Genomic DNA, 144,179 nt, shown 5'->3' with positions numbered 1-144,179 from the left:
TATCTGTTATTGTAGCAGTGTGTGAACCAGTTTCCCAACAGAGAAAGAGAGAGACTTCCCTTTTCCCTTCATAGGTATCCCACACTCCGGTCCCTTTAAGACCCTCTTCGATTCTTCCACACTTCCAGGAAGTGTGGTGCTTTGGTGTCATGTTTTGCATTAGGACTGACACAGGACTACATCATCTACCTACTCCAGATACCTCTTGATGTGTACCTCTTAATTTTAAGAGATGAAATTGTGATACATTTGTTCAAGTTGTACCTTACGCCTCAAATAATCCTGATTGTGGAATCAGGTGCTACTTTATATGAGTGCAGGGATCACAATTGGGCCCTGAATGTATATCAAAATAGCGTAATAAGGAGGGACCGAAACGTCTTCCATTAATTTCTCTATATTCTACTGGGACATTCTACAGAGAACATTTTAAAATGCAAATCAGTGAACGTGACACTAAATTGCTTTTATTCCCCCTTCACTTTGATACATTGCCTTGAACCCTGAAACTACAGGAATCTCTGACACACTTAGAGTTTTTATAAGAAGTATGCTGGCTTCCAAATGTGATAAGAAGCCAATAAAAATGAGCTGGGTGGTATAACAGCCAGAGTGGAAGAATTTTTAGCTAAATAGATACCATCTGTCCCTCAATGTGAACATGTTCCCATTCTGCCCTGGAATGACCGCTATGAGCTGACGCTATTGTGGTTCAGTCCATGTGTGTCCTGGCTGAAGTTCCCAGGACCTGGAGTGATCATTTATGTTGCGCGGCCTTTATGAGAAAAAAATTGTAGTGTTTGGGATTTTGTTTTGGCGGACTAAGATCTGTAATCAAAACAACATTTTATCCTAATGAAGAAAAATGCCGGGCTTCAGCTCAGCGTTTAACATTCGCACTAGACTGCATTAAACGTTTCATCACAGCCGTAGGAGAAAAGAATTCTGGAGTGCTAAAAGTTGGTATATGAATCATGAAGAGCACTTTCATGTTAATAATTAATAGGGAAAATATTCATCTAGGGCCATGGTCAGTTCGCACAGATCACGGTTTTTGTTTTTGTTTTTTAACTACCTTGCATTTACTTTGTTCAAGAAATAACAGAACTAAACACTGGGACAGGGCAGACATTACAGTAGAAATACAGGAGTACTACAAATGTACATAGAGATATGGCAAAGCAAATAAATAAAGGAGAGCAGAAATCAAAGGAGGCTGGTTGGTCTGAGAATGACTGAGCAAACTTTGGATGATGTCGAGAAGGGAGCCTGTAACATTGGAAAACGATGCACAGTTTACCATTTAGGGCCAAGTCCTGTGCAGTTTATCCAGTAGGGTCAAATCACAGTAGAAATACCATGATTCTCCTACCCAGAGTTGAACCGGCTCTCAGTGGAGATTCTATGTAGGAGCCTGTAAAATATAAGCCTAGTTTAGTGTCGCTTTAAATAGCTTGAGTGCAACCAGCAGGCTCATGAACTATTTAAAGGGGTAGTACTCTATTTATTTACACTATAGGGCTCTGAATACAACTAACCTGAGCAGAATAGAAGAGAGCTCAGTGGTGACAAAAATGGGGGTGAATGGGTGAGTTAAGTCCACGATCAATCCAACAGAGTTAAAAACCCTTGAAGAGGATGAACAGCATGTCCTTCTCCCCGCTTCTTTCTGGTAACAGCCCTGTTGCACAACAGCTGCTTCATGCTGGACCTGTGATTTCTGTCCATTTGCTTGTGCGGTGCTCTGACTTCCAGGGAAGCAATTTACATCTAGATTAGGAATTGGACCACATAGCTGTGGAAAGGCATCAGAACCCCTCTTGCACCCCTACCGGGAATACCTCTACCTTTGGCCCAGGCATGCAAGACTAAAGGGCCTATTTGTTTGCCAGTGCAGCTAAACCAGTGAAAGGTATGTTGTAAATACACTGCTGATATGGGCCAGCAGCAAATTACTAACCCCCCTCCCTCATTTCCCCCAGAGGAAGGAGAAAAAATGGGACTCTTGAGTCACCATGTCTCCCAGAGCTACTTCTAAGCAGCACCACTTGCTGAGGCCTGTACCTAAAGTCAAAATCTAGCTCTTACAGAAGAGGAAATAACATCACATACATGTTGTGACTGAGCAGTATCAGGCTGTACAAGTCTGTATCAACTGATGACCTTCACGTGACATTGTACACATTTTGAAGAATGTGACTTCCATTCTGAATGTGTAGCTGTCACTGCCTATAGATGGCAAAGAGATCACGCAGCTTATTGTAATACTGGACACCTCCCACAAGTGACTAATGCTGCAGTAAGCAGTCGTGTAACACTGACAGACCCCAGTCGTCAGCAGCCAGGATCGAACCTGGGACCTCTGAAGCTTAGTGCATAAGCCTCTACTGCATGAGCTAAAAGCCAACCGGCTGTTAAGCAGATTCAATCTCTCTCTCCTTAAGTGCCTTCAGTGCCACTAGATGGGACAGAACACCACACTCAGAAGGTGTGGGGGTTATGATAGCACTTGTCAGAACAAAGAATTTGCTAAAGAGAGTCGCCGGGCTAAAGAAAACTGGTTCTCCAAGCTTGTCTCTAAGGGGGCTGGGACTTTGTGAGGCTCTGAAGGTGATTAGTGGGTTGTATGACAGAGGGGACTGAAACCTTATTTAAGCGCAAGACATGGTCTTAGCTCCTGCTCTGTTTCAAAGGCCAACAACAGAAGGCTTACTGGTGACAAAGGCTAGAAGGGGCCTACCTGCCTGACACACAGACTGGGCCCATTGACTCACAAGAAGGGGCGAGCATACACCAGGCCAGGAGAACAACTTGGTTTCTGTTTCAGAGTAGCAGCCGTGTTAGTCTGTATCCGCAAAAAGAAGAACAGTAGGACTTGTGGCACCTTAGAGACTAACAAATTTATTAGAGCATAAGCTTTCGTGGACTACAGCCCACTTCTTCGGATACATCCGAAGAAGTGGGCTGTAGTCCACGAAAGCTTATGCTCTAATAAATTTGTTAGTCTCTAAGGTGCCACAAGTCCTACTGTTCTTGGTTTCTGTTGTTTCACCTTAAAATCTGTAATTCTTGTATGCGACAACATTGGAAGCCACTGTGAGTTCAGACATTTCTGTGCAAAGCCTGTGTTCCGTACTTGACCTTCCATGTGGTCACTGAAGCTATATTCCAGAGCACCCCAGAGGTGGAATTCTTGGGGCGTGTACCTAAGTGACTGGGAAGGCTGAGACCCAGGGCCTAGGGTCTGTAACACATGTAAAAGCTGTCAGATTACAACATGACCCGAAACTCATTAGATCATAAATCTCTTTCTCACTCTGATAGCATGACTACTTAAGTGTCTAGCCAAAGTGGAACAGTCATGGGGCCAGACAGGGAGAGCGAGAGAAAGAGAATGACTCCTATAGCCCAGTGCTGAGGGCACTCACCTCAATGGTGGGAGACCCTGGGTCTAGTCCCCCTGCTCCAATGACGCCTTCATTATTTATCCAGAGTGGAACAGCTTCAAATGCAGCGATTAAGGGAGGCCCACATCAGACTATCCCATAGCTCAGCGGTAAGAGCCCCCTCCTGAGAGGTAGGTAAAACCTGTTCAGATCCTCTCTTCCCCTCAGGCAGGGCGGGAGGAATTGAACTGGGGTCTCCCACATGCCAGGTGAGTGCTCTAACCACTGGGATAAAAGTTATAAGGTGTGTGATGCCCCCTCGTCTGGTGGCCAGATTTTGACTGGGTAAGCAACCTCTGAGCAAGACTACTGGACCAGCCCACCCATGATTTAGGTAGCTGAATGCCTATCTTCTCCTGATTTATGAATCGCTCTGGGGCTTAGTTGGGAGGCAGGAATCCAGAGGCCTAGATTGAGGCAGCTGTGTGCATGCTCAGAGGCAGAAACTTAGGTGCCTAGAAAAATCTGAGCACTTGGGTGCTGAGTGAGTTTAGGTGCCTATGGGGGTTAGGTAGGCATTTTGAGCATCACAGTGGAACCAAAACTGAGACTCATGCACCTAAAACAGGGACTTTAGGTGCCTAGTTAACTCCTTTTGCCTATCCAGGCCTAAGTCCTTATACTTTGGCACAGAAATTACTGTAATAGTCAGGAGGGAGGAGCAACAGTTGCCTACTTCGTAGATTAGAAGTTCCCGCAGTAGGAATAGTAGTACCAGTCACATCTAGTGCACAGGGTAAGGTGAAAGGGCCTGATCTTGCAGCCCTAATTTTGAACTGAAGTCAATAGGGACTTTGCATGTAAAGGTTAGAGGAAGCACATTCATTTGTACTTGTTTTGGCTGAAGTTGGTTTATGATCTTTTTCTTCTGCTATTTGAGATATTGCTCTTTATTATATGCACACATTCATCTCTTGCTAGTTACACATGAAATTATTAAACATCAGTACATATCCAGGCACTAGCAGGTTGTGCACTGTAAGGAAGGTTTACAGGATGTTGTTTTTTTTCAGACTAATATTTGTCAAGCAAACTTTTGATTGAAGTTCAGCAGCACAACCTAACTCTCTTGTTACAAAAACAAAACAAAAAAGCTTGTCTCTCTCTCACCCCCAGAAGTTGGTCCAATAACAGCTATTACCTCATCCACCTTGTCTCGCTAACAAAAAACGCTAAAAGTCAGGGAGCCTGCTGAGATGTCATCCAGTTAGCTGTTCATCTAAGAAACTGTTAAAATATCCCCAACTATAAAAACACTGAATAGCTGGCTAAGGGGTAAAATCCAGTTCTATTATGTGACATTTTCAGGTCTACAAGATCACCCGTTGATAAGCACATTTTCTTTCACTTGGCATTTCTAGAAGGGTACAATAAAACTTTTCTTTGACTGGTGTTTAAGTTCATCCTTTATGAACTGTTAGGAGCCCTGATCCTAGTACCTGGTCTATTTTCATTGCATGTGCTACACGTATCTCCTTAAAAACTAATCTTATGCCTTAGCCAGGAAGATAAATAATGAGAAAACATCTGTTATTTAAGCCTTGGATTGACGTATAAATCTTAATGACTAATGTGATCCCAGAGCAGAATTTACAGATTACAAAATTCTTTGCTGTTGTTTTTTTCCCATTCTTGATAATTTGGGAATTTAATCCCCCCCTCCTTATTCTCCCCCTCCCCCCCAGTTAGTTATACTGATAGGAGCTGCTGAGAGGAAGGCATAGCAACCATAATAACACAAGAGAGTGATGGACCGACAGCCCTTATTAGGGGTTGACAAGCACAGAATAATGACAAAGTAGAGGACAGATAAGTAACAGTTTGGCTGATTTACACTTGAGAAACTTCACATGGTTAGATGGTTACATGCCCATTTATTTCAACCTTGACTGGGGAGGGGATGTGTTTGATTAGCCCATTTAACCCTGTGCTGGGGAATCCAGCTTTCCTCTTCAATGTGTTTTAATGGGCAGCATTCTAGAGAGACAATGTTATTGTTAAGAGGCTACTCCCTTCTCCTTCTACCCCAAAGACTGCTGCAGCAGGGGCCCAGCAAACACTGAAAGATCAAATCTGTTACACCCAAAGAGGTAACAAAGCTAGATTTCAAAGCACAAAATAAAAGCGATTCAGAAAAAGAATTTAAACATGATGCATGCATTATGTCCCACCTTCAGGCTGAAGAAAGATAAGAGAAAAACTTCTTGTATTTGACTGGGATAGTGGGAAAACTGCAAGTATCCTCTTATAACACATGTAACTTGATTACAAAGGTGGTTCATTTATTGCTAGTTCAGTGTTCAATGAAAACTGAGCTGTTGTTTGATTTTGCTTCTGTTGGTGAGAGAGACAAGCTTTCGAGCTCATACAGAGCTCTTCTTCACGTCAGTGGTCTCAATCCAGCTACTCATGGACAGGCATCTGTATCACAAAAAGCCCCAGTCACTTAATTGGCCCTATCCCTTTAAGGCAATACTAGCAGGGAGTCCAAGGATAAAATGGAGACTAATAGACTTTAAGGTCAGAAGGGACCATCCTGATCATCTAGTCTGACCTCCTGCACATTGCAGGTCACAGAATCTCACTCACCCTCTCCTGTAATAGGCCCCTAATGTCTGGCTGAGTTACTGAAGTCCTCACATCATGGTGTAAAGACTTCAAGTTACAGAGAATTCACCATTTACACTAGTTTAAACCTGCAATTGACCCTTGCCCCATGCTGCAGAGAAAGGCGATCCCCTCCCCCCAGGTTTCTGCCAATTTGAGCTGTGTGGAAATTCCTTCCCAAGCCCAAATATGGTTATCACTTAGACCCTGAGCATGTGGGCAAGACCCATGAGGCAGACACCTGGGAAATAATTCTCTGTAGTAATTCGAGCCATCCCCATGTATTGTGCTGTCTCTGTCCATTGGGGATTTTTGTTACTGGTAGTCACATACCATTGTAGGCAGCCTCATCATACGATCCCCTCCATAAACTTATCAAGCCCAGTCTTGAAGCCAGTTAGGTTTTAACCCCACTGTTCCCCTTGGGAGGCTGTTCCAGAACTTCACTCCTCTGATGGTTAGAAACCTTCATCTAATTTCGAGCCTAAACGTGTTGATGGCCAGTTTATAGCCATTTGCTCTTGTGTCCACTCTGGCACTCCTCTCCCTCCCTGCTATTTATCCCTCTGATGTATTTATAGAGAGCAATGGTACAGAAATCACCTGCAGAAGGATATTAAAACATGCAGAGTGGATTGTGAACTGATCAGTGATCAAAAAGGATGAATGGGTATGATTGACATCTGGAGCAAAACCAGTGCTGTGCTCTTTCAATTACAGGTATAAGAGTGCCACCACTGACACATTAAAAGTGCTCACTCTTAATCCAAAATTATACTTCCCCCAGTCAAACTGTCCACTGTGTCAACTTCAATTTGTTCAAATGTGTCACCTGCGGCAACTGATTGGACTGATTCACATGCACACTCTCTGACAAAGTCCCTGTTTGTGTTCACTCCTTACTCTCGCTATTTGTCTTGTCAGACAGATTACTCTGGAGGCATTTCCACTCTCTTCCATGTAGCTGCACCTCAGAAATGTAACTGACTGGAAAAGAACAAAACAACAGCAGCAGGGTAAATATTCTGATAAACTCTACTTAAGAGAAAGCACAAGAATATGAAGTGGGAGTTAAAATAACCTCAAAATAAAAATAGGACACACTCTTCCACAGGGGACACTGTGGCCAGAATCCATGCCATGACTCAGAATGGATGAATCCATCCAAATAAGAACCAACCCCAAAACTCAAATTGAACTAGTCTCTCTTTGAGATTGGAAATAGTTTGTTTAATTGTTAAGACCATCTTTGCATGACACTGCCCTTTTAGGTTTTGTTCAGAAGCTGTAGTGGCAAAATGCTCTGAGAACAGCTATTATTTGATGTTTCTGACTTTATGAAGCTACCTTATGAAAATATCTCCTAAGGAAGCCAGGTCTCAACCTAGGGCTGGTGTTGTTTGGATGAGAACAAAAATAAGGGGGTTGAACTGAGGTGAATTTCTGTATGCCAAAACCAGCTCGGCTGAAACCTACAGATGATGCGATCTGTGTGAAACTGGTGGAGAGACACCAATTAATATCAGTTGAGGATCTGGACAGATGAAAGAGAATGTTCAGCCCTCATAGGTTTCAACCCTAGTCTAGAGTCATCAGGCTTCCTCATGAACTTCATTCAAAGTAGGCTGCCATCCTCTAAAGTAGGTTCCTGAGAGGACTCTTATGATGTTAGAGAACCACAAATGGAGTCCCCAGAAATAAACTTCCTGATGGAAAAGTACAGCCACTACTGAGACAAGCAGAAAGCAACATGTTTTCATTGGAGAGTCGTGACTGCAGTGTGTAGTCTAATGGACTCATACGCCAAATGGCCTCAACACAGCAGTTTCGTTCAGGTCTAGGAAACATGATTCACCTTCCCTCATCCCTCTTGAGCTTGGTGCAGAGAAATAAACACCTCTAAAATCTGCAAATAAGAACTTAATTGTAATGTGACTGCCACTAAAATCTGAGTTTGACCCTCACCAAAACTTAACTTGAATCTATTTTAAAACATAATTGTCCTCTTGGGTAGAGATTTCTTTTGTCTTTCTGCTAATGCATTTCTTCTTCTTTTCTATTGTTTTGGCATTTAATGTTATCCACAAACCTAAAAATGGAATACTTTTAGTCAGGTTACAAGAACATAAAAATATCTTTCTCCCCAAAGTTTCTAGTGCAGTCGTTAGTGTAGTATCCAGGCATTGTAATACAGAGCATTCAAAAGCAATGTTACAGCCAGAACAAACATTAACTGACTACCCACCAAAAGTGTTTGGGCCTCATCAAACATCCGTTGAAGTCAATGGGAATAGCTTCCATCTGAACTGTGTAGCCATTTTAACTTTTGCACATACATGGTCCCTAGTCACAACTGTGTCTTTTCGTTGTGTGAGTACTTGTAGTTCATTTTTTAATGTCTTTGTAAATAACTTTAATAACCCATTATAAATACCATGTATCCAAAGTTTTTCATTTATACAGTAACAAGAGGAGTTTTTTTTAAACTAATGATCGCCCAACATCTCATTGGCATTGCACATGTAACATGCATGTGTAAGCTGAATGGAAATTTTCATTCCATGTACAACCTCTTCATGTTCAAATTGCCCAGTGCACAGAATCATAGAATCATAGGACTGGAAGGGACCTCGAGAGGTCATCTAGTCCAGTCCCCTGCATCCATGGCAGGACTAAGTATTATCTAGACCATCCCTGACAGGTGTTTGCCTAACCTGCCCTTAAAAATCTCCAATGATGGAGATTCCACAACCTCCCAAGGAAATTTATTCCAGTGCTTAACCACCCTGACAGGAAGTTTTTCCTAATGTCCAACCTAAACCTCCCTTGCTGCAATTTAAGCCCATTGCTTCTTGTCCTATTCTCAGCAGTTAAGAATGACAATTTTTCTCCCTCCTCCTTGTAACAACCTTTTATGTATTTGAAAACTGTTATCATGTCCCCTCTCAGTCTTCTCTTTTCAAGACTCAACAAACCCAATTCTTTCAATCTGCCCTCATAGGTCATGTTTTTTAGACCTTTAATCATTTTTATTGCTCTTCTCCGGACCTTCTCCAGTCTGTCAACATCTTTCCTGAAATGTGGTGCCCAGAACTAGACACAATACTCCAATTGAGGCCTTATCAGTCCAAAGTAGAGCGGAAGAATTACTTCTCAAGTCCTGCTTACAACACTCCTGCTAATACATCCTAGAATGATGTTCGCTTTTTTTGCAACAGTGTTATACTGGTTTCAGGGTAGCAGCCGTGTTAGTCTGTAACCTCAAAAAGAACAGGAGTACTTGTGGCACCTTAGAGACTAACAAATTTATTAGAGCATAAGCTTTCGTGGGCTACAGCCCACTTCTTCGGATGCATCCAAATAATAAATTTGTTAGTCTCTAAGGTGCCACAAGTACTCCTGTTCTTTTTGAGTGTTATACTGTTGACTTATATTTAGCTTGTGGTCCACTATGACTCCCAGATCCCTTTTGCAGTTCTCCTTCCTAGACAGTCATTTCCCATTTTGTATGTGGGAATTTGATTGTTCCTTCCTAATGTCTTGCATTTGTCCTTATTGAATTTCATCCTATTTACTTCAGACCATTTCTCCAGTTTGTCCAGATCATATTGAATTATAATACTATCCTCCAAAGCACTTGCAATCCCTTCCAGCTTGGGGATTGCACAAACTTTATAAGTTTACTCTCTATGCCATTATCTAAATCACTGATGAAGATATTGAACAGAACCAGACTCAGAATTGATCCCTGCAGTACCTCAACCGTTATGCCGTTCGAGCATAACTGAACCACTGATAACTACTCTCTGGGATGGTTTTACATAAGAAAGTTGAGTGGAATTTCACTCTAGAGGTTTAGATGCACGTGGGATATGATCTGTATAGAATTAGGCAAGGTTCCTTTGGAAGCAGTGCTGATTCTGTATACAGTGTGAAGTTGCACATTTCCTGATCCCTGATGGACCCATCACTCCAGTGAGGAATCCTGATAATGCACTCATGGAACAGTGCATGCAGTATGATATACTTATGTTTGCACTGAATGAAGAGGGTGCTCCTTACAAACCCTGCCTACCCATCCCCAGTCCACGGCCAGCATATAAGGTTGTCCTCCTTCTTGCCCCCACCTCCCATAGTCTCTACTCTACTTGAAGAACTTCTTAGATTCATAGATTCTAGGACTGGAAGGGACCTCGAGAGGTCATCGAGTCCAGTCCCCTGCCCGCATGGCAGGACCAAATACTGTCTAGACCATACCTGATAGACATTTATCTAACTTACTCTTAAATATCTCCAGAGATGGAGATTCCACAACCTCCCTAGGCAATTTATTCCAGTGTTTAACAACCCTGACAGTTAGGAACTTTTTCCTAATGTCCAACCTAGACCTCCCTTGCTGCAGTTTAAACCCATTGCTTCTTGTTCTATCCTTAGAGGCTAAGGTGAACAAGTTTTCTCCCTCCTCCTTATGACACCCTTTTAAATACCTGAAAACTGCTATCATGTCCCCTCTCAGTCTTCTCTTTTCCAAACTAAACAAACTCAATTCTTTCAGCCTTCCTTCATAGGTCATGTTCTCAAGGAGAGGAAAGTGATCAGGAACAGTCAGCATGCCTGACTAACCTTATTACCTTCTATGATGAGATAACTGGCTCTGTGGATGAGGGGAAAGCAGTGGACGTGTTATTCCTTGACTTTAGCAAAGCTTTTGATATGGTCTCCCACAGTATTCTTGCCAGCAAGTTAAAGAAGTATGGGCTGGATGAATGGACTATAAGATGGATAGAAAGCTGGCTAGATCATCGGGCTCAGTGGGTAGTGATCAATGGCTCCATGTCTAGTTGGCAGCCAGTATCAAGTGGAGTGCCCCAAGGGTCAGTCCTGGGGGCCGGTTTTGTTCAATATTTTCATTAATGATCTGGAGGATGGCGTGGATTGCACCCTCAGCAAGTTTGAAGATGACACTAAACTGAGAGGAGTGGTAGATACGCTGGAGGGTAGGGATAGGATACAGAGTGACCTAGACAAATTGGAGGATTGGGCCAAAAGAAATCTGATGAGGTTCAACAAGGACAAGTGCAGAGTCCTGCACTTAGGATGGAAGAATCCCATGCACTGCTACAGACTAGGGACTGAGTGGCTAGGCAGCAGTTCTGCAGAAAAGGACCTAGGGGTTACAGTGGATGAGAAACTCGATATGAGTCAACAGTGTGCCCTTGTTGCCAAGAAGGCTAACGGCATTTTTGGCTGTATAAGTAGGATCATTGCCAGCAGATCAAGGGACATGATCATTCCCCTCTATTCGGCATTGGTGAGGCCTCATCTGGAGTACTGTGTCCAGTTTTGGGCCCCACACTACAAGAAGGATATGGAAAAATTGGAAAGAGTCCAGAGGAGGGCAACACAAATGATTGGGGGCTGGAGCACATGACTTATGAGGAGAGGCTGAGGGAACTGGGATTATTTAGTCTGCAGAAGAGAAGAATGAGGGGGGATTTGATAGCTGCTTTCAACTACCTGAAAGGGGGTTCCAAAGAGGTTGGATCTAGACTGTTCTCAGTGGTAGCAGATGTTAGAACAAGGAGTAATGGTCTCAAGTTGCAGAGGGGGAGGTTCAGGTTGGATATTAGGAAAAACTTTTTCACTAGGAGGGTGGTGAAGCACTAGAATGGGCTACCTAGGGAGGTGGTGGAATCTCCTTCCTTAGAAGTTTTTAAGGTAAGGCTTGACAAAGCCCTGGCTGGGATGATTTAGTTGGGGATGGTCCTGCTTTGAGCAGGGGGTTGGACTAGATGACCTCCTGAGATCCCTTCCAACCCTGATATTCTATGATACTACAGCTGCTGGGCGGGAATAGTGGCCACAAGCTCTACATACCAGTTTTGCAACAGACCCACATAAAAGGTGGAGCTGCAGATTGGGCAAAGGACAAAATTAAATGTAGAATTTTCTGACTACTGAGCGCTTCTCAATGCAAACTTAATATTATTTTAATGGCATTTAAAAATGGAATTATGCATAATTGTACAGATATATAAATGTGAAAATAATTAATATTAACTGGTGTGTGAAATGGCCACCAATGAAGAAAAATGCAGGGGATTAAATATATATCATATACAGGGAATGCATTGCATTAACTAAATACAAACATGCTTTACTGCTTTTGTCTTTAGGAATGAGAATGAGTGGGACGAATCCAACAAAATATATAAATCCCTGGGGAAACTCACTGAAGTTACACAAGGGATGAATTTGGCTGATTCTTCTGCTTGCAGCTACATGAAGCTCATATTAAGGATTCATTTTTAAAATAGCTGGAGATTTGCAGAGTTATAAAGAGTTTGCCAAGACAAACAACTTAAAAAAGGAGTCTCCTGATCTATTTAAATTTAAAAAAACGTTACATAAAAACAGTGGGTAATTGGAGTGGAATGATGCCAGATTGGAATCGTCCATCTCATATCTCCAAAGTGCCTGGGCAGGAGCAATAAGGAATATCTTCACTGTATACCTAAGTGACCAAGGGCAGTCAGATAGCAAATGATTTCTTCAACCTCCTATTCTTTCCCTTAGCAAGTGGATTTCTCTAGCTAAATCTAATTTCCCAGCATTCATCCTCAGGGGGACCTGTTCCCATCGTCCTACATTTCTACTTGTATAGGTAAAGAGTGCAACATTATTGGCAGAGTTTATAAATAGCAGCAGGTATTCTGACTGCTCTGCATCTCAAGAAGTGTTGCTTGGAAGAGAGTGGAATATTCTCTCAGTTTCCCAGCAAGAGTAGCAGTACTTTCCTACCAACAATTCTTGTGGTGAAAGAAGAAGATAAGATGAGTGGGCAAATGGGGTGCAGAATGATAGTTTGTAAAGAGAGGTAAAGATAGGCTCTGGGCTCAGTCAGAGAAGAGGGAAGTTAATCTCCCATCAAGAAAAATAAATGTAGAAAACTACATAAAAAATGAAAGAGTTGGGGTGTATGCTAAGTCAAAGTCTCTCTTCCGGATCCAGAAGCATCTGGGTACTGAGTAAAATCACCATATGCAGCACTATAAACCAATTAGCTCTGTTCATGAGGAACCATCTCACTTTTCTTCCAGATCAGAAGAGGAAGGATGGTCCAGGGGATAGGGAGCAAGCTGGAGACCTGGATTCAAGTCCCTGTTCCTTCACAGACTTCCTGTGTGACATTGGGCAAGTCATTTTGGCCCAGATTTTTCTAGATACTTTGGCATTGCTCCACTGTGGCCCTGCAAGGCTAAGTCCCATTTTCAAATGTGACTTAGGACCCATTGAAATCAATGAGAGTTAGAGAGCTAAATATCTTTAAGGATCTGGGCCATCGGAGCCTAAGTCTCATTGAAAGTCAATGAGATTGGGGTGATGGGGGAGGACCACTGGTTGGTTAAGGATGCAAAAAGCCGCTCATAGTAAGGACCTGATTCAGTATTGTCTCTAGTTATGAATAGGGCCCTACCAAATTAACCGTCCATTTTGGTCAATTGTTCACGGTCATAAGACTTTTAAAATTGTAAATTTCATGATTTCAGCTATTTAAATCTGAAATGTCATGGTGGTGTAACTGTAGGGATCCTGACCCAAAAAGGAGTTGTGCGGTGGTCACAAGGTTATTGTGGGGTGGGTGGGTTGCAGTATTGCTACCCGTACTTCTGTGCTGCTGCCAGAGCTGGGCAGCTGGAGAGCCCAGCTCTGACGGCAGAGCCGCTGCCAGCAGCAGCGCAGAAGTAAGGATGGCAGGGTATCGTATTGCCACCTTTACTTCTGTGCTGCTGCCTGCAGAGATGGGCCCTCAGTCAGCAGTTGCCACTCTCCGGCCACCCAGCTTTAAAGGCAGCACAGAAGTAAGGGTAGCAATACCGCAAACCCCCCTGCAACTCCCTTTTGGGTCAGGATCCCCAGTTTGAGAAACTCTGGTCTCCCCCATGAAATCTGTATAGTATAGGATAAAAGCACACAAAAGACCAGATTTCACAGGGGAAACCAGATTTCACAGTCTGATGTGTTTTTCAAGGCTGTGAATTTGTAATGAAACAATGCACTAATAGTAGTAAACCAATTTTTTAAAAATCCTCACTACATTTTTTCCTTGTCCTCATACAACTGATAACTAAGTTTAACCATACTGTAATGTTTTTACTAAACATGCTAAAGATGACAAATTACATTTCACAATTAAAAAGAAAGCGGACGAAAGTAGTCCGATTCCTCTAGTTTAAATGGTAAGGAACAAAAGACAATATGGGCAACATAAACAGGACGTGACTAATGACACATACAAATTTGCTGGATGCTGTTGGACTTGAACCTACACTACATGGGAAATGTAAGGAAGTCTATGAGGTGTACATGAGGGGGAAGGCCTGTGACATCAACATATTATTAGGGGGATCCCCTAGAATTATGGGAAGCAGAAAAATATCCTCTTGTCAGAGGTTGATTAATAATAAAGACCAATGTCAATACTAATAATACATGAGCAACTAGATATGTATATAATTCAGATTGAACATGGATGCTGAGATAACGATTGGCTACCTTTTAGCACAGTACTCAGCCCACCTAAATCCCTCCTAAAATCGTCACCACTGGGGCTAACAGAACAATTCTTTGTTACTGTATATACAGGGTACTGCACAGTTTGATTTTATAGTGCTGCCTGTGGTAGCAGCCAACCAGCAGGAGAGCAATAAGAAATTCCTCACACTGGATGGAGGATGAAGAACAAACAACAGATTGAAATCATTTCTTCCATAGCAATTTTCATGGTTAGTCATAAAATAAATCCTTGAGAATGAATAGCTAATGCAGTTCCAGTCAATTCCATCTGATACCTTAGATATAGGTTATCTAACGTGCTGAGAAATTTGCATGCTGCAATAGGTGTATCAGTGAAGGAGGTGTAATGATATCACAGGCATTGTTGCATTTTTATAATATGGTAAAAGAAGCAAGGTTGGAACAACAACATGCAATGGCTGTGTTAGTAAAACTAATTGTATGTAATAGGACACAATTATTAAAATACATACTGTAGAGAGAAAAGGATTTAGGTTGGGATTTTCAAAGCTGCTTAGGGGATGTTGACAGCCAATTGCCACTAATTTTTAATTGGTGTTGGGAATCCAAACTTTTTAGGAGGCTTAAATAAAACAGGATTTTCAAAAAGTCCAAGGGTCAGATTTTCAAAGCACCAAAAGGAACTATATTAATTTTCAAAGGGATTTATGCTTCTAAGTCACTTAGGTGCTTTGGAAAATTCCATCCTAAATTAACAAAGAGATACCAGGCCATGCCAATGACATTAGTGTAAGCATACAAGAGAAAAATAATTACAAGATGTTACATATATATGTGTGACTTTAAAATTAATTGTAGCATGTTTTATTACATTACAGGAGAACTAGTATGTGATCATGTAATTAAATGCTATCAAAACACAACACAAAGGGGCAGAGTGAAGGTTGTACATTCAATCTGAACTTTAACATATCCTGAATTTTGAGTGCTTAACTATGCAATGCCAATGCTCTTGTATAGCCTGATCCAATGCCCATTGATGTCAATGGGAAGCCTCTCACTGATTTCAATGTTTGGATCAGGGGCCATCATGAAATGTTTTTTCCATTAAATACATAACCACCTACAATCCTGCTCTTCTGGCAAAACTCCTATTGATTTCAGTGGGAGAGGGCTCAAGCTTTAGAGAATACTTGTGTTCTGTCTTTCCTAGTAATAACAAGTGCATCAGCTATTACAAACAAACTACAGAACAGCTTATGCACCCATGAGTCAGGCAAAACACCCATTACTTGACAGGGCATTTTACTAAAGGGCTGCTGGACTTGGCACTAAATTTAGTTTACGTGAATACAAATGTAGGTACCCATACTGGCTAGGCAATAAGGTTTAAGAAGACAGGGCCCATTATTACAACATACTAAGGGTATGTCTACACTACGAAATTAGGTCGAATTTATAGAAGCCGGTTTTATATATATCAATTTTATACAGTCGATTGTGTGTGTCCCCACATAAAATGCTCTAAGTGCATTAAGTCGGCGGACCGCGTCCACAGTACTGAGGCTAGCGTCGACTTCCGGAGCGTTGCACTGTGGGTAGCTATCCCACAGTTCCTGCAGTCTCCGCCGCCCATTGGAATTCTGGGTTGAGATCCCAATGCCTGATGATGCAAAACAGTGTCGCGGGGGGTTCTGGGTACATGTCGTCAGGCCCCTCCCCTCCGTCAGAGCAATGGCAGACAATCGATTCATGCCTTTTTACCTGGGTTACCTGTGCAAACGACATACCACGGCAAGCATGGAGCCTGCTCAGCTCAGCTCAGCTCACCGTCACCATATGTCAACTGGGTGCCGGCAGACGTGGTACTGCATTGCTACACAGCAGCAGCTAATTGCTTTTTGGCAGTAGACGGTGCAGTATGACTGGTAGCCTTCATTGACTATCTGGGTGCTGGCAGACATGGGGCTGCATTGCTACACAGCAGCAGCCCCTTGCCTTTTAGCAGTAGATGGTGTATTATGACTGGTATCCGTCATCGTCGTACTCCCGTTCAATCAGAGGCACTTGGGCAGACATGCTTTGTCTCCTGGAGACTCAGTCCTGCCGTCAGTCGTATTGAACCGTCTTGACGATGATGGCTAGCAGTCGTAGTACAGTATCTTCTGCCAAGCACCCAGAAGATGCCGAGGGCTATCAGTCATGCTGCACCGTCTGCTGCCAGCTTAAGATGTAAAAAACAGATGTATTCATTTGCTTCCCCCTCCCTCCGTGAAATCAACAGCCTGCTAAATCCAGGGTTTTGAGTTCAATCTTTGGGGGGGCCATTCTGTGTGACAGTTGTTTGTGTTTCTCCCTGATGCACAGCCACCTTTGTTGATTTTAATTCCCTGTACCTGTATGCCATGTCGTCAGTCGCCCCTCCCTCCCTCCGTCAGTTTCGCGTCTTTTTTCAGACCAGACGCCATAGCACTGGGATCATGGAGCCCACTCAGATCACCGCGGCAATTATGAGCACTATGAACACCACGCGCATTGTCCTGGAGTATATGCAGAGCCAGGACATGCCAAAGCAAAACCAGGACCAGCTGAGGAGGTGATTGCAGCGCAGCAACGAGAGTGATGAGGAAATTGACATGGACATAGACCTCTCACAAAGTACGGGCCCGAGCAATGTGCAAATCATGGAGTTACTGGGGCAGGTTCATGGCGTGGAACGCCGATTCTGGGCCCGGGAAACAAGCACAGACTGGTGGGACCACATCGTGTTGCAGGTGTGGGACGATTCCCAGTGGCTGTGAAACTTTCGCATGCATAAGGGCACTTTCATGGAACTTTGTGACTTGCTTTCCCCTGCCCTGAAGCACCAGAATACCAGGATGAGAGCAGCCCTCACAGTTGAGAAGTGAGTGGCGATAGCCCTGTGGAAGCTTGCAACGCCAGACAGCTACCGGTCAGTCGGGAATCAATTTGGAGTGGGCAAATCTACTGTGGGGGCTGCTGTGATCCAAGTTGCCAGGGCAATCAAAGACTTAGTGATATCAAGGGTAGTGACTCTGGGAAACATGCAGGCAATAGTGGATGGCTTTGCTGCAATGGGATTCTCAAACTGTGGTGGGGCGATAGACGTAACCCATATCCCTATCTTGGCACCGGAGCACCAAGCCACCGAGTACATAAACCGCAAGGGGTACTTTTCAATGCTGCTGCAAGCCCTGGTGGATCACAAGGGACGTTTCACTAACATCAACGTGGGATGGCCGGGAAAGGTACATGATGCTCGCGTCTTCAGGCACTCTGGTCTGTTTCGAAAGCTGGAGGAAGGGACTTTCTTCCCGGACCAGAAAATAACCGTTGGGGATGTTGAAATGCCTATCGTGATCCTTGGGGACCCAGCCTACCCCTTAATGCCATGGCTCATGAAGCCGTACACAGGCAGCCTGGACAGTAGTCAGGACCTGTTCAACTATAGGCTGAGCAAGTGCCGAATGGTGGTGGAATGTGCATTTGGACGTTTAAAAGCGCACTGGCGCAGCTTACTGACTTGGATGGACCTCAGCGAAACCAATATCCCCATTGTTATTGCTGCTTGCTGTGTGCTCCACAATATCTGTGAGAGTAAGGGGGAGACATTTATGGCGGGATGGGAGGTTGAGGCAAATTGCCTGGCCGCTGATTACACACAGCCAGACACCAGGGCGGTTAGAAGAGTACAGCAGGGCGCGGTGCGCATCAGAGAAGCTTTGAAAACCAGTTTTGTGACTGGCCAGGCTACGGTGTGAAACTTCTGTTTGTTTCTCCTTGATGAACCCTCCACCCCCCCACCCCTCCCCGGTTCACTCTACTTCCCTGTAAACCAACCACCCCCACTCTCCCCTCCCCCCTTCGAGCACCGCTTGCAGAGGCAATAAAGTCATTGTTACTTCTCATTCATGCATTCTTTATTAATTTATCACACAACTAGGGGGATAATTGCCAAGGTAGCCCGGGATGGGTGGGGGAGGAGGGAAGGAAAAGGACACACTGCAGTTTAAAACTTTAAAACTTTAACACTTACTGAAGGCCAGCCTTCCGATGCTTGGGCAATCATCTGGGGTGGAGTGACTGAATGGCTGGAGGCCCCCCCACCGTGTTCTTGGGCATCTGAGTGAGGAGGCAATGGGACTTGGGGAGGAGGGCTGTTGGTTACACAGGGGCTGTAGCAGCGGTCTCTGCTCCTGCTGCCTTTCCTGCAGCTCAACCATACGCTGGAGCATATCAGTTTGATGCTCCAGCAGCCGGAGCATCGACTCTTGCCTTCTGTCTGCAAGCTGACGCCACCTGTCATCTTCGGCCTGCCACTTGCTCTGTTCAGCCCACAATTCATCCCGCCACCTCTCCTCTCGTTCAAATTGTGCTTTTTTGCACTCTGACATTGACTGCCTCCACGCATTCTGCTGTGCTCTTTCAGCGTGGGAGGACATCTAGAGCTCCGTGAACATATCATCCCGAGTCCGCCATTTTCTCCTTCTAATCTTCGCTAGCCTCTGCGAAGAAGAAACATTTGCAGCTGGTGGAGGAGAAGGGAGAGGTGGTTAAAAAAGACACATTTTAGAGAACAATGGGTACACTCTTTCACGTTAAATTTTGCTGTTCACATTACACAGCACATGTGCTTCCGTTACAAGGTCGCATTTTTCCTCTTATATTGAGGGCCTGCCGGTTTGGTGTGAGAGATCACTCACGCAGTGCCTGGCAACAGAATTTGGCTTGCAGGCAGCCATGGTTAACCACAGTCTTTTGGCTTTTTTAACCTTCATAATATGTGGGAATGGTTTCAAACAGCAGCGCCCTCATTTCCCATACCAAGGACCCATTGGGTTGGCCATTTAAAATGGGTTTGCAATGTAAAAGGAGGGGCTGGGGTTTCCGGGTTAACATGCAGCACAAACCCAACTACCCCCCCCCACACACACACACACAATTCTCTGGGATGATCACTTCACCTCTCCCCCCCACTGTAGGGCTAACAGTGGGGAACATTTCTGTTCAGCCGAGCAGGAACGGGCACCTCTGAATGTCCCCTTAATAAAATCACACCATTTAAACCAGGTGACCGTGAATGATATCACTCTCCTGAGGATACCAAAGAGAGATAAGGAATGGATGTTGTCTGCATGCCAGCAAACACCGGGACCATACGCTGCCATGCTTTGTTATGCAATGATTCCAGACTACATGCTACTGGCCTGGCGTGGTAAAGTGTCCTACCGTGGCGGACGGGATAAGGCAGCCCTCCCCAGAAACCTTTTGCAAAGGCTTTGGGAGTACATGAAGGAGAGCTTTCTGGAGATGTCCCTGGAGGATTTCCGCTCCATCCCCATACACGTTAACAGACTTTTCCAGTAGCTGCACTGGCCGCGATTGCCAGGGCAAATTAATCATTAATCATTAAACACGCTTGCTTTTAAACCATGTGTAATATTTACAAAGGTACACTCACCAGAGGTCCCTTGTGTGCCCTCAGGGTCTGGGAGCACGCCTTGGGTGAGTTCGGGGGTTACTGGTTCCAGGTCCAGGGTGATAAACATATCCTGGCTGTTGGGGAAACCAGTTTCTCCGCTTCCTTGCTGTGAGCTATCTTCATTGTCTTCATCATCATCATCATCTTCCACGTACCCCGAACCCGCTTCCCTGTTGCGTGTTTCTCCATTGACGGAGTCAAAGCACACGGTTGGGGTAGTGGTGGCTGCAACCCCTAGAATGGCATGCAGCTCCGCGTAGAAGCGGCATGTTTGCGGCTCTGCCCCAGACCTTCCGTTTGCCTCTCTGGCTTTGTGGTAGGCTTGCCTTAGCTCCTTAATTTTCACACGGCACTGCTGTGCGTCCCTGTTATGGCCTCTGTCCTTCACGGCCTTTGAGACCTTTTCTTATATTTTGCCATTTTGTTTACTGCTAAGGAGTTCAGCTAGCACTGATTCGTCTCCCCATATGGCGAGCAGATCCCGTACCTCCCGTTCTGTCCATGCTGGAGCTCTTTTGCGATCCTGGGACTCCATCATGGTTACCTGTGCTGATGAGCTCTACGTGGTCACCTGTGCTCTCCACGCTGGACAAACAGGAAATGAAATTCAAAAGTTCACGGGGCTTTTCCTGTCTACCTGGTCAGTGCATCTGAGTTGAGAGTGCTGTCCAGAGCAGTCACAATGAAGCACTGTGGGATAGCTCCCGGAGGCCAATAACGTTGAATTCCGTCCACACTACCCCAAATCCGACACGCAAAGGCCGATTTTAGCACTAATCCCCTCGTTGGAGGTGGAGTAAAGAAACCGGTTTAAAGGGCCCTTTAAGTCGAAAGAAAGGGCTTCGTTGTGTGGACGTGTCCAGGCTTAATTCGATTTAACACTGTTAAAGTCGACCTAAACTCGTAGTGTAGACCAAGCCTAAGATTCCCCTGAGAGGTGCTGAGAGCCCTCCGTTCCCACTAAAGCTTATGAGAGCTAAGGGTGCTTAGTACTTTTTAGGACGCCATCAACACTTTGCAGAATCAGGCCCTTCGTTAAGTACAGATGTAAGGGACTGGTCCTGCAAACCCTTACACTCACGGATAGTCCCATTGAAGACAATGGCACTGTCTCAGTGCTGCCTAGTAGATAGAGCTCTAGACTTGGACTCTGAAGGCTTTATTCCTGGTTTTGTTGGTGACTTGAGCAAGTCACTTTACCTCCCTGTGCCTCGGTTTCCTCCTCTGTAAAATGGGAGTAATGATACTGCATTCATTTGTAAAGGGCTTTGAGACTTATTGATGAAAAGCACTAGATAAGAGTTGGGTATTATTATTACTCAGTCAGTAACGGGGACTCAAAGTCATAATAAATTGTAGAACTAGGCCCTTTCTTTTATATGGCATATCTTCCACTGGCAGTAGAAAAGACTTAAAACTGCAACCCTCTGTGAACCTCATTTTTTTCCAGTATTTTTTTTTTTTATTTCACAGCGCATCACTTATTCCAGAGGAGGGAAAAATAATTTTGGCAGGGAATCCATTGTGATTTGCTAAAATAGCAGCTAGACAAATCTGGCTTTACAAATATCTCAGGCTTTGTTAATTATTGACAGCTTTTGTTTTTAATTTAATTTGAAACAACAGGGAGAAAATGGGCAAGCATGCCCCCTGGCTCCCTGCTGGAGAACCCATCCTCAGTAAGTGGGAGCGATCCATTTCTGTGAAGAGACTTAAGCAGCTGCTGCAATTTCTGCTCCCTGGGCTATGCTCACCAGATAGATGCAAGGAGACAGATCCTGGGGACCAGCAAGGCTGCACCTGGCACAGTTTTGGGGTGCCCAAAATCAGCAATCCCAGTCCGCGGCCTGCTGGGCACCAACTCAGTCCCTGGTGCAAGATACAGCAAACCTGCACGTAGTCTTTCTTAAACCAGAGTGGCATAACGCAGCCTTAAGGGAGAGCAGAATCTGAACCAAAAACTAAGTCAGCAGCTTCAGATGATTGCAGAGGGTTTCTGAAAATGCTGATTAAATGCCTAGCCCTTAGCACTGCCCTCTGGAGCACTCAGCATTGGACAGACCACTGTGAACTCCCTGCCATGTTAAAAGCTGACTTTTTATTCCCACTCTTCGCTTTCTGTCCCTTAGCCAGTTCCTAATCCTTGACAGAACTTTACCTCTTCCCCATGTTTCCTTAAAGTAAAGGATGCTCCCAGCCTGTTCCGCAAGAAAAGACTGTGCTACCTAGAAATGATGCAAACAGAAATTCAGCATCAATTACAATACTGGATTTTCCTGACACTGGAAGATTTTTTTTCTGTAATATCTTTCTATGTTTTGCTCTCACAGCCACTACAAAGAGATTTTAGCCAACAGAAGCTTTGCCATGTGTAGCTAAAACCATCATTGAAGGGAGTATTTACCCGGATGGAGTTGGTATGTAAAAGGTTGGCCTTGTGAGCGACAACACCACTTCCCAGGAGAGCCCCACATTGTTCACAACCACCACCACATGGGCATGTGCACACCATAGTTCCATGTAAAGCGCCGACTCTGGTGCAGAGTGATCTGAATCAAGACATAGTTTAAACACATTCGGATTTCCCCCCAAAATGTACAGCTGGATCCTGCACCCCACCTGAACAGTCCATACTCAAGCAAGGGTTCCCACAACAGGACTATTTGTTTGAGCAAGGACAGCTCACATGGGTGAGGGTTGCAGGATTAGGTCCTATATTTTTAGAGTGTAAGTTACTTTCCACCATCAGGTTCAAATATACATTTTGTTTTGGAATCCTCTACATCAGTTTCCTCTATCAAGCATATAGTCTATGTTACATTCAGCTGTGCGCATGTTATCTCAAAAATAATATGGCAGAATCAGATGCAGTTGAGAAACAGGTGACAAGATGGTTAAAAGCTTGGAGAAACTCTTTGATAGAGATTGAAGAGACGGACTGCCTAACTTAGCTGAGAGATGAATAAGAGGAGACATGATGAAAATAGGCAAAATAATGAATGGTTCATAGAGCGGATAGATCAGGAACTTCTATTCACTCTGTCTCATCATAATAAAAGAACCAGGGAACATTCTAGGAAATGGAAAAGGGACAAATTCAAAATTTATAAAAGAAAATACTCTTTCACACAACACACAATTAGCCTGTGGAACTCATTGCTACAAGATACACTGAGACCAAGAACTTTGTGTTTAAAAAAGGATTAGACACTTACATGGCTAATAAGAATGGCCAGTTATAATAGTAAATTAAAATAACCTACAAGATTTTTGGGAGAGATATAAACCCTTTTGCCTCAGGGATTAAACCAACTTCTAAGTAGTGGAGGATAGGAAGAAACTTTCCCTGGGAGCAAGTCACCCATAACTGCTTACTGCAGGATTTCTTGAACCTCATCTGAAACTGACAACTGTTGGTGACAACATACTGGATCAGAAGGACAACTGGTCCTATGTTCCTAATGATTCCATGCCCACTTATTTACTGACCTGTGTTTCTTGGTCTGGATAAATGCCACATGCCCTTGTGTGTGTGTGCGTGTTCATTACTAAATCTCAATAGGAGATGTGTATGTGTGTTTATGTATGCATAACACATAGATATAATTACACATCAGTCCTTCAGTGTCACTTTTCCCAGAGCAGTGAACTGCCTTGTATTTGAAATTAATTATTGCAGAAATAAGGCTATAGAGCTTTTTCTGGGTATTTTTTTTCCTATTGTGAATGCAAAACAGAAACAAAGACAGTGAGTCGGACTAAATCTATACTCACAAATGGAAATTCATTGTTTCAGAAAGAGCTTTGCAGTATGAATCCAGGAGAAATACTGAAAACTCCCTTTATGGACTATGGTGTTACACAGCAAACAGTATAGAGCTGGCATTTATGAACGATGAGTAGGTTTGGCAGAATTTGATTTTTATTTTCTAATTTCAATGGATTGTTTATTTTTATCCATTTAAAATTATGGATTTTAAGCATTTGTTTCAAATTTTAATCAATTTACGTTTTCACAGGTGTGAGAAATTATGGTGTGACTGTAGTGAGGCCAAGCGGCCTCCCTCCGAGCGGGAGAGTGAGGGTCCACTACACTCCCCTTGGTGGGTGGAGCCTAGCCTGCCCCGCCCCCTCACTGAAAGCGAGAGGCACCAAACCCCAGGGAGGCAGGAAGTGGCCCAGGGGCAGCCATGGAGCAGCCGGCTGCGGAGTCAGGTGTGGCTCAGTCGGTGTGTTGCGGCTGGATCCCTGCCAACACAGGGGCAGCCAATCCTGCCCCTGCCAGGGCCCTGAGCTGGGATGTAGTGGAGTAGGGTGGGCCGCATCCCCCTGCCACCCCACCCTGGGGTCGCCGACTCCCTACACTTCACAGGGAAGCTCCAGCTCTGGAGAAGGAGCCTCCCTTACCAGCTCCCTTATAGACTGTTGCTTTGCTGGCTGCCTGAGCCCTGCCCCGGCCGAAGCCTGCTTCCTGTAGTCGATGTTTAATTGCTGGCAGCTTGAGCCTCCCCAAGCCCAGGCTAAAGCCTGGCCGTGACTGTCTGGTGCCCAGCCATATTGTGGGGCTGGGAACTAGAGGACCTGGGAGCCCTTGCTCCACCTCAGGTGGAGACAAGGGCCCTAGACAGTTCTGCAGCTTCGTGCCTTGGCCAGACAAGCCTGAAGGCAACTGGAACAAGTGGCCTCCCTCCAAGCAGGAGAGCGAGGGTCCACTATAGGGCTATCAGACAATTATTTAATGACTGTAGACAATGAGATTGAAATAGACAAAGATTTATAGTTATTAAACACACAAAATGGTCAGCACCATATGTCAAAATATATGAAGTAAAGATCCCTAAATCAAACTTGAATAAGTTCTCAAGCAGCATTTTTCTTACTTTGCCTAGCTGTAAATTTCAATGATCATCACTGGATTTTTCCCCCCATCAGTTTGTGTGTGTGTAGGTGAAGTCAATGTTTACCTACATTTACCAATAATAATCTATTTCTTCCAAGCCTAATGAGGAGCTATTGTGAGAAGGCACCTCATCTGGGGCCTGGTTTTCTAAGCTCCTGCTGATTGAAAAATTACTGGAGCCGTGGGAGCTCAGCACTTTTGAAAAGCAGGTGCCTAGTGGTTAAAGCATAGAACTTGTAATCAGGGAATTTGTAATCCAGGCATCAGGAGGGAGGGATAGCTCAGTGGTTTGAGCATTGGCCTGCTAAATCTAGGGTTGTGAGCTTAATCCTTGAGGGGACCATTTAGGGATCTGGGGCAAAATAACCTGTGAGGGATGGTACTTGGTCCTGCCTAGTGAAGGCAGGGGGCTGGACTCAATGACCTTTTGGGGTCCCTTCCAGCTCTATGAGATAGGTATATCTCCATATATTATTATATTACTAGCCCTGGTTCTGCCACTTACTTGCTGTTTGATCTTGGGCAAATCACTTGCAGGGGACTACTCAAAGAAAGTGATTTGGGGTGCCTTTCCAGCACTGCCCTATCCCGACATCTCCTTCACTGCTACTTGCTCTCTCTCCCTCTACATCCATCTGCAGCTGTCTCTTTCCCTCTCTCACACACCCAGCACTTGTATGTATGGAAGTCTTTTAAATTAGTTTGGAATGAAGCTCCATGTGTGTGGTGCACAGTGACTGAACTTGCACCTCCTGGCTTAGTTGTGCAGCTGGCTGAGTAGTGCACAGGGACTTCTAAGTGCTTTTGAAAATGCCAAATGAGTGCCCAGATGCTAAATCGTGCTACCACTGCCCTCTTACAGTGCTCGGCACGGGGCACCCCACTGTTACTCTCCTGCTATGTAAAAAACTGACCTTTAAATTCTGCTGTTGCTGTCTCTCTCTCTCAACCATTTCTAATCTTGGAGAGACCTTTACCTCTCACCCCATGACTACTGTTTCCTTAATAGCAAAATCTGAGATTTGGCCAACCAAAGGGAGAGGAGCGGGTTGTAAAGCTGATGAGCCATCTCAGAGAATGCCCTGCCAGCAACACCCTCCCTTTTAGATGAAGGAGGTACTAGCTTAAGTGCTTCCGCTGGTCTGAGATTAGTACTTCAGAAACACCTCCTGAACAGACAGTACTGCTTTTTGCTAATGGGATAACTTAACTACCTGGGGACAAATTCTGTTCTAATTTACATCCCGTACTGCTCTGTTGCCTTCAGTGTGGTTCCACGTTGTATAAATCAAGGCAGAATGAATGCAGAATTTGCCTCAGTAAAATGCAAAAGAAAAAAAAAAGGCTCTCTGGTAAAAGGATCCTGATTGATGCAAATTTAGGAGCCAATCCTGGAATACCTCCTACATATGAGAAATCCTTACTCATGCAAGTCAAAGGGGACTCATGGGGAATAAGTATTAGTCTTGTGAATAAGGGTGTTGCTGGCTCAGACCCTATAATGTATCTGAGTTGCTTGCCTCTTTTCCCCCCTCTGCTGTAACACTGTACAAATGAAAGAAAGACACACACTGATCTCCGGCCCCATGGAGAGAGAGCTCTCCTCAGCCCACTGCCTGGCAGTTCTATATTCTGCTGCTGTTGTGCCACTGGGCCAACTACACGGAGGCCTCTCCGCTCCAGAGGCTGATCTTACAGCACTGCACGTGCATTATATCTCCATTCTTTCTTGTGGCAGGTCATTTCCTTGACCTCGACACAATGGAACTGTATTTAAAGAACTGAGTGATAAAAAGCAATCCCTGGGATACAAAGCAAAGGGAAAAAAATTAAAAGGGTGCACAATACAAAGGGGTTAAAAAGGAAAAAGAAAAAGGGAAAGCCGAGGAAGATTTGAATAGTATCAAATATTTGAATTGCATTTGTTTGATGAGCGTTTTTAGAAAGGCAGTGTGAAGATGCGTTTTTCATACAGGTGTTATGTATTCATTTTTCCAATTAGAAAAATCCCCTTTATATTTTTAGCAGTATTTAGAGGAGACTGAGAAGAAAAGGATGCAGAATGCTTCAGGCTAAACTAGGTTCTCCAAACTGGCTTTTGTTGTGTCAATGTGAATTACTTAATAATTCATATTTCAGAATACATTAATGCAAATGATAATTTTAGCCTGCTGTTGAATTTTTAAATATGCAATGCTAGCAATTTATGTTTCTGTTCATTTTCCCAGGTAAAACTGTTTAGACATTTTTAACGTATGCTTGGTTTCACTCACCATATATCTTTCCAATTATCTTAATTTGGAGGTAATTAAAATGTAGGAGCATTGCAAATAATACATGGAGTCCTGTATTTCTGGAAAAAAAAAAACCACAGAACCGATATCAGATATATTTCTAAATGTGGAGATTTTGGTTAGTACTGCACTAACAGTAATAATAGAAAATGTGAATCTAGACAGTCTGTATTTAAATATCATGATGATGGGGATGAATCTATGTCTAGCTCTTTAACTACCTGTTTTAATCAGTAGATGAGATAGTTGGGCAGGGGGGGGGGGGCAGGTTTCCTGAAAGATCTTGTGGTTTTTAACAAATTTACATTTCTTCCCTTCCAAGCAATACAGTTAAGAGGCTGCAAATTGCAAGTTATCTAGGATGTACTTTCCTTCTTTATGTTTTTGAATGCTAATGGTCAAATACTGGGGAGGGGGGTGGGCAGGAGCCACTGAGCAGAGGACCTCTGAGCTATCCTGTTTGCCCAAGTTGAAATAACAAGTTCTGCAGAACATATTCCTTCCAGGCTCCCCTGAGGACTGCATGGGACAGAATTCGTTCCTGTCTGCCCAGAGGAGAACTGCCCAGGAACATACCACACATTGGGAAAGTGATTTGTACTGGATGGGGAGAGCATGCTGTGCTCCTTACTGCTTGTCCAGAAACAGTGTGGGTACTCCTCTGGGTTGCTAACAACTGAATATGCCTCTGAGGGGGGACATAGATGGGGGGGATGATATGCTGGGGCTGAGCTGCCCCTTCCCGCCCCCAGCCAGCTGACAACAGCCCTTGGAATTACAGATTGCCTCCAGGCAAATTAGCTTGGTTCTTCCCATGTCAAGGGGTTGTGTTGCCTGACATCTGTACCACTGATACATGGGGAAAGGAAAGAGACTTCCAGCCCCTCATTCCTTCTTAGCAGCCCCTCACTCCTACCCCAAGCAAGACAAATCAAAAGTGTGCTCTAGTTTCTTTTCAGGAATACAAAGCAATATTGACCGCTGACAAATTCAAAATATATTCCATAGAATATTCCTACCCCCTGGCTTCCGCTCTCCCAGGGTCACTCAGTTGTGACAAAATGGTGGCATTTCCTAGCTCTGAGTTAAACAGCTAGATACTGCCTAGCTACCATTTGGACCTGGTACACAGCTCCCAAATGAAAACCTTTCGCTGTATTTAATAAAATATCATACAGACAACCATTGAAAAATAAGAAGGCAGCTACTAAAAAGGAAATAGTAATGAGAAGAAAATAGATTTCAAGGAACCAAAACAATGTGTTACAAATTAATATTACAACCTGGGGATAGAAATATGTCTGGTTATTGGAACACACATTTCTCCCCCTTAAACCAGTGCTAGAAGCATAAAACTTCCCACGACGTGCTGTATTGGTCAATGGATCTCTGTAAGAAGGTGCTTTGCATCTAAGAGGTAGCATAAGAGCCATTAGATGTGGGTGTTGCTATGGTAACTGCTCTTTTTTTTAATTGAATAGCATAGTAAGTAGTCTTGTAAAACCCACCAACCCGTAACTTGCTGGTGCCCTGAGGCAGCTTTAACTCAAGCACCTTTTCTCTGTCTTTCCCTCCCTCCCCCTACCGCCCCCAGTCCCCCGCAAGATACGCAGGTACCTAAGCATAAGCTACCTGCTTCCAAGGGTGATACACTCTGACATGAAAATCTCTGCCTTAGTATCTGTACTAAAGGTCTGACACGATAAGAGTGCAGGTAAGAGATTTGGTCTTTATTTCCTGGCCCAGTTATATGGCATGGATCAGGGTTACAAAAGGCAGGACTGGTATGCATTGACTTCAAAGATTATTGCTCCATCTTCACTTTTTTCTTTTCTTTTTTGAAAATCAAATGCAAATCCAGCCAAAAACAGCAACCTCAAATTAATTAATAAATCATGCAAATAGAAACTTCTGGAAAACAGGGCTCAGGGACAGGGCAGATGACCCTTTTGACCGATGAGAGGATTATTCTCTCTCTTACGGGACACATACCGATAACTACATTCTCTAAACCTTAAATGCTTTTTGGTCACATAGCCCCTTCTTATTCTTAGAACAGCAGTGGCCTCTTTGGCTGTTGAGGGGGAGCCACCACTTGGCTGTTCTGTTCTGTCCTGTTTTTGCTGTTCCCCATTTTAATATAGGGCTTAAATGATAAATATACTTATATTGGGTGAGTTTCACCCTATACATATGAATACATAAAGTTAGGGGACACACCTTATTACTTGAGAGTGTTGTCTTATGAACATCAAGTAGGTAGGAGAACAACAATGGAAAGCTGAATGAATCTTTCATCTCTACCACAATTGCAATGACATCCTTATCTAAAGACATATGTCCCATGTCCAACCATAAGTAGTAACATATTATAACTTATTGTGAAAGTTTCTCTCTTTATCTAACTTAAATCATCCCAGTGTGTGTCTTTGTCCCCCATTAGTGGTCAGACCACATATAGTAGTTTGAGTATGCTACTGCCCCATCTACTAAGGAACCTGGGCCTAGACCCTCCAAGACATTTAAGCACCTAACTCCCATTGAAATCAATGGGAACTAGGTATCTAAATACTTTGGAAGATCTGGACTCAGGTACTTCAGTCAAGCAACTGAGGCTTTGAGGTCAGAGTTTAAGTTCCTGCAGTTGACTTTACCAGGGTCATTTGTAGACATTTTTCATTGACTATTTCAGTGAGGGACTTTATTTTTACTTTTAACTCAGAAATAGCCAATGAGCATTTTCTGGTTTTGAATGCTCTATAATGGCAATGGTAGCAAGAAGCAAGTGATTTGATTTAATTGAAAAATAAAATGCTATCTATAATTGAATCATGAGGAGAAACTTTACTTTAAATACAAAATTAAATATTTAGGGCCAAATTTTCAGCTAGCCTTAAGTTGCCTTCTGCTTTTATATGCCCATCGTGATGCCCACAGCTCACAAAAGTGGGCATTAGAGACTGGTGCTGAATATTATCCTTTATTATTTACATGGTAAGTTTTGCTTGCCAAACTTAACAATGTGAGTGATTTTTTTGGTATAGGCAGGGCAGTGTGTATGTGTAAAAATATAGAATAACTTATGTAACTTGTTTTAACATCTTACTTACATAACACAATAAGAAACTTCTAAATTCAGCCTGTTATTCCTGTACCTAACGACGAATACTGTTAACTAAATAAAATGTAAAATATGCCATAATCTCTGGTTGATTTTGAAATTGAATGTATAAAATACAGAACTACACTGTGTTATAATCTGAGCTCTTTTTTTAATGTTGTGTTTTTACAGGTAGCAATAAAAATAGAATATAATCTGCCTGGGCAGCATCCTGCATCCTCTGTCTTGCGCTATATCAAATATTTATCTGGGCTTTTTCTGGAAAGTCAGCCTTCTGATAAAACTTTTCAGAAGTGTAAGGCTTACTTTAACTTAGGTTCCAAGTAGATAATAGTCTGTGTGTGTGTTTAGTATGCAAAGGCCTGCAGTACATTTTCAATGTTGGTAAATGTGTTGCATGTAGCTATTGTTACAAGAGTGCTCTTTGGCAGTGGTCGCCAAAGTGGGGTGCGTGCATCCCAGGGGGTGCCCAAGAGGATCCTTCAGGGTGCACGGCAGGAGGAGCGCCACCGAAGCAGCGCCGCTTTGGCAGTTCGGGGTTTTTTGTTTTTTTTTGCTTCGGCAGTTGGGCTTTTTTTTTTTTCTTTTTTTGCTTGGGGCGGCAAAAATGGTAGAGCCGGCCCTGCGGCACGGCAGGGGGTGCATGCTCAAAATTTTTTTACTGATAGGGGTGCGCGATCAGAAAAGTTTGGAGACCACTGCTGTATGGCTCAGACTGCTCTTTATGTTAGCTTTTAACATCTATCATTCTGATTTCTATGCATTATGCCATAAAATATAAGAGGCCACATCATCAACTGATGTAAATCATGATTTCAATGAAGCAACACTGACTTACACTGAGGATCTGGCCTAAGAAGCCTGACTCCCTGTCAGGGGGTGGCAGTTCAAGGAAAAAATATTATAGACTGTATTCTCCTGGAGGCTGCATATTTGTTCTTTCTTTCTATTCTATTTTTCTTAAATCTGATACAAAAGCCACCTGGGCTTGTTTTGCCCTTTTTGTGTAGAAGAACATAATTACTAACGTTGATTCCTCTCTTGTTGCTAGTGATGTTCATGTTGGTTCCTGTGTGTACTCCTTGTATCCACTTATGAAAAGGAGGATGCAGCTCTTCGGACAGGAAAGATATCAATTTTTTGAGACATGAACCCGGACAAAAACCTTAGATCCTGAACATTGGGAAAGCTCAAATCAAAATCTGAATTTTGTGGCTGGTGCCCATCTTGAATCTTTAATCAGGAGTGGATGGAATTCACACCGTTCAAAGAGTTTGAGAGGGAATTAATTAGAGCATAAGCCTTGTGCTGATCCTCTGCAGAGGAAGTGAATTTCCCTCTTGTGGCAATGTGACAAATTTCTCTATCTTTAACCAAATGAAGGGTATTAGTTAGTGAAATGTGCCTAAATATGTTTTATGGGCTGGCGTAGATTCTTTATTTGTTTAGATAATTTTGTTCACATCCAGCAAACATCCTTACCTAGAATAAAGGAAAAGGAAATACTTGAAATACACTTAAAGACCATGGATTGTTCAAATGCAGACAAGGAATTTCTGAGCAATCTTTAAATTCAAATCACAACTTCTCTGTGAAAGAAAGGTCACTTCTACTTGTGTTCCAGGGCATTCCTTTCTTTTGTCCTCCCCTTAGTGTGATCTTTCCTTTTGTATTATTACGGATGTACCTTGGTTTTGAACTTTTCTTTTTTTTAGTACAGAGGACTGATTTCATTTTTAAAGGATAAAAAAGTAATATATTCAGTAAAGTGAAAATGCATGTTGCAGTCCATACCTTTACATTTTACAAGAAAAAATGTAATTCATGGATCTGAAAAGAATTAAGATGCACTATTTTTTGCTGAAGGCTATTTTAAATTAGGCTAATAAATTGCTGCTCTCTGCCTTGCGTGATAATGCATTACATTATCTACTGATGTACATGTATTGTTTGACTCTAATGGTGTGGAAATTAAATGTTAGACATGGGCCAGATGTTCCTATAGATGAATATGAAATATGACTGTTATAGCGGAGTCTCAATGGGCTAAAAAGGTAGAATGTGAGGTTTTTGAACAACAACAACAAATATCTTAAGTGGGTCACTCTAATATGCATCCAGATCCAGTTCTAACACTGGTCTGTTGAGTGGCATTATCTACCCAAGCCATATTTGTAACCATTTCTCAATGAGAAAAAATGATCTCTTCTTTAAAATGCATTCATGATTATAAAGCTCAAAGAAAAGGGTAAATGTTTGCCAGCCCTGTTAGACTGACAGAAACAGCTTGGTGTGCTTCACTAGGTTTCTGTCTTAGATGCAAAAATTCTGAAGGTTCCCTGTGCTCTTCCCCTTTTCTGTGTGCATTCCATGTAGTGGCCAAGGGGACAAACAATTTCATTACAGTGAATATTAATGAAGGTCCCCCACCGGCATCCATACTCTGGGAAAGACAGGGGGAGAAAAGGCTACAATATCCCTTGCAGGGCTAAATTACCCAGTGACTCATAATCTAAATAGCAGCAGAATGTTACAGAACATGGGCACTTAGGATATTTGATAATGATGGACAGGAGTGCCTTTCAAAACTGACAATAAAGTAGTTTTGCCTTGTGAGTATATCCTTTTACCGCAAACCACTAATGCCTAACAAAAGAATATCAATGGATTTAACAACATGTTTGAGAGGGGGAGGGAGGAAAATTCTTATGCAATAATTAAATGGCTGCAAACAAACTAGGAGGAAACAGCACTGCTGCAGCTCTTTATAGAAACCGTTGGCAATGCTCAGATCATCTGCCGCTGAGCAGTTCCATTTGTTTTTTCTCAGCAGCCAAAAATGTATTTGTACCATAGGGCCCAGTTCTGCCCTCCTTACCCATATTGAGTAGCACTTACTCATGAGAGTAGCTCCACCCAACACTAAAAACTTATTCTTGGGGCATTGAGGGTAATCAGGGTAGCATCAGGCCCCTAAAGAATAGAGCTGAGTGAATTTTTTTTTGGACAAATTCACCAAGTTGTTTTGGTAAAAACAAACAATTTCTGAAGGACATTGACACATTTTGATTTTTCAATTCAAAATTACTTTGTTTCTAATCTTACTTCAATTTTATTTTTTAAAGAGGTAAACAGCAGACCAAACAAAATATTTTGTTTTGGACTGACAGAAATGTTTTGTTAGATATAAAACTTTTTCACTTCACCAAAAAATTTGTAATTTTTTTTTCCAGAAAGCTGTTATTCACACAGCTCTACTAAAGAATGACAGAAAAATGTATCTTCACTCTCACCCCGCCATCTGATTGCTGGCCCGAACTTGCTGGTTGACAACAGTGGTAAGTTGTACCCCATAGATTAAAGGGATGTGATAGCAGGCTCATTGGGGAGCTTTTTGAACAGTTTTCCCCCCCTTGAGGCAGAAGGCCTCCCTGGTCTGTAGGCTCTGGGCTGTGTTGTGCCCTCTGGGAGGAGTAATATTGCTGTGGGAGTTTTGTTTTTAAGCTTGGAGGTTTTGTGTGTGCATGGTAGTTAGAGCACTGAAGAGTAATACTGTATCCACAAAGCACTCAAGCTGGGGAGGCCTACCTGTCAAACTTCCTGACCAAGAACCCACCCCTCAACCTGGAACGTGAGGTAATCACCAGGCAGTACCAAGGAATTCCTGCAACAGCATCATTTGATGGTGAGCACTACAACCGCAGCACTAGCTAACTAAAAGTGGTGGAGAGTAGTGGAGGGAGCACAGCCAGATTTAGGGGCAGGTGACCTGAAGGGGGAGGGGCAAGCTTGAGGGGCACCAGCACGCAGATTTACAGATCCTAGTGTGCAAATTTATCATCTTCTATGTGAGGGAGAAATCATGCATGCATATCATGCATTAAAGTCATGAAATGGGCTACAAATGTAATAAAAAAATAAGGTATTTAAAAGTTTAACAAATGGAAGCAGGGTGCTAAAGACGCTGCTTGCCTGGGGCACCATTTGGTCTAGGGCCACCCCTGGGAGGGTGGGGCCATGGTCACTCCCTACCCTGCACTAGCCAGCAGAGATAGGGGAACACACTCTGTAGTGGAACCAGTGAAAGGGTGACTGCAGAGTGTGTGTGTGTGGTGTGTGTGTGTGTTGCTTGGGAGACCCCTTCTCAGTGGTCCGGAATTCCACGCCAGGTTCTCCTGCTGCAAAACAGCCCCAGCTATCTCTGGTTCCAAAAGCCAGAACTGAACCCTGAGTGCATGATTTTTAGAAATCACGTCTGATTATCCATCTAGCTCTAGTACTTTTTATGCTCTCTCAGTGGCAGGCACCATCAGAGAATGTGTTTTCATCCCAGCGAACAGAGGGCTACACAGACTGCTTGTAACTGTTTTTAGCACAGTAAACATGCAAACCAAATGCCTAGGGGAAAAAAGCCTTACCTGGCAGCAATTGATCATTTTTAATTAAAACGTGATATATTGATATTAAAATGTGATATATTAATTTAACCAGCAAGAGATGCCAACCCTAAATGATTTAGGGCACCACTATTTAAAAGACTGCTTCTGACCCTGTATCCCATCACAGCACTTGCAATCAGCAGGGGAGTGCCTGCTGTCAGTCCCCAGGATGAAAAGCAAATTGCTGGAGGCAGAGTGTTGCCAACAGAGGGTCTGTTTGCACTGAATGCACTTCCTCAGCCAGTCCATCAGAGCCTGTAGCTGCCTCCTTTCAGGCTGAGATGCAAGACACCTCCTCAGTTTAGTTTACTGCAAATGGTGAGGTTTAGTAGTTGGGTGGGTTTGGTTTGCTTTGCTGGCTGGTGGGGGCAGTTGAAGGTAGTATCAGGTGTAATATATATTCTTAGTTTGATTTATGGTGACAAGATACCACTGGAATGGACATCTAATTATTTTTAATAAAACTAAATTAATAATGATAATGAAATAACCAGGAGGAGGAACTTTAGTAAGGAGCACCAATTCCCCAGGTCACCGATGGGTAGCAAAGAGTCTGTGACCACTGCTCACAATTGCTGGAACCCCTGCAGCTACTGTGGATTCAGACTGTTCTCCAGCTGTAAGCCCTCCCGCCTGCTAGAGTACAGGGAGCACCTGCAAAGCTGTAATCCACAACCTAGGGAAGTACAGTCCCTCTCTGTGGTCTCCCTGCATTCTGCCCATCCCTGCACATGGGTTCCACTCCATCAGAATCTTCCATGGTTGGGGAGAATACGAGATTGAAATACATTTTAGTTCCATTTTGATGTGTCCATTCCAGTGAGATCAGATCCTGCAAAATGCTTGAATCTGTTGGTGATGGGGACTGGCTTGATGGAGTTTGATATTTGCTAAATCTGACCTTTTTCTGTGTGGATCAATATTGAAGATGTTGTTTGTGAATTAACAGTAAAAATAAATGAATAAATAAATAAAAGTAGTAATGGCAGCTGCCAAATAATTTTGAAACCAGATTCTGGCCTGCAATTAGGGTCTGGGAGGTGTTCATCTGCCTTCCAGGAGCAAATAGTCCAATGCATAAAATATATTAAAATTCTTTTCAACAATGTTTATTGACTGACAAATTAGCCCTCAGTAAAATCTCTTGTAGCAGCTAAGCACTGAGAAGCCATGCCAGGACTTTAAAAAAAAAATCTATTTTTCCACTACTTGCACAGCAATCAAAATTAGAATACGAATTCAGACCACCTTGATCAGTGGGGGATGGAGGCAGAGGAATTTTTAAAACTCTCAAACAGTACAGTACTATATTTTGCCAGATTTTAATAATTATATTTTTAAAAGATATCAAACAGAGATGAGCCTGAACCAAAACACCAGACATTCCCAAACCATAGCAACATTCAAAATCCAAACCCAGATGCGGTTTTACCTTTGGCAAATTACCTCTATCATTCGAGCTGAATGGATATACTGGATATGAAGCTTGTGGTTGGGGCCATATGATCCCTCCATGGGACACAAAAGTAGTCTTTCCCCATGGGAATTACTAGGAGTGCCTCTTATCCTGCGGGGCCACAAGTGAGAATATGGCCTCGGGGATCCAGTCATCTCAGGAGGGCCCTGTGCGCAGCTTCCATTAACTTCGGTGGTAGTTGAATGCATACATCTCACGGGTGATTGAGCCCCACATTCATAGCTGGATTTTCTAGTTTGAGCCCATCACCAATTTAAAAAAAAAAAAAAAAAAAAGAAGAACGATAAGGGAAAAATCTGAGTCAAGTACTATCAGGAACCTGACTGAAGTTTGTCTTAAAAATACAGAAGGATAACACAGCTCTCTTTTACTATTACTAGACATCTTATAGGAGACCAGAGCAGAAAGATAACAAGAGATATCAATCTCACTGCAGCAATGATAATGAGATAGGTAGCTGTGCATAAATTTGCAGAGCATTAATTATTACACAGATAATATAGTGCTAGTGTGATGCTGCCTATCCCACACAAGTACACATGGAAGAAGAGGTGAGCACAAATCCAGTTTTTCTTCAGCATAATAATCCCTGGCACTTTTATGATGAGCTCAAAGATTTTTACGAACACTAATTAATTTTCAGGTTTGAGCCCATCACCAATTAAACAGATGAATGACAAGGGAAAATGCTGTTCAGATTTGCACAGTGAGCATCAACTCCAAGCAAACAAGATGCTTGTGAGGTAGGTAAATATGAGTATAATTTTACATAGAGAGAAACTGAGGTAAAGAGGCATTAAGTCACTTGTCCGAAGTTAGACAGCAAGCTAGGAGCAGAGTGGGATAAAAACCCAGAGTTCTGACAAAGTCTTCTGCTTTCACCACTAGGTTACATTATCTTGGCTTTTTACAAGCTGACATATTTTGTCATCTTCTGTGTGGTATTCTGTGTTGGGAGACGGGCACAGAGTTTCTTTCCCTATCCTCTCGGCCTGATCCATTATTGCCTTGTGACCCATTAGCATCAGCGAGGTTCATGCAAAGCGGCCAGAGGGTAGGCACAAGCTAAGGGCAAAATTAAGTGCTTTGCTTATTGTAACCATAAATCCTAGTCTTGTGAAGTGATGATGTAAGATATTCAGTACCCTCAACTTTCATTAAAATCCAGGATGTCACAGCCTAATACTGAGTTTTGATTTCCCTACTGGAAAAAAAAAATCAAGCTAATGTATATCTACAGTATGTCACAGCAATGTCATAAGACTTCTTTCAATACTATTTGTGCCGGAAAGTGCTTTGCAATCCTCTGAAGGAAGGTGCTATAGAAGTGTGAAATATGGGTCAAATGAGACCAATTCAGAAGACACCCTTTCTCCTTTGGCCTTCCTCTCCTGGCTGAAGAATTCTACCCATTTCCCATTTGATGCTATGATTTAATACATAGTTTTAAGACACGGGCTGTGTGTCCAGGGGTTAGAACTGAGAACTTGGAAATCCTGGGTACGACTTCCAACTCTGCCACATCAATTTGATTTATGACCTCGTATAGGTCACTTAAGGTCTTTGTGTCCCCGTTTATCGATCTTGTCTATGCAAGAGAGACAGCTTTCTCACGGGCCAGTCGGAGACTGTAGAACAAACTCCAGTAGGAACTAAGGCCCATCACAAATCTCACCACCTTCCACTCCAAGCACACACTTCTTCATCCTGACCCTCTTGAATATAAACATGGAGAAGTGTGTATATTTTTAAAAAACCAAAACAAACCCCACCAAAACAAAAACACCACAATTCAACCCCTGGAGAGAGGATGAGAGAAAGAACTAGTCAAATGACAGATGTTAGTCATGTTGCTCAAAGCGCTATGGATGAGCATGGTATAGCAACTCATATGGAATACCCACTTGAAAATGGGCATAATATTCCCCACATACAGAATTTTGCCAGGGTGGAGTGAGACTTAATAAATTTTCATTTGTAAAGTGCTTTCAGGTCTGCAGATGAAAGGCACCATCTATTTAGTATTTATTAATAATGAAACATCTTTTAAAACCACATTGGATTAATATGAGGTTTTTCCTCTGGATTAAATATACGACAAAAAAAGATTTTTCCTGCGGAGTTTATTGCAACGTGTATTTCAAAGGACTGTGGATCCTCATTGGGAGAATATACTACCAAGTCAATACAGACACAGAAGCTGTTCAGTGAAATAAGGCTTCAGGAAAACACTGGGCCTTCCACACTAACACACATTTGCCCCTAGCAGGAACAGTGGCTACAGAACTTTCCCTGGTCTTAATGGCACCACATGAAGCATAAACACATCACCATGCATTATTAGAGAAATTAGACAAAGTTCCAGGAATAAAATAATCCTTATTAAAATATTTGAATTCAGAAAAATTAGAGCCTGCTCCTGCTTCCAGTATTTCCTTAAATGGGACAGTATCAAACCCTACATAAGGGGATTCAGACCAGTGTTGTGGGAAGAAATCCAACAAAGCCAGCACAAAGTAAAACATTTTTCATAAAAGTTTTTTCACAAGACTTTTCAGCTGCAAAATGACAATTTTTACCCAGAGGGTAGAATTTTCCAATTATTTACCAATTATTATTCTGTGTTTCCCATTCACTCTAGATGAAATATGGAAATACCTATTTCCATAGACCAGTGGTTCCCAAACTTGTTCCGCTGCTTGTGCAGGGAAAGCCCCTGGCGGGCTGGGCTGGTTTGTGTACCTGCCGCGTCCGCAGGTTCGGCAGATTGTGGCTCCCAGTAGCCGCAGTTCGCTGCTCTGGGCCAATGGGAGCTGCTGGAAGCTTTGTGTGTCCTTTTTCCTTTGTAGAGAGGTGAAGTGTGTAATGTAGATCTCCTGTCTTATTTTAGTAAAGGACTGTAAGCTGTCTAAAATCCTACCTGCCATATGGGGCCACAACAGGGGTACCCCTAACTCACCCAGCAATATCGTCAATTTATCCAGCTACACACTCAACCCAGCAGAAGAGTCTGTCCTATCTCAGAGACTCTCTTTTTGCCCCAGCACCCCCACGAACATGATACAGTTCTGCGGTGATCTGGAAGCCTACTTTCGCCGCCTCTGACTCAAAGAATACTTTCAAGATAACACTGAACAGCGCACTGATACACAGATACCCTCCCACCAACAACACAGGAAGAAGAACTCCACATGGTCTCCTCCTAAGGGTCGAAATGACAGTCTGGACCTATACATAGAATACTTCCGCCAACGTGCACAGGCAGAAATTGTGGAAAAACAACATCGCTTGCCTCATAACCTAAGTTGTGCAGAATGCAATGCCATCCACAGCCTCAGAAACCACCCTGACATCATCAAAGAGGCTGATAAAGGAGGTGCTGTTGTCATCATGAACAGGTCTAACTACCAGAAGGAGGCTGCCAGACAACTCTCCAATACCAAATTCTACAGGCCATTTCCCTCAGATCCCACTGAGGAATACACTAAGAAACTGCACCATCTACTCCGGACACTCCCTACACTAACACAGGAACAAATACCCTTAGAGCCTCGACCGGGGTTATTCTATCTACTACCCAAGATCCACAAACCTGGAAATCCTGGACGCCCCATCATCTCGGGCATTGGCACTCTCACTGAAGGACTGTCTGGATATGTGGACTCCCTACTCAGACCCTACACCACCAGCACTCCCAGCTAGCTCCGTGACACCACAGATTTCCTGAGAAAACTACAATGCATTGGTGACCTCCCAGAAAACACCATCCTAGCCACCATGGATGTAGAGGTTCTCTACACAAACATCCCACACACAGATAGAATACAAGCTGTCAGGAACAGTATCCCTTGATGATGACACAGCACAACTTGTTGCTGAGCTCTGTGACTTTATCCTCACGCACAATTATTTCAAATTTGGTGACAATATATACCTCCTGACTAGTGGCACTGCCATGGGCACCCGCATGGCCCCACAATATGCCAACATTTTTATGGCTGACCTGGAACAACGCTTCCTCAGCTCTCGTCCACTCATGCCCCTTCTCTACCTATGCTACATTGATGACATCTTCATCTGGACCCATGGGAAGGAGACCCTGGAAGAATTCCACCATGATTTCAACAGCTTCCACCCCACCATCAACCTCAGCCTGGAACAATCTACACGGGAGGTCCACTTCTTAGACACCACAGTACAAATAAGCGATGACCACGTTAACACCACCCTATACCGAAAACCCACCGACCGCTATGCCTACCTTCATGCCTCCAGCTTCCACCCTGGACACACCACACGATCCATCGTCTACAGCCAAGCGCTGAGGTACAACCGCATCTGCTCCAACCCCTCAGACAGAGACCAACATCTACAAGATCTTCACCAAGCATTTTCAAAACTACGATGCCCTCACAAGGAAATAAAGAAACAGATCAACAGAGTCAGACGTGTACCCAGAAGCCTCCTGCTATAAGACAGGCCCAAAAAAGAAACCAACAGAACTCCACTGGCCATCACCTACAGTCCTCAACTTAAACCTCTCCAACGCATCATCAGTGATCTTCAACCCATCCTGGACAATGATCCCTCACTTTCACAGACCTTGGGAGGCCAGTCCTCGCCCACGGACAACCCGCCAACCTTAAGCATATTCTCACCAGCAACCACGCACTGCACCATAACAACTCTAACTCAGGAACCAACCCATGCAACAAACCTCGATGCCAACTCTGCCCATATATCTATACCAGCCACACCATCACAGGACCTAACCAGATCAGCTACAACATCACCAGCTCATTCACTTGCACGTCCACCAATGTTATATATGCCATCGTGTGCCAGCAATGCCCCTCTGCTACGTACATTGGCCAAACTGGACAGTCACTATGCAAGAGGATAAATGGACACAAGTCAGATATCAGGAATGGCAATATACAAGAGCCTGTAGGAGAACACTTCAACCTCCCTGGCCACACTGTAGCAGATGTAAAGGTAGCCATCTTACAGCAAAAAACTTCAGGACCAGACTCCAAAGAGAAACTGCTGAGCTCCAGTTCATTTGCAAATTTGACACCATCAGATCAGGATTAAACAAAGACTGTGAATTGCTATCCAACTACAGAAGCAGTTTCTCCTCCCTTGGTGTTCACACCTCAACTGCTAGCAGAGCACCTCACCCTCCCTGATTGAACTAACCTTGTTATCTCCATACTGATTTATACTTGCCTCTGGAAATTTCCATTACTTGCATCTGATGAAGTGGTCATTCACCCACGAAAGCTTATGCTCCAATACTTCTGTTAGTCTTAAAGGTGCCACAGGACCCTCTGTTGCGTTTTATGGATTCAAACTGTGTTCCATTATTGTTCTGCTGAACCTACCAACCTCTCCTATTACAGACAACTCATATATAAGTACTGTTAAATACAAAAGTGACTTGAACAATCCCATTACTGCTTGCAATCAAGAAATCGGTTTAGTGAGCGTTTAAAAGAAAAGTCAATGGAAATCTTAATAAATAATAATTAATAATAATAAAACCTATGTTTTCCCTTTGCTCTTTAGTTCCCATTTGCAGATTCTCATCCCTTAATGAGTCATGATCATTAATACAACACATATGTATAAAATAAAACTCATCTCCTTCTGCCTTTCCCCGGCTGCAGCTGCTTCCCCACCCCCATCTCATTTTTATTTCCAGACCTAAGTCACCAAAATGTTCCTTGGGGGAAAAAAACCTTCTCTTCACCCACAGTCTTTATTTGGTGTGGATTTAACTTGCTGCTTGTGCACAGAACTATGGACCTGAACTTTGACTGATGATGTGAGCCGTCTCTTTGCCACACTAAAGCAATCACAACAACCCAGCTTGAAGCAGTAATGCAAGCTGGACAAAAGCTAAAACAGCAGCCCTTATTTTATCCTGTGAACTTATCAAGGATTGTTCATCAGCAATGACATCTCTTGCAAACACAGCTCTATGAAATTTTTGATGTCTTAAAAAAGTCAAGGCCAAACTTTCCGAACTTACCAGTAGGTGCCTAAAGTCAGTCCCCTAAATCCAAGTGTATTAACCTCAATAAGTGGCCTGATTTTCAATGGTACTGACCAGACACAACTGCCATTGAAACTGACTGAGATAATGCCTCCAAAAACTCTCCCTCTGTTATACTGTCCCCCCAGCAATATTCTGATGAAACATTCTTTTATTTGAAATATAAAGGTCAATGAGCCAAGACAAGAGATCAGGAGTACTTGTGGCACCTTAGAGACTAACAAATTTATTTGAGCATAAGTTTTCGTGGGCTATCCGAAGAAGTGGGCTGTAGCCCACGAAAACTTATGCTCAAATAAATTTGTTAGTCTCTAAGGTGCCACAAGTACTCCTGTTCTTTTTGCGGATACAGACTAACACGGCTGCTACTCTAAGACAAGAGATGTCTCTATTGCTTTCTTTGTAGCGTAAAATAGTGCTTCCCAAACTGGGAGCCAGGAAAGGTTCATAGGGGGATACAGGAGTGTTTGGGGAAAAAAATTATATGCCCGATTTTTTTATTTTCTGATTAAGAGATTATTATACCAGGCTTAAAGCTCACCTGTGTTTTATCTATGGGTCTGCTATGGCTGCTAGCACTGGGAACCTTTCTGTGCCCTCAGCTCCTGTTAGGGGCCTTCTGCAGAGAGACTCCCTGCTGGGGGAAGTATTCAACAGGAAGTCTCTAGTCTCTAGCAGCAGCACTAGCAGATAGGGGAAGGAGTCAGAGGGAGACACAGGTGTGTCTTATCTTTATAATGGAACAATTTTTACCAAGTTAAGCCTACATGTAGAAAACATTTGGCTGAAGAAGAAAATGCTTTTAAAACTGAAAAGGAAGAAAAGTAGACCATACAACACTAGTTAAATTGTTTGGATTTTTGTGTCTCGTTATTACGGTGGAAAGTCCACAGCCAAGGAAGCCAAGGAAACTTCAGATGCATTTAGAACCCAAACATCAGGAAATCCAGACTCAAGAACCACGATTTTTTCCTTCAGAAATAAGAAGAATTAAAGCAGCAAAGAAAAGGTCAGGTCTAAAGCAGCAACAGATCCTCAGATAGCCTCAGAAACATCATATGTTGTAGCCACACAAATTGCAAAATGCAAACAAGCACATGCCATTGATGAGACCCGTCTACTTCCAGCAGCAAAAGACATCCGTAGAATTATGATGGGTGAACAAGGAGCCAAGGCACCGAAAACTATTCCTACATCAAATAATACCATCCCTCAATACTTTGATGACCTTGCAGAAAACATCCAGGACCAGTTGATAGAACAAGTTAAGAAGAGTCAATATATTGCAGCGCAGCTTGATGAGTTCACAGACATAGTCAACATGGCTCGGCTTCTGTGTTATGTGAAATTTGTCAAAGCAGTTACAATAGTGGAAAAACTTATTTTGCAAAAAGAGGTCCCAATTTGAGTAACCAGTGAGGAAATATTCAAGACCACTGATAAATTCGTAGTGCATGAAGGGCTTAACTGGGCTATGTGTGTGGGGCTGTGCACTGATGGAGCAGTAGACATGATAGGAAAGAACATGGGAGTTGCAGCATGTGTAAACAAAGTGGCACCAGCAGCAATTTAGACACACTGCATAATTCATCACCAAGCTTTGGCATCGAAGTAGTTGCAACCTGAAGTACATGAGGCCCTCAACATTGTTATTAAAATTAATGTTATAAAACTCCAGGCAGTGAACACACATTGCTCTAGTATACTGTGTGAGGAGATGGGCTCTTTTAACTAATATTTTCCTGGAGATGAACATGAATGTCTAGCTCCCGACTGGATCATTCAAAACCCTATTGTGGTAATAGTTGGTTCCATTCCTACCTTAATTATCTCTGCTCAAGAAAATCTCTTAGAATTGTCAAGTGATCAGATGCTGAAGATCAAGTTTTCAAATCTAAAACCACAAATTCTGGATTTCTGTTAAAGGAGAGTACAAAGAACTCAGTGATAAAGCTATGAAAGTGCTGCTTTCATTCACTTCCAGTTATCTCAGTGAGTCTGGGTTTTCAGTAATGATTTCTGTGAAAACTAAACAGAAATCATTTAAACTTGGAAAACAACGTATATCTGGTGCTATCTGAGATTCAACCAACGTTGCACAACCTTGCAGTTCGAACCAGGCCCATTCTTCTCTCTAAAAATCTTAGGTCGTGTCTGAATAGGCCCCAAAAGCCATATTTTCAAATTGTAGTTTAAAAACTGGGCTTAGATTGGATTATACAATTTAACTAACTGTATGTAGTTGAATAAAGTTGCAAACCATCCAAAATCTAGTATCCCTGAGTCAATAAACACTATAACAAAAACTAAACAAGAAAATGTTATTTGGTTGTTGGGAGCCACGGAGTCTTAAAATATCTGCCAAGGAGCTGCAGTTATAAGAAGTTTGAGAATCATCTGTGTAAAGTACAGGGCGGGGTACATAGTTCTTCTCTATGCATCTTAGAAACTGGAATTGTATTGCTAGGGTTTGCTTTCATTACAAAAATCCAAGCAATTCTTATTCTAGGAGTAAAATATCCTTTACCAACTCCTTCCTTTCATCTCTTTTTACTTTTGGTAATATCCCATGCTTCTGACATGTTGTCTCTTACTTCCTCTCTCTTCAAAACTTTAGTTCGATCCTCTTTGCTACAATATTCCCTCTCCCATCTTCTCTTTTCACTTTCCCCTGGGTTTTTTTCCCCCAGTCACCCATCAGTTTCCTCTTCGACTTTTATTTCTCAGTTTTGTCACTTACAGTTTTGTCCCTCCCATCTCTAGGCTCTAATTGGAGTTTTTAAGTCCTGGCTTCTCCCATCAATTGTCCAGCAGCAGCAGCTTCCCTATCATCAGTTTCTTTATTTTTAGAGCATAGCCAATTATGGTCATTTGTTTTGCAATCACAAGAGGTGCATATACATTCCTTTTAAAAGACCTTATCCCACAGCTATGTCAAATTGCTAAAACCATTTGTATCATCTAAGATGCTTAACTTGTCACAGCCGAAGTGACAGCCTGCTAGCTAGTAGAGTTTACAGTGATTGATAAAATGGTAAACTTAAGAAGCCATACATGGGACTTAAAATATAAAATTATTCTCCAAGGACTAGTGCATGACCCAGACCATGCACCTGCACAGGGGGTAAGAGCCCATCTCTATAGGCTACCTTAGGTCCAGGACTGTAAAAGGGGGACTACTCACTCAATTACTCCCTTCTCAGAGCAGGATGGTGGGGAAGTATGAGCAATGGGCAGAGCCTTCACTGCACACACTCCCTCCCCAAGCTGGGCAAAGTACTTTATAGCAGCAGTAAATTACTACCCCTAGGAGCAAGAAGGATGCAGAAGAAGAGATGTAACTCAAGAGCTGGGACTTTGTCACAATACCTCCCTGGTCTATTTCTGGGTTGGTGCAATTTAGGGACCACTCCTTGCTCAGGGCTGTGTCAGACTCAAATGTGCTGGGGGCTCCCCTCTTTCCTTGGTTGTTCCAAACTCTTGCAAACTTTGGGGAGGCAGGAATTTACCCAGGAATCACTCCAACACAGAGATCTAGCCCAACACTTTAATTAGCATGTACAAAACCCCACAATCATTACAAAGAGCAGTCAGTCTGTGAGGGTTGGATATAAACCCATGTTATCTAAAGGAATCTCTGCTTCCTTCCTTGTGGCAATGGACAATTCTTATGTCTGCTGCAGGCTCATAGAGACCACATGATCAAGCTGTTATCTTGGCCTGCTCCCCAACCCCAAACCCAGGCTCTCAACCTCTTGTGTCCCTGCAGCATGAACATATCCTTTCTCCTGCAGCCTGCGCATTACCTTCTTGAACGGCATTTCCATTCTCTTATCAGAGGATAGAGGCAGCAGCAGTCAGTAGGGATGGGGTTTCCTGCTAGCTCTCTAGCCTACAAGGGCTCTGAGGGGTAGAGGTCAACTTCTTTTATCTGTCCATCCCCTACCCAGTCAGTGCTCTGAGAGCAAGTGGGTAAGAGCTGCTGCTGCTGATCTGTGGAGTGGGAGCTTCACACTGTCCATTAGTGATTTACTCTTCTATCTCAGGCTCTTCAGGAAGAATTCTTAAAGCACACTGGGAAGCCGTGGTTGGAGGATCAGTGAGATAGGATATGTGGTGTTCTCTCTTGCACCGACCAGGAAAACATAAAGCAGCTGATATGACAATGTTAAGCAGATTGGTACAGGGTGGGATCTTACTATAATGCTTTTCATCAGTAGATTTCAAAGCACTTTACAAAAGGTGGTCAGAATCATTATCCCCATTTTGACAGATGGGGAACTGAAGCACAGGTAGCAACACCAGTAGTTAAGATTGCCCAACACCTTCCTCTAAAAGACTCGGTTTTAAGTTGCTTATAACCTTGCCAAATGTTACTGGTTCAAACTGAATTTTTCCATGCTGCTGTCTGCTTCGGATGGATTATTATTACTATTTTTAATAATTTCAGCTAAACCAGTTCCACTGTTTCTGAAAATGAGATTGTGGGGAGAAAAAAAACCAAACATTGTTCTGTCCAAATTTAAAAGTATTTCAAACTGTTTCATGGAGAAACTCTAGTGACTCCATGCTTTGGAGAAAGAATTTGGAAATTTGGCAGGGGACGGGGGACATGGGAGAGGAGGGGAGGGGAGTAGTTTGCGTTGGTTGGTAGAGTGGGCTGTATTTCAATTCTACCTCTACTCTCCCATCCTTCCAGGCTAAAACTCACCTCCACAGTCTGTTCAGCCAGTTCTGAGGTAGGAAAGCTGGGAGATATTGCACTTTTATTGCACCTGCTTTCATTGGGTTGTAGGTAAACAGAGGACTTTGGGGCTGTCAGTACAACACTTGTCCTGAGCACTATGGACTTTAAAACCACGGCTAAAACATCATTGGGGAAGTTTATGCTACTTATTTGGCTGGATTACAATCTCTTCACACAGGTGTAAATAACTACACCAGTTGCAAAGCAGTGGGGAATCAGGCCCTCAGTCTACAATCCATCCTTCGGATTGCCTGAAGGTTTTAAGGAAATGGACATTATGCCCTGATCCTGGGGGGGGGAAAAAAAAGAAAAAAAACCACAAACACTGGAGGTGCAGGATCTGCCATGGAGTGCCTCTGAAATCAGTTCGGCTCCACACAAATGCAGGGGTCTGCCCACACATCTATCTTTGCAGGATCTGGGTCATGAGGTCTGAATTTGGGGATATTTGTTGATCAGCCCAAGGTGTGTGCAGGCTGATTCTCAGTGTTGTAGGCTATGAGGTCATCCCAATTTTTAATAGCTGGATCAAATTCACCTTTCCTTTACACTGATGTAAACCCTAAATAACTTCACTGGTGAAAATCTGGAATGATACCAATGAAACAGAGGTAAATTTGATCCATTCTCTCTCATCTGTTCTGCAATGGCTGCGCCCCGCATCATTGTACATGTATTCCAAGTCTATTCTATCTACATTTTAAAACAAAAATTAGATGACAATCTCCCATTCTTTGCGTGTCCTGCTAATATCTGTTTGTCGGTGTCACTGTAGTGATAATGAAAATCATCTTTTATTTCCACAGAAATGTCGGGAGCTTCCATTTTTTGTTTTGATGTGTATGTAGGCCAATAGATGCACAATTTATGTAAGGGGTCTGTGTATGAAAAATCTGTTCGTGTTCACAGAACCTCTTTGGTAAATTATTACTTTGGATCAGATTTGCCATTATTTTTTATTCCATGTCTAATCTTAATTCCCACAGCTGTTAGCTGCTACAATCCATCATTTTCTTGGTAGAAGACTTATACGTGCAAAAACAACCCTCCCCTCCTCCCCCCCCCCAACCAGTCACTTTGCTTCCAGTTTCTGAATCTTGGAAGGGGGTTATAGGTACTTAAATGTATCAACAGTTTCCACTGGCAACTGCAGCAGAATAGCATGATACCAGTGCTACAGCTGACACGAAATGCCGTTCCATATGTAAAACCGTGCCTTAAGCCCACAAGGGACACTCAAATAAACTTTGTACTTTCTTTTCCTTTTGTCTAACACCAAATGGGTTGCGAAGAAGTGCTGGATGCTTAAAAAAAATATGCACTTACAATTTTGGATCCAAGCTGTGAGAATACTCACTGGAGACAACTGTTCTCTCATGGGCTAGTCTTGAATAAACAATCGCAGCTCTGTGTGATATTACTTCTTAACCAGATTCTAGCATGGAGGTATTGGCTTGCCATGGTTACTTGCCTTTTAAACCAATGGTGCTTTTTCCTTCCCTTTTGCCAAGATTCCTGCTTACTTGGCAGTGGCTCGTTCTCATTTGAACTTTTGCCCTCTTTTAATCTTCACCAAATTTTAGTCTAAAAGAACCTTTCACGGATACCTTTTGTTGTCCTGAATTTCTATTGCTTGTGAGAACTAACTTGTGGATCTGGTCACTGGAATGAGCTCAAGGGACTGTCTTCTTCCTCTGAGTAACCAGCCCCTGACAATGACAGGCATCTGTGAGAAGATTAGAAAACAAAATCACAACAGCACAAGATGCTATCCCATTCCTGAAATACAATTAAGTAGGAAAGAAGGGACGGATATGGACATGCACACACATATATACATACTTTACCAGGTCATTTACTAGGAGATTTACTTATGCTTGTCAGTTCCAGAAGCTGTCCCATTTAAATTAATGGGAGGATAATAGTTAAAACGTATGTAGAAGCATTGCTCTGCCACGTGGGGGATCCAAGTCTAAACCCTTCACTTGTGCTTCCACGTCCTGAGCAGGGGAACTGTGGAATGAGTATGCTCAGCATGGGGGAAAAGGAAGTGCTTCTGGTTCCTCTTGAGAAACTCTCCAGACAACCCAGGACTTGAACTGACTGGCTGTATCAGGAGGGTGAAATACCTCCTCTGCCAGAAAAGTATTGATTGATTTGATTTTTAGTGTGCTTATTGTCCTAATATGGAGCATAAAGAATTCCCTCCCCAATCCTGGATCCTGCTGTCACTGAAGTCACTGGCAAAATCCCCATTGATTACGGGGAATAGCAGGGCCTGAATTACCTATAAAAACAAACTTTATTCTCCACCAAACTGACACATTGTGTGTTTTTTCTGTGTACAGTTGTATATGCATATACATAGATTACACAAACATAAATAATGGAGTCCTCTCTAACCAATATTCACTTATTTAAGAAAACACATTTTCTTGCATTTGGAACATTTCTGACTTTAGTATGAGAAAAGCTATCACTATCCAAAAATCTCTCAGGTTCAGTAAATTGGGGTGAATCATTTTTGGCTGGGTTTTTAATCTGAAGCAGGAACCTGGTAAAGTTCTCAGGAATTATGACATCTTTACTCTGCCCTGTCTAGAATGAATCAGAGTAACATCTTTCCGATAAATGCATCATATGTGCTGATTAATCAGCCCAGGGACCAGGGTTTATTCTTCTTAACTCTCAGAATAATAATATTTTAACTCCAATTCCCCTTTCTTAGGCTAAGGCAAGCAAAGGACCAGCTCTTCATCAGTACATCTGACTGAAATCTGCTCTTTCTTGTCATATGAATATTGCCTACTTTCATTCTTTTCTTCATTTGACCAATATTTTTTATGTGTTGGAAGGTTTTAAATGAAATCATACAATTAAAACCAAAGAGTCTGCCCTTATGCACACACGTTCATTTATTTAATTTTAGACAGCAACTTTCTTTGCAGTAGCAAAATCAAATTCTAAGATAATGTTTCTAGCAGCAGTTTTCTTTCTTGTAAAATTTTATTGGCAATCTACTTCTCCTTCTGTGCTGAAACAGTAAAATGAAAAGAGCATGCCCCTCTTATTCCGCTAGTTTAAAAAAAAATAGTATCTTTATTTCCTTTGGCACTCATGCAAAAGACACATTTTTCAGCTCAGCTAAATAATTATCCATCTCCATGATATTTCTTCACATGCAAAGCATCCTGACTGATCAAAAAAATCACTAGGTGGTTGTCAGAAGTGTCCCTTATCGGTAAGTATTAGTTATAGCCTGTCTCTCAATCTTCCTGTTTCTGAATTGGGAGCGGACAATTTGTAGAACAGACAAGAAAACGTTAATACACAATTTAGGTCTGGCTTTGTTTGTGGTGGGTACTAGGCACTTCCTTAAAGGTGCAGAGCACCCTCAATTCCCAATGAATGCAAGGGCATTGAGGGGGCTCAGCACCTCTCAGGACGGCTCAGTACCACACAGGATTAGGTGCTTAGTTAAGGTACAAAGCAGCTTTCCTGTGTGAGTGATGCACAAAAAATGACTTCTGGTTGAGTCAAGCTGAAGCTAATCTATTTTACTGTAGGTATTTCTAGAGCAACAGTCACCATAATATCTAAGGCTTCGATCCTGCAATGAGCCTTGAGGAGCACAGGGGTCCACTGCATGTTGGGTGACCAGACAGCCAATGTGAAAAATCAGGACAGGGGTGGGGCGTAATAGGAGCCTATATTAGAAAAAGACCCAAAAATCGGGACTGTCCCTATAAAATCGGGATATCTGGTCACCCTAACTGCATGGAGCTCATTCTAGGACTTGGACCTAAGCAATTTTACAAGGGAGATGACAGGGATCATCAGATTAAGCAGCTGGAACTATTGTCAAGGGCTCCTCAGTCCATATCAGCATGGGATGCTGCCAAGGTCTCCTCAGTCCCAAAGCAGGCCATGCCTGTGACAAGACAAGAGATGGGGAAGGCAGATGGATAGGAGCTTGCGTAGCCCTTTGTTTTGCACTGAAGTAATACAATTTTACCCTTCTCTAGATCCTCTAATCTGAGAATCTCAAAATGTTTCACATACGTTTTCTGAAAACTCAACACCACAGAGAGGGAGGTAAATACTACCCCCGTGTTACAGATGGGACACTGAGGCACAGCAAAGTTATAGAACTTGCCCACAATCGCAGAGTGACTCAGAGGCTGGTGGACTTAACGCCTCTCCTGCGGTTCTAGTATGCTCCCTTGTTTATCCTGCTAGAACTGCTCCTTTTGGATCACCAAGGTCCTGCTCCAAGTCTTGACTTGAGTCTCACAAAACAGATCCTTCCACCAAATGGGAACTCTACTAATTGATTAAATCCACTTGAACACCGGGCAACTGACTGATAGACAAAATTAACATCAAATTACGTGTTGCAAAAGGGCAGGCTGAAGGTCAAATCTTATCCAGGTGCAGCTGCACAGATGGGGCCAAATCTTTCACTGCAATGGGGGATTCACTAAGTGAGCAAAGAACTTGGCTCATTGAGTGCAGGTGAAATAATCCTATATACTGACAACAAACTCAGTTCTGATTGTTCACACAGATACTTATAATTACACACCTTTGCTATTTGAAGTCACCTAAGACTTTAAAGGGGGACTTTTCAGCACAATTTAAATGTGGGTCCTGATTGTGCCACTCTTACTCATGTTGACTAGTACCTTGAGCTGCAAGTAGTCCTAATGACTCTACTTGCAGAGAACAATACTATTCATCAGACCCCCTTTGTAAGTGTGTGCCCTCATGACATATCCATCTAACAATGACCTCTTGTAATCATTTACAATGCTTTTGGGCATCGGTGTTTAAAAACTCTGCTATTCCAATCCAGTGAGAATCCTGTGTGCTTTCCACTGTAAAGCTATAATTGTCTCTTATTTGTATTCACAGATTAAATAAGAAATAGTGGGAAAAGTAAAAAAAACATTAAAGGAAATAGACTTAGGGAAAAACAGGAGCTAGAAGCAATCAATAAAATGTGGAATAAAGTAAAGAGAAGGAACCTTTAAAGTGCCCAAGCTTAAATGTCAAGAGTATTAGAACAAAAGAGCTTGAAGTAGAAGTATGTGTGGTAAAAGAATATTCTGACACTCATACAGAAAGCAGGTTTACTCCTGAGGATGGAAAGGAATGTAAACTACAAAGAATGGTCGAGAAGGACAGAATAAGAGATTAGGAAACTATATATTTTTTTTGTTTCTAGAACAACTTGCAATAATAGGAGAACTATGATTCTTTCTAGAAGATTTTGAGCCGTACAATTAAGGAAAACTTATCTTCAGTGGTTAAAAGGATTGCCTTAAAATAACCATATAATAAGCCTCTTTGAACATCTAGTGTAAGTGGAATAGTCTCCTATAGGCCATAAAATGTGACACCAATATTATATAACCATGTCATATCGCTTACATTATATTATACCAAAAAAGAAACTTCACTGCCAATCAGAAAAAGGTTCGCTGTATTTGCCTTACCAATTACACTATAATTAACCATGAACTATACACGGTTACACTTGCTTTATCTCATTCCCTAGGGCAATGATTCAGCAAGGCACTTATACACAGAGACCGCAGTGGCTCTGTATCTAAGATTGACTGGCCAGTGGCCAGTTCCCACAGTGGAGAGGGAACATAATAGCCATAAGCAGTTCTGCAGCCCTGATGCTGCCGTAATGGCTTGCTGAGCTGCTCTGGCGCCCCCTTCCCTGAATTCCTGTGGAATTTCCCACTGTGCAGACCACCTACTGGAGCTAGGTATTTAGACTACTCTTTGCAGAAAAAAATTCTCAGGCCGGAATGTGGTCTTAATAAGAGGTTATTACAAAAGATACATCCAGGCTATTTGCTGTTTCAATAATAAGATGTCACCTAGAATCCACTTGGCCATCTCTGCATTCCAATGGCACTTAGAGTGCAAACAATGCATTCACTGCAACATGTTGCCCATCTGAGAAAATCAGTGATATGGATACAGACCAAGATTTACCTGCTCTGCCTGAGGGAGACAATTTCAAAAATGTTTCTCTAGATGAAACAATCTCCCCTCTTACTTTAAGGCTGGGGATCATGCTATTAGTATGGGAATGACCATACTAATGAGATGTGTTAAGCTAGCATGCGAGTGACTATGCCGTAACCATAGGCACCGACTCCATGGGTGTTCCGGGGCTCAAGCACTCATGGGGAAAAAAGTGGGTGCTCAGTATCCACCAGGCGCAACTGTTTGGCGGGGCCACCGATCAGCTCTTTGGCAGCTGGTGGGAGGCACTTGGGGGAGGGCGAAGAGCAGCGAGTGGCGGGTGGCAGCATTGGGAGAGAGGGCGGGGCTGAGCGGGGGTGGAGTACCCATGGGGAAAAATAAAAGTCAGCACCTATGGCTGTAACTCTGCCAGGTGGAGTTGGCAAAACCAAGGGCTGGGTTCAATACCTCGGGGTTCCTCTTAACAATACAACAACAATACAACACACCCGCTCAATAATCTGGGTAAACAAACACCAACCTGGAGTGCCTTTGGAGGCAATTCTTTCCCACTCTCAAGCACTGAGACTGTGTATAACAAAAGAAAATTGTTAAAGGGGAAAGGGAACCCAGCATTAATTTGGGAAAACACCACAACCACATTCAAAAAGCACATGACCCTAAGCAAATCCAACCCCCCAGGGCATTGGACAGTGTACTTCGCCTCAGTTTCCTACCTTGCAGTGGGAAAGTCCGATGAACAACTGCCCCTTTAACACATCACTCCCCTCTGCCGCACCCCACTCACAGTTGACTATCCTTAGTCCAGAGGTGAGTTCACAGGGGTTCACCTCCCACTGCTGGGGGAGCAGGATGTCGAACAATGCCTCTGCTGCTGCCTCTGCAACTGGTGCACAGCTGCTGCTGTCTCTGCCACCACAGCTTGCTGCTCCTGCAACCTCATGCTCTGAGGTTCCGCCAGTTAACCCAGCTCTCAGTGATTGCAGCAGGTAGCACAGAGCCTCACAGCATGTGCAATCTCTGTATTGTCTTTCACGGTCCCCACACAAGGCTTAGCCCCTAGCCCCACTCAGCAGTTCTGTCAGCTCTACAAATCACCAACCAGAAACAGACTCAAACCTAATCAGCTCTGTCATTAAACACTGGAGAGTGGCAGGTTCAATGGTGTCCAGGACTCTTTAGGCAGCATCCACACCACCAGGTAGGAACACCTGTCCCCACCCATTCTCCTCTTCACTGGGATATGGCATCCCTACCCCCTGCTTAGCCAGTGAGGTTCAGTTTAGGGTGACCCCCTCAAGCAGGGCAGGCTAAGCACAGTTCTGCTGCCCTTTACTGGTACAATAAAATTAACAAAAATTTCATTATTCTGCATTCAAATACTAGTGATTTGTATCCGAAAACCAGCCAAAATTGATCATTTTGGCAAAGCAGCTCCATCTGCTACACATCTAGGCAGAGTAGGCATCTATGCAACCACAGTCTGTTCCTGAAGTCTTCCCCCCCCCCCAGATCTCCATTAAATGTTGGGGGGCGGGGGGGGAGTTCATTCAGACCCTGCTTACATTGCTCATACATGTCACACCTCTGAGCATGCTCAGTGTGAATTCAATATTTCCAGAAGCCTGATCAAACTCATAGTGAGCCGAGTGCTGCTGCAGCTCAAAGCAGTGTGCAGTGCCTTCCCACCAACAAACCTGACTGCTGACAGTGAAAGATTTTGCAGTGTGTTTCAACACAACCTTTAAAATCTCTCTCGTACATTTCTGAAATCACCCTCATTCTAATTCTCAGAGTTGACAGCCTTGCTAACAACATGGAGTCGAATGTCCCTTCGTCTTCTTGCTCTTCCTTAACTGAAGGATCTGTGAACAAACCAAAGCTGACAGCTATTGTGAAGGTAACAAGAACTAAAGGATATTCAGCAGAGGTTTCAACCTTTCCCTGTCTAATTCACCCCAAACAAAATGCCATTGAGTTCAGGAAAAGGTTGGAGAAGCAGAGAGAAGAGATCAGATAACTATGATTGGGGTGGACCTGCAAGAGTTTCAGAGTTTGACTATTCAGTTCTTTCTAGGCAAGGTCCCTGGAACAGCATGTAGAATGCCAAATAATTTGACTATTGGTCAACATTAATTTTCTCTTTATTCTAACAGTCCACTCCAGCCAGATGCTAAATGTCTCCAACAAGGTGCAGAGCACTGGAGCACTGAGTGTTAAAGATGTTCAGCATATCAAAGGAGGTGTACAGTAATTTGAAGAATTTGGGCCATTTAAAGACCTACACACCATAGTCTCACACCAATGACTTCTTATTGGATTAAATATTTGACCTAAGTTAATATTTCAAACATTTTATGTTAGCTCAAATTTTTAAATGGATTTCTTCAATGTGCTCATACCCCATTTGCCTTCTTTCATTGGATATTCCACCAAATGAGTTTACTGCCGGGAATGTTTGTGAAACAATGCATTTTTCAGTGAATGTTGATGAATATTTGAAGGAAGCCAATTTTTCATTCCCAGATGCAAGTATTTGCACCTGAAATTGCATTCTAAAAGTTATGCTCATTTAATCAAGAAACAGGCAACATAATATGTTTCTCTGTGTCCAATCAAACCAGCTGAAATTTCAAACATTGAACTGCTCACGAATAGAGCTGGGATGGAAACAGTTTTCTCATCCCGCAAATATTTGGGAGTTTGACATTTTTTCCTGACTTGAATCAGGACACAATGTCAACATCTCAAAAATATTTGCGAATTGACAATCCAAAAGGTTTTTCTTTTGGATCAATTTAAACTTTTTGTTCTTTGTTTTAAAGCCTTTTCTGTCAAATTAACTTAAATTTCAAAATGAAAATCATTTTGAACTAAAAACCCAGACAATTTTTGGTTTAGAAAATGTCAAAATGAAAAGTTTCAACCATTTCAAAACCTTTTTCTAAATACTTTTCTGAGTTGGGACATTCCTCAAACCTGACCCCTGTATTTTTATCCAAATCATGATTAGCTGAAAAAATTGCCACTAGTTAGTCACAAATGACGTGCAGACCAAGAATTATTCCAAGAAGTTATTCAGCTAAAAACAACAAATGCATTTGAAAAAAATCAAGTCTGCTCTGGGACAATTTGTGAACAGAACTGTAGTCAAAATTAATATAAATTATTCACCTCCCTCTGACCACACCAGCAGGAGTTATGCTAAAGTTGTCTCAGCTAGAAATCTTTGTATAGCTTATAATAAGCACATTGTGTGATGCTTTTTCAGAGAACCCAGAATTATGGCTCATCTTGTTACCCTTCTGCCTTAGCAAAGAAGAGCCTTGCTGGAGCTAAACTAGGTGACAGCTCCCTGTCAACCCACTCTGTTAGCCAACCAACCTCTTCCAAAGCTGTGCCAGCTTTTGCTTTGCCTACCACATAACTGATGCACCCTAGTTCCCAAACCCTCTGGAAGAGGGTTTCTCTGCAGTATCCAGCACCTGTCACTGGACACTCACAGAAATTACCCAGTCTGCTGTTTCCAAAGAGACACACTAGCCTGTTAGAGCAATAGAGGATTCACTTTGTAGTGTTATAATACTGAGAGGAACTTATAATAAAACCAAGAATAAGTTTATTAATAAAGAACAGAGATTTAAGTAATACCAAGCAAAGATAATGGAACCAGATATGGTTACAAACAAAACAAATATACTTTTACAAGACTAGAATTTAACTCTAGCAAGCTAATCTTAGGAAAAACAGTCTCTCATCTAAAACTTTTCTGTAGAGCTTACTGGTATTCAAGCATACCAAATTCCAGATTTTCATAACTACCCTATGCCCTACAAAGGGTTTCCCCTCTTCTTATAGTCCAGTACACCTTCAAAATGTGTCCTTGGAAGCATCCCCGAAACAAAAGTTTCTCTTCCCCACAGTCTGTTCTTTGGTGGTGTTGACAGCATGCTGTCTGTGTTGTTCTTCTGTTCATTTGCTTTTTCCTGACACCTCAATATGTAAATACAATCCCCATTATCTTTGGCTAACCCTGCTCAATTAACATTAGAGACAGGGAAATAACTACATTCCCTCCTGTCTGGGGGAAAAGCTGTTTTCCCCTTTGATTGGTTACAGAGTTTAAAGCATAATATCAGCGAGCATCCATAATTCCTCCTACAGTGTTAATACATTCTTTCACAATGATATTAATGCCCAGTGTATTACAAGTTTTCATTTGATACTTACATGACAAAATAGATTAATGCCGGGACAGCAAGGTGTTAGGTGTAGTGAGTTTGTCAGGCTGTTACATGACAGTGAACCCTTTGTCAGTAGGCACTGCGGGGGCTCCTAGGGTCACACATGGATATTCTGAATGATATTTTCACTCTAAGGCTGTCCTATGCAACCAGCACTTTCCCCTAAAATGTATCAGCTTAACAGCATTTCCTTGCCACATGAGCTGAAGTTACAACTTTATCACACACTCACCCTGGTATACATTATTACTTTCTGCTGCTCCTTACTTGATCAGCTTCACAGCGCACTCGGTAACAATGCAAATCTACACTACATATCATACAATGAGAGAAGGCAAGAGCCGATTGCCCTTCAGTGGAAAGGAGCTATTTTGAAAGCTGCATTCGTTATTTCTTTCTGATGAGGCAGCAAGAAGTTCTACTTTCTCTGCTGCAGAGTTTTCCATATGCTGTATGTATATTAGTGTTCTCCGTGCCTGGGATACTGAAGGGCTGGACTGTCCCTTTACATCTATCCAGGGTAAGAAATTGGGCAGGTTAGCAATCAACTCCTAAGCCTGAGGACCAGTCAGCCCAGCATCCAGGCAGAGTAACAAGCTCAGCTGGGTTGCAGTAGGACCACCTGATTGGCCAGCCTGACTGATTGACTGAAGGGAGCCAGCAGGCCTGCTTTTACGCTCCGCAGCAGGTCACTGACTGCTTAATGATTATGCATGCGTTTGTGATCACTCCTGTACCTTTCCCCACCATCGCTCCAGTCTTTTTCCTGTTCTGTTCCAGTCCAGCTTCCCTACTTGGCCTGACTCCTTGGTTCTGGCTCTGACCTTTAGTTGGATTCTTGGTTCCCTTGGCTTGACTCCTGCTCCTACCACTAGGCACGACTGCTTATGCCCTTTTCAATGGCCGTGTGTAGTTATATTGCCCCAGGAAAAACCCAGAGAATTCCTTTCCAGGTCTTCAGGGGCAGTAAGTTGCTACTGGCAGAAGCAGACTACAATCCTCCCCCCCCCACACACACACACACACCCTATTAAGCTATCGGGAAGTGGAGCAGAGTCCATGGCTCCATCCATTCCTTCCTCCCTCTGTTCATTCCCCAAACACATGTGCAGAGGCTGAAGTACTGGGCATGCAGTGCCTGCTCTCTCCTCTACACCTGCAGTTTAAATACAGGTATGCTATGGAATACCATGAGAGGTCTTATTCCTATGGCATCAGGCCTGGCCATAATCTAGAACCATAACTTTCACAGCTTGTGTATACTTGCCTGTTATTTTCTCAGAAATTTTAGGGCTGAAACATTCCATGCTTGGGCTCAACCAAATGTTGAAATCTGTAATGGCTGTTTGATTGTGTCAGCCATGTTTTGAGTCAGGTAAGCAACAATTATTAATCATGCTCTCATTTGCAATTTTTTTGGGAGTTGTGGATGCTCAGCATCTCCTAGGAGATGCCACTTTGCAAGGTGGAACCCAAACATGTAATGTTGCAGGCCAATGTGAAACCTTGCCTGAAAGTTTATGTGCATTTACTTATAACTGGGGCTGTCGATTAATCACAGTTAACTCATGCAATTAATTCAAAAAAGTTAATCATGATTAAAAAACTTAATCACAATTAATCACAGTTTCAATCACACTGTTAAACAATAGAATACCAATTGAAAAGTTATTACATATTTTGGATTTTTTTTACATTTTCATATATATTGTATTCTGTGTTGTAATTGAAATCATAGAGTATCTTATTTCTTATAAATATTTGCACTGTAAAAATGATAAACAAAAGAAATTTTATTTTTCAATTCACTTCATACAAGTACTGTAGTGCAAATCTTTCCTGTGAAAGTGCAACTTACAAATGTAGATTTTTGTTACATAACTGCACTCAAAAACAAAACAATGTAAAACTTCAGAGCCTACAAGTCCACTCAGTCCTACTTCTTGTTCAGCCAATCGCTAAGACAAACATGTTTGTTTACATTTACAGGAGATAATGCTGCCCTCTTCTTATTTACGTCTCCAGAAAGTGAGAACAGGCATTTGCATGGCACTTTTGTAGCTGGTATTACAAGGTATTTACATGCCAGATATGCTAAACATTCGTATGCCCCTTCACCTTTGGCCACTATTCCAGAGGACGCTTCCATGCTGATGATGCTCGTTAAGAAAATAATGCGTTAATAAAATTTGTGACTGAACTCCTTGGGGAGAATTGTATGTCTCCTGCTCTGTGTTTTACCCGCATTCTGCCATATATTTCATGGTATAGCAGTCTCGGATGATGACCCAGCACAAGTTGTTCATTTTAAGAACACTTTCACTGCAGATCTGACAAAACGCAAAGAAGGTACCAATGTGAGATTTCTAAAGATAGAAAGACAGCACTCAACCCGAGATTTAAGAATCTGAAGTGCCTTCCAAAATCTGAGAGGGATGAGGTGTGCAGCATGCTTTCAGAAGTCTTAAAAGAGCAACACTCTGATGCGGAAACTACAGAACCCGACCCACCAAAAAAAAGAAAAAAAGAAAATCAACCTTCTGCAGATAGCATTTGACTCAGAAAATGAAAATGTGTTGGTCTGCATTCATAGAATATCAGGGTTGGAAGGGACCTCAGGAGGACATCTAGTCCAACTCCCTATTCAAAGCAGGACCAATCCCTAGACAGATTTTTGCCCCAAATCCCTAAATGGCCCCCTCAGGGATTGAACTCATAACCCTGGGTTTAGCAGGCCAATGCTCAAGCAGGGCCAGTGCAACCACTAGGCGGCCACCTAGGGTGCCTAGTGGTTGAGGGTACCTAAAAGCCCGCTCAGGCGAGGAGGTGGCGTGGAGGTGAGCTGGGGCGGGGGGGCCATGCGGGGAGGGCCACCCACAGTAACGGGGGGGGTGCACACAGGGGAACTGCTCCCCACCCCAGATCACCTCCACTCTGCCTCCTCCGCTGAGCACGCAGCCCCCGCTCTAAATTCTCCTCCAATTGGCGCCGCAAGCCTGGGAGGGGAGGAGAATTAGAGTGGTGCCGGCGTGTTCAGCGGAGGAGGCGGAGCCGAGGTGAGCTGGGGTGGGGTGGGCTCCCTGGACGGGGTTAGCTGCCACGGGGGGGGGGAGGGGTACCTGCTGTGGCGGGTTCCCTGGGTGGCGGGCTGGGTTAGCTGCAGCAGCGGGTGGGATTAGCTGCCCCGGGGGGGCGGCGCAAGTTTCGCCTAAGGCGCGAAACTTCCTTGCACTGGCCCTGTGCTCAAGCCACTGAGCTATCCCTCCCCCATATTGCTTTGGATTGTTATCCAGCAGAACCTGTCATTAGCATGGACACATGTCCCCTGGAATGGTGACTGAAGCATTAAGGGACATATGAATCTTTATCACATCTGGCACGTAAATATCTTGCAACTTCGGCTACAATAGTGCCATGTGAACACCTGTTCTCACTTTCAGGTGACATTGTAAACAAGAAATGGGCAGCATTATCTCCTGCAAATGTAAATGAACTTGTTTGTCTGAGTGATTGGCTGAACAAGAAGTAGGATTGAGTGGACTTGCAAGCTCTACAATTTTACATTGTTTTATTTTATTTTTAATGCAGTTTTTTTGTACATAATTCTACATCTGTAAGTTCAATTTTCATGATAAAGAGATTGCACTAGAGTACTTGTATTAGGTGAATTGAAAAATACTATTTCTTTTGGTTTTTTTACAGTGCAAATACTTGCAATCAAAAATAAATATTAAGTGAGCACTGTACACTTTGTATTCTGAGTTGTAATTGAAATTAATATATTTGAAAGTGTAGAAAACATCCAAAAATATTAAACAAAAATAGAATACCATTTATTTAAAGTGCAATAAGCGCACAATTAATCGTGATTAATTTTTTAATCACTTGCCAGCCCTACTTATAACTTCACTAGATGTACTAGATGATTCTTTCTTAGTGACATGCACCATCATGCAAATACTGAAAGTTTAAAGTGAAGCCCTTTAGATGTTATTTTTGTACAAAGAATTCTCAATTGTCTTTAAATTGGAGAAGTATATTTTTTCCTGTGTAATTAACTGGAAAGAGGCTGAAACTACTTTAAAAGAAATTCCTGAGAACTGAAGGTGTTTACTAGGGTCCATCTCCTGCAAGTCTTCCAGGCACAGATCTCAATCAATTTCCCAGAAAGTCTCCTTGCCTTCACTGGGACTCTTGGTGAAACCGATCCCTGTGTACAGTAATAGCACAAGACCTCTTAAAGCCCTCAAAATAGCATGGAATTCACTGTCTTTGTGCACAGGGCTTGTAGAATCTCACCCTTGGAGTGCACACAACACAAATACAGAGTTCCATCTCATCAAATAGCTGGTGTATATTGTCCTAGCTCCACTGAAGGGAAGGGAAGTTTTTTTTTTTTAATGTCTTCAATGGAGCTGTGACAACTCACTCCAGCTTAAGCTCTGACCCATGGATTGCTTCCTTCATTCTCTTTTCCTTCTAATTAATTTTCTCCTCTTTTTCTGTTTTTTCAAAAAAAAAATAATTAAATTTAAAGTCTATCCTGCCTATAATTTAGTATGTATTTATGGTGGATCTGTACACACACATATTCATGTGTTTGTTTATATTGCTCTGTGCGTGTGTCTATATGGCAAAATACTGTAGAACGGGAAATATTTGCAAGAGTAATTTTTGCTTTCTTTGTGGATTTGAAAAGCCAACAACAGCTAATTTACAGAAACTATTTCTAGCACCAGGCAAGTAGTATTGCTCCCTAATTGAGATGGTTGGATAGCTTGAAAATAGCTGTAGGCAAATATGTGGCCAGAGTATCCTACAGTGTTTGTATAGAGGGCAAAACCCTGCTCTTATGATGTTGCAGAACAGCAATTGCTAAATACAGGGGCCCTGAATTGTCTTCCCGCACAAGGCAGGATGGCTCAGGAGTCCGGAGGAATTGCACTCTGCAGAGCCCTTTACTGCTCCTCTGAAAACAAGTAGTGTGTGCTCTCCCCAATGCCTACGGCCAATTACATTGTGTATGCAGTGATGGCTGGAGGCCTGGTCACCCCTGAGAGGCTGTGGACCATATCCCCTCAGGGCAATGAAGCACTATTAGGTCCAATTAGCAACCCCCTTAACCACAATGCTCTGGGGAGTGCTAAGTCTGCCTCACAGCTGCACAGGTGTGCTAGAGAATTAATAGTGCTGCCCCTTTTTGACCTGAGCAGCTGGTCAAGTCACAGGGCTTTGGAGATGGTCCAGTTGGAAACAGAAATTGAGGGAGTCCAGTGTTTTCTTTGATGCAGTTGTGACACTGCACCCCATATTCTTCACAGTAATATTATGATCTGATTATGACTATTATGATGCAATTTGTACAAGTCATATGAGGTGTCATTGAAAAAGTTATGATTTGCTGAATATGATTATCCTATTTGTATTCATGTATCATTTTTGTATCTGAAGTTATGAATATTGACTATATCAGTATTTCAAACTTAGTTACACCTGGGCAATGCCCACTAAACAAGATGCTTTCAGTCTAGACAGATGGCTGGGAAGGGCCTGTTCAGGGTAATGAGTCATTAGGGAAAACAATAGGCCTTAGGAGAAGCTTATCGCCCACCTGGTGAGCCTTCCTGAGAAGGCTCCATACAGCTTGTAAGTGATGGCTGCTATGACTCTACAAGGACATGTGATCAGACCACATGATGCTGGACTCCATCTTGGGATGTCAGTATTTTTCCACAAACCAGTCTGGTAATCAAGTTTTGAAACCAACGGGTTACCACCATATACTAAAGCTATATAAGGCAGGGAGTGACATCATCAGTGGTTCTTCACACCCTACACAAGAAGACTCCTGAAAACACCTGAGGAACAAAGTCTGAACTGGGGAAAGTGCCGGACCAAGGGTAAAGGGATTTCTAGCCTGTGTATGAAACACCTGGGGATTCCAAGCTGCAAAGCAAGTGTAGTTTGTGCCTTAAGAATCTACAAGTCTGCCTGTACCGTCAGTTAGACTGGATATGAATAGCGGATTCTGACCCTATCTAGCATAGAGATAGAGTGAGAAAGGCCAAAAGCCGTGTAGAGTTGGACCTAGCGAGGGGAATTAAAAGCAATAGTAAGAGGTTTTACAGCCATATAAATAGGAAGAAAGCAAAGAAGGAAGAAGTAGGACCGCTGAAGACTATAGCCGGAGAGGAGATTAAAGATAATCTAGGCATGGCGCAATATCTCAACGAATATTTTGCATCGGTGTTTAATGAGGCCAATGAAGGTATTAGGGATACTAGCACCGTGACAGAGGGGCAAACAGAATGGGGGATTACCGTATCCGAGGTAGAAACAAAGCTCGAACGCCTTAATGGGGCTAAGTCGGGAGGACCGGACGATCTTCATCCGAGAATATTGAAGGAATTAGCGCGAGAAATAGCAGGCCCATTAGCGATAATATTTAATGAATCTGTAAACTCGGGGGTGGTTCCATTAGACTGGAGAATAGCTAATGTGGTTCCTATTTTCAAGAAAGGGAAAAAAAGTGATCCGGGTAACTACAGGCCTGTTAGTTTAACATCTGTAGTGTGCAAGGTGCTGGAGAAAATTCTGAAAGAGAAACTAGTTGAGGACCTTGAGGTTAATGGCAAGTGCGATAAATTACAACATGGTTTTACGAAGGGCAGATCGTGCCAAACGAATCTGATCTCCTTCTTCGAGAAAGTAACGGACTTATTAGATAAGGGAAATGCGGTGGACCTAATATACCTGGATTTCAGTAAAGCGTTTGATACTGTACCCCATGAGGAATTATTGGTTAAGCTGGAAAAGATGGGGATCGATATGAAAATCCAGAGGTGGATAAGGAATTGGTTAATGGGCAGAATGCAGCGGGTCGTATTGAAGGGTGAACTGTCAGGTTGGAGGGAGGTTACCAGTGGAGTTCCTCAGGGTTCGGTTTTGGGACCCATTTTATTTAATCTATTTATAACTGACCTCGGAACCGATTGTAGGAGTGGACTGATAAAGTTTGCGGATGATACGAAGGTGGGAGGCGTTGCCAATTCGGAGGAGGATAGGGATATTCTGCAGGGAGACTTGAATGAGCTTGTGAATTGGAGTATCAGAAATAGGATGAAATTTAATAGTGAAAAGTGTAAGGTGATGCATTTAGGGATGACTAACAACAATTTTAGTTACAAGCTGGGGACGCATTGGTTAGAAGTAACGGAAGAGGAGAAGGACCTAGGGGTTCTTGTAGACTGGAGGATGACTATGAGTCGACAATGTGACATGGCAGTGAAAAAAGCCAATGCAGTCTTGGGATGCATTAGGCGGGGTATATCTAGTAGGGATAAGGAGGTGCTGCTTCCGTTGTATAAGGCGCTGGTGAGACCTCATTTGGAGTACTGTGTGCAGTTCTGGTCTCCCATGTTTAAAAAAGATGAACTCAAATTGGAACGGGTGCAGAGAAGGGCCACTAGGATGATCAGGGGAATGGAAAACCTGTCGTATGAAAGGAGGCTAGAGGAGCTCGGGCTGTTTAGTCTGACAAAACGAAGGCTGAGGGGGGATATGATTGCTCTCTTTAAATATATCAGAGGGATAAATACCAGGGAGGGAGAGGAATTATTCCAGCTTAGTACTAATGTGGACACGAGAACAAATGGATATAAACTGGCAGTGGGGAAGTTTAGGCTTGAAATTAGATGAAGGTTTCTGACCGTCAGAGGGGTGAAATATTGGAACGGCCTTCCGAGGGAAACGGTGGGGGCGAGGGACCTGTCTGGTTTTAAGATTAAATTAGATAAGTTTATGGAGGGAATGGTTTAATGGTAAAACATATTAGCTGAGGCATACCGAGCAATAGAAGGTAAATAGTATAATGGCTAACAAGGGTCAGGCTGGAGACTCTTACCTACATGCTCGGGGTCTTACTGATCGCCATATTTGGGGTCGGGAAGGAATTTTCCTCCAGGGTAGATTGGATGAGGCCCTGGAGGTTTTTCGCCTTCCTCCGTAGCATGGGGCAGGGATCGCTAGCAGGAGGGTTCTCTGCAAATTGAAGTCACCAAGACACAGGATTTGGGGACTTCATCAGCAGAGTCAAGGGAAGGGTAGGGACGGTTTTGTGGCCTGCAGCATGCAGGGGGTCAGACCAGATGATCATAATGGTCCCTTCTGACCTTAAAGTCTATGAGTCTATGAGTCTATATTGAGCTTAGGTTGCATTTTTGTTTATTTGCTAGGTAATCTGCTTTGATCTGTTTGCTATCACTTATAATCACTTAAAAGCTATCCTTTGTAGTTAAACTTATATTATGTTTTAATCCAAACCAGTGTGTATTTGACTAAGGTGTTTGGGGAAAATCTCTGCTTGGTTATCACAAGTGTGCATTGTTCTCTTCGCATTGAGGGAGAGACATTAAACCCATATAGTGGCCAGATTTGACCAGGGCAGGATGGTACTGCTCTGGGGTCCTAGGCTGGGAAGCTAGTGGTTAGAGAGCCTGCATGTAACTGCAGCTGGGTTTGTCTCTACCTGTAGGAATGCTGGTGAAAGTGCAGGCTGGAGTGCTTTGCAGCTTGTCACAGCAATACAGTGTGAGGGGGAGCCCAGGCTGGTGGGTCAGAAGGTTCAGTGGTACCCCAGTTCCAGATGGCACCCTGGGGGGGAACCCATCACAGCAATCTTGTTTCATTACAATAAATGTACAAAGTCCTGCTTCTCTAAATGCAGGAGAAACTAAGAACAAAAGGAGCAGTTTTTTGGTTTACAGCCTCAAGCCTCTTTATCCAACAGACCCAGAAATGCTTCCTGTAGCTTTCCTCAGGATCACACTGTGCTCACAGGTGACTTCTTGGCTTTCTTGCCTCTTTCTATCTCTGTTCTCATCCATTGTCAGTTTGTGTATTCTCTCTCTTACACACACGTGTCTGGTCACAATACTCAGTTGAACTTCCCTGCCTGCAACATGGTGCTAGTTTCATTGTTTTAGATGTGGCCCCTTAACTGTCTCTTACAACAATCTTAAATGAAGGGCATGTTTGCACAGTGCACATTGAAAAACAATCCCAACTAGACATATAAAATGATGGGGTCTAAATTAGCTGTTACTACTCAAGAAAGATTTTGGAGTCATTGTGGATAGTTCTATGAAAACACCTGCTCAATGTGCAGTGCAGGGTCAGCACCTACCTCTTGCAAATGCCTCCTCTGATTGGGTGTGTCTGCATCCTTTCTGTTCTTTTCAGCAGGGCAGCACCCACCTTTCATTAGCGCCCCCATCCATGGATCTCTCACTGGGTCTTCAGCAACTCAGTCCTCAGGGTGATCCGCCTACACTGTCCCTGTAGCCCTTCCCAGGCTCTGGTCCTCATTCTGACCAACAGGGTCTATCTCAATACCCTACTTGGCTAGCTTACATGTGAAAATTCCTGCTCTGTTGTAGAGCAGCACCCCCCATAGCTTCCTGCCTGGGGGCTCATTGTCTGCTCTTTAGTCCTCTGACCCCAGCTCTCCAGCTGGGTCAAACTAGATCAACCCCCTTCCAGGGATAACAGTTCCACAGACAGTCCCTTCAGTGAGTCCTGGAAACCAGCCAGAAGCTATTCCCTCACTTCCATAGTCCCTACCAACAACTATGCAGCCAGCCACCTTTTGATCCCCTGATCCCTGCTAGCAAACAGATCTAGCCAGGCCCTTTCAGCTCCTACAGCTAGCCAAGAGCACCTCTTCCTTCCTAGTCCTTGTAAACAGACTGCCCTCATGTTGGCCCTGCAGCTCCTTTCATATGAGCCTGCTGGGCCCTCATTGGCTGCTCCCTGTAGCATCTCTGACTGGCTGCTTCTCCTGCAGCCACTCTAGCCCACTTGGAAGATCTCTCCACTGCTCTTTTCTTGGGATGGGTGTGGCAGGCCCCTGAAGTCTCCAGTAGGGTGCCTTTGTGCCTAGTCCACCTCATTACAGGCAGTCAAAAAATCTAACAGATGTTGGGAATCATTAGGAAAGGGATAGATAATAAGACAGAAAATATCATAATGCCTCTATATAAATCCATGGTATGCCCAGATCTTGAATACTGCATATAGATATGGTTGCCCTATCTCAATAAAATTATATTGGAATTGGAAAAGGTTCAGAAAAGGGCAACAAAAATTATTAGGGGAATGAAATGGCTACTATATGAGGAGAGATTAATAAAATTGGGACTTTTCAACTTGGAAAAGAGATGACTAAAGGGGGATATGATAGAGGTCTATAAAATCAAGACTGGTGTGGAGAAAGTAAATAAGGAAGTGTTATTTACTCCTCATAACGCAAGAACTAGGGGTCACCAAATGAAATTAATAGGGAGTAGGTTTTAAACAAACAAAAGGAAGTATTTCTTCACACAACGCACAGTCAACCTGTGGAACTCTTTGCCAGACAATGTTGTGAAGGCCAAGACTATAACAGGTTCAAAAAGGAACTAGATAAATTCATGGAGGATAGGTCCATCAATGGCTATTAGCCAGGATGGGCAGAGATGGTGTCCCTAGCCTCTGTTTGCCAGAGGCTGGAAATGGGCGACATGGGGATGGATCACTTGATGATTACCTGTTCTGTTCATTTCCTCTGGAACACATGGCTTTGGTCATTGTCGGAAGACAGGATACAGGGCTAGATGGACCTTTGGTCTGACCTAGTATGGCCGTTCTTATGTTCACATTTGTTTGAATGAGATTTTAACTCAATCCATAACTCAACACAACTCTTGACAATAGACTCACTGAGCCCTCTTCTACCCAACTCAGTGCATGTATTGAAGATAGGGCAGGATTTTGCTAAGGGCTTGTGTCAGTGTCCATGTATATAAATATATGTGTGTGCACATGTCTGTATTTGTAGAGGTGTATATGTGTTTATAGTATATCCAGTATAAGACAATGTTCTGTTTTCTACGTACGACAGAGTAAAGACATATTTTTTTCCTCTTCAGATTTTGGGCATAAATCCCTACTTGTTTTCACAGGAACATTAGCTCAAATTTGCAGCTACTGTGTGCAATAGATAAAACTGTTGCTTGGAAAGACCATATGTCACACTGAACTGCTCAAGAGGCATCATGCTTTCCCTGCTTGCAGATCCTTTAAAGATATAATTTTATGCTCAGTTAAAATAGAAAAGAGCATTATGTTTAAAGATAAACCCATTTACTGTGCAACTAGTTTGCTAAATTACTAGTTAGTGAGACATTTGGACTGTCAAAAAAAAGTTCCACATCTCCATCTCGATGTTTATCAGTTGCTATGGCAATAATAGTTATGATGTCACAACCAGCCTGATTAAGAACTCCTTCTAGAGGGAAGAAAAGACAAAATGGGCTATAGGGAGAAAGTTTCCTCTTTATTTATATTTATTCTTACCCCCTTTAGACCAGAGCAGTTAGCCAGTATTCAGGGTCTTGCAGGTTGTTTCTATTAGGAGGAGAAATTGATGATGTAGGTGGGTACTTGTTTTGGTTCAATCCTTTTTATGTACAAAGAAGGTTCACAAAATCCTATTTCCCTGCACACAGTAGGACTCAAACAGCAGGAGTTGATTTCTAACCATTCTAAGCCTCTTTCCAGCCACACACTGCCCAAAAGCCTTCTCTCTCTGCCTTTTCTCAGGGTTGTGCTACAAGTGCTTCTCTGGCTGTCCACAGTGCTTGCTTGCTGCCTTCATCCTGTCTGCTTCTGTGGTATTTACACACACACACACCTCCATCTCACAATTCTCAGTCCTCAACCTCCTACATCAGCATTCAGTCCCCAGTGAAACCCCACTGCCCACATAGCTCAAATTACTGACTGGCATTGCAGGTGTCCTATATTTTGGGTGGTGGCGCCTATTGTTTTAGTTATCTCATTCCATAAATGAACTTATTTGCTTCTTACATTTACCCTGTATGAAGGGTGGCTGTTTTGCCCTCTAGCTTCAACAAGGTTTCATATACCCCTCCCCCCTCCCCCATTATCACCGTATATTTTCTAAAAGTTGTTTTTAGGGATGTTAGTGCATGAAGAATTTAGTATCCTCAATGGTGTCTATAGGCTTTTAGCTCCCAGTCAGACCACCATTACTGTACATTAGTACTTCAAGGGGGCAGAAATTCTGTTACTGTTTCATAACAAATGAACACAAAACCGCAATATTAGAAGTTGTGAAGCCTGCAGGAGTAAAATGTATTAGGCAGCATTTAATTTCTCTGCACTTAATGCTCTATCCTGCTTTTGCTTTCCTAGTGTACAAAAGGGAGGATATAGTACACCTGAGCCGCATGAGCAGCAGAGCAGCATCCCTTCATAACGCAGTGCTAATGCACCAGTCCTGCAACCATGACCCAAAGAGGCATTGTGTGCAGATTATATGATGTTCCCCCCTTCCCCTGGAACTAGCTAGCTCATTGGGGTCAAAGGGAGGTAGATCAGGGTCCAGATGAGCGACATTGCTACTGCTCTGGGAAGCAGTAAAGTTTTCCATGGCTATCCTCGTGGAAATTCATCCTGGTTGGCTGCAGCCCAGGTGCAAAGGATGCACCAAGATGAGGTCTGGTCTACACTTCAAATTTAGGTTGACATTGCTACAGCACTCAGGAGTGTGAAAAATCCACACCCCTGAGCCCCACAGCTATGCTGACCTAACCCCCCAGTGTAGCTGCAGCTGCATTAACAGAAGCTCAAGGAGGTGGAGTTACTACAGCAATGGGGAAATCTCTTCCGTCACTACAGTAGGCATCTACACTATGGTGCTGTGGCGCTGTAGCTGTGCTGCTGTAGCACCCATAGTGTAGACATGGCCTGAATCTCCACTCTCCATCATTGTGTCAGTCAGGGCAAGATTTGACCCTTAATTTATACTTAATCCTCAAGTGTAAATGTATATAACAGAAACTGTTTGTTCTGTTCTTAAAGAAATGTAGCCCTTAGGACCCTTGTCTCTATCTCAGGTATCTAGGTGTGTATACCCGTCACATCACCACAGTATCCGAGTGCTTCTCAGATAATGGATGGATTTACATCATATGATGGATTCATATCTCTAGTTTACATACCTACATTCAATCATCTTCATTTTTTGTCTCCATTCAGTGGAGGGTCAGAGGTAAGATGTATCCTGAAGGGACTGGGAAAGAGAGGGAGAATGTTCCTCCTTCCTAGTGTGAATCCACACACAGGAAACTTAGAAAACATCTTTTAAATTTCTGAGGTACTGGCTGAAGTTGTCCAAAGGCTCCAACATGGCAGACAGCACATAGGCTCCTTGGCTGCACCTACAGGGTAAGATTTTCACATGGATGAAATATTAATGGACTATGTTTCCAATATGCATTGATACCCCTTACAATGTAAGGGGGAACTTGCAAGTACTTGTGAATTTCATGCCACGAAGACTACTGCATTCAACAGGAACCTAATGCAAATATAAATTCCCCATTACAGAACAGAGGAAACCTGCATTTTTAATTAAAAGTCTCAGGCCATCACCTCACCCAGCCAGTCATTAATCCCCAAGAAATGTCCTTTGCCGAGATCATTATTTCTTAATTAGCATACAGCGAACAGTATATATTTGGGTTAGCCTTTGAGGGAGGGGGCAAACTTTCTTCAAGAACTGGAAAGGTTAGCAGCCCTTTCCATGGAGCATCCAGACGTGATCAGAAGGAGTGTTAACACAGTGCTTGATTAAGCACAAGTTAGCTCTAATCCCCCTAAATTTACTTCAAGTCTTGTAATCTAGATAGCTTTGAATGGTTGTATGGAGTTGCACCTTTTCACACGGCACTGCACATTCTTTTAAAGGTCTGATTTGCTTTTTAGTAGGTTATATCAATTAGTCATGTGTCTTTCATGTCTTAGAGATCAATTTGTATGTTATTTAAATGCACAGACTTTGCATTAGCTGGCCATTTCTATTCAGCCGCTTTTTTATGCAACACCACTTGGCAGTGTAGCAACTACTGCACTTAGCACTAGAACTGTTTGAAATATGTTATTTGTTTTTCACAGAAAGCTTCTGGGAATTTTTTTTTTAATTTCCACAAAAAGATTCATTTCTTGAATTTTTTTTCTTATTTTCACTTTCTGAACCCTTCTCTCCTTCCCGCCCTCCTCCTCTCCCCTCCCCTCCCCTCCCAGCTTTTTCCAGTGGCCAGGAAAAAAGGAAAAGAAAAGGGGGGAACCAAAACCCTAAACTAAAAACTGAATATTTTTTGTTGTTGGATAAAAAACTAAGCATTCCTCTTCTGATAAAACTCCCTAACCTTTGCTGTGATCCCTACAAAAACCTTGACAATGGTTAGGAAGCTGCTGTGACCACTGCTTATTATGCTGACCAAATTCAAATTAATGGAGATATCCCATCTCCTAGAACTGGTAAGGACCTTGAAAAGTCATCGAGTCCAGCCCCCTGCCTTCACTAGCAGGACCAAGTACTGATTTTGCACCCCAGATCCCTAAGTGGCCCCCTTAAGGATTGAACTCACAACCCTGCATTTAGCAGGCCAATGCTCAAACCACTGAGCTATCTCCCCAACCCGAAATGACCTCATTGTTTCCAAGACCTCTTCCCCCCCCCGCCCCCCCAGTCTGTCGTCTGTATCTAGCTCTTGGTTTATACTGAGGACTTGAGGGCAGGGACCAACTTTATGTTCTGTCTTTGTACAGCACTTAGCACTGTGGCGTCTGGTCTCTGACTGGGGCTGTGGATTGAAGTACAACCACCACCACTCACCCATCCCTAACGGCCAAACTTTCTCTCCACAAATGTACTGCTCTGTTTATGGCAGCTAGTGTAAGATTTCCTCACACCTTTGCACAGGTCCCGCCCGAGTCAGAGGGCTAGTCTTGGTTCTGAACTGCTTATTATTGAATGTATAGAATTTACATATCAGACCAGAATTTCCCCTGTTCTACCAGCACCAAGTAGCCCTACAGCTGGCAGAATTGGCAGTAGAGGAGGATTTAGATGTGATGTAGCAGCTCTTACACCGTTCACCTCCAAATCAGCCATATCATTTGTTGGTGACTTACCATGAAGCAGCAATATGTCTGAAGCCTTCACGCCCATTCAGATCTTTAGTATCCCTCACTTTGAATCAACCATTTTCAGATTGCAGATTCTAGCTGTGCTGGGATGGACATTGTCTGGGTGATAATAATTCATCTTTTGCTCTCCCAAATTGTTCCAGTTCACAATAATTTGAATTGTAGGAGTGGACTATTAGGAAAGATTCCATAGGAGCAAACCCCAAGTTTGCTATATATGATTTGGTATTTCATGAGCAGGAAGCATTGTAATTTGTTGAGAATTTCAGTTCTATTGACAATCAGACCAACTTATGTCTGGTCCCAGTGAAGTTAAACCAGAGATTAGTTTGCCTTACGTCCGCTTTAGACACCATCGGCCTGCATATCGCCATTGTCTTGCATGTTGTGTAATCATTTACACTCGTGCTAAAGCACGATTATGAGTGGAGAATTCTGATTTGGTAGCATTTTACACCCACTACACAGGATGCAAACCAATGGAGGATCAGGCTCCATTTCTTCTACCTAGCCAAGTATCCTTGGATAATACGTAGTCCTCCAGGTTCACTGCAGCCATTTCTCCATTCCCAAATGTTTCCAATTATTTGTTTTGTCTTAGCCTCCCTCTACTTTAGAGCACCGGTGAAACTTCTGGAAACCCAAATCTATGGATAATACTTCCTTTCCGTTTTAAGCATAGTTTTGTTATGCCACTGTCAAGATTTTTGATGTTTTGCTCCTAATCCTCATTTAGAACCATCTACTAATAAATTGACAGGTTGTGACATACCACAGTAATTTAGAGCCTTTTCATCTCTGTCTCCAAGTGCTGCTTTTAGTGTTTTCTGAAGGCTTTTATTCAGAGGCAGTATCCCTCTTGAGTTGCTCTCTGAATGTGTTGTCAAGACAGATACATTTTGTATGAATTTTTCCTGGAACTTTATGCAATTTCTGTAAAATGCTACAACCCTTCTGTCTGTAGCAGGTCTATTTCTACAATGGCTAACTAATTTGTGTGACTTCCAGCCTTGCTAGCTTAAAATATATTCCAATAATTTACTTTTTATTGGCTGAACTTTAAATTCGTCTGTTTTCATCTAAGCCCTGTTTTGGTATCTGATTCTCTTTCACTACATACAGATCACACACTAAAGTAAGTCATTTCTTCTGTGTTTTATGAGCACTTGTAATATACTCTCTCTCCCGTGTACTGTTTGTTCCATACATAAGTTATAAATACCTGAATCTGAGGAACGGAAATTTGACAGGTTGGATCATCATTATTACTGTTTCATATTTGCATGTGGTAGTGGTTTATGACCCCAACTGTGGCCTGCAGCCCCACTGTGCTTGACACTGTATATACACATAATGAAAAAACAGGCTGCCCCCACCCCAAAGAAATTCAATAGATAAAAGGATTATTCAGTTAATGTAATTTGCCAGTAGTGATAATTGGTATCAAGTGAGTTAAACCCTGGATCTGATTCTCCACTCACCTACACCATTGTAAAACAAGAGTAATTCCATCAAAATCGGTGTAAAATAGATGTAAGTGAGAAGAGACTAAGCGTCATGAATGTACTTCTGCTGGATCTAGTGTTGGAATGTCCAGATATCCTCTGTCTCTAGCTTTGTTATCTTAGACCAGGCATACCCTAGGAGAATACATAATTTGCCATGCCTTAGTAATAGTATCCTTTACATTTTCTTTCCTTTAAAAAAAATCTTCAGTTTTCAAAGTGAACTGAACTTAATTATAAAGGATATCAGTTTCCATGCTGCTCTGCCAGTGTGTTCCAATGTAAGTTAGAAGTGAGAGGGTCTTTCAGTTTCCAGGCACATTCAGAGCCCAATTCTTGGGTCCAGCAAAGCAGCATTTGCACAGGACTTTCTTTCAGGTAGACCACCAAATTGCCATGAGATACGAAAAAACTTTCAGTGACAAAGTTGGGGTTTCATGCAGGGCCGACGAGGGGAGAGGAAGCTGGTACAAATTACCGGGGCCCAGCGGTCCGGAAGGGGGCGCGGGGCCCAGCTTCCCCCTACTCTGGTCACCATACTGGGGCCTGGCGGTCTGGAAGGGGGACTGGGGCCCGGCTCCCCCCCGTCTCATTGGCCCTGTTTAGCTGGTCTGTCCTTGCTGGGGGGCCCAAAAATTTTTTTTCACCGGGGCCCGAACCTGCTCTCGGCAGCTCTGGTTTCATGTCTTGTTACCAGTCAATCCCCTGAGCCAGCCACTCCATCTGAATGAACCTGTTTTCCCCAAGTAAAAAAAAACACATATAACCCTGTTTTTCGCCAGTTTCTTGATAACTTCATATGACCACATTCAATGCTTGTTTTCTTCATGGTTCCCTGTATGTTCATCTGTGTTACTTCAGCATTTCATTCTGGAATTACAAATCAGGCTACTTTCAGTGAGTATTTGTGTCTCGTGCAAACTCACTGAAGTCAATAGGATTTTACATTATAAAAGTCAGCAAAGAATTTGGTGTATCTTATCTCTGTTTTAACCTTGCTGCATTTTTATCATAATTAACTTAGAGGGAATCAAATGAAAGTTACTACTTACGTTGCAGTCTCAGAGTTATCTCACTGACTTCGTTGTTCCTAAACCCTTTGGTAGGGGTTTCAATGGGAAAACCCTATTATACATCTTTCCATAGGTCTCCTATGGGCTGCTAGCAAGTTCTCCTGCACAGTGCCAGTTTTTTCATACCCTGGCTCTCAGCCCTTGGCTCAGTTTTGGATTTTGGGCAAAGGCCATTTATTTTTTTTCCACACTATTAGGTAGCTTGTTTGTTTATTTAACATAGGATTTTGTGAAACCTTCACTCTTCCACATGGCTTTCTCCCTTAAATGTCTACATAGAATCAGTGGACCGTATACAGTTATCTCTATTCAAAAGTCAATATTTACCAAGTTACTAAACAGCGGTATGTGAGACAGCACAGTTATTTCCTGTTTTGGTTACAAAGGGAGATTGTACCTCAGGTTGTGTCGTAACTGTTGGCAATTGTTAATAGTGAAACCTCTTGCCACTAATAACTGGGGAATTAGGTGCTACTCTATTGCCTCATAAAATTAACCCAACTTCTTAGTGAGGAGCCATAACAAGTGTCACACTTTCCAACAGTGCACCAAAAAAATGTAGCACCCTACGAACAGCTTAGTTAATCTTTTACAATGTGTAGCTGTTGCCCAAATGGATCCTGATGTGTGTACAATTGTATATTGGTAGGCTATGAGTCCAACCAAACACAATGAACGGTCTACCAACAGTGTCGTAATCAAATGTATTACAATCAAAATAATGAAGCTTGCAAGAAGGTCTAAGAAATTTGATGCCAAAAATACTTGGGGAATATCACATCCAATGGTAGGACTCCAATGGTTCCACTAAAACAAGGGTTCTCAAACTTCATTGCACCCCTTCTGACAATAAAAATTACTTCACGACCCCGGGGGCGGGGGGGGGGGGGGAGAGAGCAAAGGGGGGGCGGACTGAAGCCTGAGCCCTCCCAAGCCTCACTGCCCCAGGAGGTGGGGGAAAGCCCGAGCCCCACCGCTCTGGGCAAGGGGGGCCAAAGCTGAAGCTCAAAAGTCAGGGGGCCTACAACCTGAGCCCTGCTGCCCAGGGCTGAAGCCTCGGGCTTTGGCTTCGGCCCTGAGTGGATGGGCTTGGGCTTCAGCTCCGGGCCCCAGCAAGTCTAAGTCAGCTCTGGTGACCCCATTCAAAGGGGATCGCATCCCACTTTGGGATCCCAACCCACAGTTTGAGAACAGCTGTACTAAGAAATACATTCCCCTTTGCCCTCCCATAGGATGTGATATTTCCCAAGTATTTTTGGCAAGTTCATTTCCTCAAATTCCTGGACTCATAAGAGGCACTGACGGATATTAAGATGTTCTAAAATCAGTGGCCATTGTTGGTGTTTAGCACCTTCCAGAATCTGGCCTTCATCTTTTGAAATTTAATCAAATAGCCAACTCTTTCCCCAGGAACTTCCCATAATATTTACTTCAGCATATTCAGGGAGAAGGTAATTAAATCATTTGTGCAACTTCAGATTCTGTACAGCTTTTCTAATAAAATTTCCTCCTCTCCCAGATTACAACCTTCCTTCCACCTGCCCAATATTTACAGCTCCAACACTTTATAGACAGAATCCATTGTTGACAGCTGAAAAAAACAAACAGTCACTATTTATGGTATGATTAGGCAGGTCAAGATTAATTTCAGCATTGTAGATGGATCTGTTACCCAATCATTTTAATGATACACTACTCGAGGCAGCAGTGGGGTCTAGGGTAGAATGAAAATCTTGATTGGAGCTTGTCTGCTGATGATTGGAGCTCTCTATGAAAGAACACTAATGTAGCCTTTATTTGCATGTATCGCTAAAGGAAGGGAACTTCAAATCCTTCTGTTGCTACTGTACTTGTAGATATATATGACAGATTAAAAAAAAGGGACATATGCCAGAGGTGTGTGGTATTATGGGAGTGTCACTTTCCCTCAGCAATGAACCAAACTGTTGCAGGGTAGATACACCCTCTTAAGGGGTGTTGGATTGCATGTGGCAAATAAGGGATTTCAGCGCAAGTGGCAGAGTAGGTACTGCTATCCTCACCTATAAAGCAGGGTGGTGCTCTCAGGGCAGTGTGGCCCAGCAGCCAGAGTCCTGGGGGTTGCCCTTGCTCTCAGGGCAGCATGGCCCAGTGACTAGAGTCCTTGGGCAGTGCCCACACCCAGCAGTATGTGTGGGGCAGGGTAGAGGGACCTGGACCCATGCTACCCCACCGGGTCCCGACCCCAGGCCCCATGAAACTGGTAGCCCACAGCTGCAGCTCAGTTTCCTATTTTAACAGTCACGTTCCCTGGGTCGCTGGTTCCTGTTCTGTCAGTTCTCCTGGGGGTGTCAGTTTTCCAGCTCATTCTCATCCTCTGGGGTCAGCAGGAGTTCTGAAGTCAATTTCACTGGCTCAGCCTCCGCGGTCTGTAGCTCCAGCCACTCCCTGGCAGGAGCCTGCAGAGTGCATCCACTCTCCTCCTCAACCAGCCCAAACTGAGCTGGGACACCCCCTTTTATATTCTGTCTCCAGGTTGACCATGCCCAGCAGGAGCGAAGGGGTGTGGCCTCTTCGGCCCGCACTGTGTGGTTAACTCCACAGTTAGCTGTGGTTAACCCCAGCTGGATCAGTGCAGGGTAGATTCATCCTGTCACACCAAATAAGAGATATGTTGTTGTTAAGACAACACAATGTGATTCTTGGTGTCTTGTGGGGCATTGCCTGATCAAGAGGGTCATGGAAAACTAAAGGATCTCACTAGCCAGTTGAGTCAATGCAGCTGGATCAAATGTCAATGCATACTTGGCATGGCACAATCACAGTGTTACTACACATCTGCATGCTAAAGTTTCTTGCAAAAAAGGAAAAAAAGCAACAACCAAAAAAAAAAAGGGGGGGGGGGGCAAAAAAGTTTCTTGCAAAAAACAGCTGTGTCAGAGCTAGATGGCTGCCTCTGAATGTAGTTGCTCCCTCAGGATTTCAGTATGTCTCTATGCCTGCAAATGCGTCAGGCCCAGAGTTTGGCCCTAAAAACTCTTAGATCCCAATTGACTGAAGAGAGAAAAAGGAAACTAATAAATTACAATATTTTTTAAATTGACCACATTTCTATTCTCCTCACAGTCAATCATTGACAGGTACATGGCTGAAAGTGGAATGGAATATACCTTTAAAATCGCTAGTGATTTCTCTCCTTAGGTGATTGTAACTATTGTGACTGCTGTAGATCTTTGTCCTCATTCCTCACTACTTACCCAAAGTCTTGGTTTATCAGACAACCACACACACACAAGCACACACATATATACATACTATATATGATAATACATACTATGACAAGGCAGTGAAGTCTGGAGGAGTGAGCATGGGGCTAAGGATCAGGTGGTCCTGAGGTCTAATCTGGGCTCTGCCACTGCGTCAACTCTGGGACTTTGGGTCAAATCACTTCATCTATCTCAATTTCCCCAACTGTAAAATGGGGATAATAATAGTCACACAGTGGTGTCCCGAGAATTAGAGTCCACATGCTGTTTTGAGCATATGAAGTGCTAAGTGTTATTCCATCACTTTATAAAAAATAAAATGTTCAGTAGATTCCCCAGTTGTTGTTTTTTTTAAACCACCTTAGGTTACAACATCATCCTCTAGTGAGAACTGTTATTTCATTCACTTGAAGCCTTTGACAAGAAGGAAAGATATATTGTACTAGGAGGATTAGTGAAGCTTTCTATGCAGAGGCCTTTCCTTTTAAAAAAGAGAAGAAGTTATCCAAACTGGCCCATCTGCACTTGTCAGTGATTTAGCTTTAAGACCACAGCTCCGAATCACCAAACATTTACCTGCCTTGCAGTAGTTCATCTTCTCCTGACAGACACTCTAATTGTGCTCGCAGAGAGCTGGTCCACATCCCAGAAGGAGCTAGTTAAACAGCGGCTCTGCTGGAAGATGACAGCCAATGGGCTCCCCCTAGGGGTAGCTGAGTCTCAGTGGAGTGAAGGAAGGAGCTGTGGCATGTTGCCAGGAAACAAACCCCACGGTTTGTTCTGACAGAAAAACACAAGGAGCAGAGAATTTTGCTTTGTTTTGTAGCTTCTTGCCAGCACTACCTCAGTGTACTACAAGTCATTGACACTGTTCTTGCTGGACTGCTGTGAACCACACAGCCAGGGAGTTAATTCTCACCCTACTGAACAAACTTTCAGATGCTGTTTTTCATTATTGTTTTCCTTCTCTTATTTCCCTATGTGCCACCTTCTAGTTATTTTTAAAAGTACAGTGACGTTTAAGGGTTGTATTTGTGAAAAGATCTGGAGTAAAAGTAATTAAATGGCCTAACATTTCACCATTCAAACGTGGCTTAGGGCGTGAGAGAAATTAGTTTGGTGACCTGTGGACACAGTTTAGCCCCACTGGGCACAAAATGCAGTTTCTGCTCATATGAGAGAAACATGATTATGACAGGGATGTTGTAGGCCAGGACTGAGGTGCCTTGGCAGAGCTCTTTGGGGAGTGGGACCTGCACTGCAGGATATTCAGTCCCACTTGTGAGGGCAATAAAACTTAAATGAAATATATATAGTAAAAGCTGAAAAGGCAAATCGGTAATAATTGCATGGCCAGCACTCTTCAGCAAGTCACAGGTGTGTATGTGACAACATAAAATATAGCATGGAGCACAGTCACCGGCAGAGACACACCTAGCAGCTGGAACACGGCTTTCCCCTAAGAGTCCAGTTCTGTAATCCTCTCGCAAGCAAATTTTGACTTGAGGGAGAGGAAGCTACTCTGATGTTTTGAACGTTAATGTAGCCCCAGTGAGATGGACTTGTGGGCAGAGTGCAGGTGAGGAGATAAAAAGTGTATGATAAGATGCAGGCTTTGGCTCAGTCTTATCTCTTTCAGTAGGTTGTTACATAGGCAGGGTCCCCTGACTGAGAAAATGTTATCTTTAGCTCTCACAAGCCTCTACCTGGGCACTATTAGTTGCATTGTCCCACAAAAGTACAACTGCCTCGGTGGATTGTGAATGCAGAGGTGGTTTCATATGTAGTCAGGCCTCAACCCATTTATGGCTTTGCAGATTAAGAACAGGGTCTTGAATTAGCTACTGGAGGTTGAGGAGTATCCTACATGGTATTTTCTCTGCTGTCTTTCCTGCTAAGGAGGTGGGATGCTGCATTCTGCACAGATTGGTGTTTCTGTATTGCCTCAACCTTCAACCCCAGTACACTGAGTTGCAGTAGTCTAACCTGGCGGTGACAAATTCACAAATTGCATTGCCCCGATCCTCACCTGAGAGGAAGGCCATCACTTCTGGCAAACTAGAGGGTAAAGGAATTCATCTCGCAGCATGGTTGCTGCTTGGGTATCCAGGACGAGTGCAAGAGGTGGATCCCACTGCTACAGACTACGTTAACAAAAAGAGGGTAGGTGCCTTGAAAAGAAGAGATGGTTAGTGTCTTGCCAATTCTTTAAATGTTCTCCTCTTCTTGCCAGCACCATTTCTATCTTGCCTGGATTCAGTTTGAACCAGCTGCTCTTCATACAAGTGCTAGCAGGCTCTTGCAGGCACTGCAGCATATTTGTGAGGATGGTGGTCATGAATATTAAGAATACAAGAGGGCCGGATCCACAGCTGATGTAATCAATTTACATGGATCTGGTCTAAATTTTGGTGTCAACAGTGTAGAGCTGGCCAGTCACCAAGCTCCTGACATATCACACCCTTATTAAGTGGTCTCAGATATTGAAGAGGAGAGAGGTAGCACTGATCTTTATACTGGAGAGATAGTAAGGATCTATGCAGGACCCCACATGTCCTGTTCTCTTGTGAAATAACCTGTCAAGCTATTGCCGCAATTTTAAAAGTTCAAGGAGTATCTCAAGACCTTTGTAAAATCAGGGCTCTGCAAATGAATCACAATATAAAATTCATATTAGTTAAGTATTTATTATTAATAGGTGCCGTGTGGAATTTTGTTTATTTTTGGTTTATTATAAGGGGGGATGGCAAAAGTGCAACACCAACATGGTACTCTCACAGTAGAAATTGTCACTTGTGTGTCCTTATTCTGTTGCACCAGCCAAGTGTTTGAGACACCTGGTTCATTTAGCTTCTGTTCTTGCCATGGACTAATGGGGGCAGAAACAGGAAGACCTTTCCCCCCACCCCCCGCACAATGCAGAAAATAACTGTTTTGTGCCAAAAGGGAATGTATGATTAGAACTGCAATGGGCAGGCAAGCAGTGAGTCAGTGACCTGAGGCAGAACAATGTGTCAGTAAGAGAGAGCAGAAGCTGAGGGACATTGGTGGCCCACAGCCTCAATTTGTAATGACTGTGTGGCCTACCTGCCAAAAAGTTTGTCTCCACCTCCTTGCTCTAAGGATTTCTCATCATGTTCTTAACTACTTGGACATCATAAGAAAAAAGAGTCTGCCTGTTTCCAGCATATAACCCAAGGCATCTGCTCAAATGAAACAGAACGGCAGACCCTGAATCTAATTCAGAGCTTTCCAAACACCTGTGAGTCAGTCGATGGGAAATTCTCCCTGTCTTCATGAGCACAGATGAGTTTTGAACCTTCTGGGCATTTTAGCAGTTTACCATCTGTACATATAACCTTTTTTTTGAGTACATAGATGTCTTGTAGGAGGATGTAAAATCCAGGAACCAAGATAAGAAAACATGTTTACACCTGCTACATCTGTTCAAGAATTTCCAGCCTATAGTACACTTTTGACTTTCAATCATTTTTTCCCTTTGGTCAAATGCCATCATCTTAAAAGCATTTTTATTTTTTCCAAGTCTCACAGACTTTCCATCAAAACTTGTACAGAACATATTGTAACCGAGCAAAATTGTGGAGCAGCCTATTGATAGAGGATAGTGCTAGCTGCTACATCTTTTGATAGTTTGTATACTGAGAAATCATAGTAAAGAAAAATGATGTTAAATACCTACATGAAAATTGGTGATTAGATTTTTTTTTAAATAAAAATGGGAGGTCTATGCACCATGTATAGTGGAGAAATATATCTGAAAGCCAATTAGGAAAAACCCCATTTAACACAAGGTAGGTTATCAATTAAAAAAATATCAGCACAATGAAGAACATATCCACAATAATCCCAACTAATGATAGTATTTACTAACTCTTTTTATAAAAGGACAGACACAATGAAATGTGCCTTCAGAAAGCGGATCAATCTCAATGAAAGAACTAAAAATATGCAACAGCTACCAGAAAGGCAAACCGGTAGACTACAGCTGATCAAAATTATTTCCTTTATAATTGTGAAAAAAATCAACATTTCAAAGTCGTTTCCGCTTTGGAAGATTCAAAACAGAACCATATCTTTTATTTTTGTCAAAAAATTTCAAGGGATTTTTTTTATCAGAAATGTTAGAGGAAACATTATCAAATATTTTTGTTTAGTGAAAACTAGATTTTGGATGAACACCAAATTTCAATAGCCACTTCAATAATGATTTCTATAACATTTCTGATAAACATTTAGATAAAACTATGAATAAAGAAATTTCAGTAGAAACAAAACATTTTTGAATATTTTCCATTTTTGAGAAAAAGCCAGTTTTCAATGAAAAAACTTGGAAACACTGGAAAAAATTTTGACTGGCTCTAGTGTAGACATGAGCTGCCCTACTAATGTGATGTAAAGGGTCAGAGTGGAGGCAGGGGCAGGGGGGGAAACCTCCACGACCTACAATCACACAATATGTCCCCAATAAAATGAAGCAAACTGCTTTGACAAGTCAACAAGTAACTAAGTGAACGTAATTAAAGTCTCATGTATATATTTATGGCACTCAATTATTACAATGCTACCTGTTTTCTTGTTGTGAGTGTTTGCTTAACAGGTGTTCTGTAATCTAATAAAAATAATAATAATATCAAGTTAATTCAACCAGGTACTAATTCCTGAAGTCAAATCCTGAAGTCCTTGTTCTGTTTTTTTCCTGACTCAGGCAAACTCCCACTGCAATCAATGGAAATAAGAATGTTATCCAATGAAATTTCGCCCTATAAACAATAATAATACATAATTCAGTCCAGTAAATTGAATACAATATGATCGCTCTCATTTATCCCAAATCAAAACTCACACCAACATGTTCCACTCTTGACAATACGGCATAGTCCTCTACTGGAAGTTAGAACAAACAAACTGCACTGTGTAGGAAGCTCAAGCAGGGATGGGTTTTAACATCAACAACATAGTGATAATAGGAAAATATGAAAAATTTGGGCTACTAGTTCTAAGCCCACAAGAGCCTTCACATTTTGCAAAGAAAGGAGCCCCAGCAAGCACCAGGTGCTAAGGGCTGTATTCAGAAAGAGTCTCACATCATAGTCTCAAACTGAAGAGAAATCATAGTGAAGAAATGAGGGGTTTCAAATGTGAAAGTGTTTTAAAAATCATTTCTGCAACAATATTTTTTCTCTAGAGTGTGGACCAGGGACAGGAGGGAATACTGCAGGGTTTCTCTAGGAACAGTGAACTGCTGTATATTAGCATCTCTGCCAATGCACAAAGTGTACATCCATAACTGCTGTACTCTACTTAGCTGAAAGTAAGTTACCATATTGTTGGTCCGGCAAGACATTCCCTACCCTTGACATATCCTCTCCCTCACATGAGTGGTAATGACTAGGATCAGGTCCCCCTGACTCCTGCTGAACTGCTTTGCCTTGCTCTCGAGTAGTATCTTTTAATAATACTGCGTTGTTGGGTTTTGTTTAGTCTTTACTCTACAAATTAGTTAGTGACTTTAAAGCTCTTGCTAGACAGCAAATAAAACCATGTCAATTCAGTTGTTCCAAAACCAGATTGTAAACGTGGTTCCAGTGTACGGTGCAAATTGGACCTTTGATGTTTCATAACCAGGCTGAAGCCTTGAGGTGCGCACAAAGTCATTTGTGTCCACATTTCAGGTAACTGCCGTGCAAATGTAAACCTCATGCCTAGTGCCTTATCTCTGCACAAAACCACCAGTTTGCACACCGAGACACAAAGACATGCAAGAATCTGTGCACACACTTTTGCACCCAGTAATAGCAAAATTCTGACGTCCTCGGGAATTTTTCAAATGGACAGAGTGGGGACTTTAGAATTTGAACCTAAGTAGTACAGTAAATAAATAGTTTTAAAATCCTTGTAAAAACTGTTTAATATTAATTCCAAAGACTAATGACGACATTCACAGAACTGATGGTTTTAGCACAATATCACAGCAGATGCATTCAGTACTTTTCCTCAATAGCTTCTTTGTGCCACCTCCTGAGTCTTATATTGTTTACATTTCATCTTGATCTGCCACTTTCTCCAAGGCCAGCAGAGCAAAGTCATTCTCCTGACTCATATAGCTCCAGATGGATTCAGACTCCAACACACTATCTTCCCCAGAATTTGGCATATGTCGGTTTATATACCCTAATCAATCAGGCTGATTTCAGTTAATCCTAATCGTCCTGTTAGGGTTCCGAGTTAGCAACAGCAGAAGCTAGAAATCCCCAAGCAGCCTAATTGACACAGTCTAATTACATTCCTTCTTGAGATTTCCATTAGACTGCTCCCTGAATCCATTACAGCGGTTGACTGTATGTTTCGGTGATTTTTCTTACTAGGCTATAGTCAATATGATATTTGAATTCTATATGATCTAGAGGGTATCCGATCTTGCCACATGCATTTGTTTGCTGTCAATCACCTTGTTCTAGCACTTATCTAATGTGTCATCTATCCATGGATGAGGACACCCGTTTTGACTCTCAGCAAACATGGTCATTTCAGTCTAAACGCTGGCAGTGGTTCTTTCCTCAGAGCACCGCAACAACTGCTTGATTCAAAAACTGCCAGCTCCTATCAACCTCTTGTGCAAAGGCTATATCTCATAAGCTAGGGAGCTGACATTCTTTTCAAAAACAGCTTGGAAAGGTATGCTCTTTTGTCAGCATCTACACTCCCTACAACCCTTTTGCTATAGTAAACTATAAACAGCTCCATTGAGATTCCATCAGTCACAGTTGGGCTTCTTTGGCTAATTTGATCGCCCTTTCCATCAAATTCATGTTTCATCTTACCAGGCTACAGAGAAGCAAAAATAGAGCTACTGATGCTTTATCTCTGCATTGTTTTACCAGAGAAAGGCAGCATTTTCTAACAGTGTAGCATACAGTCATATAGTTTCATGCAACTCAGGCTAACTTTTACTGTTTGACTCTTACACTAACTATTGTACCCTGGAGCAGGGATTTCCCTACAACCCCCTGAATTTCCCCAACACCCCTCCCCCGCAGTTTTGTGAACTAGTTACATACAGTGTTGCCAATTTAGTGATTGGAAATTTGAATTGAAATTGAAACATTAATACACACTTTAAAAGCATATAAAGTGTATGATAAAATATGTGTATCTGAAAAAGTATAATAGATTTGAAAAGAATAAAAACAGACTAGCTTCCTTATACAGCTGTTGTTTTTTATGACTATGTCAGTGCATTCATTTCGGTGATGTTGACCAACCTAATAATTACAAATGATGATTTGTAAGCAAAGTCTAAATGAGCTCTCCCTGACAGCAAGTGATGAGCTGGGGGGAAAGGCTTCAGGACCAGATTGTATTTACATTCACACCTAATCTACCTACATATCCAGCAAACAGAGCTGCATTGCCCAAGTGATAGCTTTTGACTGGGGTTGGGTTACAAACCACTTGAATGCCGGGGAAGAGGGGAGGGAGATAATGAAATGTTGTTATTCTTATTGTATGAGTAAAGGGCAGTAGAACTGTACTTAGCCTGTGCTGATTGAGGGCATCGCGAGAGGGTGGGGACATGTGTTTTGCTTGGTGGTCTGCCTGAGTCACAAGTACTATTTGACCTGCCCCTCTCCACTGTTTAAAGACAGAGCTGATTAGGCTCCATAGATAGTCCTTTGTTTTGTTAAGTGACCACTACAGCTGAAATCACTGATAATCAGGTCTAAGTGCTTAGACCTGCTGTGGGACAGTGTTTCTGTGGAAGAGACGGCCCAGTCTGCACTAGCAGCGAGGTTCCCCCACTGAGAGCTGTGCTGAAATCACTGAGAGCTGGTGGAACCTGAAGAGGCCAACTCACAGAGGTCACAGTGGCAGGTGACAGCAGAAAGTGATGGCTCAGGGCCATTGACAACAGAGCGATGGAGTGAATGGTGGTACAACAAACAACAGTGGCCAGAGCGAACAGTGAGCAGCTGAAGGAATGAGCAAGGTGCCTTCTTGCCCCCCCCCCCGGGAGGTGAACTCATGTGAAAGCACCTCTGGACTCTGAGTCTCCACTGACCAAAGACAACACCAGTGAGTGTTAATGAGGCTATTAAGAATACTGGAGACACAACACAGTTCATGCGAACAAACATGGCTGTGGCATCATACTTTCTATTTAAGCAAGAGATACCACACACTACAAACTGGAGGCCAATATTAAATGCATTGTCACTTGTTCATCCTGAAGCTGAACACTGCTTCCGAACAAGACCAGCAAATGCTCACTATCTTTCTGCAAGAAACTCAACTGACTGGCTAGAAGCATGTGAAACAGTGAAAGTCTCAACAGTTAAAAAAGTGAAGAACTCTCTCTCACCACATTCAAAAAATTTGCATACACGGCTGATGAATGCACCGATGCAAATGGGCATCAAGTATTAAGTCATTGTGTACATTATCTTGATGTCAGTGGTAGGCCAATAGATGCATTTCTAGATGTTCCAGTTATAGAAGACACATCGGCTCCATCTGTGACAACCCACATCTTAAAAGAGTTAAATACTTGTCAATTTGACCCCAAACAGATGGATGCTTGTGCATTTGATGGAACTGCAAACTTCTCTGGAAGACATGGTGGAGTACAAGCTTTGCTCAGAGAAAAGTGTAACCCTAATCTCTCCTATACACACTGTAGAGGCCGTCTACTTCAACTAGCACTAGTACAAGCTGCAGACTCTTCAAAAGACATTAAAAAAGCTGTAAATTTAATGTCTTCATTATATTCTTTTTTCAGCAAGAGTCCAAAAAGACTGAATATCTTGGAAAATATAGAAGATACACTGGGACTAAAGTTCAAATTAGTCCAACCTGGGAAAACCCTCTGGCTTTCTCATGAGCAATCCTTGGCTGTTGTCTTAAAATTACTCCAGCCATTATTATTTGGAAAGTATCTACCAAGATGGTATGTATCTAAGCAATGAGGTTGGTGGATTACTTTTGCTACTACGTTCAGAGAAGACTATTGCCATTCTCTCTCTTGTAAGTCTACTATTGAAGCCACTTGGGTCATTAAACAATGCCATCCAGGCATCTGCTACAACAGTAGTAGATCTTTGTCCAGCAATAGACGCTACATTTGAATCAATCAGAGAGCTATCCATTGAAAAAGTACTGGAAGAAGCAAAGACTTCAGTCCAGAAGTTGACTAATGAAGGCATTTATATTGAATCCTTAAGTGAAGAGGATAAGAAAGAAGTGTTTGTTGAGACAACTGAAAAAGTACACAGATTTGATTCTTAAAAATCTACAACAGAGACTTCTAGATTCTACTCAACCTCTATGTAGCTTTTACAGATCCCTGTCCTATAAAACATCAACAGTTGAGTGGAATGAGTTGAGCCCAGCAATGGGGCTGCCATGTGCTCAGGACAGAAGAGAAAATTTGAACACAGAGTGGAATATCATATGACGAATGAATGAAGAATAGACTTCAACTTCTTTTTTATCATCACTAGTGGCTTGACCCGATCTTCATGCTATGTTTCCTGGGATGAAAGAAGTAGGAATTCATCTCTTGCTACTCCCAATCACAACAACTACAGTTGAGGATTCTTTTTCATCATTGAATAGAATTTTGTGTTCTGAAAGAAGTCGCCTTCTGCCTGATCATGTGAATGAACTAATGAGCATATCAATTGAAGGAATGGAAGTACCGGACACACGAGAAACTACCAAAGATGAACGCATTGCATTCAAGAAGTTCATTAACAGAGTTGTGCAAAATTATAACAAGAAACCAAGAAGGATGTACATTTAGTGCTTCATAGAAGGCTTGAGTAGCCAACTTTAATTTGTGTGATGATTTTAAAACATGAGTTAAATCTAATAAAATGGCCATGAAACATTTTTCAGTTTTTACTTTGGTGCCATACAGCCTACCTTCACCCTCACGGTCTCACCCCTCATCGGCCCTGACCCCCTTCTCCTCCCCATAAATTCGAACATCCCCCTAATTTCAATTCCTGGGAAAAACACTGCCCTGGAGGTAAATTAAATGTCACAGAAAAAAGATGGCCTCATTCTCTTTTCTAGCCAATTTTGCTCAACTCCAAGGAGTCTTCAGGAATGCACAATGTGCACTATTTATAAGGTTGGGTTTTTTAATACCAAATTCTAAATACTATTACTTTAATTCAGAAATGTCTGGAGGATTGTCTGGTTGTCTAACCAACATAGAGTTGAACACCTGTTTTATGAATGAATTGTGAATTGAGTTCATAAAGTCAAAACATTCATATAATTAACCATTTGAAAATTACAGTAGATGTAGCGCATACGTTGCAGGCTGGTGCACTGCGTTGCTTTCTTCTAGACCTTCAAACCACTACCAAGTGATTTCCAATGCATTGAAGGCATAGGAATGTGAAGGGATGTCAAGTTGTTCTTTACTGACATCACTTTTGTTATGTGATTTCCCTTCCCTTTCCCCTACATCCCATCAGGGATAATGGTTCATAAAACCGGTCATTTGTAAGACTGGTGTTTATAAAATCAAGGTTCTACTGTACACAAGTTCAATTATCCAAACTTCCGTTATCAGAATCTCCCTGTCATTCATAAAAGGATAATGTCATCCCAAATGTATTAATTTTAGTCAACATTCCCTCAGCTATCCAAAACTCTGATCATAATGGCAGTAGAATACTTGATATTGTACTGTACTTCAGTGGGGTAGACCTCAAAGAAGACAAAGACTATTACCTTGCAATCAGACAGGGCCAGAATGTAAATATACACCACCTCCAACCATAGCACACCCATAGTATTCATCAGTAGTAGGTAAGAACACTTATGTATTTCAACTGAACTTGCTCCTTCAAGTGCTCCGTGAGTGGAGCTCTCACTCAAATCAGTGGGAGTTTTGCATGTAAGGGACTGGCTGAATCAGGTCCACAAAAGTCTGGAGTGAGAGTGCAGTAAGTATTCACCCTAGAGTAGTTGAATAGGGTTGGACCAGGTAGACTTGAACTACTACTGTCCAATATAGAAGACTGTGGCATGAGAAAACATTATAATGAAATAAAATTAATGATTGAAAATATGAGGATCAGAAAGGAAATTTGTGCAGTTGAGAAATGTTTGGAAGTAATGTTTGTATAATTGGCATCAATTTCTAGTAGCTAAATACTAACTCACTCGGGGGAGGGATAGCTCAGTGGTTTAAGCACTGGCCTGCTAAAACCAGTGTTTGTGAGTTCAATCCTTGAGGGGGCCCTTTAGGGATCTAGGGCAAAAATCTGTCTGGGGATTGGTCCTGCTTTGAGCAGGGGGTTGGACTAGATGACCTCCTGAGGTCCCTTCCATCCCTGACATGCTATGCTATGATAGTGGCAAATTCTGCCTACCTTCATGTGTTCAGAGAGCCCTGACAGCAGTGGAATTGATAGACTTGATCTTTGCATGCCTGTAAAGCTGATGGGCCTACCTAATTTGGCATCAAGACATTTTAAAGGAAAATCTAAAAATAAATAAAGAGAAGTCTCTTCCCCTCATCCTTGAGAATATAAAATGTTGTAAACTGATGCCTCCGAGTACTATGACTGAAAACTTGTCACTGATTTTTCATAGGCCTCCTCATCGTCATCCAGAGGGGCTTTAGGGTCCAGAAAAAAATCAAATAATTGATCCTTGGAATACTTGGAAAGGCCCCAGATTGTGTTGTCCAAGCTATGCCCTGTTGGCACTACGACAAGTCTCCAGCTGTTTCTGTGCCTTCAATTCAGACTTGGACTGGAACTGAATCGATGTATGGGGGACAGCTGGCTCTTTGGTCAACTCCATGGCAGTAAAGGGAAAGGGACAATGTTCTCAAATGACAGACCTGGGAGAGGTCTCTGAAGTGTACACATGCTTGTCCAGTCTGCTGTCAATTTCACCAGTTCATCATGCTGGCTGGCAGCTCCTTTGGGTTTACACAAAGCAGATCAGGATGCTGTTTTCTGTCATAACAGAACATATAAAAAATATGTTCCTGGTTTTGTAGACCCATTGTGAGCCTCTTTACTTATAAAAACTGTGACAACTGTGTTATTCATTCATAGTAAGGCAGAGTATAATGGGCAAGTGTCAATTAATTTAGTTTCAGGGGAAGCTGGGATGGGGTCAGGTATTTTGGGAGGGTCAGGTGGGGAGAGGTCTTGGTGGCAAAAATTTTCATAGGTCTGACAACAAATGCTATGGGTGGCCCTAGGAATGGGTGTGATTCCACTGTAGGAGTAAGTTTGGAGTACAGCCTTCACAGCGGTTCCCCATGCTTCCGTAGGAAGGAGGATTGGGAAGTGCTATGGGCTAAAAAGGATTGAGGGGATCCATGACTTCATGGAACAATTGGCCAAACCCTCCCAAGGTGCGAATCAACCACAGGAGCTAGTGGCCTTCAGTGGAACTGATCGTGTGGGTACATCTATGTACACAGAATGAAGGGTTTGCATGACTATACATTGTGACCTTTTTTCTTACCATGATATTTCCTTATTGAGTAGTAAGATGGGGAAAGCTCCTGTTTCTGCAATGTGATCTCATGCTGAGCTGATCTTAGTGAGATAAAGCTTTATCTTTTTAACACATACCGCTGTATAACTGTTTCCTGGACTTATGCTTGCTAGTGGAGGCAACCTCCAAGTAAAACAACTGCCATGCAGGGGAGGCTACAGATGGCACGATAGTAGTACGCATACTGTACACCTGCACGTTTGGCTCACAAGTGTCTGAGTGCAGATTTGCTAGCTAAGAAGACAGATTTATTTTTCTGAGGAGGCGGGAAGATCAGATCACCTCCAGGTGTTACACTGATAAATACCGAGAATAACTCACCAGTCCTCCGCAATTCTTCCCTGATCAACTTCATCCTTGAGATATGAATTAGAGGCACCGATATGTTATCTGGGAAGTTGTCCAGATTCATTTTCAAGGAAGTTAGACACTCAACACAGGCCTGCCATAAGCAAGGCTTTTTGGTTTGTCACGGTGCCAGAGGCAGCATTGAAAGGCCAAGATTGGAACCATGTAGCCTAATCCCCAAGCTGTGGGGAGTTCAGATAAAACAGGACTCAAAGTTCAGCAGTTCCTAGTTTTGTTTTCAGTTCTGCAAACTGAAATCCAATCAATGAAGCTTTGCAAAACAAAAAGCTAAACCATCCATACAAAATAGGGCTAAGTCCTGTAACCCATTAGTGGTTACAGAGGAAAAATGTGCACTTGAGCCTTGATCTAAGAGTCAGTGAAGTCAGTGGGAGACTTTCCACTTATTTCCATGGCTTTTGAATGAGGCATTACAGAGCTGTGCAGCAACTGCAGAGTGTGGTGAAAAATGCCCTGTGGCCAGTCCCATGAGCACAGCAACCCAAATGTGTTGGGGCAGAGACATGGATGGCTGAATCAATGGTACTCAGCTCTCATCCATGCTCTGGAACCTCACTCCATTGGAATGCCAATGAACTCTGTAACACTAGGTGGGACTTGGTCCTAGGTATGTGCCTCTGCCAGAGACAGAACATCCAGTGATCTAATATCATAAGCAAGCCCTAGCTTCCTGTACTGAGTGGAGAATTACCTAGGGGAAAAGTGCTGCTACAGGCTTTATTTGGAAAGAACTTGATGGTAGCTAATACCAGTGCTGCTTGCTCATTTATCTTTTTTGGGTCTCTTACAATACAAAACTGTGAAACACAGGCAAAGAGCCTCTGGTCATGGAACTATCATTATAAACTTGCCTTAGACACATACAAGAATTATTTGTTTTTGTTATACTTTTAAGTCATTTTAACTTGATTTTAAAAATGAAAAGCGGACATCTAGTATGTTTTTCATCTTAACACCTTTGAGCTGTGGTTAATCCTTCAAGCAATGGAGTAAGGGAGAGTTTGGCCATCCTATATCTGCTAACATTTGAAATCTATAGAGAGGGACATGTGGAGAGAAAGATAGGTGACATGGCATTTTCAAAAGCACTCAGGGTGTGCCTAGCTGTTCCCACTAAAGTCAATGGTTGACTTTAGTGGGAGCAGAGCAAGGCCTTGTCTACATGAGAAAGTTGCAGCAGTTTAACTTAACTGGGTTTTGAACCCAGTTTTTAAACTAAAGCAAATCCCTGTAAGGATACTCCTATTCAGTTTAAAAGTGGCATTTTTGGGTGTAGCTTTGCTGAGTCAACTTGACAGCCATTTTGCTGGGCCCCGATGCTTCCAGAGCAGCCCTGACTAGACTGCACCCTAAGGCAACGTTACCATTCATAATTGCAGACACTGGATCTCAGCAGAAATTCCACCAACTCTGCTTAGCTAAAAAACCCAGAAGGAATCAAGGCAGAAGAAGTGCATCCCATGTCTATTAGTTGCCTGCCATTTTTCAATACATGCTGCAAACTTTGGCTTTAAACTGGGGTTTAACATGCATGAGAACTCGGCACTATGATAGTACTACTACTGTGTTTCTAATTTTTGCTTTTTAAAAATGCTAAAGTTTGCCTTTTTTCCCCGCTTGTTGTTATTTTTGTTTCTCCTTCCAGGTGCTGATCATATGAGTATTAGCTGGATCAAAATCACATAATGCAGAATGTTCAAATTATCCATTGAGCTCGGCCATCCTCACACACTCTGATACACAGAGCATGGTAAATTTTAGCACAAGTGGGAAAGAAATCTCAGCTGAAAACAGCATTTTCCATCCTTTGAGGCTTCATCAAAGGGGAAAAAAAACAACCTTGCAATGTTTCCTTGGTTGTGTTACAGAATTTGGTAGTTGCACAGTGCTCCAGCAGAGACATACCAACCTAACAAATAAAGTGTTTGCAATGTTCAGATGCTAAGCTACCATCATCCTTATGATTTGAAGACTGGTAAACAAAACATTGTTTGGAAAAGGCCAGTCGGGCCTCCAGCTTGGCAAAGGTAATAAAGCATATGCACAACTCTAATCAGAGAGCTCTTTTTTTTTATTTCCCCCATTCCTTCCCCTCCCTTCCTCCCTCCCTTTACTTTGCTCTGGTGGGATGATGCATCCAGTTGGAGCTGATAAACAGGAAGAACCAAGGAGAAGTGCATCTCCATTTCTATTAGCTGTCTGCCGCTTCGATCCTTGCTGCAAACCTTGGCTTTAAGCTGAAGTGCAAAACCTCTGGGGCTTTCACTCCCTGCTGTCAGCATTTGAGGCCTGATTTTTATTTCTGGAACAAGCATGGAGAAAAGAGCTTGTCCCTTTAATACAAAGGCAGAGAGAAGGGCAAAGCTGTTCCCAAGAAGTCAGTAAAAGTGGTAATGCCTATTAATGATTGCAGCAGAGTGCTTTTCAGTAGCCCTATTAAAGAAGCTCTTTGTCCTAATAAATACCAGCGAAAGAGCTTGCTCTCAGAGCACCTTCCCTGCACTTTATTTATAATGAGGCTTCTAATGAGTACATAGTGTTTATGTTTCCTTGAGAGACTCATCACTCCCCTTCTCAGTCTGTTATTTAACTATAGGGTACTGTATGAAGGTTCCCCCCCCACACACTTCGATATACCTTTTTGCAAGGGCATATGTAACCCCCAAAGGACGAATGAATATTTGAGTAGTGGGGGGCGGGGGGAGAGAGTGTTCTTTCTCAACCTTAAGCATGGCATGGCAAAGGACACAGCTCAGCTTTAAAGCAGCTTTCTATGTGTACTTTTCAGAACTGGAACTGATGCGCTCCAATGTGAATCTCGGAGTTTAATTTCATAGGACATCCAGGGCCTGATCCTCAGCTTCACTAAGCCCCCTTTGCACCACTTTGGAAGCGTAAAGTGAACTTGAGGCTACATCTACACTGTGAGTCCCCTGCTCATGGACACATGCTTGTGGTAGGTTTCATTGAGCTCGCACAAGTATAAATAGTAGCAAAGCTGCAGTAGCATGGGCAGCAGCGTCATAGCTTAGCAATGTCAAGTACAAAGCCACCCGAAAGCGGAGGGTCTGCGTTCAGGGAGGCTAGCCCATGCTGCCACTGTCCAGGCTTCTGCCATTACACAGCTCTTTATACTTGGGCTAGCTTGATGAAGCTAACGTGAGCATGTGTACACAACCTGACAATCACACCCCTAACTCATGATGCAGACGGAGCCTAAATAGTGTTGTCAGCTCTCACACTTTCATTAAAAGTCTCGTGATATTGAGTGATTTATTTGTTTGCTTAAAGCCTCAAGTCACAGTGTCATATGATTTCGTGACAATCTCACATTTCTTTCTTTCAAAGTAAGTTTCTAACCCTTGTGGTTGTAGAGGAAAGACTGAAAAGATGCAGCCAAGAAGGCAAATTAAAAAGAAACTAAAATCACATGATTTTAAGTCAGTTTCATGTTGGGTTTTTCCCAGCCCCCAACTCTGATTTTCGAATGCTTGGAATTGACAATACTGCTTAAATTTATGCTCACAATTTATTGCCAGTATATTAGAATCAAGTCCCTTGAGTTCACACAATTCCAGCCAAGTGAATGCATAAGAAGTTGTATCTAGGTAGAGTTATAACCAGTCTGAACATTATATTGTAGCTGCTTTTTAAAAAACTGTTTAAAGTATCCAAGAGATAAAGAGGACAAAAAGGAGGTAAGCGGGCCTGAAAAGAGCACTTTGTAACTTTTATTTTAATAAGGATTTAAGTACACTGCAAACAGATCGACATAATCAGCAAAGGCAAAAAAGTTTGATGAACTAAAAAATGCTTTTAAGTGCTTTTTCTCACCCCTGGAATTTTGTTTTGGCTTATAATATAGCTGAAACTAATCTGGAAGAGAAATAAAAAAACAAACAACATTTGGTGATTCAAAGAAATGGAAGGAAAAATGGGAAATCAAGCAGGAAAAAGTTAAATTTTCAGACTTAGGTGCCTATTGGTAAGCACCTAAATACACAGTTAAATCCACAATATGGATTTTAAGCACCCAAATTTGAAAATTTTGGTATTGAATTTCCCTCTCACAAAAACAACAAGGAGTCTGGTGGCACCTTAAAGACTAACAGATTTATTTGGGCATAAGCTTTCGTGAGTAAAAACCTCACTTCTTCAGATGCATCCGAAGAAGTGAGGTTTTTACTCACGAAAGCTTATGCCCAAATAAATCTGTTAGTCTTTAAGGTGCCACCAGACTCCTTGTTGTTTTTGTAGATACAGACTAACACGGCTACCCCCTGATACCTCTCACAAAAAATGCCCATTGCTTTTAAATAGCTTCCTAAAAACTGGAACCTTAAACTTTCTCCACATTATTTTATCCTTTTTGCCTCCATTTGGGAAAAAACACTGATTTACTTCCTCAGTTATGGAACAAATGCCAAACAACTTTGTTTTACTTACTCCTTCATGGTCAACAGTCAGGTCTTAAAGAGCTCCTGGGTTTGTCATGGTTCAGGGATGAAATTTCATTAGTTTCTAATAACAAGTTAAGGCTCAGAGAACTTATCTACATTCTATTGCTACCTTTGAGGAGGAAGGAGAAGTATTTTTCATACCAGAGAAATACCAGAATGGGTACTAGGGCAGAAATGTCTGACTTTTCTCCAATGTTATATGAAGTGTTGTTGTAGCTGTGTTGGTCCCAGGACATTAGCAAGAGAAGGTGAGTGAGTGAAGTAAGGCTGGCCTAGTAAGAAATATTACGTCACCCACCTTGTCTCTCTGAATTTTCTCCCCAAGGGAACACATCAGCCAGCCCATTTAGGAAGTGGAGGCAGAACAGTGATGCAACAAAGTGTGACATGATGCTCAGATACTATGGTATCGACACTCTTATTTTGGTAACAAGTGCCATAGAAAACCCCAACTATACATAAAATATCATTTTAAAATTACATTTTCCAACTGGCTGGTGGTAGAATTGCCAAATGCAAGTATCAAAAATTAGAAGAAAACCCAAAATAAAGCCATGTCCTTCCTTGACAGCCTGAAGTAATACACACTAAATCCACTCTCTTTGCTGATGACATCATGGTCTAAAAAGAGCAGCGCATTTACAATTTTATATCTCTATCTCACAGGAATGGGGATAGTTAACACAGACCCAGAAGGGTGCAGTTTGCATGGCACCCTTCCCATCTGAGGCACAATTCTGGCGAGAGCTCAGGGGTAGTGCACCTCAACATCTCCCACCCAGCAGACTAGCGTGTTGGTTTCTGTGACAGATCATACTGAGAGTTAAGGGTGCCATCACCTTGCAGGTTCAGGTATCACTGTGCACTAGCAAGAAACAGTGAACCTTTCCCTCTTAATTTGGCCGGTCTGTGGAACTTTTAAAACAATGAGCTTGTTTCCCAAATAGGTTTTTATGTAACTTTCTGTATAAGTAGCCAGTGCACATTCTGTGACAAGCTGTACCATGGTACAAAACAACTTGGTTTAATATCTTTGTGAGGGCTCATATGATGCCTGTTTCTACTAGAAAGAATAGCTTGAGGCAGTGGCCACTCACATGACACACCCATAATGTGAGCTTGTGACAGAATGGAATTAACTCATGTAACCAGTGTGGGTGAAAGAAATGTCTGCTACTGTGCTGTTCAGCTGCCCTAGGCCAGATGGCAGGATCTGAAGACTCTCTTTCATTCTCTCTGTTTGTCTTTTGTACTTGGTGAAAGTTTCCCTTGTTAATTCTTTTTCTGAGTCTCCTCCAGGGCTATCTCTAATAAAACCAGGAGATGTGCGATCAACTCTCCATGGTAAGTGACGTTATCTATCTATTTTTGCATTTCATACTGCCACACAAAACCAGAGACTCTGAGTGGCTTCCATGTGAAATCTATAGCAAAGGCCCAGATCCAGAAAGGGGCTTAGGTATTGCAATGAAACAGAGTTGCAACTGAGTGTCATGTTAAATTTTAGGTGCCTAGAAAAATCACAGGACCACCTCTGCGATCCACAAAACCTGAATCGGGTGCCTATATTCCTATACGCTGAGTAGTGAGAGATAAGCGCCTTAGACTGTGATTCACAAAAGCCAGCCTGCTAGTCAGGAAGCTGCCTCAGCTAAGCAATGGGAGATGCCAACTAGAGGGGTGTTTCCTGAGCCCTGTCCCTCTCATGGAGATAGGTGCCTAAGTCTGGACTGTAGAGAGGTGCCTATCGAAGAGATGCCTATCTTTGCTTAGTGACCCACAAATTGGAATCCATTTCCTGGAGTCTGGCAGCTTAGGTGCCTACATCGTTTCTTGTGTAGGGTGACCAGACGTCCCGATAAGACGTCCCCAAAGATCGGTCGGGACACATTTTGTCCCGATATCCGCCGGCAGCACAGTGTTTGTTTTTTGTTTTGTTTTGCTCAGCCGGGGCAGGACTCGGCTTTTTTTTTTTTTGTTCTGCTGGCAGGCACCCTCCCCACGCCATGCCCCCCCACATGTGTCCCGGTATTTTCTTCCCCTCATCTGGTCACCCTATTCTTGTGGGAATGAGTTAGGTGCCTGCCTCGCTCCATACAACATGGCCAGAAGAGGAGATGCCCATCTTATAACTTTCAGCCCAATGGTTAGAGCAATGGCTCTCAACCTTTCCAGACTACTGTATCCTTTCTGGAGTCTGATTTGTCTTGCCTATCCCAAGTTTCCCTCACTTAAAAACTACTTGCTTACAAAATCAGGCATAAAAATACAAAAGTGTCACACACACTGTTACTGAAAAATTGCTTACTTTCTCATTTTTATCATATAATTATAAAATCAATTGGAATATAAATATTGTCCTTATACATTTCAGTGTATAGTATATACAGCAGTATAATCAAGTCATCGTCTGTATGGAATTTTAGTTTGTGCTGATTTTGCTAGACCTTTTTATGTTGCCTGTTGTAAAACTAGGCAAATATCAAGATGAGTTGATGTACCCCCTGGAAGACCTCTATGTACCCCAGGAGGTACGCATACCCGTGGTTGAGAACTACTGGGTTAGAGCACTCACCTGCCAGAGAGGTAGAAAAGAGCTGAACAAGGGATCTCTCACTTCTCAGGAGTTGCTCTAAACATTGAGCTCTGGGATATTCTGATGTGGGGCTTCTTCAGTTTCTCCTATTGAAGGTGTTTCACTGGGGATAAATAATGGACGAGTGATTGGAGCAGAAGGACTGGACCCTGGATCTCCCACGTATGTGCCCTACTCACTGGATTACAATCATTCCCACTCTCTCAGAGAACGCCTAATGGATTGGGCCTCACACGTGACATAGATATTTGTCCACTTGTCTTCCCCTGATTTATGGATCGCTCTGGGGCTGGAAGATAGGCATGCAGATGCCTAGAGGGATGCAACGGTGCACGTCTAAAGACAGGAACATAGGCACTTATGGCACTTACTGCCATCTTACACCAACTTTACCCAACATTGAGAGAATGTTCTAAACAGGGAAATGTAGTTCTCCTCTGAAAAGCAGTTCTGGAAAATGGTACAGTGTTCATTGTGTCTCAGTGATTCCATATCAAGCATTTTGAGTTTACAAGTAAAAATATGTCTTTGTCATTCCTGCCAATTTAACCTAGGATCTGAGAGACAAGCTGAGTTTTTCTCTTTCACACGTCATCATCAGTGGTGTTCTTCAGGCCAAGTTAGACCCTTATTTAATTCCCACATTATACGTGTAGAGTCACCCATTTTATCATATGATTGCTGTTATAAAATAAAATGTTTGGCAGTGCCCTTTACCCAGTTCATTGTTTGTATATGAGAATTTTCCCGTGGTTGTCCCCTGTGCCCCATTAAAAAGGCAGTGTGTGTGTTTGGAGGAGAGAGGTATGATGTCTTGTTCCTCTGGCATCACATGGTACTGGGATTAAGTGTTCCTGCTGTCTCTCCACTTTTGCTTGGGTGCCATGGATGCAGAGAATGCTGTTGGTTAGCTACTGAGGGAAGCTCTTCTTTAAAATGTTTTTCCCCCTGTACATTCTATTTTTATCCGGGTGAAAGGGTAGTATTTACTTGATTGGAGCCTCTCATTCAGTCTACTTTGGAACTTGATGCTCAAGTGGCTGCTTCTTTATTGGATAGTAGGCGACACCATTTTTGAACGCAGAGCCTTCACAGCAGGCATCTGAATGGATGGCCAGATGGTAGGATTAGTCAGCAGTCCCTATACTAATAACTATTTAGTCATTAAGAGTCCCCAATTATTGTCATCTCCCACTTACACATGTTTCAGTTTATTCATGTGGTATTGTATCACTGCTTGGACTGAGAGCTACAAAACACGTGGTGGCAAAATGCAAGGTAATCTTAATTCATGCTGGCCAGAAGTGCGTCCACTACTGGAATGCAGTTTGATCAGTTTACTCTTGCCATTTCTCTACTACTCTTGTAGCTCCAGTATTTCTCAGTAAATGGCAATCGGCATCCTTAGTGACTGTGCAAAGAACTATCAGCAATATGAGATAAGTGGCAGACTTCTCTAAAAGTAAGAGTGACAGGAAATACCTCTTAATTTCATCCAAATTCAAATGCAGCTTTACAAACGTTTAATGTATAGAGTTTGTTTGCCTTCCGCTTGAACATTTGTACAAACTCACATGTGACTGTTTCCCTGATTCCAGATTACAAACAGTCCAGCTGCTTAATTTATATCAAAACTTGCTGTGGTGATGCACTACTGGCAATTTCTCCTCAAGCATTTGAGCAAGCTGTGGCAGAAGTAAATCAAATGAGGAGCATTAAAGCCACTGTGCAATTCTCACCTAGGCTAACTACATCACAGGTGTGGTAAGTAACATCCTTTTACTGCTGTTCCAACTGATTGGTAATTCTTGATTGAAACATCAGCAACACAAGGTTTTAGAATCTTGAATCATGGCTGAAAGTTGTAACTGAATGGCAAGGAAGACAATATTAATTGTCTTTAGTGCTATGGAACCATAAAAATCAATTAACCCTGGTTGACTGGAAGTGTAGTTGCTTAGGTCTGTTAATTACCCCACATATTTTATCAATAGGAGAATGAGATCTGACAACTTTTCTGTAGGAAAAAAACAGAGGAAGTAATGAAAAGCAGAAAGATTATTATCTCTATTTTTAAATATTTGGCAGATGCTTAGATACCTCATCAATGGGCCAAGAGAGGTAAATAGATACTCCTTGCCCAGGGTAACTTTAATTGATATAGTCACCTGCAATGACCTCAAATTCAAGACCCAAATATATTGCCCTTCTTTGGACAGGGAGAATACCTGTTTGATCTATAAAAGCAGCCAAGAGTCCTGTGGCACCTTATAGACTAACAGACAGCTATTTGTAGCTAAGACAGTGGGGCCATGATTAATAGGGGCTAGTAGCCAAGCTTGCTCTACTCACTATAAACCTGCAAGACAGTTACATGTCATCATGTATAATTGAACTTGTGTACAGTAGAACCTTGATTTTATAAACACCAGTCTTACAAATGACCGGTTTTATGAACCATTATCCCTGATGGGATGTAGGGGAAAGGGAAGGGAAATCATCGGATGTGGGTATTCACCCACGAAAGCTCATGCTCCAATACTTCTGTTAGTCTATAAGGTGCCACAGGACTCTTTGTTGCTTTTACAGATCCAGACTAACACGGCTACCCCTCTGTTTGATCTAAGAAGTTTTTTTCATCTGTAACATCTCCAATTCTGTGATTACCCACAAAACTTCAGTGGAAATGACTAGTAGCTTATCATGAATGGAAACCTAGGAGACTTTAACCCTAACCATGAACCTAGTATTACCAGCCCCAAAAGTTCAAAACATAATTATTCAGACACCAAACATCATGACATTGACCCCCAAATGATGAAATTTTTAAAAACAATCACATTGCATATTTGTAAGTGTTCTGATTTTTAAGATCACGATACCACCACGGTTATGTGTGAGACAGTTACATGTAACTGTCTTGCAGGTTTATAGTGAGTAGAGCAAGCTTGGCTACTAGCCCCTATTAATCATGGCCCCACTGTCTTAGCTACAAATATATAGTGAGAGACACTTCCTGCTCTGAAGAGGTTATAATCTAGTGCAAAGCGAGGTGGTGAGTTTGTGACATGGGAGTTGGAACTGGGACTCATCAAATTCATCTTCGATCAGAACTACCAAACATCCATTAGCTCAGATGCACAAGACTCCAACTGGTGACCTACAGGTGAAAGGTTGATTAGTAATGCCTAGAGGATTCTCCATTCCCCAACAACTGCTAATGTTACACCTTTGAGAATCTGGCTTGCTTACTGAGAAGTTTATAAACTCAAGTTCTGACCTTTTTGGAGCTTACACAGGCAGAATTTTCCACTCCCTGAACACATAAGCAAAATCCACACATCCTTCCTCTTTGTCTCAAACATACCTTTACCTTCATCTTAAAAGACAGCTTCCATTAACTGAAGTCAAATAATAAAAGTGAAGCAGTAAAACAAATATTAGCACAACATTGAAATCCACTTCTAAATGAAATTATATTTTGTAATATAAAACAATGCTAGCAATTACCCCAGGGCCCTTATGCTAACTTCTATACCTATGTTTACTTTTTTCACCCCCATATGGATCATGAACAAGGTTCAACCCCCCGGCCTTCAAAATCACAGCCAAAACCTATTCTACTTCATCTATAAAAGTAACTAATAAAAGGGAAAACAGAGCTGCATGTACATGTGAACAGAGAATTGTCATCCCTATTTGGCTTCAGCAACCAGTTACTTGTAGTATTTTATGTTCCCTAGAAATGATGGGTCATGAACATTCTGAGCCCCATCTGAGGTGGCATAAATAGTGGTGTAAATTACATTTCAGTAAATTGATATAAGTGATTACAATCAGGGGCAATTTATATGCTGATGGTTCAGAGGGTATGGTATAGGAGACTTTTCAGCCAATAGAAAGAAAGAATATGATAAAAGAAGCATTTCCACAAGAGCCCGTTTCAGCTCTAACTCTGCCATTCCACCCTCTCTTTTATCTAATTAAACCATTTTACACTCACATGCTGAATTACACCAATTTATATACATTTATCAATGTGTAATTTATCCCACCAGTTATGTCATCTCTGAATTTGATCCTCCATATATAATGCACTAGGATCAGTAAGCTGTAGGCAAGGAGAAGTAAATACTAACGATCCTCTACTACAGAAGTGATTTTATTCCCATTGCATGCAGACGGTTTCCCTTAAGCTGCCAAAATATGAAAAAATGCCATTAAACTCATGTTCTTGTGAAGAGGGGAAATTATCTCCTTTAGCCTAAAATTCATCAGAGTTTTACTGAAATTTCAACAACAAAAATAAAACCTTTAGCAATGTTAGCAATAATTTAATCGAATTGAATCTAATTTAAGCTTTTTCTTCAAGCTACACTTTGAAGTTACTAATGTCTGCAGCAGTATGTAGTATCACATCAGCCTACAATTCAGGGAAAGCTGAAATGATGTAGCTGAGGTTCAAATGGGCTTGTAGCACATATCCCAGCAAAGCTAAGAGAAAAGATATTTAAAGTGATTTCAAGAGACAGTGGCACAGATTCTACCCTTGGTTACATCCAGATAATCCTACTGAAGTCCAGTGAGAACTAAAGGAAAGATTTGGACCAATGTGTTGATTTAATAAGACAGATGCTTTTAATATTCACTATTACATTTTGAAAGTGGTCCACTGGATTTTAACTAAGTGATTCCCATCATAATGATATTACAATATTATTTTTTCATTTGGTAGGATTCTAAATCACTTACAAACTATAACACACACATTATCTCTCTCTCTCTCTCTCTCTGTATATATATATATGCATCCGAAGAAGTGGGCTGTAGTCCACGAAAGCTTATGCTCTAATAAATTTGTTAGTCTCTAAGGTGCCACAAGTACTCCTGTTCTTTTTGCAGATACAGACTAACACGGCTGCTACTCTGAAACCTATATATATATAGACACACTGTAGTGATGCGGTGTGGTTCACCACTGCCCTAAGAGAGACGAGTCCCTCTGGACACCAGGGTGGGCAGAGCCAGGGAGCTCTGAGCCTGCCCCCCAGAGGGTCAGGCGTTGCCCTGGAAGTATAAAGGCCCGACCTCAGAGCTCACTGAGAGAGCAGCAGCTGGGGAGGCCAGACGCCTCCGGCCTAGCTCGTGATTGGGAAACCCCAGTAATCTGCCATAAACCCGAGGACTGATCTGACCTGCCCCGCGCCAACTACCCGGAGGAGTTGCCGAGTCTACCCCTCGCCAGCTATGCTGAGGAACCCATGGTACTGGACCCCCTGGAGGACACCACCCCAACCCAGGTACCTCAAGAGGGGGAGTCTGGAAGCAGCTCGGGGGCAGCCGACCCTAGTCTGGCTGCAGCACTGCCAGAACCCATGTCAGTGTGTTGCGACCAGGATCCCCAATGATGCAGCAGCAGGTCTTCTGCCACTACTAGGGCCCCGGGCAGGGATGCAGTGGAGTGGGAGGGCCCGCGTCCCGTTGGGTGGCAGTTCCCCCTCTCCAAGGCGCTTTGGAATCTAGGGCCTGGGCCTATTTTTATATACTGTTATTGCCCTGAGGGCCTGAGCGCCGGACTCACCATTGCCCCGCTCTGACCTAGGGCCTGGGCTATTTGTGTTTATTTCTGCCCTCACAAAGTCTGCCGAGGAAGACTCCCACGGCTGAACTAATTCCCCACAAGACATCTTCCCGAGGCGGTGTGGTTCCCCGCTGCCCTGGAGAGAGACGAGCCCCAGCTAACCTCTCTACAAACACAGAGAGAGAGAGAGAGAGAGATGTGATGTCTATCTATATGTATGTGTGTATATATACATATATATAGAGAGAGAGAGAGTTCTAGATACACTGTACATTGTGAAGTGATACAGGAGTCACTTCACCCACCACTGAAGTGTGGTCATTTCAGATGTGGAATGTGGCAGCTGTTTAACAGTGCACAAAAACAGCAACACTACACAACACACATGCCCATTCATATTTATGATAGTCATGAAGCTAATCCTGGACACTGCTTGTGGTAATTCAGTGGCATCATTAGAAGGTCATGCTATTAAATTTACAGTCAAGAGGGAAGTTGCACTGAGCCCAATTTAAAGCTTGTCCAATTCTACCATTTCCTTTCCCTACAAACAATGTGACCTCAGTTGAAGTTCAAGCACTGAATCTATAAAACTTATGCTGCTCTGTTTTAGTCCCTGATTGGAAACATATTCCCTTCTGTGGGATGTTTAATAAGTTGACGGTACCATACTAAATGGTTTTGACCTCATTAACATTACCTCCCTTTTCTTGTTTATAACCTGATCATAAACCTTCACAACTGTGCAGTAAGAAAAAAATGTTGGATGTTAATGGCACTCTAAGGGTATATCTCATCACTGATGGCATGCCACACATGTCTTTCCACAGAAGACTCCTACAAATAGTCCTTATGCTAAACCATAAGCTGTTATATTAAAGTTCTACAGTCAGTTTCCAGAGGAAAGGCCCAAGCCCCTTACACCAGCAAAATTCTAAATGATTCCAAGGATCACACCTTAAGAAACTGCAGCTTACTAATTGGAGGAAGGGAGTGAGAAGAGGATGATAATGGGAAAACATGTTTTGGGGGCAAAAAGGGATGAATAATAAATAGCCCCAGAAGCAGCCTGGCAGTGATTATCTAGAAGAACCCAGTGCTGTATCGGTCCATGACCAGAGGGCTTGAAGGGAGAATGTTGCAGACAGTGTGGAGAGGGAAAGAGCGGACAGGAGAAAGGCCCAGGAGTCAGAGAGGGAGATTGTCATAGACATACAGCTAAGGGTAGCATAAAATCCCTCCTGAGTAGCTATACTGAATTGCCTTACCTGTAAGGGGTTAATCAGTTCAATTAACCTAGTTGGCACCTGACCAGAAGGACCAATGGGGAAAGAAGATACTTTCAAATGGGGGGTAGGAGGGTGGGAGGGGAGGGAAGGTTTTGTTTGTGCTCTCTTCGTTGTTCCCTCTCTGGATGGAGAGATGGTCCAGGCAGAAAAAAAATCTCCTAAAAACATACCTGAAATAAGCATCTAAAATTACAAAAATTGGAAGTAAGGCAAGGAAATGCGTTAAATTATCTTTTGTTTTAGCTTGTGAATTTTCCCTATGCTAAGAGGTAATTTCATTCGAAAAGCAGAACCAGAGGGGAATCCTCTGTGTTTTAAATCTTTTTATTTACCCTGTAAAGTTACCTTCCATCCTGATTTTGCAGTGTGATTCTTTTACTTTTTTTTTTAAATAAAATTCTTCTTTTAAAAACCTGATTGATTTTCAGTGTCCTAAAAAAACAGGGGTTTGGTCTGTGCTCACATTGTAACCAATTGGTTAGTATATTATTCTCAAGCCTCCCCAGGAAAGGGGGTGAAGGGGCTTCGGGGAATATTTTCAGGCCACTCCAAGTGGCCCTTTTTCCTGAATTTTTGGCTAAATCACTTGGCGGTGGCGGCAATACCGTCCAAGGACAAGGAAAGGATTTGTGCCTTGGAGAAGTTTTTAACCTAAGCTGGTAGAAATAAGCTTAGGGGGTCTTTCATGCGGGTCCCCATATCTGTACCCCAGAGTTCAGAGTGGGGAGGGAACCTTGACATGGTGGCAGCGCGGTGGGATCATTTAGAACCAGAAGCACAGACCTCAGGATTTTAAAAGGACACATTTTTCCCTTTTGGCTGCTTGAAAACCAGGGAGGTTTTTTTTTAAAGGACACTTTTTTTTTCTTAAGCTGAGAGCAACTGGAATTCTCCCCCTCCCCCCTTTGCCTGTAGGAAGAGGAGTTAAGCTACAGCAAGGGAATTCACGAGCTGGTTTTTTTTTTTCCCCTAGCTCTCGGGCTAGGCTGCAGTAGGGGCAGGAAGGTTAGCAAATATGACAGAAAGTGAGGTCCAGAAAAAACTGGAATTTGCCAGATTGGAAGCTGAGGAAAAAAAGGAACATGAAAGACAACTGGAATTCAAATGAATGGAGACTGATGCACAAGTGACCAGAGAAAAAGCTGCTAGGGAGGAGAGGGAAAGAGAGAGGCAGCATGAACTGGAGGAGAGGGAAAGAGAGAGACAGCATGAACTGGAGGTGATGAAGTGGAAAAGACGGAACCCTTCAGCAGTTGGCTACACTTCCCAAAAAATCCACAAATGGGAGCGACTATGTCCACAATATGATGAATCCAGTGATATTGCTGAATGTTTCCTCACCTTTGAGGGACTGTTGTAGCCTGATTTGGGGTGTGTTAGTAATGTTGATTTAATTTATCCACTTAATTTAATTTTATGTGATTAATGTTTAATTAATTAATAATTATTATTATGGATATTAATTAGTATGGGTTTAGGCTTGCCAATTTGTTTGATCAGAAGATAAAAGTTAGTCCTGAATCAGGCTTCACAGAGTTTATAAAAGGACCTTCGGGGTATGACAGGAAGCTCACACTGAGACAGATATAGTCATAAAGACCTTTTATTAAAATCAATGAAATAGTAAGCAAATGGTAAAACAGTTAGAATTACAGAGTTACAATTTTATTACTGTTATTCAAGAGATACATATGATAATACAATATTATGTACTGCAAACTTTGGTTAATACTCACACTCTGTTTTAATAACCCGGTATTGGAAGATAAGGGACCACGCCTCTGGCAGTTCCGGCTTCACACTTCTAGCAGAGGAAGCTAATGCAGAGCTGTTAAAACTGTTTACTCTTTAACTTACCTCAATAAGCCTTAAACTAAAATAAAGCATAGGGAAACCAAGCTTAGCCTAGTCCCCTTAAAACTTAAAGTTTGAAAAGAAACAAAGTACAGCCTATTAATAGTTAATAGCTGTCATAGATGGGTAGCATCGATACGTTGTTGAAGATGGAGACAATGAAGAGTAGATAGGTGGATAGATTGCCTCTAAAATGGCAAGATGAATCGCCTTTTTATAGAGTATTGGTCGGAAATCCTTCCTCTTATGCCCAAATTTCATCCTTCCCCCACAGAAATGTTAGGGTACACTTACCCCATAGGCTAGTATGTATGTGCGTATGGATGACAGGTATATACGCACTTGTGGTGTACTTGTTAAGTCTGTGGGTACAACTTTGAAAAATCCCTTTGCCATCATTCATTGTCTATTGGTTTAGGCAAAAGGTCTCTAGACATCTGCGTGGATGTTTTATCTATTTTTACTTTTCTGGGTAAAGGGTCCCAAAATGTGCTAACTTTGCCTTAGCTTAACATACAGGGTTTTGGCCTGTAGGTCTCTTGCATTTCAGCCAAACTTATTTTTATATAAATCTATAAACCTATTACATCAAATACTCAAATTTATAAGAAAAAAATATATCTATGCAAGCAAGCAGATTAATCCTTAGGTCTACACTGTGCATTCTCCATGCAATTCCTTAAGATCAAAAGATGACCACATTGGTAGCTAAATTCAACAAAATGCCTATTAAGGATGCTTCTGACTATGGTAAATTTAAGGATTTGGTTTTTAAACAATTTCAAATTACACCTGAAATGTATAGAGTAAAATTTAGGGCCTTTAAGAGAGGGGCTGGACTAAGTAATGTGGCTTATGTAAACCAGATGAAGGATCTGTTAGATAAATGGGTCAAAGGAAGAGGTGTAACTAGCTTTGAAAGGATATGTGATTTGGTTGTATAGGAGCAGTTCCTGACTATGACCAAAGATGATGTAAAACAGTGTTTGTGTGATAAGAAAATGGACTCAGCAGAAAGTCTTGCTTCTTATGCTGATCAATATGAGCAGTCCCAGACCATCAGAGAGGCAGGGCAAATTGGAATAAAACGGGTGGAGGTAGCAGAGAGAAACAACCCTGGTCGCAGTTTGGGCGGATACCAGAAAGAACACCCCAAGACCACACCATACCACCAGGGGCAGCCCAAGACCCCACCCACACCCCAAGGAAAACCCCAGACACCTTATTGTCCCACCACACCATTCTCCAGCAACCCACTTCACCCCAGTGACCAGTCAGCTGGGTGATCTTTTAAATGTAATGAGCTGGGGCATGTAAAGGCCAACTGCCCCAAGAACCCCAACAGATTGCAGTTCATTGCACCAGGGTCACACCAAAGGTCCTCAGGCCCAGATGCCCTCAGAGCGAAGGGAAACTGTGAGTGTGGGTGGGAAGAAGGTTATTGTGTGGAGGGACACTGGAGCACAGGTGTCAGATATCCACCAATCCTTAGTGAACCCCGAATTCATCAACCCAAAGGCCCAAGTGACGATTCAACCCTTCAAGTCAAACTCTTTTGACTTGCCTACAGCCAAATTGCCTGTCCAGTACAAGGGCTGGTCAGGAATGTAGACTTTTGCAATCTATGATGATTATCCCATTCCCAGGCTGCTGGGGGAAGACTTGGCCAACCATGTGAAGCTAGCCAAGAGGGTGGGAATGGTCACCCGTGGCCAGACTAAGCAAGCCTTCACACCTAGCTCTGTTCCTGAGCCTTCTACAAGGGCCCAGTCTGTGTTACCAAAGACCCAGACTGAGGTGGTGGAACCGGACCCCGTGCCAACATCTGCGGCAGCAGTAGTGGATCCAGTCACAGAGACCCAGCCAGAACCAGTCCCAGAACTGGAACTGGTGGAACAACCAGCACCAGAACCATTGCTAGCACTGAATCCAGCGCTTGCAACCCCATCTGCAACTCCAACGGCAAAGGACACCACCGAGCCTGCACTGGCAGCAGCAGCTAAACCTGTGCAAGAGACTCAGCTGGAACCTGAAATACAACCTAGTGCACCTGTGGAAAGTGGTTCACAGACAACGGAAACAACCCTATTGTCTACATTGCTTCCAGAGGGACCAAGCCCGAGTCCACAATCCAGTGAGGAACTGATGTCTCCAGCATCCAGGAACCAGTTCCAGGCAGAGCAGGAAGCAAATGAAAGCCTCCAGGGAGGTTGGACGGTGGCACAGAGAAACCCACCAACTCTCAGCTCTTCTAATCAATCCTGGTTTGTTGTAGAAAGAGGACTTGTATACAAGGAAACTCTTTCTGGTTGGCACCAGGAGGACTGGCATCCTCAGACAGTTGGTAGTTCCAACTAAGTATCGGGTAAAGCTCTTAAGTTTAGCCCACAATCATCCTAGTGGCCATATTGGGGTGAACAAGACCAAAGACCATTTGGGGAGGTCATTCCACTGGGAGGGAATGGGCAAGGCCGTTTCTACCTATGTCTGGTTTTGTGAGATGTGCCAAAGAGTGGGAAAACCCCAAGACCAGGTCAAAGCCCCTCTCCAGCCACTCCCCATAATTGAGGTTCCATTTCAGCAAGTAGCTGTGGATATTCTGGGTCTTTTCCCGAAAAAGACACACAAAGGAAAGCAGTACATACTGACTTTCATGGATTTTGCCACCTGATGGCTGGAAGGAGTAGTTCTAAGCAGCACCAGGGCTAAAAGTGTGTGCCAGGCATTAACAGACATTTTTGCCAGGGTAGGTTGGCCCTCCGACATCCTTACAGATTCGGGAACTAATTTCCTGGCAGGGACCATGAAAATCCTTTGGGAAGTTCATGGGGTGAACCACTTGGTTGCCACCCCTTGCCACCATCAAACAAATGGTCTGGTGGAGAAGTTTAATGGAACTTTGGGGGCCACAATACGTAAATTCATAAATGAGCACTCCAGTGATTCAGACCTAGTGTTGCAGCAGTTGTTCTTTGCCTACAAGGCTGTACCACATCCCAGTTTGGGCTTTTCCCCATTTGAACTTGTGTATGGCCGTGAGGTTAAGGGGCCATTACAGTTGGTGAAGCAGCAATGGGAGGGGTTTACGCCTTCTCCAGGAACTAACATTCTGGACTTGGTAAACAACTTACAAAACACCTTCCGAAACTCTTTAGCCTTTGCTAGAGAAAACCTAAAAGATGCTCAGGAAGAGCAAAAGGCCTGGTATAATAAACATGCCAGAAAGCGTTCCTTCAAAGTAGGGGACCAGGTCATGTTCTTGAAGGCGCTCCAGGCCCATAAGATGGAAGCGTCGTGGGAAGGGCCATTTACAGTCCAAGAGCACCTTGGAACTGTTAACTATCTCATAGCGTTCCCAACCTAAAGCCTAAAGTGTACCATGTTAATTCTCTAGAGCCCTTCTATTCCAGAGAGTTAAAGGTTCTTCAGTTTACAGCCCAGGGAGAAGATGACACTGAGTGGCCTGAAGGTGTCTACTATGAAGGAAAAAGTGACGGTGGTATGGACGAGGTGAACCTCTCCATGACCTTCGAACGTATGCAGCAACAGGAGATCAAGGAGCTGAGCACTAGCTTCACACCGATGTTCTCAGCCACCCAGGACGGACCGAACGGGCATACCACTCCATTAACACAGGTAATGCTCGTCCAATTAGAGCCCAACCTTACCAGGTGGCTCCTCAGGCCAAAACTGCTATAGAACGGGAGATCCAAGACATGCTATAGATGGGTGTAATCCTCCCCTCTGAAAGTGCATGGGCATCTCCAATAGTTCTAGTTCCCAAACCAGATGGGGAAATACGCTTTTGTGTGGACTACCGTAAGCTAAATGCTGTGACTCGCCCAGACAACTATCCGATGCCACGCACAGATGAGCTATTGGAGAAACTGGGATGTGCCCAGTTCACCTCTACCTTAGACTTAACCAAGGCGTACTGGCAAGTACTGCTAGATGAATCCGAAAGGAAAGGTTAGCCTTCATCACCCATAAGGGACTGTATGAATTTAATGTGCTCCCATTCGAGCTGCGAAATGCACCTGCCACCTTCCAAAAACTTGTAGATAGTCTCCTAGTGGGATTGGGAGAATCTGCAGTTGCCTATCTTGACAATGTGGCCATATTTTCTGATTCATGGGCAGAACACCTGGAACATCTATGAAAAGTCTTCGAGCACATAAGGGAGGTAGGACTAACTGTTAAGGCTAAAAAGAATCAAATAGGCCTAAACAAAGTGACGTACCCTGGACACCAGGTGGTTCAAGGAACTATCGACCCCCTACAGGCCAAAGTGAATGCTATCCAAAAGTGCCCTGTACCATTTTTTGGTAACTTCATCTTTATTACTTCACAACATATGCTGTGGAATGCCTAACCCTACCAAAAACACCTACTACTTGTTCTATTGGGCAACAGAACTCATAAGATAAGTGACAGACACAGTGTAATAATTATAAATGTTCAGCAAGCACTGCAAAATTAAGAAGTGCATTAATAGACAGTGTTCCATCCATAACTGCGCATCATGCACCATCCAATTCCTAACAGCCCCCAAAACTTCTGGCTTAGGTACAGCACAGTCCATCACAATGCATGAATGCAAGTGACTTAAAATGCTCTTTCAAGGCCTCCCTCAGCCACACAGCACTGTGTTGAGCTCTTCTAAAGCCCTTGTGTCTGGCTGTTCAAATTCAGCAGAGTTTGCAGAGAAACTCAAAATTCCACTTCTGCCCTCCACCCTGGCGGCAACTTTTCCCCACAAATATTATGCAGGACAAAACAGGCAGCTATAACCATTAGGACTGCAGTGATCCTTTAGCCTCAGGCTCAGATGGGAGGCCACTCTGACTCGCTGCATGAGGCACCAAACAGTCAATTAGTAGTCTAGGGCTCTGGCCTTCTAGGCAGGGCAGAACAGTAAGCAGCCTCCAGCTCAAGCGTCCTGGCTAGGATAGACAGCAATCACAGTCTAAGGCTCTGACTCTCGCGGCAGGGCAGAGCAATAAGCAAGGTCACAGGCCTTCAGGGCTAAGGGGAGTGTGTGGCCAATCCCCAGCTGTGGGGTTGGTGATGAAGGGAGTAGGGGGAACCGGGCCCTTCTTACTCCATCTGGTCCCAGCCCAGGGCCCTAACGATGGCAGATGGTCCTGTCACTGGGTCAGCGGGAAAACCATTGGAGCACACTGTCTCACTTCCCAGCAGCACAACCTGATCTAACCCCTTCCATTGGTGTGGCTCTGTAGTCAGCAAGTCCTCAAGTTGCTTCTGGGTAGATGGCCAATGGTAACTCCTCTCCTCTCCGCTCTTGATCTCTTTTGGTGGCGTGGCATGGCGTGGCACGGCGTGGCGTGGCTCAGCTCGGTGCCTGGTCCAGAGTCCTGCAGAAGGCTCGAGATGTCTGCCTCCTTCCCTGGTTAAGCTCCAACTGAGCTGTAGGGCCCTCTCTATACTTCCTGTTCCACCCCTGTGCTTCGGGCGTGGGGGGCAGGGCTGGTTTGGCTCCACCCACCAGGGGGAATGCAGTGGTACCACGTCCTCAGACTCAGAGGGAGGCCACTCTGTCTCACAACAAGGATATTTTTCTCACTGAGTAAACAATGCCAGCGTCCCTTCAGTCTACCAAAGCACATCCAACTGTCATTCTGCACCTGCTGAGCTGGTAGCTGAATCTTTCCTTGGTGCTGTTGTGGTGGCCAGGATATAGCTTCATGAGGCAGTGGAGTAATGGGTACGTTGGGTCCCCCAGGATCACTACTGGCATTTCAGTTTTGACAATGGTAATTCACTGGTCAGGAAAGAATGCCCCTGTTTGTAGCTTTCCAAACAGTCCTGTGTTCTTAAAGATATGAGCATTTTGCACCTTCCATGACCAGCCAACACTGATGTCAGTGAAGCACCCCCAGTGATCCACCAGCACTTCCATAACCATAGAAAAATAGCCCTTTCTGTTGATATACTCTGTGACAAGGTGGGCTGGTGCCAAAATAGGAAGTTGTGCACCATCAATCACTCCACTGCAGTTCAGGAACCCCACCGCTGCAGTTGCATCCACAATGTTCTGCATATTGCTGAGAATCACAGTCCTGCCCACTTGCATGACAACAGTCCACCCTGTGGATTTTCCAGCTCTGAAATGATTTCCCACTGACTAGTGGCAATCCCAGGTCCACAGGGTGCTCACCACTCGCTTCTCAACTGTCAGCTCTCACTCTGGTGTCCCTGTGCTGGAGGGCTGGGGCAAGCTCTGCACACAGATCTAGGAACGCGACCTTGCATATCTGAAAGTTCTGCAGCTACTGCTTGTCATCCCAAACCTGCATTATGATGCAGTCCCACCACTCAGTGCTCGTTTCTCAGGCCCAGAAGTGGCGCTCCACCATCTGCAGCTGCTCCATGAACACCACCAACAACCTTGAATTGGTTTTCACTGTGTCCCACAGCAATCCCTCCTCCACGAAATAGTCATATCCCTCGCTGCTGTGGGTCTTCTGCCGTTCTGCAAATACCAGAGGATTGTTTGCCCTGCATTTGCAATGCTCATGATAATGATGCAGAGATGGGCAGGCTCCATGCTTCTGTCAGAGATGTTTGACAGTGAGACGTGCAATGCAGTTTTGTGAGATTTTTTTAAAAGGCAAAAATTATGGGTGGCATTATGGGGGTGGAGAAAGTTGCATGATCCCTCGCTCCCAGTCAAGCTTATGCAACTCATTTGTGCCCTACCATGTATTGCCAAAATTTCCCAAAAGACAGTGCCCTAGGTGATGGCAAATTCCACACTGGGATACCTACTCATGGCGCACTGCACTGTGCCTCGACACAAGCACTCTTGCTGAATACGTACAGTGCTGATGCAAGGAGCCAAGTATGCATGTGCATGAGCTAACTGCGGCAGCTTTATGCCAACGTACCTTGTGTCGACCAAAGTTTGTAGTGTAATCATGGTCCCAGTATCTCAAAGTGTTTTCCAAAGTAATGTTAGATGCTGGTGGCACCGTGACTAGGCAGACAAATCGTGATAGCCATTAGGAACTGATAAATAGCCCATACTTTAGACACTAGTACCTGTATTATTTACAGAGGTTATATTAGCCATAACATAAGGGTTATCTGGAACACTCTGGAGAAGTGCCATTGTAGGATCTAAACTTTCCATCTGGATGGCCGCCAGATACAGGCAGAAGGGACATCTGATTTCTCCTCTGAAGGACAGTTCACCTAGTAAAGCAGCACCTCCATCTAGTACCACACTGCAGTGTCAGCATGTGTCCAAGTCCTGGAGGGGGACTTGAACCCAGAGGCAAGAGTGCTACTAATTGAACCATTATGACAAAAGCACTAAAAGCTCCATTTCTCCTCCCTTTAATTACAAATGCTGAGCATCTTGCACAAAGGAAATCTATTTTTCTGTCACACACAGCATTATTTGCACAGCATAAATCTTCACTTCACCAAGGTCTCTTTTTTGCTTTTTAAAATCTTTCAAAGGCTCCAGCATTTGCCATTTTTATATGTTTTTAGCACAGCATGTTCACAAAATGAATGACTGGAAGCAGGTGTGAGTTTAGATTAGGTCAGTTGGCCCTAAAAGTAACCAAGGATTTTACTGCAGTGATTTTTACAGAAAAATGTGTGCATTCATTCATGGCTATGCCAGAAGGAAGATGGGGAACCAGAAGCTCCAGCTGCCAAAAGCATGAGAGCAACAACAGAATGTCCCTCTCCTACCCCCTGAACTGAAGAGGTGAATGCAAACTGGCAATGCTGACAACATAAATGAATCCGTTATTCAGCTTCAGTCACAAATATGTACAAGGGAAATAGAATATCCTGAATATAAATCTTGTGCACATCATGAAGGATTCACATTTAATGAATTTCTAGCTCTTAAAAAGTACTGACATCCCCACATAGCTGTGTTGAATATGCAGTGTTGTAGCTGTGCTGGTCCCAGGATATTAGAGAGACAAGGTGGGTGAGGTAATATCTTTTATTGGACCAGCTTCTGTTGGTGTACGAGACAAGCTCTTGAGCTTACACAGAGACCTGAAGAGCAGGTCTGTGTAAGCTCAAAATACTGTCTCCTTTACCAACTGAAGGTCCAATAAAAGATATTACTTCACCCACCTTGTCTGTGTTGAACATGTGCATCCAAATTTAGCCCTGGGTTTGAGTTTAAGTGTTTGCAGACTTCAGCCCATACGCATGAGGGTTTGATCAGTGTGGAAAGATGGACATGTAAGATGCTCAGATATTATAGTAAAAATACCTGGATGGATTACAGAAAAGAAAACTGGTGATTCTTGAACTATCCCTTTAAACCCAGCAGACTAGCTTAGCTATAAATTAAAAAAACAAAAAAAAAGGGCAAAAATAGCCACACACACTCACAAGTATAGCTGAAAAGTGCATCTGAGGAACAAAGTGTTTCCAAAGCACTGGAAATGAGGCTTGTGTGGAACAGGGAAAACAAACACAGGAATTCTTTATGGGAGGGGAAGAGTGTGGGAACCCATAGAACAAACTCACTTCACTTCCTGGAACACTTGTCCTGTCAGCAGCTTTTGTGTATTATACACAGGAGCAGATGAAGGGTAGAGAGAAAGATGTGTTTGGGAAACATAAGTCTTGTATAAGCAAGTGTCTGACAGCCATTGTATCAGCCTTGTTGCTGACAATGTATCTCAGTACCAGAGCAAGGGTAGGGTGAAATAAGAACCAGCCCGAGTTTTTGTCCATCCTCCACAATGAATCTGAACTCAGGCTTTGTAATGGGTGCTGGGTGAACGGTTCAGGCAGAAATCTAAATTCACCTGCCTGCTGGCTACATTTGAGCTGGTGAACTGTCCTGTCCCTCTCTGTACATGTCACAAGCCCATGCCCAAGTTAGCAAAGAGACCACCACCTGGGAGCCTGGCCATAGAGTGCAAGCAGGGACACAAAGTGCAAGCCATGGGAAAAGCTAAGGAGATCCCTTAGTTTGGGGCCCCATCACCAGAGAATTAGCTAGCTCCATAAGGAAGGAGCAGCTTTAACATTATAAAAAACATACCAGAAAAATGTTGTTTCCAACATCTGGTGCATCATGGTGTGGCTGCACCTACTACAAATTAAGCACAAATCAGTTTAGGAGAGAATTGTGTACTATAGACTAGAGACGGGCCACAACAGAACCTTTAATCCAAACCCTTTCAAATTTGGGGGAAGGAGGTGAGAATGGGAATTCAGATTTGAATTGCCATGCCGCTTTTCTTGCCTATAGTTTTGGTCCTGGCTTTCATCCAAAATGCAAGAGGCCTAGTTTCCAGACACAGCTGTAATGTCACATGAGCAGCCTGAGATGGCGACAAACTCACTGAATAGCTGATCTCACGAAGTTTCCACAATTCAAGGTGTGTGAACAGTTTGCGATTTTGGCACTCTTGTATCCAGTACATAACCTACTCTTGATTAAGCCTCAAAACCAATCACTAGCCTGAACCATATCTGTATACTAAACATCACTGTCTCAACCCATCTCTCCTACAATGTTTTTGGGTCAAAGTACAATGTAACTCCATTGAAAAAGTGATGTGGAGCTGCCCATGGAAACTGACAGACACTTGAAGAGTATAATTTCCTTCACTGATTTCGGTGCTGTTATATATTCTGCAAAAAGTTTGCATTCTGCAAGTTATAATTTTTGCAGAACTTTATAGCTAGCAGCATCTGAGAAGAGAGGCAAGCATTTCTTTTTTATGATTCATTTCCCAAATTATGCACTCCCAAAGGCTCTTATGACAAATGGTTTTGTAGAGTGGGTTAAATAATACAAAAAAAGATTCAGTAATATTTTCCCACATAAAAATGATGAGAATTGTTAGTAACAACTAACATAGTATTAGTTGTTGTTTGATAGTATTTAGATGGCTACTGGGTATTTGTGAAAATATTTGTGAATCCTTGGAGTTTCACAAGTTTAACACGAACGATTATTCCTCTGAAAATTCATATTGGAAAATCATTGTCTGTTTTTGCTGTTAATTAGTTATTATTTTCTATTCATTATTTGTTATTCTTCATTGAAGAGGTTTGAGTTAAAACTGGTCAGAACATGCTTCCAACCTCCCCATCCCCTAGGAAAACTGACTTTTTCAGCCAAAAATTGAAAAAAAAAAAAAAATCCACGGAAAATCAAACATTTCTATTTGGAATTGCCACAACAGTACATCTGCCATGATGTATCATGGTCCCTCTCCCGCTGAGCTGCCCTAGGTCATCATGGGAGACATAGTATGGCTGGGGATCCAGCCAATACAGGGAAATGACGGCATGAAGCCCCTGAACTACAATTCCCATGAGGTACCACAGTGGCATTACCAAATTGAAGTTTTCAGTCAAAAAGTTTTCAGGTTTTGGGAGTTCATTTTTTTCAATTAAGTGAAAATTTTCCACAGAAAGCCGTCGCTTTTCAGAAAAAAAACAATTAGACAGAAAATTTTGGAACAACCCTGATTCAGTCATCCAATAAGAGAACAGACACACCAGATGACTTATGTAACCAATCATTCACCATAAATAACGACTAACATACAGTCTCAGTGAATAGTTCATGAACACTGAGGAGGCAGTGTGGATCGAGCACTGCTTGGGAGACTTGGGTTCTATTCTTGGCTGACTGGCTGGGTGAGCTTGGGCAGCCTCAGTTTCTCCATCTGTAAAATGAGGGTAATGATAGTGACCTGCTTTTATAAAACACTTTAAGGTCTACTGATGAGAAGAGCAATGCATTGTCAGTGTTGTTTTGCTGTGCATAACAAGTAAATTTTGTAGCGATCAGAATCAGTTTTGCATGCTGTTTGAAACAGAAAAATATGTAATTTCACAGTGAATAATATTCAGAATGAATAATTGAAACAGTTCTGCCACACTGTTCCTTCTCTCTGTATTTCAGGCTTGCAACATTCTGGATCATTTGGTCTCTGTAATACATGTTATTAGGGATGAGTAAACATGGTGGTGGCTGGGTTTTGCAAAATTCTGTGCTTATTTATACCTCCTGGACTTAAATGGAGCTGCATGAGGATGTATGTTAACACAGAATTTGAACCCTAGAAGTTTTTTGTAAGTTTTTGATTTTGTGAAACATTTTCTCAGTTCCTAGAAACATGTTTTCGTGAATTTCAACCATTGTTTAATTTCTTACCTATATACAACTATCTAAATGAAAGCCTAAGCAATGCAAATCATAACAATTCTTGTTTGACAGTAACTCTTCTGGAACTATGCAGGAAAGAAATAAACAGCAAGCATGCAGCAGCCCAGAACTTTTGTTATGTCAGAGCCAAATGGAACTCAAACCTCAACAATTTTGAGTTCTCTTCTCAATCAAGAACGCACAATTTTCAGTTTTTCTTTCCTTAATCCTAGTTTAAAACAAAACCTATTAAACTAAGGGCATTTTTTGCACTTAGCCCCCAGGCTTCTATCCGACAAAAATAAACTCAGATAAAAGCAAGAGAATGATCTTGCACTGAAGTCAGTTAGAGTTTTTCTATGGCCTTCAGTGAGAGCAGGGGCAGGAACAGCATTTTCCCTATTTTAAAGGGATAAGAGTGCTTTCTGTTCTGATCTATCCAATATAAGCTGAATCCCAAACTAGGATCTGAATTTCCACCTCCTACCCTCCAAGTTCTTACCCCTCTCACTCCAACTAGACCTTTGGCTAAAGCCACCTATCCCAGCAAAAGCCACCATCTCCACCACGTTACCTTTTCATGAGGCAACCTGCTCTCTCTTCTCCAATACTCTCTCTCTTCTTTAAGTGAGAAGCCAGGTGGCTTGTTTCTCTGCTCTAGTACAATGGGGACCCAATAATTCCTCTACTGAAGCAAATAATAAAAAGCCCTGATTCTGCAAAAACTTGAACACATGCTGCCATTACTCACATGCTTGAAGTTAAGCATGTACTAAAATACTTTGCAGAACCACAGCCTTAAAATTAAGAAAGGCATTTTGTAGCATTCACACAAAGTATGCCTTAAAATGCACTTTGGGGTTACAAAGTTCCAGAGCACATTAGTTCCATTTCCCACCACCCTTCCCTTTGAGAACTGCTAATGTCACCAGCAGCAAAATCCTTTCTTTTAGGCAGGTGTTTTTTCTGGCCATTCCAATATGAAATCCCATTGTGTTCTAGTAAACGAGACACAATTCTGCTTTTCACTACCAATACCCAACATTAGCCCTATCTCTTCAGATCTGTCAGAGATTCAATCTCAGATGTCTAGCAATTACTTGAAATTGAACTCAGACAAAACGGAGGTTTTATTGATAGCTCCTCATCAATTGCTTGCTGTTTCTTGCCTTTCAGAGGTTAGCTTGGAGAATGTCCAATTCTCACATGCTCTGCCCACCAGGGTCAGATTTCAGTGAGGTCGTTGATTCTGACTTAGCAATCAAGGAACATACGAGCACGGTGACATAAACAGCTTTTTACCATCTCATAAATATTGCTAGACTGAGACCCCCTCTCTCGCATGCTGATATTGAAGCATTAGTTCCTTGCTTCTGTTGTGGCTCAGCATTTAATACTGTAATTCTCTGTTTGTGAGACTTCCAAACTGTGTCGTACTGTTCCATCAGTTAAAACTTATCCAAATGCTGCTCTGAGGGTTATTGCAGGTACCAAGAATAGCTGATATATTTTGGTCTCTGCCAAGTGAACTAAACACGCCAATTGAACTGCGTTTCACACGAAATTCAGAGGCAAAAAGCAACAGACTTGTAGATATTGTATGGAATTTTTTAATGAAAACTCTCAGAAACAGGAAAATTAGGTTTTGTTATTGGCTTTTATGTTTGAGGGAGGGGAACCTGGTCTCTTGAAACTGTCAGACACTTGTTACTGGCATTGACCCTTGCAAGGGTCATATTCTGTTCTCAGATTCACATGATTCCCACTTTTTAAGATGTAGTCTGAAATCAAAAGCTAAGCCTGAAGGGCCTGGTGTTCAGAAGAGTTGACTATCACAGTGGGTCCTAACAACTTCATCTGGAGTGCTCAGCAAATTGAAAACGAGGCCCGTAGGGAAAAATTCACTGGAATTTCACCCACTTACACTAGCTTTTAATTTATCCCTAAGACTCTATGAGAGGGAATTCTGGAAAACTGCTTCCTTGTAAAGGGGCAGGGATTTCCAGGGGTCCCATGGTCCCAGCTTGATCGCTGTGAGGAGCAGTTACCTACATAACCACGAGTGGTCCAGTGCAAACAAAAGTGTCCTTATTTCATTGTTTTGCTGGGGTTTTATTAATACCCATGTTATGGTGACAATAAATAGTTTTACAATCTCTCCAAGTACTTTCCGTTTAATTCATCGCTGATGTCCTATCAATGAACTCATTGGTATTACTCCAAGGACTAAATTGGCCAATTGAGTTTATATTTTTACAGTATATATTTAAGATATATGGCTCAGTTATAGTCAGGGGTTCTGGGACAATTTGTATAGTGGGGGTGGCTGAGAGCCACTACACCAAACTGTGAACCCTGTATATGATGGAAACCACTTCAAGCAGGGAGTCCTGTTGCATCCTCAGCACTCCTAGTTTCAGCAGCTATGGTCATGGAGCATAGAATAACCAGCCCTGTAATTTTCTGGCATCTGCCTTAACATAATGTTACTAAAACAATACAAAAACTTTCCCTAATACTGTATACCTCCACAGCATGAGCAGAGTTAAAACAACAACAACAACAAAAAACTGCATCCTCTCTTCTATACACATTTACCTCCTGAGAGATCTCTCAGTTCCCATTGAAACCTGTAGTTGTGGAGAGCCCGCAGCAACATCCCGAATTACTTTTAGCTACACACAAACACAAAGTAGGCAAGAGTAGATTTTTATACTCTACGACAGCTCATAAATGGCTTTTACTTAGATACAGTAACAACTAGAGCAGGTCTACAAAATTTTGAGGGATGAGTTTTATGTTGAAAAACGCAGTTTTGTTGAAATTAACATTTCTCTAATTTGAAATTCTTGTTTTGTTTCATTTTTTAGTATTACAGTTAATATTGTATTGAAATATATCTACACATAACATTAAATACAATACACAATATGTAAAAAAGATTGAAACATAGTTATCATGTTTCAATGTTATCAAAATGAAATCTTTTTATCTTACTGAATCAAAACATTTTGTTGTTTCTGAATAAAAATTTTCCAGAACATTCATTCTGTGGTAAATGTTGAAATTTCTACTCTCCATACCAATTCAGAACAAAAACAAACCTCAAAATATTGCCATTTTCTGAGGGACAGAAATTGCGTTTTCTGACCAGTTCTTGTGATAAACCCCCTGCCTCACAAGGTTCTGACTCATGCTCTGCAGGAGCGGCACCAGGGTTTTTCCGCCCTAGGCGGTAGCGCTCCTCCTCAGAGCATTCGGCGGCGGGGGTCCTTCCGCTCCGCATCTTCGGGGTGCTTCGACGGCGGGTCCTGGAGTGAGTGAAGGACCCGCCACCGAAGCGCCCCGAAGATGCGGAGCGGAAGGACCCCCGCCACCGAATTGCCACCGAGGATGGCAAAATGCCGCCCCCCAAATCCTGCCGCCCTAGGCGACCGCCTAGGGTTGCCTAGTGGAAGCGCCGGCCCTGATGCTCTGTCACACATGCCTGTTGGTTAGAAAGGGCCTTCGAGAAGCTAGGAATTTAGGATAGCATCTGACTGTGTGGAACTAGTGACTAGGTGCTTGATCCCGTACCATTAAAATTAATGGGCATTTTTCCATTTATTTGAATGGGGAGGGATCAAGCCCTAGGAAGCCTTTTGACAAATACTGAATTTGGGGAATTAGCAAACAAGTGAACAAACATGATCAAATCAAGGATACGCCACACAAAATGTATCTTGTTTATTTCTTTTAACAATGTCACGTCATAGTAATTATGTATAATGATGAAGCACTTCCTAGTGTGGTAGTATATATACTGTATTATATTTGTAAAGATAATAACCAAAATAGTTGGTTATTATCATTACAAATGATATGAGCTTCACGTATGGCCCTGCTATTGAATCTGTGCTGGAAAATGGCCTAAGACTACAGGTTTATAATGGAATCCACCTATTTGTAGACCAACAAAGTGAGAATTACCAAGGTCCATGTATGTGTGTGTGTGTTTAAATTCATTGGGGTAGCCATGTTAGTCTGAATCTGTAAAAAGCAACAGAGGGTCCTGTGGCACCTTTAAGACTAACAGAAGTATTGGGAGCATAAGCTTTCGTGGGTAAGAACCTCACTTCTTCAGATGCAAGTGAAGAAGTCTGGTCTGAAGAAGTGAGGTTCTTACCCACGAAAGCTTATGCTCCCAATACTTCTGTTAGTCTTAAAGGTGCCACAGGACCCTCTGTTGCTTTTTAAATTCATTGACTCTCATCCATTTCTTCACATTAGCAGTAAAACCCATTGGGACTTCGGAGAGAAAAGAACTGTTTTGAAGCAGTAGTTTTGCAAGCCACTAACTTCATTTTAAACTCATGAGTTTGACCAGATGAGGAAAACCAGCTTTGTTCCTCTCCCAGACACTGCAGCAGCTCTTAAAAGGGGCCTAGTGACTGGGAGAGAACCCAAAAGCCAGCCAAATCACAGAGAGATCATTGTGATCAAGCCTAAGGCAACTATGGGTCTGCAAGCCTGGCCCCCCCAAAGCAACATACTGCTTCCAAGACAATTTCAAAACAAGAATAATAAATACAACCTTAAAGATTCTTTCCCATTTAATTGTTTGCCCTTCATCATGGAATGCCTAGACCATGAAAACAATATGGCCAGCACGTTGTGAGCCATGAATTGCACTGATTACAGACACAGCTGGGAATCCTCTTCAGCCATTCCCAATTGCTTCATTTCTCCACCCCATTTAATCATTTGATTTTCACTGGCAAAAAAAATAAAAAAATAAAATCATGGCTTTGTTGTTTTCTCTGGCCCAAGCTTCTCCTGGCAGCTTCATGTATTTATTTATTTAAATTTGGGAATCCATATGCCACCTTTATCTCTACAAAACGTCTCCCTATTGCTTACCAGCCTGGAGATAGTCCTCCATGGGGATTCTGAACTCTACAAAGTTGTTAATATTTTAGCACCCTTCTCCTTTCCTGTTCTGCCTTTTGCCTCCTATCCTGTCACTGTTTCTCAGTCTATTTTATATGCTTCCCTGGTGCTGTGATATATTTTCAGTTAAGTCCTCTTACTGGCTTTCCTATAGAACTGGAAACTGAAACCTGGCATAGTAAGTAAGTGAAGTCTTTTTGTGTTCATCTTGGCTCACCTCTTCACAAAAGCACAGAGATTTCCCCTGCAGGCTTGTAATTATAGTGCCATTGTAGGATAAGGCCTTTTAAGCCAGTCGTGTGAGATGCCTGTCTTCTGTATTCAGTATTGTGTGGCAGAAAGAGAGAAGTGCCACATCTCCAAGGTAAGCAGACACATTGCTGTAGGATTCTGCTTCAGATTGTGCTGATCCAAAAGACTCCTGCTGAAGTCAATGGAAAGCCTCCCACTGATTTCAGTTGGCTTTAGAGCCGAGACTAAGGGTGAGATTAAGGCCTGCGCACTATTTACATTCCATTTACACCACATCAGAACAAGATAACTAAATAAATTAATGAGAACTGTCATTATTCCGTATCTAGGGGGGAAATAATAGATCACAATTCCTGACACACTCCTGCTCATTTTGGGAACAATTCTGCAATCACCGATGTCAACAATTAGCACGCACGTGCGCACACACACACACACACACACACCTGTTTGAGCACTGCCTTTAAGTTCAAGAGTCATTTTGCCTGCGGCCCAAGCAATATTTGATAGAAATTTTATCCACCAGAAACTTTTGTTTCTGCTGCACCAGCTATGTTGAGTAAACCTGTCAGCTTATCTGTGCATGAAATTCACAATTGTTTTCCCCCTTGCAAAACAAACCATGTCAAATAAACCCATGGGATGTTTCAGTTATTCACGATTTCCAGTAAGCTGCTCAGTGCAAGATAAGTGGCTAATAAAGTTACTACTTGTAGATTGTGTTTGATACTATAAAGTGTTGCCGATCTTGCAGGGATAGACGGCATTGCTGTTCAGCAGCCCCATTCTCTGCGCTGAGAGTGTTAAATGATAGCTTGTCTAGCCAAGGAACTCTCTCACATGGGGTGATGCAGGGTTCCTTGGTCCCTGCTGTTCAATATACAAGGCCTACAGGAGAGAGGGTAACTCATACTGCCTCTCTCTATCTAAATTTATCTTTATTTAGAGTCAACTGTTGCAATAGATTGATATCTTGCTGGTTTCAGGGCTTGGGAATAGGAGGGCTGGTTCATAGCTCAGGCTGAGATTATGCTAGTAGATTGGTAGTAACAACTAGAAGAAATAGCAATGGTGATATCAGCTCCATCAGTTAAGGAAGGATTTTTTTCCCCCAGATCACATTAATAGTGACCTCGGGGGTAGGATGAGGATTGCCTTTCTCTGCAGCATGTGGGTACAGGTCACTTGCCAGGATTATCTGCGTATCTTTCACTTAATCATTTCTCTGTCATTGAGGGGACCTTGGGTACTGGTGTGCCTCGGTCCCTCCTATGGCACATAATAGACTAGTCTCCTATAGGCTGTAATACTTTGGTCTAAGCTTGGTTGTTGGGTGTAGAGTGTGGGTGCTGGGTGGTGTTGGTGCTCGGTGCTATACAGGACTAGGTGATCCATTCTGGCCTTAAACTCTATGACCAACTAAGTTTGCTTGCCTTTATTTTTTATACTCAGATTCACTATCTGATGTTCTTACTGGACACTGATCTGTTTTGGGATGCCCAGGTAGTAGCAGTGTGATAGAGTTCTTCTGGCCATTGGCTGCAGCCCTGTATTTCAGATGTGGTGCTCACAATAAAGATCCACAGTTTTATTAATTTGAAACTCCGTTAAACACTCTGCACTCTTCATAGGGCTCCACACAAGGACCACCCAGATACTTCATCCGGTACAAAACATGTTGAAGGGTATTTACTACAGGGCACATGCTATGCCAGTGCTTCATAATCTATATGGGCTTCCAGTTTGCTTCTGAGTGCAATTTGTTGGGATTTTTAAGCCTATGAAATCTCATAAGGGCTTGATCCAGGTTACCTCAGAAAATGTCTCTTTTTGTGATACAGCAGCAGTTGGGATCAGCTGAGGTGCTCAAGGTAACAGCTCCTTGACATAGCCAAAAGGAAGCTGCTGGTGGAGGAGTGCTCTTAGAAAGGGGTCCCTGACAGTGGAATTCTATTCCTACCTCCCAGGGCCAAATCTCTTGACTGTCAGGTTACTTTGCAAAGATTAGAACATTCTGTAATACCCAGCATTTCTAGTGTAGGGAAGGTCTGAGTGGTGGAGAAGAGACAGCTTTAGTTTCGGGGGAGTTGTGGGAGAGTTTTAGCTTTTAACTGTTACTTTTTTTGTATTATAAAGATGGTACACGAGCCCATAGCATTAGGTGAGCACATTTTAACAAGTCAAAATGAAATATTAATTAAATAAGATACCTACAATATTTCTTTTTTCTGATCATACAAGCTCTGACACCTGGGACCCAGTGGGCTTTAAGCAGTCTATTTGCTAATCAAATGCAGCTCTTTTTCACTTAACCCTTGACTTGATCCTACTGCCTCCTCTGTCTCAAATGCTCTTGCCTAGTAATTTCCCCTGAGTTCTAGGTACAGGCTGCACCTGGTGTTTTCTTTACTATCAGAAAGCTTTGCTAATAGCCCGGTGAGGTGGCAAATCTGAAAGGAAAGTAATACTGTGCTTTAAAAAAATATTGTATATGTATAACCAAACCCTGATACTCAAGAAAGTAATCTTCCCACACCTCGACCCTTTTCACCCTAAAATATGTTCATGATATGGTGTGTGCATTCCAAACCTTTGTGCCCTAGCTTGTATGAGGTCAGTGGCCTCTTGGTGAGCAGCTGGCTTAAATTGAAATGGAGCTCCTCTCAGAAATTTTTATATGTCTCTGCCTACAGATCATCTGCCTCCAAAACTAGATATATTTAGTGCCTATGAAAAATCCCCATCAAATTATTGAATCTCGGTGTAAAGGACAAAGACAGCTAGAAACTGCTCCAACTCAGTGAATATTGTCTAAGCTGATCCTGTGATGCTGTGTATATACATATGACATAGTACTCACTCCAGGTAACTCCAGTAAGAGCAGTGGTGGGCAACCTGGTCAGGGTAATCCGCTGGTGGGCCACGAGACAGTTTGTTTACATTGACCATCTGCAGGCACGGCCACCCACAGCTCCCAGTAGCCACGGTTCACCATTCCCGGCCAATGGGACCTGCAGGAAGCGGTCTGGGTGGCAGAGACGTGCTGGCCGCCGCTTCCCGCAGCTCCCATTGGCTGGGAACGGCAAACTGCGGCCACTGGGAGCTACGGGTGGCCGTGCCTGCAGACGGTCAATGTAAACAAACTGTCTTGTGGCCCGCCAGCAGATTACCCTGATGGGCCGCATGCAGCCTGTGGCTGCAGGTTGCCCACCACTGAGTCAGAGCAATAGGGTTACGTGTGGGGTAAATTTGACCGTTTAGCATAAAACTGCTTCCACTTGAGTTCACAATGACGTCCTTCATGACATCTGAGCTCCTCAGGGCAAGGGTCATGGGTCAAATCGTTGAACCATTGAAGTCAACTTCAAAATTCCCATTGATTTCAATGGGGCCAGGATTTCACCCCATGTCTTTTATCCATACCAGAAGATTATTGCATTTTTGAGTAGTGTTAAAATAATTAGTAATAATAATTCTCTAAGGTGCCACTTAAAAAAAAAATTTATGATTTTTTCCCCAAGTCTTTAGAGAAATAGATATTATGGGCCTGATTCTCATTTACAGTATGGCCTTCACATCACTCTAGGCACGTAAGCAGTATTACCGTACTTTACATTGACTTTAAGATCCCTTTCCACTATTAGAGGAATGTTAAGAGGCTTTAGTGTCACTTAGAATTAGGCTCCATGCACTTTTATTTCAGAAAATTATCAAATAATATGCAAAAAATAGTTTTTTATTGACCATCGTGGAAATATATACTAAAAAAAAATCTAATTCTGTCTTATGAAAGAGGGAGAGAATATAGACAAATGTCTTATTCAAGGATCTCAAATTTTTTTAGAACTATTAGTGAGTTAAACTTTCAAGGTTCACCCTTTTAAGGTATGAAGGTATTAACCCATTTCACAGATGGGGAAATAGAGGCCCAAAGCAGTTAAGTGAATGTCCCAATGTAAAATAGTAAGTCTGTGGCAGAGACAGTTACAGATGCCTAGATCTCATGACTCCCAGTCCTATTCTTTAGCCACAAGATTATTCTTCCCTTTTAGAGAATCTGTAAAGTATTTAAGACATACTGTATCCAGGATGAATATTTACATGGATAAGAGAGATCTCATCCCTAAATATCAGAGGCTTATAAAAAAATCTTCACTCACTTCTTTCAAATGATGAAAATCACCATCCACAGAAATGTTATTCTCTAATGAGCACATGCTTTAATCCAGAGCATACCAGAGGCTAAATAAACGAACTGGAGCTAGCCAGATGTGCTCACAGTTCACACAGACCTTACGCATGATAATGGATAATTGTTATGCCAGGTTGTAATGGATAAATTGGCAAGTCTTTATCCTTTGCATGTCACTGATGTAGTCTCTGGATAAAGGCACATTTGCCTGCCTTCAACTACAGTCACAAAGATGAAGATGCCTTGATTCTATAAAATAAAAGTTTTTGTAAAAAGTTCCAGAAATGATTAAATATGAAAGGGAAGGGAGAAAAGGCATCTGATGCCAGGGAGGGGAACGTTTGATCTTTTAGCCTCTTTTTGTGGTTCCCATTGTGCCAGGCCAGAAAACAGTGGGATGTTCAAATATTAATAAAGTGGTAGCACAGCCAAATTAAAATGTCCCAATTCTCATAAGTAATGTTTCTAACAGAGCACGAAAGAATAATCAAAACCCCAAAGTAGTGAAGAAGAATTTAAGACCCACCATTAGTGTTGCCAAGAACTCCCTATATGCCTGCATTAAGCATGTAACGGAATCTCTGTGCCTTTAAACTTCACCAGCTCCTACGCTTGAGGCCCGATCCAGCTCCACTGACTCATAAGTGCTTCAGCTGTACAGTGCCCATTTTTCTCATAATCAAAAACTTTCAGAGCTACAGAAATGGTTGCACAAATACTTTTCAAAAAGGAATTGGAAACATTATTATGGTCAAAGGAGGATCAAAACTGTGGTTATGCTCATGAGTCTTGTACACTGGAGGGGAAAATGTGATTGTATTTTTGAGTGTATATTCCAGAAATTGCCACCTCCTTGTAGTTCCAAACGCAATACTTCATTTTTAGTGGTAAATTACGATCAAGATGGGTACATTCAAGATGTTGGGTGAAATTTTGGCTCCATTGAAGTCAGAGTTTTGCCATTGACTTCAATGACACCAGGATTTCACTTGTACCAGTGTCATTTCTTGTCTGAGACTGCAGTCTAACAAACTGTTCTCATTTCAGAATATATCTCTCTGATCTCATCCTGTCTCCTCTTCAGTTCAGTTGTAATTTTTGCCCTATCCTTTACTAGATACAGAAATGTCTTTCTATTACTGATCTCCATAGCAGACGTCTTTGTCTGATCTGGGTGCGCCTCAGCACCTATAAGCATATCCCTAATATCTTGTTTAATTTCTGTGCCAACACTCGGGATCCACTTTGGTTAAGTGAAGCTCACCCCTCCCCCAAAAAGTTTCCCAGTGTCTAATTACATTTAAACACCCCTCTCTTTATTTCATTGTTTTTTTCACATGTTGAGATTTTGAGATTCCCTGTGCCTAGCTGTTCTTGCCTGTGGAAATGGAAGCAGTTCAGAGAAATAAAAGGAACTGGATTTATATCTTTTCCCTAATAATCTAAGTTTAGCTTCCAGGACCTTTCTCCTCCACCTCCATCAATTATTAGTAAACATGCATACCATGAGCAACAACTCCTTCCTAGCATTCCTTAGAAGTCTGATGAGATCTACTAGGTAAGTCACTGAATCATTCTGGTTGCCACAGCATATTCAGCTATTGTTTTTAATGATCAAATGACCTATCACCTCAGTCATCCTAAATTACACAAATGTAACTTACTCCTGGAGTGACTTCTGGGGTGCATGAGGAATGATCAGAGTCCTTTATCTCTATTGAAAACTGGCTCAGTTTCTGCCTCCATTCCTCCTTAGTCCCCTCCTATCATGAGACTGGCTTCCTCAACTGGAGGAACAAGACATATGGTTTTGAGTTAGGTTTATAGGGACCATGTGTCCAGACACAGTAGAACAGGCGTGTCTCTCTCGTAGTGCTATTTCAGCAACTCTGATCTCAAGATACTCTAAGTAGCCTTCAGTGCCCTGAGCTGCTTGCAGTAGATGCATACATATGCCACTTGGCCACAAGGCATACGCTTTTTATATCCTTTTAGCTCTTGGTCTCAAGAATATTTTGTGGCAATGAGTTCCATGGACTAATTATACATTTTTAATCTCTAAATGCACTCAAGACAGCGCTTTGTTGCAGCATGATAATCTCTTTCATTTCTTTCCTTCAGTTTACTAGCAAGTTTCAACTGGGTAAGACTACTAAAGGGGAACCTGGGGAATTAATCCTAATATGCATCTTCTACTTTAATAAGGACGGTTACAATACCTACACACTAGCAAAACCATTATTATTATTTACACAGGGCCATAAGCGTACACAGTGCTTTACAGACATGTAAAAAGAAGATTACAGTCTAATTCAGACAAACACAATAAACATGACAATTATTCCTTATTGCAGAGAAGTGCACAATTCAATTTGGAGGGAAAGAGGTGTAATTGCTATTCCTCAGTCCTACTGTTATTTTATATGCTCTGTTATTGCTCATCATAAAGATGTTCTGTATTTAGCTAGGCAGTACCTTTGCCAGAGAGTTCAAACTCTGGCATAAACTCAGGTTTATACAGTATCTGAGCACTTGGTTTGCTTTAGCATTACTGGAGAGGTTTCGTTAAGTGTTGGAGGTCTATCAGATAGCATCCATCGAGCTGTTTCTTCTGAATGATCAGAACTATTGCAAAATTGCATTGATAACCTTTTGTTGTTACAAGAGCAAAGTGGCCCACTCCTGTACGTGCAGTATTATTTGTGTGGTGCCAACTTTCTCTTTCTTCAACAGGAAACACAATCAGCTGTGTAGGGTAGTTGGCCCCATTTCTTGTTGACTCAGCTTTCAAGTGCTTAGGTGTAACAAAACATTCTTTTCTACAGTAGCACTCGCCTCATCTCACCTCGCCAGCTAACACCAAACAAAAGCATTTCTGAATCCCGCTCAGCGTCTGAAGTCAGTAGCCAGCTGAGGAGAGGATGATGGCAAAAAGAGTTAACATGTGGGTCTTGTCATTTTGCTCCCTAGTTCCCCCCTCCCAAAAAAACCCATTAATAAATTATAAAGATTATCTATAATAACCCCCCAAATTCGGCTGTTCTTTATAAGAAACATTATTTTATTTGTTAAATTTTACATGGGGATTCCCTATTTTGCAACCTCAGTCTTCACCTCTTGGTTGGAGACAAGGGATTTCAGGCCCGTGCTGACTATAAAATCATGGCAGCAGTGCTAGACAGACAGGCAGAGAGCCTCCTTTCTGCCCCCAATGTTTCAATAGCAAAATCAATTATTTGGATAATGTATCTACATTAATGTATCTACAAAAAAGTTGTGTTAGTGGTAAGAACCACCGTATATAAAAAACCACACAGGGCTGCTTTTTGTTAGAGTAGTGATGGAAGAGAAAGTCTGGAAATACTATCAATGATTTAGGATTTGACTACAATCATAATTTTTCAATGAGTCTGATGATAGCACACCATATGAAAATTGATCCCTGATGTGGAGGAAAATGACTACCTGAAATGCAGATGTAATAAGGTAGTTACATGACTAAATGTCATCAACGTGCCCAGAAAATTAGATATGCCAGGTTAAAGGTGGGCTAGAAAAAATACACTGAAGGAATATAATTTTTTGTTTGTCTGTCTCGGCGTCATAGACACAGCAGCATTACAAATCTTCTGTTATGTCTGTACACTAAAATATTCCAAATGTCTCCTTTTGGCTGTTATTGACATATCAGTATTTCAGTAAAGGGCACTATGAAAGTGTCATAATAAATATTAAATAAGATAAATATCTCTATCTCTGGCACCTTTGCATTCTTGTTGTTATACAGAGAAGAAAGAGGGGAGAAAGCTTCATTTTAAATAATACCACTAGTAGTTTAGCTGGATGAGATGAAATGAATGCAGACTCCTCCCACAAGGACCAGGCTACATTCGTCCATGGAGCCTTAATGCCAGAAACCAATGTGAAGAAAACTCATCGCAAGATTACATCGTAGACTAAAATCACCATAACATTTTCCCATTAGGTCCCTGGCCCATCCCATACTGATATGTCTTGAAAAATCAGAATGCTCCTTCATCCACAAATGTGGAAGCAATCTATTCCGTCATGGATTGCTTTTTGTCTTTCACATTGTTGTCTCATTTGATCTTTTGGTAGAGAAGATTTGATTTCATGCCTATATTTTGTAGTATAGCATTTTTACCTTTACCACTCAGATAAATCCAAAAAAAAAATACAACATTCAGCATTGCAGTTCCTTTTTGTTTTATACTTCCTTTCAGATTTTCTATATGTCTGAAAGTTTCTGAGAGAAATGGATTCCCATGTGTCTTTCAGAGAGATAGAATGTGAACTCCCCACAATTGGCCCCTTTGTGTTTTGAGCTGATATTGCATCTATAGAAATAAGTCTCTCTATACAGCTGGTCTTTTTTCAAACCTTATGTTTTTTGTTGTAATCCCAAACAAATCATAATGCAATCCACCACAATTCAATGAATGCTTAAGCCTACTCTATGTTGACTCAAACAATTGCTATTCTTAAAGATGCTGATGAATACTTATTTTTATTCCATCTGCTACTGAAACAGTGCATTGTGTAACTATAGCAAATGTATTTACTAAACTATACCCTTCACTTGCTTATCATTGGAAGAAGGGAAAATATTTCTTTTACTATAGTTTTCTTTTAACCACTGAAATTTAAGCTATTTCAAATGCAGCAATCCAAGCCAAACATTAATTTTAAATATTCATTTTAAAATATCTGTGTGAGTTTTATTTGTAATAAAAGGACACCTAGTCATTTTAAGAAATGTGAAATTCATCCAATTTAGTCAAGTTAAGCTCTCACAAACAGTGGATGCTCCAAATTTCAAATACACTCATTATAATTTGCTCAGATCCCAAGTGCTCTGGCGTACATAATTCCTGAGAAAGCAGTTCTTCTAGCAGATTAAGGGAACAGTTTGCTTAGCCTCAGGCCATTAACATTTTAATAAAATGATCGTCAACTGTGATAATACAACTTTAGGGGACTTTATCTATTATTAACCTTATTAAGTAACAAGTCTATTTTTTGCTGACAAGGAGATTTTCCAGCCCTTATCAAGATTGATTCTATTTTTTTTATTTCTTGTTCAATTAAAGTTGGATTCCTTGGCTAAATGTATGTTTTACAAATGTGTTTGTTTTCCTCTGTACTGCTTCTATAAATGGTTGATTAAGTAAAACACATTGCATCAGCTGTGTTGTGAATCACTTTTAGTTAGGGAAAACTCATTTATTTGTGTTCTTCAGCTATTCGAATAGAGGTGAACCTCAATTCTCTAAATCCCAATTTCTCAAGTACTGGGTTGCTCAAAACAATATTTCATCCCCCTGAATCCAAAATACACATAGAAATTGAAATTAATTTATCTGGATCTCTGATTAACCAAGGTTTCAGATACCTGTCTGCCAAGACACTGCCACTATGTAATGTAATTAACACTTCCACCCAATTTGAATTACTGTACAAGTATATCATGGATCTTATCCTGCTAGATACTGATCACGTCCGATCAGATGCAGAAAGCTCTCACCTCCCATAGATTTCTCAGTACTTTGCAGGTGAGGGATGAACCAGTTCTGAAAGAAACTTCTCAGTTCCAAAACTCCTCCTACCTTTCCACCTAATAAATCCTTTGTCTCTTTCCAGACATGAACTCAGTTGGAAGCTTTTAGAAGATGTTAAAGTTCTCTCCAACCCTTATTTCCACATATCTTTGCAGTTCCCGATTCTTGTTGGGATAGGGACAGCAAGCACTGAGATTTTAGCAAGAAAGCCTGTTCTGTCTCTGTTTTGTGGGCTCAAATTGACTGGATAAGTTTAAGGATGCATATGTGCAAGTTACTCTATATTATTTCTGGCTCACCCATGACTAGCCATGAATGGGGCTAGTTTTTGTAATGGCAGAAAAGGGGGGAAATCTTGACTTTGTCATGGCAAAAAATCTAGGGTTACAAATTTGTTTTTTAAAAGGCAAAAATTCACATTGTCTAAAAACAAAATATCATCTATTCTGGAATATAAATTTAAAGCTATTTAGTAATAATTAACTAATTGAATAAAATGAAGAACAAGCCAAAACAGGCTTTTTTCCCCAGACACTGGATATAAATATCCCCCCATAGAGTTCATGAAGGAATCTCACTTAAAAAGTTATAAAGCCAATGATTTTATTATGAAAAAACCATACATTAATGATTTTAGTTACAAGCATCATGACTATGACAACTCTACAGCTTTACTCATGAAGTTCAACAACACATTTTCCTTTCAAGTTACTGTATATGAAATATTCTGTTTATTGAGGATGGTCTTTTGACAGAGGATTAAAGGTCTGATGCTCTGGGTTCCAATCCCATTACCACCACAAGTTTTCTGTGTGATCTTGTGTAAAATCTCTCATCCTCCGTTTTCCCATCTGTTAAACTATGGATAACAATACCTCTGGTAGCAGTTTTGTACAACTCATTTCATTCACATTTCTAAAGCACGTTAAAGTCCTCAGATAAAAAAGTGACCCAGAGATACAAAGTATTGTTATTATTAGAGACCCAAATCAAAATCCAATATCTCCTCTCCCAAACTTTGTGGAAATTCAGATCTGAATCTATGGTTGTCCCCTCTCACTGTAATATTCTTACTGTGAAATATAGAGAAATGTGAATCCAAACCCAAACTTTTTGGCCCATCACTATTTATTTTATTCTTGTTATAAATTAATGTAAAATGAAGTATGTGCACTGTGCTACTTCAGGGGTGCAGCTTATTCGGTTCTACCATGAGACCGCTCCAGAAATGGCATCAAGTAGGGATTGTTTAGAGTACTTGGCCTGAAATTCTTTGGTGCCTAGGGAGAACAACAGCAAGGGACAGGTATAACTTCTAATCCATTTCCATCTTAAAATATCATTCCAATAAAATAACCCTTAAAATTACAAATAGACAGTCACTTACAGCTAATGCATCTCCTCCTTTATTGCCCACATAAGAACCAGTAGCACTAGCAGTATACAACAGGCGCCTGTGAGACAGCAATCATCCATTTCTACATAGTATACAAGCTGGATCTGGTGTGCCTAATTATCCCATTAACCTGTTCCTAAATATCCAATTATTCCAGCTGTGGGTAATTGAATAAAGGGCAACTGCCACAGATACCAACCATAGGATGCATGTCTTCCTTATCAGTAGCATTTGTAACTGCCTGAGTCTAACTTTCAGCAAGAAATTCCTCAGGAGACCTATCACAATGGTCCTGAATTAATAAGATTCTTTTCACTTTCATTTTTTAAATGAAATCGGGATAGTGTTTTTGAGCACTGAAGACTTGAGTCAAAATCCTGTCTTAGGTGACAAGTGACAATGAGTAGGATGAGACCATCAAAGATTCCACATATCAACACAACTAGAAAGATCACCCTAAAAAGTGGTTCTATATGTAACCCTTGCTTGTCCCCACCATGGGCAAGAGAATGGGTCCACTGTGCAGACAGTAGTGCTTACAATTTGTCTTATACAGCTGAGTTAATGATAGATATAAAAGCAGCAAAGAGTCCTGTGGCACCTTATAGCATAGGTAGAGAAGGGGCATGAGTGGACGAGAGCTGAGGAAGCGTTGTTCCAGGTCAGCCATAAAAATGTTGGCATATTGTGGGGCCATGCAGGTGCCCATAGCGGTGCCACTGGTCTGGAGGTATAAATAATCATCAAATTTGAAATAGTTGTGTGTGAGGATGAAGTCACAGAGCTCAGCAACCAGTTGCGCTGTGGCATCATCAAGTATACTGTTCCAATACACAGCTTGTATTCCATCTGTGTGTGGGATGTTTGTGTAGAGAGCCTCTACATCCATGGTGGCTAGGATGGTGTTTTCTGGAAGGTCACCAATGCATTGTAGTTTTCTCAGGAAATCAGCGGTGTCACGGAGAAAGCTGGGAGTGCTGGTGGAGTAGGGTCTGAGTAGGGGGTCCACATATCCAGACAGTCCTTCAGTAAGGGTGCTAATGCCCGAGATGACGGGGCATCCGGGATTTCCGGGTTTGTGGATCTTGGGTAGTAGATAGAATAACTCCGGTCGGGCTCTAAGGGTATGTTGATTTGTTCCTGTGTTAGTGTAGGGAGTGTCCTGAGTAGATGGTGCAGTTTCTTAGTGCATCTGAAGAAGTGGGTATTCACCCACGAAAGCTCATGCTCATGTCTGTTAGTCTATAAGGTGCCACAGGACTCTTTGCTGCTTTTACAGATCCAGATTAACACGGCTACCCCTTTGATACTTGACGCCATGGAAGGCACTGCATTTAGCCGTATGGAATGGAAATCCATCAACCTCATGAAGAAACTTGCACAAGTACAGACAGATATAATCTTTCTTTCCAAATGCAAACAGATGGACATCATACCAAATGGACTGAATGTGAAAAATCCATTGCTATCTACATACTACACAGACCACAGTGAGAGATTATGCCATACTCTGAGGAAATATTCTGGTCACTAGATGAATAGTTTTCTGTTCCCTGAGTGACCAGAACAGGGGCTGCACTAGAGTAATCAGGAACCTGCTAGAACCAGTTAAGACAGGCAGGCTAATTAGAACACCTGGAGCCAATTAAGAAGAAGCTTCTAGAATCAATTAAGGCAGGCTAATCAGGGCACCTGGGTTTTAAAAAGGAGCTCACCCCAGTTTTGGTGGGAGTGTGAGGAGCTGGGAGCAAGAGGCACAAGGAGCTGATAGTGAGAGGGTGTGCTGCTGGAGGACTGAGGAGCACAAGCATTATCAGACACCAGGAGGAAGGTCCTGTGGTGAGAATAAGGAAGGTGTTTGGAGGAGGCCATGGGGAAGTAGCCCAGGGAGTTGTAGCTCTCATGCAGCTGTTACAGGAGGCACTATAGACAGCTGCAGTCCACAGGGCCCTGGGCTGGAACCCGGAGTAGAGGGCGGGCCCGGGTTCCCCCCAAATCTCCCAATTGATGTGGACTGTGGGTTCTCCCAGAGGGGAAGGTCTCTGGGCTGTTCCCCAACCCACATGGTGAATCTCTGAGGCAAGAAAATCCGCCAATAAGCGCAGGACCCACCAAGATAGAGGAGGAACTTTGTCACACTGGTGTCAGGGGTGGGATCTTGGGGTGCACAGCGTGGCGGAAGAAGGAGGGTGATTTAAACAAAAAACAAAAAACAAAAAAAAGGGAGAGGTTTTTTTTTTTCTCAGCACAATGGATGACGTAGTGCAGGCACTGATACAAGCTACGGCGGCCCAGCAGGAGGCTACCCGTGTCCAGGCAGTCGCCCAACAGGAGGCAGTGCGACTGCAGCAAGAGACTAATCGCCTGCTGATGGACCAGGCTGCTCAAGACCGAGCTATGTTGCGGGAACTGGTAAACCAGGTAAAGTCCCTTACAGAGCTGAATCGCGGCCATGATGGGACACGGCTCATAGGGGCCAGCCATTGGTTGCAGAGGCATACCTTCTGGCCTTTGAGAGGACAGCCCTACGGGAGGCCTGACCTTGAGATCAGTGGTCTGGCATCCTTGCCCCATTCCTGTGTGGGGAGGCCCAGAAGGCCTACCATGATCTGCCTGAAGAGGCTGCGGCAGACTACCCCCAGCTGAAAGCAGAGATCCTGGCCAGATCTGGGGTAACGACAGCAGTGCGGGCCCAGCAGTATCACGGTTGGAGGTACCAGGAAGACAAAACCCCACGGTCCCAATTGTATGACCTCATCCATCTCACACGAAAGTGGTTGCAAACAGAGTCCCGGAGTCCGGAAGAGATACTAGCGGTTCTGGTCATCGACCGATACATGAGGGGACTACCAACAGACCTTCGTGCCTGGGTAAGCCAGAACGAACCCTCCACTTATGACGAGGTTGTCGCCCTGGTACAGAGGCGAAGGACAGCGAGGGAGCTGACCTGACCAGTTAAGCAAGAGGCACCCCGGGTTAAACTAGCAGCACCAAGCCCTAAAGTTCGGGTGACTGGGCCACCAGGAGGGCCCAGATGGAAAAAGAGAGAGGCTGAAGGCCCATTAGAGGCCACAAAGAGTCGGAGCACTGAGGGAGAAGAAGATCGTGATGTTAGACTGCCCAAACCAAGAGACCGGGGAACGCCTAGGGCTCCGTACAGATGTTATGCCTGCAGGGAGTGAGGACACATAGCTGCACAGTGTCCCAATGCTGAGGAGCCTATGCAGTGTAACCTGGGGAACTGGACAGATCCATGCTCCCTAATCCACCTTGTGGGGGGTCTCACTAACCCCACATATGTATACCAGACCAGTGAAACTAAATGGGGTAGGGACCACGGCACTGGTTGATTCGGGGAGTGCTATCACGCTTATCTCAGGGAAGCTCGTGAAGCGTAGTCAGCTGCTGCAGGCTAAACATACGGGGATAACATGTGTCCATGGGACAGTTAGTTACTACCCCACCATCCCAGTGAAAATCGAGATCCAAGGGAACGCTACTGAGGTAGCAGCAGGTGTAGTCCCTAAACTCCCATACTGGGTGCTCATAGGGAGGGACTTCCCCGGGTTTGGAAACTTACTCCCAGTAGGGGGATTGGAGAAAGATGGGGACCCTAAAATTGGTGAGGCATCCACAGCAGACTGTCAACCCCCAATCTTCTCTGAAATATCCCCAGATTTGTTCTCCACTCCCAGACAGGGTAGAAAGACAAAAAAGGAAAGAAGGGCAGCTAAGGCCTTGGGAACCCGAATACTGACCCAAGGCCAGAGGGTCGCTCTTGTAGGTAGGTGGACCCACGCAGCTGAAAAGGAGGCCACGCAGGAGGGAGAAGCACCTGAGTCTGACCCCCCACCCTAATGCTTCTGAACCAGTAGAGACAACAGAGACTGGGACCATAGATCTTGGGCAGAATAGTCCCGGGAGAGGAAATTTTGGACGGGACCAGGCAGAAGACCCAAGGTATGACAACATTAGGAAGGAGGTGACTGAAATAGATGGGGTCCCCATGGAAGGGAAAACCCAGGGACCAGGACCCTACTTCATAATGAAGAAGGATCTCTTATACTGGGCAGAAGGTACAGCAGATCCTAATACCTCAAAAACACCAGAACGCTGTATTAAGTCTTGCTCATAGTCATCTTTTTGGGGGGCATTTGGGGGTAGAGAAGACCCTGGCATGAGTCCTACGATGGTTCATCTGGCCTGTAGTACATGAAGAAGTGCAGAGGTACTGTGCCTCCTGCCCGGAGTGTCAGCTGCACAGTCCCGGTCCCCACTTGAGGGCACCTTTAGTACCCTTTCCCATCATAGAGGTCCCCTTCGAGTGAATAGCCATGGACCTAGTGGGACCCCTGGAGAAGACGGCTCGGGGCCACCAATATATACTTGTTGTTTTGGACTATGTTACTCGCTACCCAGAAGCCATCCCCCTGCGGAACACGGCCTCTAAAACTATAGCCAAAGAGCTGGTGGGGATCTTTGCCCAAATGGGGCTACCGAAGGAGATATTAACCGACCAAGGAACCCCATTTATTTCGAAGCTAATGAAGGACCTCTGTACGCTGCTCCATATACATACCCTGAGAACTTCGGTCTACCATCCACAGACTGATGGGTTGGTAGAAAGGTTTAACCGAACCCTCAAGGCTATGATAAGGAAGGTGGTAAGTCGGGATGGGAAGGATTGGGTCACCCTACCTTATGTTTGCTATCCGGGAGGTACCACAAGCCTCAACTGGGGTTTCCCCCTTCGAGTTATTATACGGGCATCACCCCCGTGGCATACTAGATATCGCCAAAGAGATCTGGGAAGAGGAACCCAATGAGGGGAGAAATATAATAGATCATGTAATGCATATGCGAGACCGGATAGCCTGGGTTACCCCTATTGTACGGGAACATCTGGAGAAGGCCCAGGAGGCCCAGCGAACCTATTACAATCGCCAGGCAAAAGTGCGACAGTTCCAACCAGGGGATCGGGTAATGGTGTTGGTACCCACGGCAGAAAACAAGCTTCTGGCCCAATGGCAGGGGCCCTATGAGGTGGTTGAACCCGTGGGGGAAGTAACCTACAAGGTGCGGCAGCCAGGACGCAGAAAACAAGAACAGATTTATCACGTTAACCTTCTGAAACCCTGGCATGCACAAGAGGCATTCACAACAGTCCAAAAAGACCTAACCCAGGAAAACAAGCCTTCCAAACAGGTGAGAGTGTCTCCTGATTTAACACCTGACCAGAAGAATGAGGTGTCTGAGATGATCTTCCGGAACCAAGATGTGTTCTCGACAAAACCGGGTCAAACAACCAAGACATATCACCACATCGTCACGAACCCTGGGGCCAGAGTAACAATGAGGCCCTATCGGGTGCCAGCGGCAAAAAGGGAGGAAATAAAAGCAGAAGTAAAAAAAATGCTGGAGTTGGGGATCATCAAAGAATCCCATAGTCAGTGGTCCAGCCCAATCGTGCTGGTACCCAAACCTGATGGCACCACAAGATTTTGCAACGACTTCCGGCGATTAAACGAAGTATCCCAGTTCGACGCATACCCCATACCTCGCATAGATGAGCTAGTGGACCGTCTGGGTAATGCCCGGTACTTGAGTACCCTAGACTTGACAAAGGGGTACTGGCAGATTCCCCTTGCAGAAGACGCAAAGGAAAAGACTGCGTTCTCTACACCAGAGGGTCTTTTTCAATATACTGTCCTCCCTTTTGGACTACATGGGGCCCGAGCTACCTTCCAGTGCCTCATGGACAAGCTATTACGCCCGCATAACAGTTATGCTGCTGCCTACTTGGACGATGTGGTCATACATACCCCAGACTGGGAAACCCACCTGGAGAAGGTGGAGGCAGTCCTTGATACCTTCAGGCGAGCTGGCCTTACAGCAAACCCTGCCAAGTGCGCTGTAGGGTTTACAGAGGCCAAATATCTTGGCTACATAGTGGGAAAAGGTCTGGTAAAACCCCAAGTGAACAAGTTAGAGGCCATCCAAAATTGGCCCTGACCAAGTCGCAAGAAACAAGTCCGGGCGTTCCTAGGTGTGGTGGGGTATTACCGACGATTTATCCCCCACTTTGCCACAAGGGCAAGCCCCGTGACAGACCTAGTGAAAGCCCATGGACCTGATCTGGTGAAATGGTCTGACGCAGCAGAGGAAGCATTCACAGACCTATGGACTGCCCTCTCCAATAACCCCATACTGATAGCCCCTGATTTCACCAAGGAGTTTATCCTGCAGACGGATGCATCGGAAGTAGGGTTGGGGACCATTCTATCACAGATGGTCGGGGATGAGGAACACCCAATTCTATACCTCAGTCGGAAACTCCTTCCAAGGGAACAAAAATATGCAGTGATGGAGAGAGAATGCCTCGCTGTAAAATGGGCCATGGAAACATTGCGCTAATACCTGCTCGGGCACAGATTTGTCCTCGTGACCGACCATGCCCCTCTTCAATGGATGCAGCGGAACAAGAAGAAGAACACAAGGGTGACCAGATGGTTCTTATCCCTCCAACCTTTCCAGTTCTGTGTGCAACACAGCAGGGAGCCGTCATGGCAACGCTGATGGCTTGTCACGTGTGCACTGTCTGGCATCCCAAGCTGCCCAACCCCTTGGCGTTGAGCAGGGGGGAGGGATATGTGACAGACCCAGACCAGTGGGGTACAGGAGTCTGGTAGAGGGCAAATATTGTCTGGTAGAGGGCAAATATTCTGGTCACTGGATGAGTAGTTTTCTGTTCCCTGAGTGACCAGAGCAGGGGCTGCACTAGAGTAATCAGGAACCTTCTAGAACCAGTTAAGGCAGGCAGGCTAATTAGGACACCTGGAGCCAATTAAGAAGAAGCTTCTAGAATCAATTAAGGCAGGCTAATCAGGGCACCTGGGTTTTAAAAAGGAGCTCACCCCAGTTGTGGTGGGAGTGTGAGGAGCTGGGAGCAAGAGGCGCAAGGAGCTGAGAGTGAGAGGGTGTGCTGCTGGAGGACTGAGGAGCACAAGCGTTATCAGACACCAGGAGGAAGGTCCTGTGGTGAGAATAAGGAAGATGTTTGGAGGAGGCCATGGGGAAGTACCCCAGGGAGTTGTAGCTGTCATGCAGCTGTTACAGGAGGCACTATAGACAGCTGCAGTCCACAGGGCCCTGGGCTGGAACCTGGAGTAGAGGGCGGGCCCGGGTTCCCCCCAAACCTCCCAATTGACCTGGACTGTGGGTTCTCCCAGAGGGGAAGGTCTCTGGGCTGTTCCCCAACCCACATGGTGAATCTCTGAGGCAAGAAAATCCGCCAATAAGCGCAGGAGCCACCAAGATAGAGGAGGAACTTTGTCACATTGTGTTCACAAACAAGGGTTCTAAAATGACGGTAGAAAAGAAAAAGAGGTATAACATAAACTGTAAAAACCCAAGTGCTATAAAAGAATCACATGCTGAGTTATAATCTGGTTAATATTAGCATGCAAACAACATGTGTAAAATAGATTTGGGCAAATAACTGATTTTTTTTATTTACTGGCAGCTAAAAAAGTGGTTTGGTTCAACCCGAATACAAAATTTTTCGATGTATGAGAAAAGTCAGAAAAATCTTTTGGGTCAAACAAAGTGTTTTGCTACTGGCATTTTTAATAAAAACAAAGGAAATGAAAGACTAGATTCACAAAATGACATACACACCCCATTTTACCAATAGGACGGTGGTTAGGGCACTCACCTGAGATCCAGGAGCTCCAGATTTGAATTACTCTAGAGCAGGGACTTGAACCACATCTCCCCTCTTCTCAGTGAGTGCCCTAACCACCTGGCTATTCACAGTGTTCTCTCAAGCTCTCCTGTTGCAGCTGTTCCCCCTTGTATAAAGCACAGAAATAATTATTGGGTAAGAGAGAGAATGACTCTAATGCCCACTGGTTGAGGCACTTACCTGGGAGGAGGAACATCTGGGTTCCAGTCTCCGCTCCAATGAATCCTAATTGTCTAAAAATAATCAGAGTCTTTCTGCCTAGACAGGTCTCAAAATATACTTGTACAAAGAAGCAGAGTTTTTAAAAATCCTACCAGTGCATCTTCAGACCTTCAAAAGAAACAAAAGGGGGCATAAAGTTATTTTTCCCCTTTGTTTTCAGGCCACCTTTAACTAAAAAAAATTCCGATTCTAGACTCCTTAGACAGCATGAAATGCCCTCCCATTTCAGCCATGTGCACAAAAGACCGATGAAATATGAACATGGGAGAATTCTGTACTCAGTGTACAATAAACATGTTTTATATCTCCAGATAGGAAGACATTTTGAGACTAATTCTTTTTTCTGCAACACAATTAATGGGAGTTCACAATTAAGGCAAAAAAAATGTTCTCCCAAGCCAAATTTATTTAAAAAATCGTTCTAGATTATGACTGTAAAGTCTCACTCAAACCCAAGTATTTAAACTACTGCCTGGGTAGCTGCAATGCAATAAATGTCCCATATTTTCCCCCTGTGATAATCCTATCTACTCTGGAGGATGTTTCCAATTCCTCACTTGATCGTGCATTCTCTGGCAAGGATGGAATGAAAACAAAGTCAAGACACTGGCAAGACATTGGAGACATCACTGCCTATACTGTCTCACCATCACATTAAAGGAGCGACATACAAATTGAACAGATGGGGAGACAAAACAGAATCCTCCAACACCCCAACAAAGAGAGCTCTTGTGGGTGGGGGGTGGGGGATTTAGCGTGCGTCAAACTCTACCCTTTGTGTCCTCTCATCTGGAATTGGAGAACCAAAATCTGAGGACTCCAGATATTGCTAGGGTTGCTTTAACAGTACTTTCCCACACAAAAAGGAAGAGTAAGGACCAGATTTTTAAAGGTCTGTAGATGCCTAAGAGCAGATTTACACTGCAGCTGGAAGCGAGCCTCCCAGGCTGAGAAGACACATTTGTGTTGGCGATGTGGACATTGAAGCACTAGTGAGTCTAGGGCTATCACCTGAGCTCAAGCCCACCCTACCGCCCGGGTCTGAGCTTGGGTGGCGAGCCTCTGCTACTACTACAATATCCACACTGCTATTGTTGGTGTATTAGCATGAGCCCCCGTAACATGAGTCTGTCTACCTGGGCTGGAAGACTCACTCTCAGTTGCAGCGTATGCATTCTCTAAAGGCGCAGATAGACGCCGAGTGGGATTTTTCAAAGAACCTATGCAGCTAACTCCAATTTAGAAAACTGGCTCTAAGTGATCATTATCATGATTTTCAGCATCAATAAATGGTTGATTGAATAAGGGTCTACCATCTTTTTCTTAAGAGAAGCTGGCATCCTGTCTTCCCAAAGGGAGGCTTTAATAATCTGTTCCAACAATGGACAGATTGTCTCTCTCCATTGTATTTACCTACCATAGGGGAGATGGCTCCATTTTACACATAATGGTCTAAAAGTCTCCCAAGACCTCTAAAACTTCATTGAATAAATCTGAAGCGCAACCAAAGAAGACCCTGTGCTTGTCCATGGCTCTGCACCCATGAAAGATGAAAACTCAGTCCAAATCAGAGCAGTCTTAGCCATGAAGTACAGGGACAACTCCTTAACGTGAGAAACATTTAACTTCATCACTTAATGGGGGAAAGTGTGAACTCACAAAGCTGTCCACCTCCCAAACAGGTCCTTCAGTCAGACTTTGCTTCCACCATTGTGCCCCCACAGAAGC

General features: G+C 42.8%; 1 long non-coding RNA gene across 1 annotated transcript; it reads left to right on the top strand.

Annotated features, from left to right (window-relative positions):
• The first annotated feature begins 33,180 nt into the window (after nucleotides 1-33,180).
• Nucleotides 33,181-93,548, top strand: LOC135981023 (uncharacterized). The gene is made up of 3 exons (XR_010597969.1): nucleotides 33,181-33,747; nucleotides 36,969-37,068; nucleotides 92,830-93,548. It is a non-coding gene; the product is annotated as an uncharacterized LOC135981023 (long non-coding RNA).
• Nucleotides 93,549-144,179: the final 50,631 nt, after the last annotated feature.

Source organism: Chrysemys picta, chromosome 2 (genome assembly GCF_011386835.1).
Source record: "Chrysemys picta bellii isolate R12L10 chromosome 2, ASM1138683v2, whole genome shotgun sequence".
Classification (NCBI taxonomy): Eukaryota; Metazoa; Chordata; order Testudines; family Emydidae; genus Chrysemys; species Chrysemys picta.
This window is presented reverse-complemented; position numbering and strand designations above follow the sequence as displayed.